Source organism: Pristiophorus japonicus, chromosome 1 (assembly GCF_044704955.1).
Source record: "Pristiophorus japonicus isolate sPriJap1 chromosome 1, sPriJap1.hap1, whole genome shotgun sequence".
NCBI lineage: Eukaryota > Metazoa > Chordata > Chondrichthyes > Pristiophoridae > Pristiophorus > Pristiophorus japonicus.
Genome location: NC_091977.1, coordinates 120310304 through 120454482, shown reverse-complemented (window position 1 = coordinate 120454482; position 144179 = coordinate 120310304). Strand labels below are relative to the sequence as shown.

The following is a 144179-nucleotide window of genomic DNA, read 5'->3' as shown; positions in this document are numbered from 1 at the left end:
CAACAGTGCAGCCTGTGGAGAAGCAGGGTATCACTGACAGCAACTTCTGGATTTCCGTGTTTAATAACAACATAAGAATATAAGAAATAGGGGCAGAAGTAGGCCAAACGGCTCCTTGAGCCTGCTTCGCCATTCAATACGATCATGGCTGATCCGATCATGGACACAGCTCCACCTCCCTGCCCAATCCCCATAACCCCTTATTCTCTTATTGTTTAAGAAACTGTCTATTTCTGTCTTAAATTTTTCAATGTCCCAGCTTCCACAGCTCTCTGAGGCAGTGAGTTCCACAGATCCACAACCCTCTGAAATAAGTTTCTCCTCATCTCTGTTTTAAATGGGCGGGCCCCTATTCTAAGAGTTTGCCCTCTAGTTCTAGCCTCCCCTGTCAGTGGAAACATCCTCTCTGCATCCACCTTGTCAAGACCCCTCATAATCTTATACATTCCGATAAGATTACCTCTCATTCTTCTGAATTCCAATGAGTAGAGGCTCAACCTACTCAACTTTCCTCATAAGTCAACCCCCTCATCTTTGAATCAACCTAGTGAACCTTCTCTGAACTGCCTCCAAAGCAAGTATATTCTTTGATAAATATGGAAACCAAAACTGCATGCAGTATTCCAGGTGTGGCCTCATCAATACCCTGTATAACTGTAGCTGACTTCCCTGCTTTTATATTTCATCCCCTTTGCAATAAAGGCCAAGATTTCATTGGCCTTCCTGATCACTTGCTGTACTTGCATACTAACCTTTTGTGTTTCTTGCACAAGTACCCCCAGGTCCCGCTTTACTGCAGCACTTTGCAAACTCTCTCCATTTAAATAATAAACTTGGCTGGGCAGGATTTTGATGTCTGTACACCCGACCACCTCTGATTTCCTGGGGTCGGAGTCATGTTCATAATTTAACTTCGCATGTGCAGACGCCAGAACTAGCTGTTAGTTTTATCCAGTAATAATGTCGAGCGCTGATAGCCTTGCCGTTATTAATATAGAAAAACCCAAGCCAATATCAGTATTTTCCACTGCTCTCCTCTACTTGTTATGCTGTTACTTACTCAGATAAGGTGACACATCACTTCATCTATTTTTTTTTCTTTTCGGGAACCTTAGTAGGCTGTATTCTTGAGAAATGTTATTAGAAACATAGAAACATAGAAACATAGAAAATAGGTGCAGGAGTAGGCCATTCGGCCCTTCTAGCCTGCACCGCCATTCAATGAGTTCATGGCTGAACATTCAACTTCAGTACCCCATTCCTGCTTTCTCGCCATACCCCTTGATCCCCCTAGCAGTAAGGACCTCATCTAACTCCTTTTTGAATATATTTAGTGAATTGGCCTCAACAACTTTCTGTGGTAGAGAATTCCACAGGTTCACCACTCTCTGGGTGAAGAAGTTCCTCCGCATCTCGGTCCTAAATGGCTTACCCCTTATCCTTAGACTGTGACCCCTGGTTGTCAGTTTCAAAGAGTCTTTCATCTCAGCTCTAAGTCTTTGATCAGTTCTCACAGCATTCCAATATGGTTTTCCTAGATTTCAGTAGTGTGGTTTAGGAGGCCATTCTTACTAAAGTGATTTAAGAGTGTTGGTGATTCCCATAAACACAGAGAGACAGAGGTGCCACTGGTGACTGGATTGTTTTGCATAAATATAAAATATAGGGGACAACTTTCCTGACTATTGCTCTCATAGAACATATTCCTCACTCACTTTATATAGTGCTGCAATTTCTGAGGTTCCCTGCTGGGGGCAAGCTAGGTCTATATTTGAAAGGAAAATGGAGCACTCTTGGCCTCCCATCTTTCTCATGTAGCTCCAGTGTGGGGTATTTAAATAGATTTACAATATTGGCAACTGGATACGTAGGGGTCCCATGAAGCTGGTGCTGAGCTTATGCTGAGAACCCCCCTCCGACCAAAGTGTCTCATGGGGTCTGACAGCAGGCTGAAGTGGAGTCCCACGGTAAGATAGGAAAATTGTTGTGCATTTACCCAACAGATTTTCAAGTCTTCCAGCAGCAATCAGAAGTTCCTGAGGCAGTTGTCCTGTAACGTTACAACAAAATGAAAATTACCTCCCACTTTTTCCAGTGCTAGGTCCTGCCAAGGTGTGGGTCTTTGCCAAAGGGTGCCTTTGGCCCATGTTAATGATCCAGGACAAATAATTACAGTTTATCTGGGCCTGGCCAGGTTCAATGCACTTTGGGTGCACTGAATCTGTTCAGCAGCGGACTGAAAGGGAACAGGAAAATTGGCCGCATAATAAATATATAAAATGGTACTGAGGATTCGCTATATGACATAATGGTGCTTTGCATAAAATAGCATAAGTTTCTCGGACAGGTTTTCCTCTTCCGGCTTTTCAGTGCAATTACAGCAGGCAGAGGAAGTAAATCAGATGGGAGCCTTTCTGCCAGTTTCCTGCCAACTGATGGCACATCTTCAATTTCCTGCCAGAATTGACATTGGTTGTATAATTCATTCACCATATTGTTATGAGAAGCAAATTATTAGAATACATCATGCAATGTATTTCCTGTCATTTGTGCAATGACAGTGCTGGAAACATAGAAACATAGAAAATAGCTGCAGGAGTAGGCCATTTGGCTCTTCGAGCCTGCACCACCATTCAATAAGATCATGGCTGATCATTCACCTAAGTACCCCTTTCCTGCTTTCTCTCCATACCCCTTGATCCCTTTAGCCATAAGGGGCATATCTAACTCCCTCTTGAATATATCCAATGAACTGACATCAACAACTCTCTGTGGTAGGGAATTCCACAGGTTAACAACTCTCTGAGTGAAGAAGTTTCTCCTCATCTCAGTCCTAAATAGCTTACCCCTTATCCTTAGACTGTGTCCCCTAGACTTCCCCAACAACGGGAACATTCTTCCTGCATCTAACCTGTCCAGTCCCATCAGAATTTTATATGTTTCCATGAGATCCCCTCTCATCCTTCTAAACTCCAGTGAATACAGGCCCAATCGATCCAGTCTCTCCTCATATGTCAGTCCTGCCATCCTGGGAATCAGTCTGCTGAACCTTCGCTGCACTCCCTCAATAGCAAGACCAAAACTGAACACAATATTCCAGGTGAGGCCTCATCAATGCTCTGTACAATTGCAGTAAGACCTCCCTGCTCCTATACTCAAATCTCCTAGCTATGAAGGCCAACATACCATTTGCCGCCTTCACCACCTGCTGTACCTGCATGCCAACTTTCAATGACTGATGTACCATAAAACCCAGATCTCGTTGCACCTCCCCTTTTCCTAATCTACCGTCATTCAGGTAATATTCTGCCTTCGTGTTTTTGCCAACAAAGTGGATAACCTCACATTTATCCACATTATATTGCATCTGCCATGCAGTTGCCCACTCACCTAACCTGTCCAAGTCACCCTGCAGCCTCTTAGCATCCTCCTCACAGCTCACACTGCCACCCACCTTAATGTCATCTGCAAACCTGGAAATATTACACTCAATTCCTTCATCTAAATCATTGATGTATATTGTAAATAGCTGAGGTCATCGCACCGAACCCTGCGACACCCCACTAGTCACTTCCTGCCATTCTGAAAAGGACCTGTTTAGCCCGACTCTCTGCTTCCTGTCTGCTAACCAGTTCTCTATCCACGTCAGTACGTTACCCCCAATACCATGTGCTTTAATTTTGCACATCAATCTCTTGTGTGGGACCTTGTCAAAAACCTTTTGATAGTCCAAATACACCACATCCACTGATTCACCCTTGTCCACTCTATTAGTTAAATCCTCAAAAAATTCCAGAAGATTTGTCAAGCATGATTTCCCTTTCATAAATCCATGTTGACTTGAACCAATCCTGTCATTGCTTTCCAAATGCGCTGTTATTTCATCTTTAATAATTGATTCCAACATTTACCCCACTACTGACGTCAGGGTAACCGGTCTATAATTACCTGTTTTCTCTCTCCCTCCTTTCTTAAAAAGTGCTGTTACATTAGCTACCCTCCAATCCATAGGAACTGATCCAGAGTCGATAGACTGTTGGAAAATGATCACCAATGCACCCACTATTTCTAGGGCCACTTCCTTAGGTACTCTGGGATGCAGACTATCAGGCCCCGGGGATTTATCGGCCTTCAGTCCCATCAATTTCCCTAACACAATTTCCCGCCTAATAAGGATTTCCTTCAGTTCCTCCTTCTCACTAGCCCCTCGGTCCCCTAGTATACCCGGAAGGTTATTTGTGTCTTCCTTCGTGAAGACAGAACTAAAGTATTTTTTCAACTGGTCTGCCATTTCTTTGTTCCCCATTATAAAGTCACCTGAATCTGACTGCAAGGGACCTACGTTTGTCTTCACTAATCTTTTTCTCTTCACATATCTATAGAAGCTTTTGCAGTCAGTTTTTATGTTCCCAGCAATCTGCCTCTCATACTCTATTTTTCCCCTCCTAATTAAACCCTTTGTCCTCCTCTGCTGAATCATAAATTTCTCCCAGTCCTCAGGTTTGCTGCTTTTTCTGGCCACTTACTTGGATTTAACACTATCCTTAATTTCCCTTGTTGACCATAGTTGAGCCACCTTCCCCGTTTTATTTTTACTCCAGACAGGGATGTACAATTGTTCATCCATGTGATCTTTAAATGTTTGCCATTGCCTATCCACCATCAACCCTTTTAAGTATCATTCGCCAGTCTATCCTAGCCAATTCACGTCTCATACCATCAAAGTTACCTTTCCTTTTCAGGACCCTAGTCTCTGAATTAACTGTGTCACTCTCCATCTTAATAAAGAATTCTACCATATTATGGTCACTCTTCCCCAAGGGGCCTCGCACAACAAGATTGTAAATTTGCCCCTTCTCATTACACATCACCCAGTCTAGGATGGCCAGCCCTCTAGTTGGTTCCTCGACATATTGGTCTAGAAAACCATCCCTAATACACTCCAGGAAATCTTCCTCCACTGTATTGCTACCAGTTTGGTTTGCCCAATCTATATGTAGATTAAAGTCGCCCATGATAACTGCTGTTCCTTTATTGCACGCGTCCCTAATTTCTTGTTTGATGCTGTCCCCAACTTCACTACTACTGTTTGGTGGTCTGTACACAACACCCACTAGCATTTTCTGCCCTTTGGTATTCCGCAGCTCCACCCATACAGATTTCACATCATCCAAACTAATGTCCTTCCTTACTATTGCGTTAATTTCCTCTTTAACCAGCAATGCTACCCCACCTCCTTTTCCTTTCTGTCTATCCTTCCTGAATGTTGAATACCCCTGGATGTTGAATTCCCAGCCCTGGTCACCCTGGAGCCATGTCTCCGTGATGCCAATTATATCATATTCATTAATTGCTGCCTGCGCAGTTAATTCATCCACCTTATTACGAATACTCCTCGCATTGAGGCATAGAGCCTTCAGGCTTGCCTTTTTAACACACTTTGACCCTTTAGAATTTTGCTGTAATGTGGCCCTTTCTGTTTTATGCCTTGGGTTTCTCTGCCCTCCACTTTTACTATTCTCCTTTGTATCTTTTGCTTCTGCCTCCATTTTATTTCCCTCTGACTCCCTGCATAGGTTCCCATCCCCCTGCCATATTAGTTTAACCCCTCCCCAACAGCACTAGCAAACACTCCCCCTAGGACATTGCTTCCACTCCTGCCCAGGTGCAGACCGTCCGATTTGTACTGGTCCCACCTCCACCGGAACCGGTTCCAATGTCCCAGGAATTTGCTGGAAGCTAGGAATTCCGGTGTGCTGTTGGTATCCCGGCCTGCTTAGGGGATGAGGGGGTGATAAGAGGTGTTGTTAAATCATATTGCAATTGATCAAAGAATGGTTGATTGCACAAGGCAATGCTGGGGATTCTTTTTTTAATTAAGTTTTTTATTCTTCTGCCAGTGATACTGGCCATGATATGCTGTGCCATGTGTCATTGCCATTTTCCTTGCCCCCACCAAAATTATGAACATGACTCCGACCCCTTCTCCGATCAGAGGAAGTCGGGTGTACAGACACCGATATCCTGCCCAGCCAATGTTGCACTGCCATAGCAGCCCAGAGGAAAATCTGTCACGGGTACATGGTTTTGTCATGTTCACAAATGAAACTGTAATGGGAAAATGCTGCCTCATCTTACTGTACAGGTAGCAGTGCTAACAATTGCTCTAATTTCCATTTAGCTGAAGAAAACTCCTGTTCTTCCTGTGATGACTTGTGCAAGACATGCACAAGAGATGGTTGGAATGACTGCACCAGCTGTCCTTCAGGTACAGAACTCAAAGATTGCACCTTGCTGCAAACTAACTATCTCATCAGCAATTTGTCACGCTGCAAATTATTCTTAAAACAGCAATCTTCCTCGGGCAAGCTGTTAGCAGCAGAATCCATTAATACAGTAGCTCCTTTCTTTTGGAGACACACAAAAAGTAAGATTCTTTCCACTTGATAAACAGTAGATGTTACATTTTTTTCTGGTATTTTTGTTTGGGCAATGGAACACTTTTCTATTTTTGTTACCTATTGTCAGCAACAAGCACTCGAGATCAGGTCTGACACAGACTAAATACAAGTTCCTTTTATGACTACAATGTACATTAATCCCAAGCACAGATACATTTTCCTAATTATGACTTTTCCCTTTGCCACAGCTGTAAGTATGGAAGAATTCCACAAGACTGAGTACTGTGAGCTAAAACTAATTTGACCTTAGTCTCTTTAATACAACTCCAGAGTGCCTAAGCAGCATGGCAGACAACCTTTTAGACTCCCTTGCACACGAGGTATGCAGGTGACCCTTGGGCCTCCAACAGTTGCGCCCTCTAGTGGCAAGTCTTGCACAGTAACAATGTTTACATACATAACATCACTCCCCCCCACTGCCCCTCCCCCCAAAAGTCTTTGATATAAATTATTTACAAGTTGAGACAGTCCGGGGCCCTATGCTCCCTGGTTGATCGTCTAAGTTCAAACTCTGACATGGGTGAGTTGGTCGGACCATTGCTGCACTGCGGCATGGCTGGTCTGAAAGGATTGTTGGGAATGGTGGGTTCATCCTCTTGATTGACAGCGAGATCAATTGCTGGTTGGATGTGTGTTGGTGGATCGATGATGGTGAAGTTCTCTTCAGGTTGTTCCTTGTTGTCGGTAAACACCAGTTTGGTCTGATCCAAATGCTTTCTGCATGTTTGTCCATTCAATAGTTTGACTATAAACACTCTATTCCCTTCCTTGGCTAAGACAGTGCCAGTGACCCATTTAGGACAATGACTGTAATTAAGGACAAACACGGGGTTGTTAACATCAATGTCACGTGATACAGCCGCGCAATCGTGGTACACGTTTTGCTGGTGATGCCGGGTTTCCATATGACCGTTTAGATCTGGGTGGACTAGGGAGAGCCTGGTTTTGAGTGCTCTCTTCATTAACAATTCTGCAGGGGGATCCCAAGTGAGCGAGTGGGGTCGCGTCCGGTAGCTGAGCAGAATCCAAGATAAGTGGGTCTGCAAGGAGCCTTTCGTCACGTGTCTCAAGCTTTGCTTGATAGTTTGGACTGCCCGTTCCGCTTGACCATTGGATGCGAGCTTAACCAGGGCAGACCTGACATGTTTGATGCCATTGCGGGTCATAAACTCGTTGAATTTCGAGCTGGTGAAACATGGTCCATTGTCACTGACAAGGACATCAGGCAAGCCATGGGTGGCGAACATAGCCCGGAGACTTTCAATAGTGGCAGTGGATGTGCTGGATGACTTGATTATGCATTCAATCCATTTAGAGTAAGCATCCACTACAACTAAAAACATCTTTCCGAGAAAGGGGCCAGCAAAATCTATGTGGATCCTGGACCACGGTTTGGAGGGCCATGACCACAGACTCAATGGAGCCTCCCTTGGTACATTGCTCAATTGTGAGCATGTGTTGCACTGATGTACGCATGACTCTATGTCCGAGTCAATGCCAGGCCACCAAACATGCGACCTGGCTATAGCCTTCATCATGACTATGCCTGGGTGGGTATTGTGTAGGTCGCACATAAACATTTCCCTGCCTTTTTTTGGCAAAACCACACGATTAACCAAAAAGAGACAATCCGATTGGATGGACATTTCATCTTTGCGTCGGTGAAATGGCTTAATTTCATCTTGCATTTCCCCAGGAATGGCCGGCCAGCTCCCAATGAGGACGCAACTTTTTACAAGTGATAGCACAGGATCCTGGCTGGTCCAGGTCCTGACCTGGCGAGCAGTGACGGGTGACCCCTCGCTCTCAAAAGCATCCATGACCAGAAGCAAATCTGTGGGCTGCGCCATTTCCACCCCGGTAGTAGGCAACGGTAGCCGACTCAGGGCATCAGCACAGTTCTCCGTGCCTGGTCTGTGGCAGATAACATAGTCATTGGCAGACAATGTTAGTGCCCATCTTTGGATGCGGGACGAAACATTGGTGTTTATACCTTTGCTTTCTGAAAACAGCAAAATGAGCAGTTTGTGGTCGGTTTCAAGCTCAAACCGAAGTCCAAATAGGAATTGGTGCATTTTCTTAACCCCATATACATATACTAATGCCTCTTTCTCGACCATATTGTAGGCTCTTTCAGCCTTAGACAGACCTCTAGATGCGTATGCAACCGGTTGAAGTTTGCCCGATACATTGGTTTGCTGTAACATACAGCTGACCCCGTACGAAGATGCATCACAAGCTAGCACTAATCGTTTACACGGGTCATACAGTACAAGTAACTTATTAGAACAAAGTAGGTTTCTGGCCTGCTCAAAGGCTATCTCTTGAGATTTACCCCAAACCGTAGCAACATGTGCAACGGTTCCAGCAAAGTGCTTAACCCAGGTAGAAAGTTAGCAAAATAGTTGAGGAGTCCCAGGAACAAACGCAGCTCCATCACATTCTGTGGTCTCGTTGCATTCTTGATGGCCTCTGTCTTTGAGTCCGTGGGTCTGATGTCGTCTGCTGCTTTCTTTCTCCCCAAAAATTCGACCTCTGGTGCCAGGAAAACACACTTGGAGCGTTTCGGCCTGAGTCCCACTCTGTCTAGTCGACTTAGAATCTCTTCCAAGTTGTGCAGGTGTTCGGTGGTGTCACGACCGGTGATCAGGAAGTCGTCTTGAAACACAACGGTGCGCGGAACCGATTTCAGCAGACCCTCCATGTTCCTCTGGAAGATGACAGCAGCCGAGCAAATCCCAAAAGGGCACCCTTGGTATATAAACAGTCCTTTGTGTGTGTTGATGCACATCAATCTTTTCAAAGATTCTGCCAGCTCCCGTGTTATGTAGGCAGAGGTTAGGTACAACTTGGTGAACGACTTCCCTCCTCTAATGTTGCGAACAGGTCATCCACCTTGGGTAGTGGTTATTGGTCTTGTAACAAGACTCGGTTGATCATTGCCTTGTAGTCTCTGCAGATTCTGACTGTGCCATGGCTTTTCAACACCGGAACAATTGAACTGACCCACTCGTTGAACTCGACTGGCGATATGATTCCCTCTCATTGATGTCTGTCCAGTTCGATCTCGACTTTCTCCCTCGTCTTATATGGAACCGCTCGAGTCTTGTGATGAACGGGCCTTGCAGCGGGGACTAGATGGATCTGCACCTTGGCGACTGTGAAGTTGCCTATGCCTGGTTCAAATAGCGACGGAAACTTGCTCAGCATTTGGGCACATGAGGTATCATCCACTGAAAATAGTGCTTTGAAGTTGTCCCAGTTCCATCGAATCTTTCCCAGCCAGCTTCTGCCGAATAGCGTTGGGCCATCACCTGGTACAATCCACAATCATGCTCAGCTCCATCGTACGATACCTTAACTGCCACACTGCCAATGACTAGTATGAGCTCTTTGGTGTAGGTGCGCAGCTTTGTCTGAATCGGGCTCGGTTTGGGCCTTTTTGCCTTGTTGCCCCACAGTTTCTCAAAAGTCTTCTGGCTCATAATTAACTGACTTACCCCCGTGTCCAACTCCATTGATGCCGGAATACCGTTTAATTTGACTTTCAGCATGATAGGAGGGCTCTTGGTGGTGAAGGTGTGTACCCCATACACTTCTTCCGCGGGTTGAGATGCCTCGTGATCCGTGCCGGATCGATCATCCTCTGCCATGTGGTGAGTCGCAGCACTCTTGCACATTCGCTGGAGCGGCCCCATTGTTTTGCAGCCTTTGCACACGTAGTGCTTGAATCGACATTGATGGGCTCGATGATTACCCCCGCAGCACCAACATGATGCTAATGGATTTGCATTCACGCCTGATGGCGGACTCTGAGTCATCCTAGGTCTTGCAGCTGGAGATGTATAGGCCCTGCCATATGCAGTTCTGTCTGCTAGTGACATTATTTTATGCACAGTACTTGCCAGTGAGCTTCAATGCTGGAAAGATATCTGTCTGATATTATCACTTGTGGATATGAATGCCTGGGCCATCGTGATGGCCTTGCTCAGGTCTAGGGATTTGGCGGACAGTAGCTTGCGAAGAATGACCTCGTGGCCGATTCCAAACACAAAAAAGTCCCGCAGCATTTCCCCCAAAAATCCAGCAAATTCGCAAGTTCCCGCAAGGCGTCTCAGGTCGGCGACATAACTCGCCATGTCCTGGCCCTCGGAGCGGTGGTGCGTGTAGAAGCGATACCTGGCCATTAAGATGCTCTCCTTCGGCTTGAGGTGGTTCCGAACCAGCGTACACAACTCTGTATATGTCTCCTCCGCTGGTTTCTCCATTGCTAGCAGATTCTTGATGAGGCCGTATATTGTTGACCCACACACGGTGAGGAGAATCGCCCTGCGCTTGATCGCTTTATCGTCCCCATCCAGCTTGTTGGCCATGAAGTACTGGTCGAGACACTCAATGAAGGCTTCCCAATCATCACCCTCTACAAATCTCTCTAAAATACCAATGGCAGCCATGACCGCGTGGAAGTTCGTAATCTGTTACTCGTCGCTAATTGTTAAGTATGGAAGAACTCCACAAGACTGAGTACTGTGAGCTAAAACTGATGTGACATAGTCTCTTTAATACAACTCCAGAGTGCCTAAGCAGCATGGCAGACAACCTTTTATACTCCCTTGCACGAGGTGTGCAGGTGACCCTTGGGCCTCCAACAGTTGTGCTCTCTGGTGGCAAGTCTTACACAGTTACAATGTTTACATACATAACAACACCAGTCATCCTTATGGCCTGTGTGAGTGAATAACCAATTTGGTGACAATTTGCACCATATTTGGAGCATTTTGTGCTGTAGACACATTCCATCAGGAACTGAGCTGGGACACTTTGGCCGGAATCTTACCAGCCCTGCGAGTGTGGGTTTAGAGACGGGTCCGCTGTCTAAATGGCCGGAATTGACAGTGGTGCGGGATCCTGCTCTGAACCCACCTCCTTGTCAATTTCCAAAGTGCCGGGTCTAGCTGCGATTCACAAACCCGACACTAAGCGGTGGGCCAGCCAATTAAGATCATCAAGATGTAGTTTAGAGGTATTTAAAAATAATTTTCCAGGTACCTATCATTTTGGCAAGTTTTTCAGCAGCTCCCTGTTGCTCGGCCTTCACGTCAGGTAAATGTGTCGGGCTCTCAGTGACTCTTCTTTACTTTGACTAGGTGACATCTGCAGAAGTGGTATAAAAAGTACCATTTTACAGCTGTTCATGTTCCAATCTCAGAGGATGAAGCCTTCAGGATTTGGAGGGCACTTTTGAGCTGTATGCAGTTTGGAAGTGTCTGCAGTGAACTCTCTATCCAGTGTCACCTCCTAGAAACAACCTCTTACCATTGACTGATCGCTTCTGTCAACTCAACTTCAGCTGCCATCTATTCCATCAGCATTGGTGCCCTTGAGAAAATCTCACCTTGGTCCTCAGAATCCCACCACGATCAGTCACTAAACACACTAGCATCACCACCAAATTTCTCAGCTGATGCTGCACTGGACACAAGGTATCAGCACCCGACCACGTGGGGTGGCGGGTGGGGGGGGGGGGAGAGTGGAATTCAGCAGGGATTCACTTCTGTTCCTCCTGGCCCAAAATGTAATTTTGAAACTTAACTTATTAAGGCCTCTGCTTCTTACACGTTCAGTACGCTGTTAAAATGTCGTGGGGTCCAGATACATCATAGTACCTTGATTAGCATATACTAATGAGGCTCCCGCCTGGGTCAGGCACGAGCATCACCCACCAACAAAAACAACAAGGTTTTAAACCTGCTGCGGAGCAGGAATTGAGAGCAAAATAGAGCTGTCAATTTTAACTATCTGTCTGCTTTCCGTCGGGCAGAGGTGTTTAAAACCTCCCCCTTATTCATTTGTTTTTGTTTTTGGCTGGTTGACCTAAGATCGACATAATTATCTGTATTAAGTTTGAGCTTGCCACTCTTACTTGCTATCCTGCGACCCTTGCTACAATCGTATGTGCCATTGTAATAAAAAACGTATTTCTGTGATCCTTTTTATAATATCTAGGACTGTACCTGACCAACAGTGAAACTTGTGTCGAGAACTGCCCGAAACAAACCTTTGCCAATTCAGTTAGTGAAAAATGTGAACAGTGTGAAGAAGGCTGTGAGATCTGTTCCGGAAACAAGAATAACTGTCAGCAGTGCATCACAGTACGACACCGACCACTTTACCTGCATATGGGGAAATGTTTAAGCGAATGTCCACTGTAAGTATGTTCTTTCATTAGTGTCTCATTAACAATCACATTACTCCAGGGTAATGAAAAAAATATCTTTACTGTTTATTGATACAGTAACAACTTCAGGTATAAACTGAAAACTGCATTGTAAATTACCTTATTGTCCAAATTCTGCAGAAATATTCCATTTTAATTCAAATTAGTTTAAGTATCAGTGTAATACTTTGAAATTACAACAGTTGGAGCTCTCCGAACATTATTTATACACTTCAGTGGTGAGTCACTGGTGTGTTGTGTGCTTCGTGGACAAGTAGAGTATTTCCTTTGCTTAAAATTACACACACCAGCCATTCTTGGAATATTTACTCTGGTTTTCAGCTCTGGAAGAAGTAGGAGTTTAGGGGACAGAGCGCATGAGATGTGGAGATGAGTACAGTATGTACACTTGGCTTGTCACCTTTGCTAACTGTAAATTGAATGATGATGAGAGACATGCCAACCTACAAAACTGGGAAAAGCTGATGAACAATTTCAAACAAATCTAACATAACCTCAAAAAGCTGACAACTGAAAAATAGCCTTGAATACAGGTCTGTGACCAAAGCCACTTTCAAAACAGCTGAATAAGTTCAATTCCTATTTTACATTAGATTTCAGGATCTTTATTAACATTTTTGGATTACATTCTGTAATTCAGTTTGTTTTTTCTGAAAAAACTGAAATCCAGGGCTAGATTTTCGACAGGGTTGCGACCGGTTTTTCGCCTGGGCGAATGGCAAAAACAACTTTTTTTTGCCGCTAAACGAATCGCACAACATTTTGCGCCCGGGTGGAAATTTCAACAGTGGTTTTCTGGTGCCGCTAAAACTTAGCACCCGCCTAATGTTTTCACCGTTTGGATGATGTCAATCGTGTGCAACGTTGCGCTAGTACCGGGGGGGCGGAAAATTCAGCGCTATCGCCTGATTTACCGTCCGCCCAGGAACCCGCCAGCAAAAACCAGTCGAACCCAGGTCAGACCCAGGGTGCAGCTGACACTAACGGTGCCACCTTGAAACAGAGCAGAAGTTCAGTACATAAAAGGATTTGGAGAAGAATGCTGTGTTTTACACAATGAAGTTTTATGTGAGTTTATAGTTTAAGGACATTTATTCCTGGCTGCTGTACTTATGCAGCATCGAGCTGAAAGAAGGCTTATTGATGAACATTTTGAGCATAATTGAAGAGGTTGCAGACATTTGTGGAGGAGGCCTTACACCCCACAAGTTTACAGGGAACAACACTCATACCTGCAGCTCTCTGAGGCACAGTGCGAAAGAAGGCTGTACTTCCGAAAAGAGGTGGTCAACTCATCAAGACAGACCAGTGGCAACAGGACTGCACTGCCTGTCGAGGTGAAGGAGACTGCGACACTTGCCTTCTATGCATCTGGCTCCTTTCAGGCATCAGTAGGGGACATATGCTCCATCTCACAGCACGCTACACATTGCTGCATTCGCCAGATGACTACTGCACTGTACGCATGCAGGATGGACTTCATAAACTTCCCAATGACCAAGGAAGCACAGAATGAGAGGACTGTACGTTTTGCATGAATGTCTGGCTTCCCCAAGGTTCAGGGTGCCATTAACTGTATACACATTACCCTATGAGCACCTTTACTCAATCCAGAGGTTTACTGAAACCGAAAGGGATTACACTCCATGAATGTACAGATCGTCTGTGACCATACTCAGCGCATCATGGCAGTCAATGCCCAATATCCAGAGAAGTGTCTCACGCATGTTCGAGCGTCAACCACAAGGCCAGAGCTGGATGCTGTGGGACAAACGTTATGGCCTAGCCTCCTGGCTCATGACCCCCGACGGAACCCTCAGACAGAAGCCGAGTATCGCTATAATGAGACCCATATAGCCACAAGCAACATCGTCAAACAGACAGTTGGAGTGCTCAAGCAGCGCTTCCGATGCCTGGACCACACTGGAGGCTGCCTACAATACTCCCCTCAGCACAGGTCTCTGAGTTCATTGTGGTGAGCTGCATGCTACACAAATTAGCCATCATGAGGGGACAGGATTTGTCAATGGGAACTGCGGGATCACCTCAGGAGAGAGGGGAGGAGGAGGACAAGGACAAGGAGCCTGGCGAGCAACCCATGCCACCACCACCACCACCACCTTAGAGGAGGTCGTCACTGCAAAAGCCTTGCGTCAGCAGCTCATAATTGAATGTTTTGCTTGACGAGTGAATGGCACATTTAACCTGGCCACTCTATCCCACCATGTTGACTATTACCCCTCTTATTCTGCAAACGAAACACTACACAGGAACAGTTAAGAATATAAAAACATAAAAAATAGGAGCAGGAGTAGGCCATATGGCCCCTCGAGCCTGCTCCGCCATTCAATAAGATCATGGCTGATCTGATCATGGACTCAGCTCCACTTCCCCGCATGCTCCCCATAATCCTTTATCCTCTTATCATTTAAGAAGCTGTCTATTTCTGTCTTAAATTTATTCAATGTCCCAGCATCCACAGCTCTCTGAGGCAGCGAATTCCACAGATTTACAACCCTCTGGGAGAAGAAATTTCTCCTCATCTCGGTTTTAAATGGGCGGCCCCTTATTCTAAGATCGTGCCCTCTAGTTCTCGTCTCCCCCATCAGTGGAAACATCTTCTCTGCACCTACCCCCTCATAATCTTATACATTTCGGTAAGATCACCTCTCATTTTTCTGAATTCCAATGAGTAGAAGCCCAACCTACTCAACCTTTCCTCATAAGTCAACCTGCTCATCCCCGGAATCAACCTAGTGAACTTTCTCTGAACTGCCTCCAAAGCAAGTATATCCTTTCGTAAATATGGAAACCAAAACTGCATGCAGTAGTCCAGGTGTGGCCTTACCAATACCTTATATAGCTGTAGCAAGACTTTCCTGCTTTTATACTCCATCCCCTTTGCAATAAAGGCCAAGATTCCATTGACCTTCCTGATCACTTGCTGTATCTGCATGCTATCCTTTTGTGTTTCATGCACGAGTACCCCCAGGTCCCGCTGTACTGCAGCACTTTGCAATCTTTCTCCATTTAAATAAAAATAACTTGCTCTTTGATTTGTTTCTGCCAAAGTGCATGACCTCACACTTTCCAACATTATATTCCATCTGCCAAATTCTTGCCCACTCATTTAGCCTGTCTATGTCCTTGTTAAGATGAACAAAATAATTTAATAAACTTGTTAAACATAACTTTGAAACTTAAATAAAATTTGAACTTGAATAGAATTTGTAACCTTTTAAAACTTTTATAAAATAACAACCACTGCACCGAACGTCTTTTACCTCTGGCTCTTCCCCAACCGCACCCCCCCTCACCCTAAACCCCATCCCTCATGTCATGATCCTACCCAAGTTGGCACCAAGAATTCATGCAGCATGGCGGCCAGAGTCCTGCTGTATTGGTGGGAGAGACAATGGAGGCGTCATGTGTGGATCCACTGGAGAAGCTCGGGGTATGGAAGGCCCGGCTTCTGACTGGCTAGCCTCTTGCTCGGTCTCGCCACTCACAGATGATGTGGGTCTGGGTGTGACACTGGGGACTGCAGTGTCACAGATGAAGGCCATCAATTGCGCATGGGCATTTACAGCCTCGCAGGTTTCACAGCTCGCATGACCAATCTGCGACCCGACCTCCGTCATGTTCGCGGATAGTGTCGCGATGCTTGCGGGAATCCTACCCAATACCTCTAGGAGCTGTCGGGTGAGCTGGACACTCTCGGACAGTCCCACCATGTCCAGTTGTGCATCCACCTGTCTGTCAGCAGACCGGCTTTGCCGACTCACCCTCCAGAGAAACAGCATACGGGATTCAACCCTGGGAGTGTGTTGCTGCATGCTACTAGTACTCGGGGACTGGGATGGCTGAAATCCTGGGAATTTTTCATCCTCGGGCGAGGTGTTGTCGGAGGAAAAAGAGGTGTCGAGTGCATCGCCCACCCCCCGGAGTAGGCTACTCCATTTTCTCCTCTCCTTTAAGTTCCTCGTCCTCCTCCTCCTCCCCCAACCGCCCCCCCCCCCCCCACATGACGGCCTGAGGTGGAGGCTTCCATTGAAGGATTTGGCGCATGTGACTCCTTATCTGGAAATAGAAAACAACAGACGAGTGGTTAGCAGCAAGGGAGAGGGCAGGATGACATAGCACAGGCTCATTTGAAGGACCGCCGCTAATCCATTATATGCAGTCCATAGACACCATCACATTGCCCCAATCCTAGTAAAGACATTACATCACATTGCCCCAAGCCTAGTCCACAGACACTACATCACATTGCCCCAAGCCTAGTCCATAGACACTACATCACATTGCCCCAATCCTAGTCCACAGACACTACATTACATTGTCCCAACCCTAGTCCACAGACACTACATCACATTGCCCCAACCCTAGTCCACAGACACTACATCACATTGCCCCAACCCAGCCCGGGGAGTGTGCAGGACTTACGCTCACTGTCGAATGGGGAGTCAGCACCCCCATGCGTCACTGATCAGATCGGCCACTCTCTCCTCGATATCTGTCAGAGGCATGCTTCGGGGTGGACTGCCGCATGTCCGCCGCTGCTCCCGGCGGGTGTGGGATATCTTTGCCTGCAAAAATGACAATGGTAATGGTTACCAGAGGGTCCATCTACTCTTGTGGCGCATACTGATAGCCACCAAAGCACTTATACCATACTGTGTGCATTTAATACAGTCCTCTGTTTAATGGCCCTGGAAGTTGCACGTGTTTCATGAGGAAGATATTTTAGTGCAGAAACATCTTTTAAGATCTCAGAAAGCAATCTTAATGTGTAAAGATCATTCATATTAAATAAGGTGCAACAACACTAAGCCTACCTTTACCAACAGCATGAGAACAAATAGTGTCAGATTTATAATTTAAGTAATGAAGGAGTGCATCAATAAAAATATTACTTACTCTAGTGACCCTGCAAAGGTCATTAAACATCTTGCGACACTGTGTTAGGGTCCTTCGGATGCCGTCGACATAGGAGACCTCCTCAGCTACGCTGGCCCAAATTTTTTGAAAAACCGCTGGGTGGGGTCTACTTGCTGTTCACTTCTGCCCATCTTCTTTCAACAGCACTGCTCCCATCTCCTTCCATTGTGAATCAAATCTAAAAATGGCTGATTCAGCCCTGGGTCTACTGCATATGTGCGGGCGCTTCCTGACAAGTGACCAGAAGTGCGGGAAGAAGAAAACAAATTGCAAAAAAAAAAATTTTTTAATCCGAGCATGCGCAGAGGGTCCGATTATTTTTTTGGTCGCAATTTTCGGCTCTGCAGCACAAATTCTGTTATGCAATGCCGGATTAATCGCTAACGCTAACGATCTTCACCATTTGCCGAAATTTGCGATCTCTGGCGGTAACAGTAACCGAGCGGTAAAACAATTTTTCGTCGCGATTATCGCCCGAAAACAGGCGAAATCGCTAAAACCTGAAAATCTAGCCTCCAATGTTTTAATGTATTATGTATGAAAAGAACTAGTTACAATGGAAATGCAATAAGATATTAATTTGTCAGGACTTAAGCTGCAGCTGCACTCAATTATCTATCAGTTGTATAACAATTTGGAAAAATGTCGAGTACAAAAACACAATTTTTGCAGTAGCAGATTTAAGAAGTTTTGAAAGGGGAAGTGAGCTCTGATTGTACTAAATTTACTTCTCATTTAAAATTGATTTTTGACATTTTGGTGCATTTTTAGCCTTGTTAAATGTACTACAATTCAGCATTTGACCCCCAAAATAATACGTTTTGGAATATAAATACACCCCCAACCTTGAAATAAAGAAAATATAAAACAACGTCAACAATGTGGAATTTGTTTCAATTCTGTAGATAAAGTATTTTTTTGTTACTCAGGAAAAAACAGATGTACTTCTAAAAAGAATTCCGAAACTATCATAAGACATGATGCTAAAGATCCTTATAAACACATTTTTTCACCAAAAAGCCAAAATGTTTCCTTTTCATAATCAGTGACATTCATTTCTCTTAGTTTAATCAAAGTACAGATTGTATATGTACAGAAGTTTAAAGCATTCTATTTCTAACTATAGTGTACAATAGGATTAGAATGAGACAGAGGTGGGTGCCTGGGGAAATGCAAAATGCTGGACAAATATGTTGTGCTCAATTGTTATCTCAGGCTGATGTAATTTGTCTAGCTTTAGTACCCAGCACTGTACCTGCCCTGGAGTTTCACTAAATGCAAGTCAAGAGTTTACAGGCTCTTACATGAAACTAAGCTTCAAAACCTATTACAAAACAGCGTACTGTAGTAGCAGTACATAGCACTTAATTTTACAATGAAATAAACATTTAAAGCAATTAAACAGCAAGACAGGCAATTAATCAAGTTGTGTTAAAAATGTGGGTGATGCTAACTAAAGATGAAAGAAAAATGCATTTATGTAAAGCCTTTCATGACCGCAGACATCCCAAAGAGATTAACAGACAATTAAAGTACAGATACTAGTCACCAGCAGCCAAATTACATACAGCAAGGTCCCATAAAAAAACAATGTGATAATAACCAGATAATCTGTTTTAGTGATGTTGGTTGAGGGATAAATATTGGCCAGGACACAAGAGAGAACTCCCCTGCTCCTCTTCGAAATATTGCCATGGAATCTTTACTTCCACCTGGGAGGGCAGATGGGGCCTCAGTTTAACATTTCATCCAAAAGATGGCACCTCCAACAGTATAGCGCTCCCTAACTACATAATAATTGTAACTGTGCATTAAGTAAGCAAACTGACAGGGTAGTGCATATTTTGCAGACATGCTGTTACATTGCAAGAGCATGATAAAAGCTGAAGATTTTCCTTGACAAACATTTCATTGCTGTCTGCAATGCTGTGAAGTGCTGCAAAAACAACCAGTCATATCTGAGACACATATATGGTTTCATATTCCACACTGTACATACTTCTCATGCAAGGATCATTAGCTCATATTATTCTTATGATGGTACACCTACCAGTACCTGCATTAACATTTGTGTGGTGTAGGCTGTATATATATTTTAACAGTCCTTGTATTGTTTAAATAAAAAACTTATTAGACACATTTTATAAAAATCAGAATATTTCCATTACATGAACCTGCATGATTTTTTTACACTTATGAAGTCCACCTCTTGCTCTCTGCCACTTCCTAGGCAGAGTTTGACTTGAAGTTAGACATTGTTGTAGAAAACACATGCTCAATTTATTTATGTGCACTTTGATTTTTTTTTTAAAGGATGTTAAATATGCTGAATTTGATTGTTACTTTTAGGAGCCCTCAAATAAAATATAAATTGAACAAAGTTTACTAAATGTCAGTAGGAGATATTGGCCCAGAAATTGTGGTTGGAGGCTTCCCGCAGACGGATGCCTTCGACCTGAAAAATGTCTACGAATTTGCCTGGTGGTCCGGGAGGAGCGTGGGATTCAATTGGAGAAGTCTTCTCTTCCCGTGCTGCGAAGCATGCTCCTGTCTTCCAGGTTCCCACGCAGAAGGTGTCATCACGTGTGACTGCACAACCAATCAGTATTCCACAGTTTTCTCATTAATAGAAATGAGAACTCTGTATCTACGAGTTCTCATTGCTATTAATGAGAAGAAACAAACATACGAAACACCATAATAAAAAATAAAAAACACACCTCACATAATTGAAATTAATCGAAATTAAAGTTAATAAATGCCTTAGAAAAAATATATTTTTCTGATTTAAAAAAAAAAAGTTTTGTAATTAGGATTAAAAATAACCTTACTCTGATGGGCAGGATTTTTAAACAATAAAATGTGTTTTTTAATTTAATTTAATTATATTTTTGTATGTTTTACATTGGAATAATCAGTTTACAAAAATAAACCAATAAAAACTTGTAAGACTTTATTTAATTCAGAATGCCAAATGGTTGGTTACCAAACAGTCTAAAAAATATATTCTGTTAAACATGTGGGAACATCGCAAAGCGATTTCCCTATAATACATTTCTACATCATCTTTTAGGACTGGTACGAAACAATTAACCCCAAATATAAATCCTGTCAGAATTTCTGGCAAGCAGACATTAGTGACAGTACATTAAAATATATTATCAGTATCTACCTTATCAGTAACATACAACCACGACCACCCATCGACCTTACCATCTCCTGTGGCCCTAGTTGCAATCACCAACTAGGCCGTCTCATTTCTGATCACTTCTTTGTATCCCTCATCACCTACCTTCTTTTAACTCTAAATCCTTCTGCATCAGCCGTTGGAATAAACTCTCCCCAAGTCGCTTACAATTGCACTCTGAAACTCTCAACTTCATGGCATTTCTCCCCACCTCTACCCCTTCCCCCTCCTCGCTCCACGGCGCCTGGCTGAGGAGCTCCTCAGGCGGTGCCTCATTAGGGGGGATGAAGGCAGATGCGTCATTGCATCAGTACGGGAGCGGGGGGTGCCGAGGAGGCAACATTCTCTGATGCAGAAGCAGGATCTTGGTCCTTGCTCTCATCTGATGTTGGCACTGGTGGTGCAGAACCTAGGGGTAGAGTGCTGCACTTGGGGACCACTGGGAGGCCTGTGGCAGCAGTGTTCCTGGCTATCGCATCCAGGGCCTCTGCCATCCGCAGAATGTACTCGGTCATGGTGGCCAGCTGTCGGGATATGCACCGCAATACTTCGATGAGCTGGTCACCAATGTCTACAGTCCTCCTGGATAACTGTACCATCTCTCCGCTGTCATGTGGCGCTCGTGGAACAGACCTGCCGCATCCACAGAACCTCCGCGGGGTCGGCGCTGCCCTGGGGACAAATGAAGTGCCCTGTGGCGAGGTGCTTGGGCCCGGTACCTCCAGAGTGGAGGCGGGAATGACCGGAGGACCACTAGATGGCCTTGGGGTGGAATGGCTTCTGGAGTGTGGCGATGCAGGTTTCTCGAAGTCCGTGCTCTCATCCGTGGAGAACAGACCCAGCGGATTGACGGGCGAGAATCGGAACTCCTCAGCACCAGATGTAGGATCGTCCGCCGACTCCTGCCCCGCGCTCCCACCTTCTGGTCTCTGTGTTCTTTCCTTGGGACGCACTGCTGGCTGAGCTGTAAAACACAAATGAGGTTATTGGAGGAGAAGGGGGTGCTAGGGTCACAAGGTGAGTCCAGCGCTACACACAGCATATGCACGACAAAAGCACTACCGCTCTCAAAATCATTGCAGACGTTATCGCCTGGGCGATATTTCTGGCGTGGGCATTAAAAAAGTGTTTTCAGATCACCGGCTTCTCGCCCATTCTCAAAGCACCCAGTTTCCACTTTTGAAAATGGACATTACCGCAAAATGGTCGATAATCATTGATTTCATGACCATCATCACATTTGCATTCCAATAATTTTCATTAGACCATCATTATTTCTATGACAATTTTAGAAATCATCTATCATATATGATTGTTCGGATATGAGTAGGTGTGGCATCTATTGACTTTACGTCACGCAATGATGTAAGCTTTACTCATGTGGCATCACTTCAGAGTCTGCAGATAATTCCGTGGCTGTCCGGGGTGCTTCCCCACGAGTGCAAGCACACGCTCCTCCATGTCAGCGATGTCACTGGGGACTGGTGGCCCCCCACCCGTTCGCCTCTGCACGGACCTCATCGTCGATAGCTTCTTCTGTAAAAGGTGACAGGATGACATGGCATGAGATCATTGCGTGATATCATTGCTAGGTACTGTCACAGACACTGATACAACACATAACCGACAGATGTAATCATGATTATTATGAAAATTATCATTCTTTACCTAAAGACGTACACCGTGACCGCAGGGTTTGAGTAAAATATTCCCGGTAAAAGTGAAAGACCTCACAATCTGATGATAGTCTCTCATGACTGTTACAAATCAAATTATATAAATACATAAGTACATATAAATCAATGAAATACTTACTCTTGCAGATCCCACAAAGTCGTTCCGTTATTGTGGCATTGGTTGCCCTCACGCACCTCGTTGCTCGCCGACAAGACCATCTCTGCTATAGAAACATAGACATAGAAACATAGAAAGTAGGTGCAGGAGTAGGCCATTTGGCCCTTCGAGCCTGCACCACCATTCAATAAGATCATGGCTGATCATTCTCTCAGTACCCCTTTCCTGCTTTCTCTCCATACTCCTTGATCCCTTTAGCCATAAGGGCCATATCTAACTCCCTCTTAAATATATCCAATGAACTGACATCAATAACTCTGCGGCAGGGAATTGCACAGGTTAACAACTCTCTGAGTGAAGAAGTTTCTGCTCATCTCAGTCCTAAATGGCCTACCTCTTATCCTAAGACTGTGTCCCCTGGTTCTGAACTTCCCCAACATCAGGAACAATCTACTCGCATCTAACCTGTCCCGTCCCGTCAGAATCTTGTATGTTTCTATGAGATCCCCTCTCATCCGTCTAAACTCCAATGTATAAAGGCCCAGTTGATCCAGTCGCTCCTCATATGTCAGTCCAGCCATCCCGGGAATCAGTCTGGTGAACCTTCGCTGCACTCCCTCAATAGCAAGAATGTCCTTCCTCAGATTAGGAGACCAAAATTGAACACAATATTCCAGGTGAAACCTCACCAAGGCCCTGTACAACTGCAGTAAGACCTCCCTGCTCCTATACTCAAATCCCCTAGTTATGAAGGCCAACATACCATTTGTCTTCTTTACTGCCTGCTGTACCTGTATACCAACAGGTCTCGTTGCACCTCCCCTTTTCCTAATCTGCCACCATTCAGATAATATTCTGTCTTCACGTTTTTGCCCCCAAAGTGGATAACCTCACATTTATCCACATTATACTGCATCTGCCATGCATTTGCCCACTCACCTCACCTGTCTAAGTCACGCTGCAGCCTCTTAGCGTCCCCCTCACAGCTCACCGCCACCCAGTTTTGTGTCATCTGTAAACTTAGAGATATTACATTCAATTCCTTCATCCAAATCATTGATGTATATTGTAAAGAGCTGGGGTCCCAGCACTGAGCCCCGCGGCACTCCACTAGTCACTGCCTGCCATTCTGAAAAGGACCCGTTTCTCCCGACTCTCTGCTTCCTGTCTGCCAACCAGTTCTCTATCCACGTCAGTATATTATCCCCAATATCATGTGCTTTGATTTTGCACACCAATCTCTTGTGTGGGACCTCTACGGGAGGTTTTCGTCCTCCCTGAGCTCGCCTTAGGACACCTGCGTTAATGTGACAGGTGTACCGCCCCAGTCAAACTCCAAATACACCACATCCACTGGTTCTCCCTTGTCCACTCTACTCGTTACATCCTCAAAAAATTCCAGAAGATTTGTCAAGCATGATTTCCCCTTCATAAATCCATGCTGACTTGGACCGATCCTGTCACTGCTTTACAAATGCTCTGCTATTTCATCCTTAATAATTGATTCCAACATTTTCCCCACCACTGATGTCAAGCTAACCGGTCTATAATTACCCGCTTTCTCTCTCCCTCCCTTTTTAAAAAGTCGTGTTACATTAGCTACCCTCCAGTCCATAGGAACTGATCCCGAGTCGATAGACTGTTGGAAAATGATCACCAATGCACCCATTATTTCTAGGGCCACTTCCTTAAGTACTCTGGGATGCAGACTGTCAGGCCCTGGTGATTTATTGGCCTTCAATCCCATCAATTTCCCGAACACAATTTCCCGCCTAATAAGGATATCCTTCAGTTCCTCCTTCTCACTAGACCCTCAGTCCCCTAATACTTCCAGAAGGTTATTTGTGTCTTCCTTCGTGAAGACAGAACCAAAGTATTTGTTCAATTGGTCTGCCATTTCTTTGTTCCCCATTATAAATTCACCTGAATCCGACTGTAAGGTACCTACGTTTGTCTTTACTAATCTTTTTCTCTTTACATATCTATAGAAGCTTTTACAGTCAGTTTTTATGTTCCCGGAAAGCTTCCTCTCGTATTCTATTTTCCCCCTCTTAATTAAACCCTTTGTCCACCTCTGCTGAATTATACATTTCTCCCAGTCCTCAGGTTTGCTGCTTTTTCTGGCCAATTTATATGCCTCTTCATTGGATTTAACACTATCCTTAATTTCGCTTGTTAACCACGGTTGAGCCACCTTCCCCATTTTATTTTTACTCCAGACAGGGATGTAGAATTGCTGAAGTTCATCCATGTGATCTTTAAATGTTTGCCATTGCCTATTCACCATCAACCATTTAAGTATCATTTGCCACTCTAGCCAATTCACGCCTCAAACCATCGACGTTACCTTTCCTTAAGTTCAGGACCCTAGTTTCTGAATGAACTGTGTATCTCGGTCCATATCTTCTGGTATGCCTTTGGGGTGGGCTTCCCACGCCCTCCCTGTGTCAAGTCATCCCAGCGTGACTCGACCTCCTGCAGGAGGGAGGCATTTGCCTCGGCAGAGAATCTCCTGGCTCTTTTGCATCCTCCAATGTGCTCCTCTCCCACCTCATTGCTCTCTCCAGCATCAGTCTCCACAGCGTGCTGTGGTGCCTCCTCCTTTCGCTCCATTACAGGCCAAATTAGGGCAAATATGTGGCTGGTAACAGCTACTTTTTGTTTGCCTACTTGTTGTGAAGCTCTAAAGTCTCCCTCCTTCCTCCCAAAGCAGCCACACCACACTCAGACACGCCTTCAGTCCCTCTGAGCTCCCTCTCACTCTGTCTCCTCTTCTGCGCATGTCATGATGACCCTTGACCTCCTGAATCGCGGGAGTCGAGCATTGCCATGCCATTGCTAAGGACAGCCACACTTTACGGCAGAAGGTCAAAAAGATTTAACGCTACCGCCCATTTTATATCACTCGCGGTAACGCCCATTTTCAAAAGCGGAGACTGGGGCCTTAGAGAATGGGCGAGAAGCCGGTGATCCCTTTTTTAACGCCCACGCCAGAAATATCGACCAGACAACAACCACAAAAGTGGAGGTTCTAGCCCCTTATTTTGAACATTAGAAATGATTACTGACGAAAAAAATACTGACCAAAAAATGTCGAATGCGTCTTTTGAGTAATTTGATTCGATCAGCTTTTGCTTTTTATTGGGATATTTTACTCACTGCTCACAGTGCTGATTTGTTGCTGTTTTATGAATATAAAATATAAAGCAATATCAAATTTAATCAATGAACTGCAGGCTAGCAAGCTGCTCCTATGCCATTATCCACTTCAGCCCATCTGATACATAGAAACATAGAAAGTAGGTGCAGGAGTAGGCCATTCGGCCCTTCGAGCCTGCACCACCATTCAATAAGATCATGGCTGAACATTCACCTCAGTGCCCCTTCCCTGCTTTCTCTCCATACACTTTGATCCCTTTAGCCGTAAGGGTCATATCTAACTCCCTCTTGAATATATCCAACGAACTGGCATCAACAACTCTCTGCGGTAGAGAATTCCACACGTTAACAACTCTCTGAGTGAACAAGTTTCTCCTCATCTCAGTCTTAAATGGCTTACCCCTTATCCTTAGACTGTGTCCCCTGATTCTGGACTTCCCCAACATCGGGAACATTCTTGCTGCGTCTAACCTGTCCAGTCCCGTCAGAATTTTATATGTTTCTATGAGATCCCCTCTTATCCTTCTAAACTCCAGTGAATACAGGCCCAGTTTGGATGCAGTTTGTTTCTTTGAACCATGTCTGTTTATGGTGTGAAACAATACCTCCAAGTACATAGTTCATGACTGAAAATCTCACAATCTTGGATTTTCCTAATATTGACAGTTCTGTAGATCCTTCTCAGAACAGTACTACCTTCTGTGTTGAAACGATATGATCTCGCTGAGATAGGAACTAATGGGACTCACAGAGCACCAAGACCAAATCTACACAAGAATCTGAGACTACTGTCCTTTTCGGATAGGTGCTACTGCTCTCACTGCAACCCTAGCGTGAGTTCCGAAGTTCCAGCCTACTCAAGAGTTACTATTTCCTGTCCGTTCTCCTGAATTTTGAACATGTTAAAATATTTTGAGAAGTGGCAATGTATGCTACGGCTTGTTGAGTTTAGTTGATATTTGAATTGAATTATATTCTGTTACCCTCTCGTTGTCGAATGTATATCTAAATAATTATATCTTATTTTGTTAGGGGAAATTTTATAAGTACAGATAATACGTGTGCAAAGTGTGATGACGCCTGTGAGAGTTGTGAAGCTAGTCCGACAAATTGCCAATCCTGCGTCAAGCCCTTCGTACTGGACAACAACAGTTGTCAAATGAAATGTTCCAGCAAACACTATGCCAGTCCTGAAGGACTTTGCAAACGCTGCCCTACGAACTGTGAAGTGTGCAAAGAAAATAGTTGTACAGGTACGGCTGCACAATCTACATTGAAAAAAATATATCCATGATCTTTTACTCCATCTTTTCTTTAAAAGGACACAGACTTCATGATAAAAATATTTGGCTGATGGTTTTCATTTGCTGGTGAACATATCAAAGACCCATAGAGGTTTACAGCACGACAGTAGCCCTTATGGCCCTTGTATCTGAGCTAGGTAATTTCTAGAATGATTCAAAACTGTATCCCACTGTCCTGCTTTCTTCCCACAGTCCTGTATCTTCATCTGCTTCAAATGTTTAGCCACTTTTCCTTAAAAAGATGCAGTGGTCTATATCTCATCTATATCCTGTGACAAAGCATTCCATTCTCCAATAACTCTACATAAAGAAGTTTCTTCTAATCTCTCTCCTCGCCCTTTTAGTAATGCTAGGTAGCTGAGGGAAGCAAAGGTAGAAAATGTGGAGGCGCTGGTCACAATCTTCCAATCCTCCTTAGATACAGGGTTGGGGTCAAAGGACTGGAGGATTTCAAATGTTGCACCATTGTTCAAAAAAGGGGAGGATGAATTTGACAATTACAGGCCACTCAGTTTGAAGTCGGTGGTGGGGAAGCTTTTCGAAACAATAATTCATGAGAAAATTAACAGCCACTTGGACAAGCATGAACTAATAAAGGAGAGCCAGCATGGATTTGTTAAGGGCAAGTCATGTTTGACTAACTTGATTTGAGTTTTTTGATGAGCTAACAGAGAGGGTGAATGTGGGCAGTGCAATTAATGTTGTGACTATGGACTTTCAGAAGCTGTTTGATAAAATACCACATATTAGACTTGTTAGCAAAATTGAAACCCATGGGATAAAGGGACAGTTGCAGCATGGATGCGAAGTTGGCTAAGGAATAGAAAACAGAGCGTTGTGGTGAATGGCTGATTTTCAGACTGGAGGGAGGTATACAGTGGCGTTCTCCAACGCTCAGTACTAGGACTTGGACTTGCAGGTACAGGGCACAATTTTGAAATTTGCAGATGACACGAAACTTGGAAGTGCAGTAAACAGTGAGCAAGATAGTAATAGACTGCAAGAAGACACAGATAGGTGGGCAGACAGATAGCAGATGTTGTTCAATGCAATATCAGGAATCTTAGAAAATAATAATAGGATTGGGCAGAGTCAACACGGATTTATGAAAGGGAAATCATGTTTGACAAATCTGTTAGAATTTTTTAAGGTTGTAACTAATAGAATCGATAAGGGGGTGTGGTGTATTTGAATTTTCAGAAGGCATTCCATAAGGTGCCGCACAGAGGTTGTTAAACAAAATTAAGGCTCATGGGATTGGGGATAATATACCAGGTAATATCCCTGACAATGGAGGCAGTGCGAGCCTGGAGCAGCTACGAGGTCGCAGTCGAGGCCGGCTCTGAGCTGGCTGAAGGGAATGGCCACGGCCACTCTGACTTCTTTCACAACTTTTCGAGAAGCTAAAATGGAGCAATGCCCCAGTGTTTCTCATCCCCACCCCTCATCACACCTCAGATCTCCAACCACCTCTCCTGAAGGTGCCGAGCTTACGGCTCACATCCCATCATAGGCAACTAGGCCCATACAGTAGAGGCTTGTCTCCAGTCATCTCGGACCCACTTGCTACTGGATCAAAACCTTGCTCTGCTAAGCCCATGTGGTAGCCAGTGTGCAACGGCCACCCCACATTAAAAAATCTCATGCACAGGCATCTTCCACCATTCAAAATGGAGTTCAGGACCTGTAATGTCAGGACCCTTATGGACAACAGTGACAGACCGGAACGTCTCACTGCTATCGTTGCCCGGGAACTCAGACGCTTTGACGTTGACATCGCCGCCCTAAGCAAGACCCGGTGGGCAGGGGAAGGCCAGCTCAAAGAACAAGGTGGTGGTTACACTTTGTTTTGGAAAGGCAAACCAGAAGAAGAACACTGCCTCCATGGAGTTGGCTTCGCCATCAACATAAGAACATAAGAACATAAGAATTAGGAACAGGAGTAGGCCATCTAGCCCCTCGAGCCTGCTCCGCCATTCAACAAGATCATGGCTGATCTGGCCGTGGACTCAGTTCCACTTACCCGCCCGCTCCCTGTAACCCTTAATTCCCTTATTGGTTAAAAATCTATTTATCTGTGATTTGAATACATTCATTGAGCAAGCCTCAACTGCTTCTTTGGGCAGAGAATTCCACAGATTCACAACTCTCTGGGAGAAGAAATTCCTTCTCAACTCGGTTTTAAATTGGCTCCCCCGTATTTTGAGGCTGTGCCCCCTAGTTCTAGTCTCCCCGACCAGTGGAAACAACCTCTCTGCCTCTATCTTATCTATCCCTTTCATTATTTTAAATGTTTCTATAAGATCACCCCTCATCCTTCTGAACTCCAAAGAGTAAAGACCTAGTCTACTCAATCTATCATCATAAGGTAAACCCCTCATCTCCGGAATCAGCCTAGTGAATTGTCTCTGTACCCCCTCCAAAGCTAGTATATCCTTCCTTAAGTAAGGTGACCAAAACTGCACGCAGTACTCCAGGTGCGGCCTCACCAATACCCTGTACAGTTGCAGCAAGACCTCCCTGCTTTTGTATTCCATCCCTCTCGCAATGAAGGCCAACATTCCATTCGCCTTCCTGATTACCTGCTGCACCTGCAAACTAACTTAAAGAGTTTCATGCACAAGGACCCCCAGGTCCCTCTGCACTGCAGCATGTTGTAATTTCTCCCCATTCAAATAATATTCCCTTTTACTGTTTTTTTTCCAAGATGGATGACCTCACATTTTCCGACATTGTATTCCATCTGCCAAACCTTAGCCCATTCACTTAACCTATCTAAATCTCTTTGCAGCCTCTCTGTGTCCTCTACACAACCCGTTTTCCCACCAATCTTTGAGCTGGCTGGCCATCTCAGAGACTCCTCTTGCAGGATAAGCGAACGTCTCATGACTCTCTGGCTCACCCTAGCCCGGAACCAGTGTGCCACAGTCATCAACGCGTACGCCCCAACAGTCGATACAACAGATGAGACCAAAGAGGAATTCTACTCCAGCCTCGGACAATCCCTGTCCCGAGTCCCTATGGACGACAAGCTGATCCTCCTTGGCGACTTGAACACCAGAGTTGGTAAGGACACAGACCTCTGGGGAGACGTGATTGGCAGAGAGGGGGTGGGGAAAACCAACTCCAGTGGTACCCTGCTCCTGACAAAATGCCAAGAACATGACCTTGTCAACACCAACAGCTTGTTCCATCAGAGGGACAAGTGCAAGGCATCATGGCAACACCCTCGCTCCAAGCATCTGCTTGACTATGTCATCATCTGAGCAAAGGATCACAAGGACGGCGCATCACCCATGCCATGACAGGAGCCGATGACTGCTGGATGAACCACCGTCTAATCTGCTCCGTCATTAACATCAATATAGCCCCGAAACAGCGACAACAACAGAAACAATGTCGCAGGAAAATCAACACTGTGGCACTCAAAGACCCAGTTAAGAAAGCCCTATACAGCCAGCACCTGGTGACCCTCGATGACCCCGAGATGCAGAGTGCCCACAATGCCTGGTCTTCCCTCAAGGCTTCCATAACCAGCGCCTGCAAAGAGATGCTCGGTCACTCAACCAGGAAACACCAAGCCTGGTTTGACGAAAATGACCAGGAGATCCAGGAGCTAATAAGCTGCAATCGCAAGGCATTTCTGAACTTAAAGCAGCAACCCAATTCGGGAGCAGCAAAGCAGCTCTACAGGCGGCTGAAGGCCGAGGTCCAACAAAAAAACCATGACCTAAAGCATAGATGGTGGGTGGAGAAAGCACAGGAGATCCAGCAACTGGCCGACAACCACGATGTGCGAGGATACTTCGGCGCAGTCAAGATCACCTATGGCCCAAGGCCCCACCCCACTGCTGGCCAAGAACGGAGAGGCACTCATTAAGGACACCGAGGCAGTCAATGCCTGCTGGAAGGAGCACTTAGAAGATCTCCTTAAATGAGACTCTGCCTACGATGCAAGGGTCCTCGACTCCATCCCACAGCATGCTACCCGCCACCATCTCAGCAAAACCCCAGCCCTGAATGAGGTAGAAAAGGCCAGCCATCAGCTCAAGAACAACAAGGCATCAGGAGCAGATAGAATCCCCGCCAAAGCACTAAAGCATAGCGGAGAAGCACTATTGGCATGAATGCATGACCTCATCTCTCTTATCTGGAAGGAGAACAGCATGCCAGGAGACATCAGAGATGCTGTAACCGTAACCATCTTCAGAAAAGGAGACAAATCCATCTGCGGTAACTACAGAGGAATCTCCCTGCTGTCGGCCATTGGGAAAGTCATTACAAGAATCCTCCTCAATTATCTTCGCCCTGTGGCTGAAGAGCTCCTCCCAGAGTCGCAATGCTGATTCCGAATACTAAGGGGTACAACGGACATGATCTTCACCGCGCGACAACTACAAGAAATGCAGGGAACAGCCATCATGGCCTTCTTTGATCTCACAAAGGTCTTTGACACTGTCAACCGGATGCCCCAAAAAGTTTGTCACCATCCTCCGCCTGCTCTACGATGACATGCAAGCCGTAATCCTGACCAACGGATCCACCACAGACTCAATCCATTTCCAGACCGGGTTCAAGCAGGGCTGCATCATTGCACCAACGCTCTTCTCGATCTTCCTTGCTGCAATGCTCCATCTCACTCTCAACAAGCTCCCCGCTGGAGTGGAACTAAACTATAGAACCAATGGGAACCTTTTCAATCTTCGCCACTTCCAGGCTAGATCCAAGGTAATCCCATCCTAAGTTATCGAGGTCGCACTCAGAGGTCGAACTCCAAGCCACCGTCAACACCTTCACCGAGGCGTACAAAAGCATGGGCCTTACACTAAACATTTGTAAGACTAAGGTCCTCCACCAAGCTGACCCCACCACACAGCACTAGCACTGCTCCCCAGTCATCAAAATCTATGGCGCAGCCTTGGACAACGTGGACCATTTTCCATACCTCGGGAGCCTACTATCAAGGGCAGACATCGATGATGAGGTCCAACACCGCCTCCAGTGTGCCAGCGCAGTCTTCGACCACCTGAGGAAGAGAGTGTTTGAAGACCAGGATCTCAAATTTGGCACCGAGCTTATGGTCTATAGTGCAGTAGTGATACCCGCCCTCTTATATGGCTCAGCCACATGAACTATATACAGTTGACATCTCAAAGCGCTGGAGAAGTACCACCAGTGCTACCTGCACAAGATCCTGCAAATCCACCAGGAGGATGACCATGTCAATGTTCTCGATCAGGTCAACATCCCCAGCATTGAAGCACTGACCACGCTCGACCAGCTCCGTTGGGTGGGCCACATCGTCCACGTGCCTGACACGAAACTTCCAAAGCAAGCGCTCTACTCGGATTCTCCTACACGGCAAGCGAGCCCCAGCTGGGCAGAGGAAACATTTCAAGGACACCCTTAAAGCCGCCTTGATAAAGTGCAACATCCCCGCCAGCACCTGGGAATCCCTGACCAAGACCGTCCTTAGTGGAGGAAGAGCAAACGGGAGGGTGCTGAGAACCTCAAATCTCATTGCCGAGAGCATGCAGAAATCAAGCGCAGACAGCGGAAGGAGCGTGTGGCAAACCAGGCTCCCCACCCACCCTTTCCTTCAACCACTGTCTTCCCTACCTGTGACAGAGACTGTAATTCCCGCATTGGACTGTACAGCCACCTAATAACTCACTTTTAGTGTGGAAGCAAGTCTTCCTCGATTTCAAGGGACTGCCTATGATGATGATGATGAATATACAAGCATGGATTGAGGATTGGTTAACGGACAGAAAAGAGAGAGTAGGAATAAACGGGTCATTTTTGGGTTGGCAGGCTGTAACTAGTGTGGTACCGCAGGGATCGGTGCTTGGGCTCCAGCTATTCACAATCTATATCAATGATTTGGATGAGGCGACCAAATATAAATTGGGCTGGATTTTCGGGTTTTGGGTGAAAACGGTAGTGATACGTGAAAATTACCGTTTTCGCTGTGCTACCGATTTTAGGCTGAACTTTCGGCCTTTGGGGTCTGCGCCACGCACAAAGGGAGGCATTACACAATTATTTTGTGGGAGTTTCACCAACTTTAGTTTGGGGTCATTTGTGCTACGAGAGAGGCTTTGGGATGGGGGGATGGGGGTGGGGGGGCGGGAATTCAAAAAACATTCCAAAAGTATTACCAAGACCCTTAACTAACTAATCGCTGCAAAAAATGTAAAAATAAAAAATGTAACTTACCTTTTTGTATGTTTTTTAATGTACCACTGCTGGCAGGGCTGCACCGACAGGTTTGTCGCGGTTCTGGCTGTGGTGTACGGGTCAGGAGAGTGCCGAAAGTTGGATGGTAACAAAATCCATGTTGTTACAGTGTGGCGTAGCTCTCCCCGGTGGTACGTCCCATCATCACCGGAAACAAGGAGCCGAAGATTGCACCTGGGCTTTGAGACCGGCTTTTCACCGCAGAGGGTCAAAATGCGGCAAAAATCCGGTCGCAAACCCCTCGAAAATTCAGCCCATTATTATATCCAAGTTTAGAAATATGGAAACATAGAAAATAGGTGCAGGAGTATGCCCTTCGAGCCTGCACCACCATTCAATAAGATCATGGCTGATCATTCCTTCAGTACCCCTTTCCTGCTTTCTCTCCATACCCCTTGATCCCTTTAGCCGTAAGGGCCATATCTAACTCCCTCTTGAATAAATCCAATGAACTGGCATCAACAACTCTCTGCGGTAGGGAATTCTACAGGCAAACAACTCTCTGAGTGAAGAAGTTTCTCCTCATCTCAGTCATAAATGGTCTGTTCCTTATCCTAAGACTATGTCCTCTGGTTCTGGACTTCCCCAATATCGGGAACATTCTTCCGCATCTAGCCTGTCCAGTCCCATCAGAATCTTATATGTTTCTATGAGATCCCCTCTCATCCTTCCAAACTCCGGTGTATAAAACGCAGTTGATCCAGTCTCTCCTAATATGTCAGTCCAGCCATCCCTGGAATCAGTCTGGTGAACCTTTGCTGCACTCCCTCAATAACAAGAACGTCCTTCCTCAGATTAGGAGACCAAAACTGAACACAATATTCCAGGTGGGGCCTCACCAAGACCCTGTACAACTGCAGTAAGACTTCCCTGCTCCTATACTCAAATCCCCTTGCTATGAAGGCCAACATACCATTTGCCTTCTTCACCGCCTGCTGTACCTGCATGCCAACTTTCAAGGACTGATGAACCATGACACCCAGGTCTCGCTGCACCTCCGCTTTTCCTAATCTGCCGCCATTCAGATAATATTCTGCCTTCGTGTTTTTGCCCCCAAAGTGGATAACCTCACATTTATCCACATTATACTACATCTGCCATGTATTTGCCCATTCGCCTAACCTGCAGCCTCTTAGCGTTCTCCTCACAGCTCACACCGCCACCCAGTTTAGTGTCATCTGCAAACTTGGAGATATTACACTCAATTCCATCATCTAAATCATTAATATATATTGTAAAGAGCTAGGGTCCCAGCACCGAGCCCTGCAGTGCTCCACTAATCACTGCCTGCCATTCTGAAAAGGACCCGTTTATCCCAACTCTCTGCTTCCTGTCTGTCAGCCAGTTCTCTATCCACGTCAGTACATAGAAACATAAAAAATAGGTGCAGGAGTAGGCAATTCGGCACTTCGAGCCTGCACCGCCATTCAATAAGATCATAGTTGATCATTCCTTCAGTACCCCTTTCCTGCTTTCTCTCCATACCCCTTGATCCCCTTAACCGTAAGAGCCATATTTAACTCTCTCTTGAATATATCCAGTAGACCGGCATCAACAACTCTCTGCAAGAGGAATTCCACAGGTTAACAACTCTCTGAGTGAAGAAGTTTCTCCTCATCTCAGTCCTAAATGGCCTACCCCTTATCCCAAGACTATGTCCCTTGGTTCTGGACTTCCCCAACATCGGGAACAATCTACCCGCATCTAACCTGTCCAGTCCCGTCAGAATCTTGCATGTTTCTATGAGATCCCCTCTCATCCTTCTAAACTCCAGTGAATAAAGGCCCAGCTGATCCAGTCTCTCCTCATATCACAGCGCAGCCATCCCTGGAATCAGTCTGGTGAACCTTCGCTGCACTTCCTCAATAGCAAGAATGTCCTTCCTCAGACTAGGAGACCAAAACTGCACACAATATTCCAGGTGATGCCTCACTAAGGCCCTATACAACTGCAGTAAGACCTCCCTGCTTCTATATTCAAATTCCCTCGCTATGAAGGCCAACATACCATTTGCCTTCTTCACCGCCTGCTATTCCTGCGTGCCCACTTTCAATGACTGATGAACCATGACACCCAGGTCTCGTTGCACCTCCCCTTTTCCTAGTCTGCCGCCATTCAGATAATATTCTGCCTTCGTGTTTTTGCCCCCAAAATGGATAACCTCACATTTATCCACTTTATACTGCATCTGCCATGCATTTGCCCACTCACCTAACCTGTCCAAGTCACCCTGCAGCCTCTTAGCATCCTCCTCACAGCTCACACCGCCACCCAGTTTAGTGTCATCTGCAAACTTGGAGATATTACACTCTATTCCTTCATCCAAATCGTTAATGTATATTGTAAATAGCTGGGGTCCCAGCACTGAGCCCTGTGGCACTCCACTAGTCACTGCCTGCCATTCTGAAAAGGACCCGTTTATCCCGACACTCTGCTTCCTGTCTGCCAACCAGTTCCCTATCCATGTCAGTATATTACCCCAATACCATGTGCTTTGACTTTGCACAGCAATCTTTTGTGCGGTACCTTGTCAAAAGCCTTTTGAAAGTCCAAATATACCACATCCACTGGTTCTCCCTTGTCCATTCTGCTAGTTACATCCTCAAAAAATTCCAGAAGATTCGTCAAGCATGATTTCCCTTTCATAAATCCATGCTGACTTGATCCGATCCTGTCACCGCTTTCCAAATGCGCTGCTATTTCGTCCTGCATGATCGATTCCAACATTTTCCCCACTACTGATGTCAAGCTAACCGGCCTATAATTACCCGTTTTCTCTCTCCCTCCTTTTTAAAAGTGTGGTGTTATATTAGCTACCCTCCAATCCATGGGAACTGATCCAGATTCGATAGACTGTTGGAAAATGATCACCAATGCATCCACTATTTCTCGGGTCACTTCCTTGAGCACTCTGGGATGCAGACTATCAGGCCCCGGGGATTTATCGGTCTTCAACCCCATCAATTACCCCCAAAGCTTGTGCTTTGATTTTGCACACCAATCTCTTGTGTGGGACCTTGACAAAAGCCTTTTGAAAGTCCAAATACACCACATCCACTGATTCTCCCTTGTCCACTCTACTAGTTACATCCTCAAAAAATTCCAGAAGATTTGTCAAGCATGATTTCCCTTTCATAAATCCATGCTGACTTGGACCAATCCTATCGCTGCTTTCCAAATGCGCTGCTATTTCATCCTTATTGATTGATTCCAACATTTTCCCCACTACTGATGTCAGGCTAACTGGTCTATAATTACCTGTTTTCTCTCTCCCTTTTTAAAAAAGTGGTGTTACAGTAGCAACACTCCAGTCCATAGGAACTGATCCGGAGTCGATAGACTGTTCGAAAATGATCACCAATGCATCCACTATTTCTAGGGCCACTTCCTTAAGTACTCTGGGATGTAGACTATCAGGCCCTGGGGATTTATCGGCCTTCAATCCCATCAATTTCCCTAACACAATTTCCCGTCTAATAAGGATATCCTTCAGTTCCTCCTTCTTACTAGACCATCGGTCCCCTAGTACATCCGGAAGATTATTTGTGTCTTCCTTTGTGAAGACAGAACCAAAGTACTTGTTCAATTGGTCTGCCATTTCTTTGTTCCCCATTATAAATTCACCCGAATCCGACTGCAAGGGACCTACGTTTGTCTTCACTAATCATCTTCTCTTCACATATCTATAGAAGCTTTTGCAGTCAGTTTTTATGTTTCCGGCAAGCTTCCTCTCGTACTCTATTTTCCCCTTCTTAATTAAACCATTTGTCCTCCTCTGCTGAATTCTAAATTTCTCCCAGTCCTCCGGTTTGCTGCCTTTTCTGTCTAATTTGTATGCCTCTTCCTTGGATTTGCTGATGATACAAAGCTAGTTGGGAATGTAAGTTGTGAGGAGAATGCAAAGAGACTACAACGGGGTATCGACAGGCTAAGTGAGTGGGCAAGGACATGGAAAATGGATTATAATGTGGAGAAATGTGAAGTTATCCACTTTGGTAGGAAAAATAGAAAAGCAGAGTATTTTTTAAATGGTGAGAGATTGGAAAATGTTGATGTTCAGAGGGACCTGGGTGACGTTGTACAAGATTCACTGTAAGTTAACATGCAGGTAAAGCAAGCAATTACAAAAGGAAATCGTATGTTGGCCTTTATTACAAGAGGATTTGAGTATAACAGTAAAGACATCTTACTGCAATTATATAGGCGCTGGTGAAACCGCACCTAGAGTATTATGTACAGTTGCCATAGAGGGAGTGCAATGAAAGTTCACCATACTGATTCCTGGGATGGGGGGATTATCCTACGAGGAGAGATTGAGTAGACTAACCTATATTCTCTAGAGTTTAGAAGAATGAGAGTTGATCTCATTGAAACATACAAAATTCTTAGAGCTTGACAGGACTGGTATCGGAAGGATGTTTCCTCTGGCTGAGGAGTCTAGAACTAGAGGTCACAGCCTCAGAATAAGGGGTCGGCCATTTAGCATTGAGATGAAGAGAAACTTCTTCACTTAACGGGTGGTGAATCTTTGGAATTATCTACCCCAGAGCGCCGTGGAAGCTCAGTCTTTGAGTATATTCAAGACAGTGATCGATAGATTTTTGGATATTAAGGAAATGAAGGAATATGGGGATAGTGCAGGAAAGTGGAGTTGAGCTGGAAGATCAGCCATGACCTTATTGAATGGTGGAGCAGACATGAGTGGTTGAATGGCCTACTCCTGCTCCTAATTCTTATGTTTTTATGTTCTTAACCAATATGAAATTTAAATCATTCAACTGGAGGCTAGCAAACTGCTATTTGATAAGCAGTGAATAAGCATATTGAATCCTGGGCTTTATAAATAGAGACATAGAGTAAAAAGGCCAGGAAGTTATGCTAAACCTATATAATACATTAGTTTGGCCCCAGCTGGAGTATTGTGTCCAATTCTGGGCACCACACTTCAGGAAGGACGTGAAGGCTTTGGAGAGGGTACAGAAGAGATTCACTAGAATGGTTCCTGGGATGAGGAATTACAGCTACGTGGATAGACTAGAGAAGCTGGGGTTCTCATTGGATCAGAGAAGGCTAAGAGGAGATTTGATAGAGGTGTTTTAAATCATGAAGGAATTAGATAGAGTAAATAAAGAGAAACTATTTCCAATGGATGAAGGGTCGATAATCATCGGACACAGAGTTAAGGTGATTGGCAAAAGAACCAGAGGTGACAGTAGGAAAAACATTTTTACGCAACGAGTGGTTAGGATTTGGAATGCACAGCCTGACAGGGTGGTGGATACAGATTCAATAGCAGCCTTCTAAAGGGAATGGATAAATACTTGAAGAAAAAAATTCGCAGGGATATAGGGAAAGAGTGGGGCAGTGGGACTAACAGGATTGCTCTTCAAAAGCGCCAGTGCCGACTCAATGGGCTGAATGGCCTCATTCTGTGCTGCACCATTCTATTATTCTATGCATATAAATTGATGACCGCTCATTACTGATGCACCAAACACAGGAAATAGTCTTTCCCTATTTTCCCTATCGAAAACCATTTATAATTTAAAAAGCCATCTCTGCTGCAGTGGAAATAGTCCCAGTATCTGAAATATCTCTGCATAACTTAGTTTATCATCCCTACTATCATCCTGTGCTCTAAGCTCTTTATGACTTTAATGCCCAAAACTGCATATAGTATTGAAAGAAAGAAATGTATAGTATTGTGGCTTAAATTTGTACAAGGCAATTGTTATCTTAACCTCTTTACCCTCAACTCTATGCTCTATTTCTAAAACCCAAAATTCAAATGTCTTTGTTGCGACTTTATCCACCTGCTCTCAGTTTTCAAGGAATATTGTATTTGCACCCATAGATCTCTCTGTTCCTCCACATCCTTCAGCATTTTCCATTAAGGGTATACTCCTGTTGCTTGTTTCTTTCATTCAAAATGCTCCACATTAAATTACACCTGCCAGATCCCATTTAATTGCACTGAAATGTTCATTTTTTTCCTGTTAACGCCCTTACTTTTGACTCTTCATTATCCTTTTCTATTTTCACCTTGAACCTACTACATTGTTGTTGCTGCTTCCTAAAAGTTCTCCTACTCTCACATCAGTTATTTGGCTCACTTACATTCCTAGAAATGATTTGAGCAATTCTTCTTTCCTTGTTTACCAGGTATATACTGATCTCTGGATGCATTCTAAAAAGTATTCCTCACTTTGAATACATAAATAACCTTCATCCCTGTCTATCTTGGGACAATTAAAATGATCCAATATTATTTTTCTGTTGTTCTAGTATATCTCTCTGATCGGTCCAAAAATTCTCTCCTTCTATCTCCTCTCCGCTATTCGGCCACTTGTAACGCACACTTGAGAATTTTGTTTCCTACTCTATAACTCTATCTGTTTGGATTCAGTCTTAGCACAACCCCCAAGAGCATCTTTGGAGGTCATTTTTCAGCAAGCAGAATAATCACTGGGTTTCAGTACTTGGACACTGGAATAATTACTCACCCCTATCCCACATTGTATCATATAATATATTCAATGAAAGTTAAGTTTGTTCAGAAATGTAAACATAAAGATCCAAAATGCTAATATTGTAAGTAATTTAATTCATTGAGTAGTCTAGAGCCTAAACTTCCCAAATGCATGCTGGCACTTCAACCTTACCTATCAGAAAATCATGGGCACAAATCCCTTGACATTTTGTTATATTAAATTAATAGATTGACATTTACGGATGATGTGCCCATGATTTTCTGGTATGCACTGGTGGGAGTCAAGAGTATGCAGAGCAGGATCGAGGGGCTGAATGGCCTACTCCTGTTCCTATGCTCATAACATTATCTCCTATAAATATATCATGACTAATTCTAGCAACTATATACCTGCAACACAATTTGATACATAATTTTGATTACTTCACAAATTGGTTTATTGAAATTTTATGGTTGCCATGATTTTATGACCTCTTTGAAAGCAGACAAATTAATAATGTGTTTGATTTCCACAGAATGCAGCAGATACTTTTTCTTTCACAATAACATTTGCTTCGAGGACTGTCCCCCAGGATTTTTTCTGGACACACAGACTTATACATGCACTTCATGCCATTCTGAATGCGCAGTGTGTAGTGATCCAGACTCTGATGACTGTGAAGAGTGTTCCAATCCTACTTCAGTTATATATGATGGGCAGTGTTTGCCAACCTGCCCTAAAGGAACTTACATTGATAAGAAAACTAACGATTGCCAGGGTGAGCTCAGTATGTTATAATAACAATGGGAAATAACCAGAATTGTAAGAATGCAAGGAAAGGGTAATTAGTCGCAAAGTAACATTTGTGGAATGACATTAGTCTAACTAGGGGGCCATTATTTCCTATCTACACCTTGACTTTTTCTTCCACTGTAAATTAAACACATTTTCCCAATTTTTATAGTAATCACTTAAGATATAACTCAAACTGAGTTCTGAACTTGAAGTCCACCTAGGTTAATTTGCAAATATATAAATTTTACTCAATTATTGCAATTTTGGATTTGGATTTGCTAAATTGGTATCAAAAGTATCAACACAATGATAAATGATTCAATTGAAATTAGTTAGCGCCCCAAATCAGACATGATTCTACTGCTCCACCTAGTGGACAGCTGATATAATACAACTGTTGATGTAAATACAATAAAAGGGTCATGTGACAAGTCACATGATGACATGTTCCTGTAGAGCTATCTTGTGTGTAGTGTGCTTAGTGATGTCGTACAGAATATATCACAGGCGGGGTGGGGAAGGTTAGAGGGATGAGGTTTGTTAGTTCTTGACTGTAGAGGTGGGTGTGCATCTGTATTTCTTATCTGTAGTTGTGAAGCAATGTATCATGACAATCTGGGGAGATTCACATGACTTCAGATTTGGCTTTGTAAATATTTAACTTTACATTCACCAAAAACTAAAGATAAACCCCAAGAACAAATTTATATCCCTTGTACTTATATTTGTATTTTGTAATACTTAATTACACCATTCTAAATTGTAAATGTTAGATACTGAGCATTTTTCTTTTAATTGTAGAGTGTGATAATACATGTAGGACCTGCAAGGGACCCCATCCATCAGACTGCATTCATTGTAGAGAAGGGATGATAAAGAACAGTCAGGAGCACTGCGTAACGCACAAGGACTGTGCCCTGAATACGTACATGGACCAGATCTGTAGGCCCTGTCACAAAAAATGCCACCGCTGTTATGGGCCCACAGACCACGACTGTCTCAGCTGTACTCACAATCACTTTTTACTGAGTGAGTATGCCTTAGGACTTTCAAAGCTCCAGCAACTGGAAAGCAGAACAATTTGGTTTTCTTTTTGAATGATACTATAATCCTTGTTTCATAAATCTTATTCCTAAAATGTCTACAAAGTTGACAGTTCTGCGTACCAGAGATAAAGAAGATACTGGGACGTGCTCAAGCAACTTGAAGTACAGTCAGGTTGGGTTGAAATTAAAATTGATTTTTTTTTAATAATGGTAAAAATATCTCTGATCAGAATGGCAAACAAACTGACAATCAACTTGAAGACCGCTCCACAAACCACTGTGGTCACCATTGGCTTTGTGCAATTTTAATGGTTGTATAGAAACTTTGATTAGCACATGACAGGATTTTAAATTTGTTTTATCATTTTAATAGGTTAGTTTGTTTAACTTTCCTTTGGCTAAGAATTGCTCTGGTAACTCTGTTCCCGGCAGTTTGCTCAACTGAGTATTTTTAGTAACATTTACCTTAAGATAATGAATAGATGAAATCTTCAGAAACATACTTGTGACAACATTGGGCCAAAAATTCCACCTGGCCAAGTCTGTACAAAGTGTGCATGGACCTGGCGAGGCCTCGCAAAAGTCGATTTTCGGGGCGCACCGAAAACCGGCTTTTCCAACTTGACATCCTCCACATCACCGGGAGAAGGACATCCGCCCGGGAGAGATTGGGCTATTTGCCCAACTCATGCCTGGCGAATGTCCTTCAAATTTTACGCCTGGTGTAAGCAGGCGGATAGCTTACTTTTACCAGCGTAAGAATTTTAAAACATATAAAAATTAAATTTAAAAACTCATTTTTATATTAAAACCCTTGTCCATTAAGGTAAGTTTAGTTTTAACCCTATTAAAACACATTAGAAAAAATTTGAAAAGGTATTTTTTTCTGAAACATTTAATTACATTTAATTTCAATTAATTTTAAATATGTGAGGTGTTTTATTTATTATGCTGTGTTTTGGCGTTTTATGGGGTTATTCTCATTGATAGTAATGGTAACTCGGACAAACGGAGTTCCCATTTTTATCAATGAGACTACTGCACAGTGATTGGTGGTCCAGGCCCATGTGACTCCAGCATGTACATACGTACCTGAACGACATCTTCCCATGCGCTGCACAGCAAATCTAGGCCTCGGACCGGGATCCTACGTTTCTCCGGGACCAGTAGGTACTTTCATAGATTTTTTTCGGGTTGAAGGCGTTTGTAAAAAGGAAGCCTCCGACTGCAATTTTCCCCCATTTTATAGCACTTAGCATCCAGATCAATTCTCACCATCTTTTGTCCTCCAATGTGCATCATCGTTGTATGATATTTGGGAAGGAAGTGGTTTATCATCAGAATTAAATCTTCAGACTTTGTTAGTGCCATTGAAATTATATTCTTAAGACTTGATTATTCCATTGGATTGTGAAGGCGTGGGGGGCAGAGACGGAACTAAGCAGGAGAAAGGAGGAGATTCTTTGGTTCAGCAGAGGTATGTTATAGTTTCTATGAGATATTCATATAAGATGCTTATTTTTGGTGAGTCCCCCACCTCTTCCACTTGGAATCATTGCCTTCCATCTTCCACTCGTAAAGCTGATAGCAAAAATAACAAATTTATTCACTGGCAAACAAACACACTCAATAAACATGAAGTTGTTTTATTAACAATAACAATAACAACTTTTATTTATATAACACCTTTAACATAGCAAAACATCCTAAGACACAGGAGTGTTATCAAACAAAATTTGACACTGAGCCGCATAAGGCGATATTAGGACAAATGACCAAAAGCTTGTTCAAAGAGGTAGGTTTTAAGGAGCGTCTTAAAGGAGGAAAGAGATGCGGAGAGGTTTAGGAAGGGAAAGAAAAGAAAGACTTGCATTTATATAGCGCCTTTCATGAGCACTGGATGTCCCAAAGTGCTTTACAGCCAATGAGGTACTTTTTGAAGTGTAATCACTGTTGTAATGTAGGAAACGCGGCAGCCAATTTGTGCACAGCAAGCTCCTACAAATAGCAATGTGATAATGACAAGGGGGGTGGGAGGGCTGTGGGTGCGATCGGTGACCGGTCGGGTGGGAAAAAATGTTTTTGACTATGGGTCGGGACCCCGCAATCAACCCGCTGCCATGCGCCTTTACCAAATGTTGGCTCTGCCAGCACTGAGCAGACCTGACACGCAGCAACAGGGGAAGCAATTGAAATCATCAGTGGCTTGTTTACAGCCATTTAAAAATGCTTCTTTCCCAGCTTGTTGATTTTGACAGGTCGCCCACCAGTTTCCCACTGTGCCTTGACCTCGTCAGTGAAGCTGAGGCGGGAGGTCACTTGCCATTGTTTCAGCTGATGAGTTGCCAGCTTCAAATTTCAGGTTAAAGCTCCCAGCTGATTCAGATATCTTCCCTTAGACACTAGCTTTTCTAAACAGCATTTCCACTACAGATTCACCATACTGTAAGGCATTACATAAGTCTCCATCCAGTCTGACCCTAACCCTAATTACCTCTCCCACCATGGACAGGTCACATCTATCATGTCTACTTCACCTGCCACCTATTCCATCAGCATCGCTGCCCTTTATAATGCCTCACCTGGGTCCTCAGAATCCAACCATGATCAGCCCCAACACCAACAGCATCAGGCACACCAGCAGCACCAAAAACAACACCAACCTTTTCCGCAATCAACTGATGCAGCACAGGACTGAGGGCATCAGCACCTGACCACATTGCTGCCCGGGATGCCAGGGATGGCCTCACCATAGCCTCATTTATTTCACTTGATGCTGTACACCCTGGCTGCCACATGATGCGCCAGGTTGACACCACCCCACACCAACACCATAATGCATCCCTATAATGCCCAAGCCATTCCTTTCACACTCATTAGCATTGCGGGGGTACCGTCATGTCTCACCATTCACTGCAACTCACTAAACCACTTCCAAAGGTGCACAGAAATCTGTCCAAGAATGCAAAGTGTTGAAAATAAAGATTTCAATGTTTGACAGCACATTACCAAAAACTTCACATGAACATTGGCTAAAATACACAAGTGTATGCTTTTTTGCAAAAAGTTGCATTTTAATATAATATAATGGGGGGAGGGGAGCCGAGAAGGTGGGGGTGTGAGGGAGAGGGGACCTGAAGGAGGGAGGGGGTTATTGGGAGTATGTATGTGGGTGTGGGTGTGTGCAAGGCCCATGCAGCAAAGCCTGCTCTCCAAATGTTTTGGGTCCCCTTGCCATTGGACCAAGACCTTGCTCTGTCACGTTTGTGTGGTAGCTGGTGTGCAATGGCCACCCCACATTTAAAGAATTCAAGCACAGGCATCTTCCACCCTTTAAAATGAAGTTCGGGACCTGGAATGTCAGGATCCTCATGGACAACCCCAACAGCGGCAGACCTGAATGTTGCACCACTATCATTGCCCGGAAACTCAGCATCAGCATCGATATCACCGCCTCAGCGAGACATGGGGGCAGGAGAAGGCCAGCTTAAGGAACAAGATGGCAGATACACCTTCTTCTAAAAAGAAGAAGAACGTTGTCTCCATGGGGTTGGCTTCGCCATCAAAAATGAGCTAGTTTGGCACCTTAGAGATTCCTCCTATGGAGTAAACGAACGCCTCATGACCCTTCAACTCACTTTAACCTGGAACCAGTACGCTATGGTCATCAGTGTGTACACCCCAACGCTGCAAACTATGGACGAGGCCAAAGAGGATTTCTACTCTAGCCTTGAACAATCCCTGTCCCAAATTCCAACGGGTGGCAAGCTGCTTCTCCTTGTGGCAGAGTTGGAAAGGACCTCTGGAGAGGTGTGATTGGCAGGGATGGAGTCGGGAAAACCAACTCCAACGGAATCCTTCTCCTGACGAAATGCTTAGAATATGGACTTGTCATAACCACCATCTTGTTTCATCAGGGAGACAAGTACAAGGCCTCATGGCAACACCCTTGCTCCAGGCATTGGAATCTGTCATCGTCCAAGGGATGGACTGCAAAGATGTACGCATCACCCGCAACATGACAGGAGCTAATCTGGTCTGTCATCTCCATCAATTTAGCCTCAAAATGGCGGCAGCAACAGAAACACTGCAGCAGAAAAATCAACGCTGAAGGACTCAAAGACCCTGCATAGAAAGCCCGATTCAGTCAACACCTCACAGCCAACCTGATGACTCCCAATGAACCAGAGCCACAGAGTGTCTATAGTGCCTGGTCTGCCCTTAAGACCACCATAATTAGCATTTGTGAAGAGACCCTTGGTTACTCTACCAGAAAGTATCCAGACTGGTTTGATGAGAATGGCCAGGAGATCCAGGAGCTAATAAATTGTAAATGCAAGGCATTCTTGAATTGGAAACATCATCACAACTCTAGGGAAAGAAAACATCTACAGAAAACTGAAGGCTGAGGTCCAACAAAACACATGTGATCCGATGGTAGGTGGAAAGAGCGCAGGAGTTCGAGCAAATAGCTAACAATCATAACTTGTGTGAATTCATAACATAAGAAATAGGAGCAGGAGTAGCCCATTTGGCCCCTCGAGCCTGCTCCGCCATTTAATAACACCTTGCCTCCTCCCCCCAGGTGCGAAACTGGCATTCTGACGAAAGGTCATCGACCTGAAATGTTAACTCTGTTTCTTTCCACAGATGCTGCCTGACCTGCTGAGTATTTCCAGCACTTTTTTCTACTATTTCCAGCATCGGCAGTGTTTTGCTTTTGTGTTATAGATTGACCGCTTGTTCTACAAACCTCCTCATTATCACTTCCGTCGAAATCAATGCAAGTGAAAATTGGGCAGTTTGTGCAATGGACATGATGCTGACACGGCAGAGCGCACCTCCCTTTCAATTAAAGGGGAGGCCCTTTGGCGGCTGCCACTGGGCCACCAGGGACGCACTCGACTGGACCAACAGGCCGGTACCTATGCCGATGTGGTGGGCTGCAGGATGGCAGCCTGGTCGAGGCATGGGCTGCCATTGTCGTGCCGACAGAAAAATATGGCGCCCACGACGCAAACGGCCTCCTTTAAGGGGTGTGCTGGCGGCGGATGCGTGAAGCTGGCGGGACAATTTTTCCCAAGGGGCACAAAGGGTGCAAGGCGGTGAGGGGTCGGTGCACACGGTGATGACGTCATGCGTGCACCAGCGTGCGCCAGCCCAGGGTGAAAATCATGGGGCGCGACACTAAGGACACAACGCCCTCTCAAATCTCTGGGCGCAATCGACCCCTTCCCCCGAGCGATAACCTTGTTGCGCCCCATGGTGGCGCTAATGGGGCTATAAGAAAGGGCAATTTTTACTCCTCTGTCTTCGGCGTGAGTGTCCTTGACTCTCCAGCCCACAGCATGCTATCCGCCATTATCTCGGCACAATCCCAGCCCGACATAAGGTTGAAAAGGCCATCTGACAACTGAAAAACAACAAGGCTTCTGGAGCAGATGAAATCCCCGCCAAAGTACTAAAGCATGGCGGAGAAGTATTCTTGGCACGAATCCATGACCTCATCTCCCTTATCTTGAAGGAGGAGAGCATGCCAGGGGATTTCAGAAACGCCATAATCATGACTATCTTCAAGAAAGGAAACAAGTCCGATTGAGGTAATTATAGAGGAGTTTCCCTGCTGTGCGCTGCAGGGAAAGTCATTGCAAGAATCCTCAATCGTCTTTTCCCAGTGGCTGAAGATCTCCTCCCAGAGTCACATTGTGGATTCCACCCACTAAGGGGCACAACGGACATGATTTTCACCATGCGACAAGTCCAAGAAAAATGTAGGGAGCAGCATCAATCTCTGTACAAGGCCTTTTTTGACCTCACAAAGGCCTTCGACTCTGTCAACTGATAGAGATTATGGAGTGTCCTTCTCAAATTCGGCTGCCCTCAAAAATTTGTTACCACTCTCTGTCTGCTTCACGATGACATGCAAGCCATGAACCTTGCAAAAGGATCCACCACAGACCCAATCCAAGTGCAGACCGGGGTCAGGCAAGGCTATGTCATTGCACCAACGCTCTTCTCAATCTTTCTTGCTGCAATACTTTATCTCACCTTTATCAAGCTCTCCGCCGGAGTGGAGCTAATCTACAGGATGAATGGGAAATTGTTCACTCTCCGTCGCCTCCAGTCCAGAACCAAAGTTGTTCCAACCTCTGTCATTGAATTACAGTATACAGATGACAATTGCATTTGTGCACACTCGGAGGCCGAACTCCAAACTATTGTTGATTTCTTCACTGAAGCGTACAAGAGACAGGGCCTTAAACATTCAAAAGACTAATGGGGCTGAAATTGGTGAACGTACCGTCTGCTGCTGTCGAGTTTTCTGGGCGGTCACCCCTCCGAGCGAGTTTGGTGAAGGTTTCCTGCCGGCGGGGAGGGAAGACTGCTGGGGATCGCCCACTGATGTCCGCTGGCGCGCAATGTGCGTACGTGTCCTCCCGCCCACCGAGCTGCCAGTTTGGTCCAAGCAGTCCTCCGCTGCAGCAGGGGAAAGGGCTGCCTTGTGGAGGCAGGTCTAATCTCAACGGTGTAAGTAAGAGGACCTGCAAAAAAAGGTTAGTACACTTCTTTTCTTTATTTTTTTGCAGCATTTCAGGTGGATGGGGTCCCCTGAAGGTTTTCTAGTGTTTTTTTTAAATATTTTGGGGAAATTATTAATTTTATCTGTTCCCCCCCCTCCCTGGGCCCAATTCAATCCTCAGTACTTTGCCGAGGATTGTATTTGGCACCGAGAATGGGAGCTCCCGCCCGCTGCCACCTAGATTCAGGGCGTAAGTCCCTTTTTCGCCGCTGCGTGGTCTTTCCAGGACTTTTTCATGAAACTTCCGCCCAAAGTACCATCAGGATCTCAGCAATCCTTTGGGTGGCACTTGGGCGGAACTTACCTTTCACCAAATTCAGGGCCAAAGGTTCTTTACTAACCTGCCAGTGCCACACAACATTGCCCCCCGATTATCAAGATCCTTGACGAAACCTTGGACAGCGTGGACCACTTTCCATACTTTGGGAGCCTTCTGTCAGCGAGGGTAGACGTCGATGACGAAATCCAACAGCGTCTTCTGTGTGCCAGTGCAGCCTTTGGTGATCCAAAACTCGGCTGCCCGTGTCCTAACTCGCACCAAGTCCCGCTCACCCATCACCCCTGTGCTTGCTGACCTACATTGGCTCCCGGTGAAGCAACACTTGATTTCAAAATTCTCATCCTTGTTTTCAAATCCCTTCATGGCCTCGCCCCTCTCTATCTCTGCAATCTCCTTCAGCCCCACAACCCCCCGAGATATCTGCACTCCTCTAATTCTTCCCTCTTGAAAATCCCTGATTTTAATTGCTCAACCATTGGTGGGCATGCCTTCTGTTGCCTAGGCTCTAAACTCTCGAATGTCCTGCCTATACCTCTCTACCTCTCTACCTCGCTTTCCTCCTTCAAGATGCTCCTTAAAACTGACCTCTTTGACCAAGCTTTTGGTTACCCGCCCTAATTTCTTCTTATGTGACTTGGTGTCAAATGTTTTGTCTCATAATACTCCTGTGAAGCGCCTTGGGATGTTTCACTATGTTAAAGGCGCTATATAAATACAAGTTGTTTTTGCTGTTGTAACAAAGGCATGGATGTTTATTAATGCAAAATAAACCATATTTTGGCCGTATAAGTGTTGCTTTGAGAATTGCTATTGCTGAACATGACATAATATTCAATTTGTCAGACAATATCGTGACTAACTCCATTAGACATAAAATCACTGTGAGATTTGACACTTATAAATGATTGTTTTTAAAATGTTTTAATCCCAATAAGATGTGCTTTACAATATGCTTTTTAAATTACTTTCGCAACAACAACATGGTAGAGGTGTTCTATTCTTTACTGTTTTATCTTATTATAGTAATTATAGCAACCATTTATCTTTCAATTAGATAAAACATGCATAGACAGTTGTCCAGATGGGTACTACACAGAGCAGAATAAGCATCACTGCTTTGCTTGTCACAAAAGCTGCGAGACCTGCAATGGACCGTCTAAAACACAGTGCCTTGCCTGTAAACCGGACTGGTACAGCCTGAAATCAATGTGCGTCAAGAACTGCGGATCTGGGTAAGTGCCACAGATCAGATTTAAATTATTTCGCTAGAATTAAATTTGGAGAAGCTGATTGATTGAAGAAATTTGCTCTTTTCCTTTAGAACGGCAGAGAATAGACCAGGGTCTGTTAAAGAAACTTTAAATGCTAACTGCTTAAAGTTTATAGTTTGAAGTTTATGATCCTTGCAACTCAATCAGGTTAATATTTTTTTTAGATGGTGGTGTATATGGAAGCCTGGAAAAAATATTAGAGGAATGGCAAACGATTTGATTTTTCAGAATAGATTTTGTTGTAGGAATGTGGGGATCTATACGGGGCAAAATTCAGGTCATTATCATCAGATTTTTGGGTGCTACAAGAGTTCCAAAATGGCTTGTGGGTGGGTCGCACTGGACACCCTATTCGTGAGGACGTTAGCGTGCACGCAGTGAACATCCTCCGGAAGTGTGCAAAGCAGGCAGATCATGACATCAATCAGTGTGCAATGCTGACTTGACACAAATGGTGCTATTTTGGAACTCAACACTCTTGGAGCCCTCTCTTAATCTTGCACAGTTGAACACGTGTTCAACAGCAGGAGCGACCCCCCAACAGCGTTATTTAAAGGAATCATCAACTACTTACAGGTTAGTTGCTGGTTGATTTCTTCTGGCTGTTAATATAATTCTGCAAGTGTTTGGTGCTTTCAATAGTTATTTCCAGTTGTAAAAATCTAGAGGTATTGATGTGGCAGGTGCTGAAGGACTTTTGTCTAACTTCAAAGCTTTTATACAAAAACGTATTGCCAGCCATGAGTGCAGGCATAGGAATTCCCCTTGGAATACAGCATGAATGGAGAATGAACAGAGGCCACACAGAGCAGGACAAGCTGCTGAAAGAGGGAGGAGGAGGGGGAGATGTGTTCTCAGCAGGAGGCCATATCCACTCAGGGTGTTCAAGGAGCAATTCTCCTACCTGAATCTCAGCAAGGAACAATGGCCCCAAGTTTCCACATGATTTGCTCCTGATTTTTAGGAGCAACTGGTGGAGAACGGACTATCTTAGAAATCGCAATTCTCCAGATTTAAGTTTTCTGCAGTTCTAGTCAGGTGGAACAGTTTCACTTTTGAACAGAATTTTTTTTTCAAAAGGGGGCGTGTCCGGCCACTGACTCCTGATTTGAAAGTTTCCACGGTGAAAACGTACTCCAAACTAACTTAGAATGGAGCAAGTGAAGATTCTTGTACGCTTGAAAAAACCTTGTCTACACATTAAAAAATCAGGCACAGGTTACAAATTAGGCATCGGGAACGAGGTGGGGGGGGGGAGGGGAGGTGAAGGTAAGTCATTAAATTCTACAATCAATCCTTAGTTATACTTATACAAATATTATACAAATAAATCCTACCTGAATAAAAATTTATAAGCAAAGAAAAGATTAAATAAACCATGTTCCTACCTGTGTGAAAGTGCTTCAGGCAGGCCTTTCAGGCAGCGGTGTGGCGTCGGTCCGAAAGGCAGGGGCAAGAAGCAGCAAGCAGCCTCAGTGCTGATCATGGAAGGGCAATGTGGTTTTATTAAAAAATGTTAAAAATTGAACAGCTACAAAGAATTTGAATAGTCTCAAACAAGTGCATGTATCCCGTTTAATTACAGAATGAGTGGTGGAGATTGAAATGGTAACGAGTTGTAAAGGCTGAATTAAAATGCACAGTTGCTGTAGTAACACTGGTTAAAGAGCCAACATTAATTCAGCAGGTGATTTATTCAGCAGTGCTGCTAAAAGCACTCCCTCACACACAGAAATATCAAGAAAATTAAAATGCAAGTCTTTGCAAGGGTTCAAAAAACAAATTTTCATTTTTTCTGCAGCACTTTTAAAAATGGCCGAGTGCCAATGTTTACTTCAGACTGCGCGTACGCGAATGCTCCAACGCGCACGCGCAGGGTTGCCGGCACCAAAAAAACTCATTTAAATTGTACCTGCCCCCTCCTACGTACAAAATCGGCGCGAGTGGTAGGCTCCGCCCCCTGTGCGCCATGCCAAGCAGACATCGAGCTGCAAGGAGCTCGAGAATACCGCGTTTTTTTTCAGGCGCCATTTTCGGCGCGAAAAACAGGCGCCCAGCTCTGAGGGGCGCCTTTTTCGCCGCGTGTGGAAACTTGAGGCCATAATGTGAGATGTCTGCGCTTCAGTAAGGATGTCCTCACTGAAATCTGCCATCTGCTGCAGCCACATCTGCAGCCTCAGAGCAGGGCAAGGACCACATTATGTAGGTGAAGGTAAAGGTGAAGGCTGTGAAGGTGACCGTGGTGATGAACTTTTATGCGCCAGGTGCCTTTCAGGCTGGAGCTGGACATTTTTGCTGTCCACTCTTGTATAAGAGAAGTCACTGAGGCTCTCTATTCAAAGAGAGCTGATGACATTTCATCCTCTCTTACCAGCAGATAGACCGAGCATAAGGCTTCACTAGGATTATAAGCTTCCCCATGGCGCAGGGAGCCATTGACTGCATGCACATTGCTTTTTGGGTGTCATATGTCAACTCTGACATATACCAGAACCGAAAGGGAGTCCACTCCTTCAACATTCTGCTGGTGTGCAACCACAGGCAGCAAATCATGCTGGTCAATGCCCGATATCCTGGCAGCAGTCATGATGCCTTCATTCTGCGGCAGTCCACTGTGTCAGCCACCACAGCAAACCAAAGGGTGGCTACTACGTGGCAAGGGCTATTCACTGATGACATAGTTCATGACTCTGGTGCGCAAACCACGCACATGTGCGCAGCATGCATACAATGAGAGCCATGCTGCCGCATGAAATGTGATAGAGCTGACCATTGACATGCTGAAACAATGTTTCCGCTGCCTGATCAGCTGTGGAAGATCGCTGCAGTGCTCGGCAGTCTCACAATGCGTGGTGGTCTGCTGCATAACCTCGCCATCATGAAGGCACAGCCCTTGCCACCAGCTATACAATGAGCAGCTGAGGAGGAGGAGGAGGAAGAAGAGGAAGAGGAAGGGATGAGGCAACCACTTTCTGCTCGGGTTGTCCATGAAAAGCTCATCTGTGCGGTACTGGTAACCGCAACCCCAATTCCCTATTCATTTACAGTCCCACGCCTTACCTTCCAGCTGTCATTGACCATCACAGTGTCCGCTTGGCCACAATGCAAAATTAAAAGCCCCCACAAAATAAACATTCCAAACCAAATTTATAAATCAAATCATCCAATACTGCATACAAACATAAACTAATCACCCTTGTGTATTCTCTTAATGCCTGTCTTCTGAGTGCCTTTGTCTGTCCTAGTGCTCCAATGCAGTGCTAACCCAGTGGTTGCAGCATGGCTGGTGGAAGGCTGCTGACTTTCATTGGAGGAGACTGCAGATAGCCTTGGAAGATGACCTTGAGAAGCTCTGGGCCTAGAAGATCCAGCTGCGGGCTGCACCATCTCAACATGGCCGGAAGCAGTCTGGGCTGGCTGGCTGACAGGCTGGAGGAATGACAGGGGTGAGAGGATGAATGCTGTCATCCTGAGAGAGTACATCAGATTTGTGCTCCATGGAGCTACTGCCACTCCCCCGAGGCAGCACCTCAGCTATCCTAGTTGGAGGACAGATTGCTGGACTGCTGTGACATCCTGCAAGCCCCTTTGAACATTGTAATCCACAACCATGATGGCAGCAAAATGAGCTTGCATGGCAGAAAGCTGACCTTGCATAACACAGCAATCTGAGCTTCCAGTGCAGCACTCAGTTGCTGCCGCCCATGCTGCAATGAAAACTGAGACACTGGCCATCAGATGCTGCATAATGGTTGGGTCCTCAAGTGTGCTAATGGAATTGCAAAGGACGGATCCAAGCTCTGCGCAAAGCCTTGTGACTCCTTCATGATCCATGACATTGCATGCAGGCTTTCTGGCAGGCTTCCCAATATAATGGATGCATACCCATTAGCCTTCTTCTGTAGCCTGTTTCTCATCTGAGTCCTCTGCAGCAGAACTCGTGTGCGACCTCACCCCCTGGTGAGCTGGCACCTGCACTATCATTGCCCCCTGATCCCATAATGGTGTGCCTTCATCATCACTGTCTTCTTATTCTTCCACCACTGCCTGGCCAGGTTGCAGTTCTTGGATATCTGAAAGGAGAAAGGCACAAGAGTGTGGTTGTGGTGAAGGGGAGGGGCGGGAGAATAAGAGATGCATGCTTACACCTTCTGCAGGTTGTAAATCAGAAAAGATTGTGGGATGAGGGGGAAGTGGGATGTGAGAAGGAGTATAAGGTATGAGGATACTATCATTTTTGACTGTTTCAGCCCCGCTGCTGGCCAGGGTCTCAGCATTGGCTGTTGCCAGCACCATTTCCTATATGGGGTTAGGACATGCAGGTTAGCTCTTGCTGCCTCTGGTTGTTCACCACCTTGTCCTGCAAGAGAGAGGGAAGTGCATCAGTGAGTTTCATGGAATCTGTTTAAATAATGTGGCTGTCATGATCAATAGTTGGTAGTGTGTGCAAGCTGAGAGATGTGCGTGTTAGGCTTGCAGCAGTGCTAAATGTGTGAGGGTGAGCTGAAGCTATGAATATTAGGTATGAATCCTGATAGATAGAGATTGAGATTGTTGGTAGATGAGTGATGGGATGTGGTGCATTGAGCAGTGGTTGAGACTAATGGAGTCGTTGTTAGGATATGGCATTTGATGATGCATTCACCAACCTTGACCACTCGTGTGAGGTCATTGAACTTCTTGCGGCACTGCATCCAAGTCCTCGGGGCTTGATTCCTGGATCGACCTACATAACTATCTGCTTCCACTGCCTTCTGCCATGTATCTGGAGGGCATCCCAGGCCCCTGAGTATACAGGACATCTCTTAACCTTTCCAACTCCTCCACCAAGGCGTCCAATGCAGTGTCCGAAAACCAAGTAGCCCGCTCTCTCCCGTGTTATAAGAACATAAGAAATATGAACAGGAGTAGGCCATATGGCCCCTTGAGCCTGCTCCGCCATTCAATAAGATCATGGCTGATCTGATCATGCCCGCTCCCCATAACCCCTTATCCCCTTATTGTTTAAGAAACTCTCTATTTCTGTCTTAAATTTATTCAATGTCCCAGCTTCCACAGCTCTCTGAGACAGCGAATTCCACAGATTTACAACCCTCTGAGAGAAGAAATTTCTCCTCATCTCAGTTTTAAATGGGTGGCCCCTTATTCTAAGATTATGCCCTCTAGTTCGAGTCTCCCCCCCCTCAGTGGAAACATCCTCTCTGCATCCACCTTATCAAGCCCCCTCATAATCTTATACATTTCGATAAGATCACCTCTCATTCTTCTGAATTCCAATGAGTAGAGGCCCAACCTACTCAACCTTTCCTCATAAGTCATCTCCAGAATCAGCCTAGTGAACCTTCTCTGAACTGCCTCCAAAGCAAGTATATCTTTTCTTAAATATGGAAACCAAAACTGTGTGCAGTATTCCAGGTGTGGCCTCACCAATACCCTGTATAGCTGTAGCAAACTTCCCTGCTTTTATACTCCATCCCCTTTGCAATAAAGGCCAAGATTCCATTGGCCTTCCTGATCACTTGCTGTACCTGCATACTATTCTTTTGTGTTTCATGCACAAGTACCCCCAGGTCCTGCCGTACTGCAGCAATTTGCAATCTTTCTCCATTTAAATAATAACTTGCTCTTTGATTTTTTTTCTGCCAAAGTGCATGACCGCACACTTTCCAACATTATACTCCATCTGCCAAATTTTTGCTCACTCACTTAGCCTGTCTATGTCCTTTTGCAGATTTTTAGTGTCCTCACACATTGCTTTTCCTCTCATCTTTGTATCATCAACAAACTTGGCTACGTTACACTCAGTCCCTTCTTCCAATTCGTTAATATAGATTGCAAATAGTTGGGGTCCCAGCACTGATCCCTGCGGCACCCCACTAGTTACTGATTGCCAACCAGAGAATGAACCATTTATCCCGACTCTCTGTTTTCTGTTAGTTAGCCAATCCTCTATCTGTGCCAATATATTACTCCCAACCCTGTGAACTTTTATCTTGTGCAGTAACCTTTTATGTGGCTCCTTGTCAAATGCCTTCTGGAAGTCCAAATACACCACATCCACTGGTTCCCCTTTATCCACTCTGTTCGCTACATCCTCAAAGAATTCCAGCAAATTTGTCAAACATGACTTTCCCTTCATAAATCCATGCTGACTTTGCCTGACCGAATTTTGCTTTTCCAAATGTCCTGCTACGGCTTCTTTAATAATGGACCCAACATTTTCCCAACCACAGATGTTAGGCTAACTGGTCTATAGTTTCCTGCTTTTTGTCTGGCTCCTTTTTTAAATAGGGGCATTACATTTGCAATTTTCCAATCTGCTGGGACCTCCCCAGAATCCAGGGAATTTTGGTAAATTATAAGCAATGCATCCACAATCCCTGCTGCCACTTCTCACTATTCTTCACTATTTCCCAGGTCAGATTCACTTCCTGAATAACTTCCAGCACCTGCTCCAGCCACAATGCACGGGTCCGAGCTCTCCTGCCATGACTTAACCCTTAAATTAATTTATCCAGTGCAGGCTAGATTTAACTGGTGCTAGCCTCTCATGATTTTGGGCTTCCTGTTGATGCATGCAGCCAATCAACAGCGAGGGGAGCGCTGGTTGCATGTTGCAATCATTGAAATGAGCAGGCAGCCTGCATTACATTGAATGGGCGCAGGCTAATCGTGCATCGCAATCCACGCACCTGTTTTTGGGAGCTATCACATTTTTAGCCCCCATAAACTGCAAAACATCCTGCATTATTATTTTAAAAAAGGTGAAGAGCACATACCTGGAAACTATAATGCAGTAAGTTTAACATCAGTTGTAGGAGTTTAATTTTGAGTGAGCTAGTGAGTGAACACTTGGAAAAGGATCATTTATTCAGGGATGATTAGTGTATATTCAGAAGATCATATTTTACAAACATAAGGTATTTTTTGAAGTGATTATTCTCATGCTGAGGTGAATGCAGTTGATATCTATTTTCAGAAAGCTGTTGACAGCATTTCATATCGATGATTAATTGCTAAGTCAGCTGAGAGGCTTTTTGGAGGATAATTGCAGTTGCTGAGGAAAATTTGTTAATATAAAAAATTTCAGCAACAATGCTATTCTTTCTCCTGAGACTTGACAGAAAGTAATGGTTCTTGACCATCTGATTCTCTGGACTCAAATCCTTTTAACATTCTAAATACTTTGATCAGATCACCCCTCAATCTGCTATATTGAAAGGAATACAAGCCAGGTTTCTATAACCTGTCCTCATAGTTTAACCCTCTAAACCCTGGTATCATTCTGGTAAATCTGCGAGACATCCCCTCCAAGGCCAATATATCCCTCCTGAGGTACGGTGACCAAAACTGATCACAATACTCCAGATCGGGTCTGACCAAGGCTCTACATAACTGAACTATAACTTCCTTCACTTTGTATTCTAGCTCTCTTCAGATAAAGGCTGCTATCTATTAGCCTTTTTAGTCGCCTTAGTCTACTGGTTTCCTAATGATTTGTATACTTGGACTCCCAAATCTCGTTGCTCTGTACAGTTTCTAAATTCTCACCATTTAGAAAATATTTTTATTTATCTTTCTTGTGTTAAAAGTGGATTACCTCACACTTTTGACTACATTTCTGCCTGGATCAGCTAGTCCCAACAAGCATGTCTGTTTTATACAGGCATATGTCTCCTTGGCAGCTGAGGAAGGCAGAAATCACCGAATTTATGACAGATGATCATGCCATTTTTACTTCAGTTGCCTAATTCCACCAGTGAGGGAACTATTTGTGCAAATGAGATAGAAACCACCCATTGGATTTACAACTTGCCCCAAATCGCATCCCCCTGTGGGAGAAACACCCAATTTATGTCCTCTGCAACCAGTCATTTTGAGGCTATAATATATACAATGAGAATTAGCCCAAGGTGAAAGAATTTAATAGAATCATAGAATGCTTACAGCACAGAAGGAGGCATTTGGTCCGTCGAGCTCATGCCAGCTCTCTGCAAGAGCACTTCAGCTAATCCCCCTCCACCCCCCACCCCCCACTCCCCTGCCCCCGCCATTTCCCCATGGCCCTGCAAATATTTTTCCTTCAAGTACTTATCCAACTCTCTTTTGAAAACCATAATTGAATCGGCCTCCAGGCAGTGCATTCCAGATCCTAACCACTCGCTGCATAAAATAGTTTTTCCTCATGTCGCCTTTGGTTCTTCTGCCTGCTTGCAGAGCCTGCTGTATATTTATTCCTGTATAGCAGAGGAAAACCAACTGATTGGAAGTCAATTTGGATTAAATTGTTGCTTTTTTAACTGAAAGTCAAAAGTAATGAAGAATGTTGGTTCAGCATCTGCTTTCTACCAGTGGATGTCAATAGTTCACTTTGTGAATCAGCAGAACACTTGCGTAGAGTACTAAAAGTTATGTAGTCAATGTTAATTAGAATTGCTACAAATTTTTACTGTTTGAATTGGATATTGATAGCTAAATATTAGCTAGATAATGTTCTATATCTATATGTGTGAAGAATTTACTGATAATCAGTCCTAAATTTGTCTTTTACAAGTTTGATATTATGTCCTGTTGTCTTCCTCTCGCAGTAATTTTCTGGATTTAAATTTTCCATACTGTTTATATAAGAACATCAGAATTAGAATCAGGAGTAGGCCATTTGGCCCCTCGAGCCTGCTCTGCCATTCAATAAGATCATGGCTGATCTTCTACTTCAACTCCACTTTCCTGCACTATCCCTGTATTCCTTGAAATCCCTTAATATCCAAAAATCTAGCAATCTCTGTCTTGAATATACTCAACAACTGAGCCTCCACAGTCCTCTGGGGTAGAAAATTAAAAAGATTTATTATTTTCTGAGTGAAGAAATTTCTCCTCATCTCAGTCCTAAATGGTCGACCCCTTATTCTGAGACTGTGAACCCCGGTTCTAGACTCCCCAGCCAGGGAAAACATCCTGTCTGCCTCTACCCTGACGAGCCCTGTAAGAATTTTGTATGTTTCAATGAGATCACCTCTCATTCTTCTAAACTCTAGAGAATATAGGGCTAGTCTACTCAATCTCTCCTCATAGGACAATCCATCCGTCTCACAGTCAGTCTGGTGAACCTTCGTTGCACTCCCGAGAGTATTGCAAGTTTATCCTTTCTTATGTAAGAAGACCAAAATTGTACACAATACGCCAGGTGTGGTCTCACCAGGGCCCTATATAATTGAAGTAAGACATCTTGACATCTAAGGTGCAGTAATCGTGACCATCTTTAAAAAAGGGAACAAGTCCGACTGCGGCAACGACAGAGGAATCTTCCTGTTATCAGCCACTGGGAAGGTCATCGCTAGAATCCTCCTCAACCGTCCTCTCCCTGTGGCTGAGGAGCTCCTTCCAGAGTCACAGTGCCGATTTCGTCCACTACGGGGTATAATGGACATGATCTTTATGGTGCGACAAGTGCAAGAGAAATGCAGGGAACAGCACCAATCCTTGTACATGGGCTTCTTTGACCTTACAAAGGCCTTTGACACTGTGAACCGTGAGGGACTATGGAGCATCCTCCTCCGTTTCGACTGCCCCCAAAAGTTTATCGCCATCCTCCGCCTGCTCCACGACTATATGCAAGCTGTAATCCTGACCAGCGGATCCACCACAGACCCAATCCATGTCCGGACCGGGGTCACGCAGGGCTGCGTCATCGCGCCAATCCGCTACTCGATCTTCCTCACTACAATGCTCTACCTCACACTCAACAAGCTCCCCGCTGGAGTGGAACTAATCTATAGAACCAATGGGAATCTGTTCAACCTTCGTCACCTCCAGGCCAGATCCAAGACCGTCATAGCCTCTGTCGTTGAGCTACAGTATGTGGCGATGCTTGCGTCTGCACACATACAGACGCTGAACTCCAAGTCATCGTCAACATCTTCACCAAGGCGTACAAAAGCATGGGCCTTACGCTAAACATCCTTAAGACAAAGGTCCTCCACCAACCTGACCCCGCCACACAGCACTGCCCCCCAGTCATCAAGATCCACGGTGCAGCCCTGGACAATGTGGAGCACTTTCCATACATCGGGAGTCTATTATCAGCAAGTGTAGACATCGATGATGAGGTTCAACACCGCCTCCAGTGCACCAGCGCAGCCTTCGGCCGCTTGAGGAAGAGAGTGTTCGAAGATCAGGCCCTCAAATCTGGTACAAAGCTTATGGTCTACAGGGCTGTAGTGATTACATGCCCTTTTGTATGGCTCAGAGACGTGGACCATATATAGTAGACACCTGAAATCGCTGGAGAAATACCACCAACAAAGTCTCCGCAAGATCCTGCAAATCCCCTGGGAGGACAGACGCACCAACGCTAGTGTTCTCGATCAGGCCAACATTCCCAGCATTGAAGCACTGACCACACTTGACCAGCTCCGTTGGGCAGGCCACATGCCCGACACAAGACTCCCAAAGCAAGCATTTTACTCGGAACTCCTACACGGCAAGCGAGCCCCAGGTGGGCAGAAGAAACATTTCAATCTTTAATGTCACTTATACTTATGCCATAAAAATCTATTCAAAGAAACAAAAAATACAGAGCAGGTCTCAATGAGGACACATTTTTAAAATTACTTACAATAAAACACCAGAATGACTATTTCTTGCTGCGTCTGAAAATTTAGCCACAATTTGATGTGAGCCTCCAAGCAAGCACCATTGCAGGAAGCTCATGTAAAAGGCCCTGTAACTTAGGGGTTGGCCATTATTAGGGGTGGAGATGCATTCAGGTGGAGGGATCAATAGAAAATCATAAAATATCGAGGAGGGTTGGGCATATTCTAGTTACGTGTGTAACTCACACTCATTATTCCGCAATCTTTTAGGCTGCACATTTCATTTGCTACCCAATTGCACGTGTATCTGGGCGCAACTGAGCAGGCAATTCCAAGCAATAGGAAGTAAAAATGGGCTTCATTAATAGTGTTGAAGTAGCAAAGGATGAAGTTGAAAGAGAACAAAAGTCTTCATAAACTAAACACTTAATGGCCAAAATCTTACCACTGTGAGTGTGATTTTAGAGGCAGGCCCATTGTCAAAATGGCCGCGATTGACCTACAGGGCTGTAGTGATACTCTCCCTCCTGTATAGAACACAAATACATAAGAAATAGGAGCAGGAGTAGGCCATACGGCCCCTCGAGCCTGCTCTGCCATTTAATACGATCATGGCTGATCCGATCATGAACTCAGCTCCACGTCCCCGCCCACTCCCCATAACCCCTTATCCCCTTATCCTTTAAGAAACTGTCTATTTCTGTCTTAAATTTATTCAATGTCCCAGCTTCCACAGTTCCCTGAGGCAGCAAATTCCACAGATTTAAACCCTCTGAGAGAAGAAATTTCTCCTCATTTCAGTTTTAAATGGACAGCCCCTTATTCTAAGATTATGCCCTCTAGTTCTAGTCTCCCCTGTCATGTATCTAGACATGTTACTGCCTGTACTATTACATATGATGTGCCACCAGAGGGCACTACTATGAGAAACTTGTACACCAGCTGTATGGTCACTAAGGTGTGCCACCAGAGGGCACTGCAGTGGGAGACTTGTAGGTTACCTGTACAGTTGGGCCAGGCCTAATATAAAAGACAGACCACCATGTGTGATCCTAACTCTGGAGTTATATTAAATGGACTAAGGTCACTGCAGTTCAAGTGCAATACATTGCCTTGTGCAGTCATTGTCAGAACATCCAAAGGTATAACTGTTATATAATTGTAAACCTGTATATACCTTGTGTAGCCACCTGAGAGCTCATCCCTGGCATCCTAAGGGATCCCACAATCCCTTGGGAGCACTGGTACTTAAGGAGACCTCACAGGCTGGAGAGGCACTCTGGAGACCTGCAATAAAAGACTAAGGTCACACTTTACTTTGAGCTTACAGTATCTAGTCAGACTCTTTATTCATACATAACAATAACAATTGGTGACGAGACTACGTACTTTCACGTGAAAATGGCTAACCTTGGTACATTGCAGCAGTTCGCCGATGGTGATGATTGGGACGCCTTTGTGGAAAGGGTTGACCATTTCTTCACAGCAAACAACCTGGCAGGTGACAATCCGGCCATAAGTGCAGAGCTATCCTGCTAACCAGTTGTGGGCCCACCGTCTATGGCCTCGTCAGGGACTTGCAGGCACCAGCGAAGACAATGACCAAGACATACGAAGAGTTTGTAACGATGATCCAAGAATAACTCAAGCCCACAGAGAGCATCCTCACAACCAGACACCGGTTTTACACCCACTGATGGCCCAAAGGCCAGGAAATCAGCAACTATGCTGCAGACCTCAGGAGGCTGACGGCACCGTGTGATTTCGGCGAACACCTCACCGAAGCGCTGCGGGATATCTTTGTCATCGGAATTGGCCAGGAGGGCCTTCTTCACAGACTACTGTCTGCGGATACCACAATCACACTGCAGAAGGCCATCACCATGAGCCAGGCATTCATGACCTCGACCTGCGGCTCTAGGTGGATGACTCAAACCCGGCAAGTACTGTACACAGATTGGTGCCTTTTAGAGGCTGGACTGTAGAACGTGAATCTGCTCAGGGGAGAGAGAACAGGCCCCCGAGACCCTTAACTCTGAGTCCGCCGAGGGGGGCTAATCAAGTAGCTCCATGCTGGCATTGTGGAGGGAATCACAGGACTCATCAGTGCCATTTTAAGGACTATGTGTGTAAAGACTGCAGCACAAAGGGCCACCTCCAGCGAATGTGTAAAATAAATATGACTCACTGTGTTGATGAAGAGTCTGCAGATGGCCATGAATCCAGCGCAGATTATGAAGCGATAGTCAGAGAGGCAGCTCAGCCCCACGATGAGGTATATAGCTTGTTTACCTGCACCACAGAATGTTCCCCGTTGAGGATGGAAGTCGAGATAAGCGGCATTCCAGTCTTCATGGAAGTGGACACGGGGGTGAGCCAGTCAGTAATGAATCAAGAAGCATTTGAGAGGTTATGGGACAATCAAGCTGAATGACCCAAGTTGGTCCCGGTTCAGGCAAAGCTGCGCACCTACACCGATGAACTTATCTCAGTCGTTGGTAGTGCGGATGTAAAGGTACTCCATGATGGTGCGGTGCACAAGTTACCTCTATGGATTGTTGCAGGTGATGGACCAACGCTACTCGGAAGAAGATGGATGAAGAAGATCCATTGGATTTCACCCCTCCAGCGATCGATGTCCCCTGTGCTCAGAGGCAAAGCAAGCCCCCACCTAAGGTTGGATCCGGCACCAGAGAGCAGACCAGCACAGCACCCGAGGCACAGACCACTCGGCACGACTGCGTGGAGATGATCCAGCTGAGACGACCCGAACGCACCTTCCAGGCTCCAGTGGCAGGACTCCGGAGGAAGAAAATCAGATCCAGAGGCGACTTCCCAGCTTCGAAGGCAGAACCCGGGGAGAAGAGGATCACAGCAGTCAACATCATGGAGGGAAAAAAGATGGTGCCCAAACCACAAGGTGAAGCGCTGAAGAAAAAGATGGCGGCCAGACCACGAGGTGGATCAACACGTGGTACAAAACGAAGAAGATGGTTGGGGTAAAGATAGCAAGGCTCTCTTAAAGGAGGCCAGCAACCTACCACACTTAAAGGGACAGTTCCACATTCTCAATCAATGTAATAGCAACTGAGTTAAATGTAAGCTTGTAATTGATGATCAGAGTTTTATACACGTTATAAGCAAAGAAAAGTCTTGCAATTGTGATCAGGACGACAGTTTATCTATAATGAGTAATGAAAGTTGTGCGATGTAGGATTTAAACTGTATTCTGATTATGTAGCGGGCAAACACCCATTGGGAGCACACAGATCCAGTGGGCTACCCGACGCTGTAGCCTGCGTCCCTGGGACCAGAGTGATGCACCATAGAGTGTGGCCACAAGCAGCCAATATAGACAAGCTGCAGAGCAAGTGATCTCAGGAGGGCAACGGCACCGATATCGATACCCTGCTCCTGATTGGCTCCACTTCTCAGGCACCCAATGGCACCAACCGCCACGAGCCTGAAAGAACAAATCGCGCTAAGGCACAGCCCCCAGACCCTATCGCCACTAAGGCTACATCTGGGAACGAAGGATCACCCTCAACGATCCTCCCAAATGGGATCGGGACCAGACAGAATCCCAACCCAAATAACGCCCAGGTAAGCGAGTCAGCAGTTCCCTTTACATTGCCAGGCGACTGCCCCTCAGGGAGCAGCAGCGACCCAGGGTGCAAGGAAAGGACAGGGCGGTCACAGGCATCTGTGAACCTGCCCGACGCTAGGAGCAACGGCAAAGGCCCTGAGAGCAGGCAACTTGAGCCAATCGGGTTCCCACTGCCAGCATTGGGCACCACGCCACCACCAGACTACCTGGACACCATCCAGCAGTTCTGGTACTAGCTTGTCCTCATGCACCGGTGCTGACACCTGTACTGAGTCCAATTATGCATTAAGAATGTATCTCACCAGTCAAATGTACTGGCCTCACAACTGTACCACAAATGTAACAATGTAAATGCAATTTTATTTTTCTGGACTTGAATGTATTTGAATGTAACGAGCCACCGGCATAATCTATATGTGGGGGGGAGAGAATGGAGTGGTCATGGACTCTCAAACAGAAACCACCAGTACCTCTACTGCCAATGAAGCACCACCTACTCACCCAAGATGGAAACGACCCTCCAAGGGTCAACAGATAGAGCTAAGCCCAGAGCACAGTCAATGCATGAAGGTGATTTGCACTAAGGACTTGGGGGAAAGTGATGTCATGCATTTAGACATGTTACTGCCTGTACTATTATATATGATGTGCCACCAGAGGACACTACTATGTGAAACTTATACACCACTTATATGATCACTAAGGTGTGCTACCAGAGGGCATTGCAGTGGGAGACTTGTAGGTTACCTGTACAGGTGGGCCAGGTCTAGTATAAAAGGCAGGCCACCATGTGTGATCCTCACTCTGGAGTTATATTAAATGGACTAAGGTCATTACAGTTCAAGTGCAATACATTGCATCGTGGAGTCATTGTCAGAGCATCCAAAGACATAACATCCCCTATCAGTGGAAACATCCTCTCTGCATCCACCTTGTCAAGCCCCCTCTTAATCTTGTACGTTTCGATAAGATCACCTCTCATTCTTCTGAATTCCAATGAGTAGAGGCCCAACCTACTCAACCTTTCCTCATAAGTCAACCCCCTCATCTCTGGAATCAACCTTGTGAACCTCTGAACTGTCTCCAAAGCAAGTATTTCCTTTCGTAAATATGGAAACCAAAACTGCACGCAGTATTCCAGGTGTGGCCTCACCAATACTCTGTACAACTGTAGCAAGACTTCTCTGCTTTTATACTCTATCCCCCTTGCAATAAAGGCCAACATTCCATGTGCCTTCCTGATTACTTGCTGCACCTGCATACTAATCTTTTGTGTTTCATGCACAAGTACCCCCAGGTCCCACTGTACTGCAGCACTTTGCAATATTTCTCCATTTAAATAATAACTTGCTCTTTGATTTTTTTTCTGCCAAAGTGCATGTCCTCACACTTTCCAACATTATACTCCATCTGCCAAATTTTTGCCCACTCACTTAGCCTGTCGATGTCCTTTTGCAGATTGTTTTGTGTTCTCCTCACACATTGCTCCAATAGGGCGTAGTTAAATTCACATTGTGTTTCACCCTCAGGAGCTTGGCTCACTATTGAATGATTAAGTGCAAATGAAAAAGTTTCTTTTCATATCAGTTTCATCAGCAAACAATGACGTTATATTACATTCTTCATTTTACAGGACTGAAGCAGATCCTTTTCCTTTACAATTCACTGTTGAGTTAAACAAATGTGTTTTTCTCAAGATAGACTTTAAAGGAGCACATATAAAATGATTAGCCTAGAAATTATGGTATGCAACATTATTGTATGAATCTGTTAAGCTTTCTTATGTTATCACGCAGCATAGTTTCCAGGCTCTTATGGTTAAAAACAAATTCAAGATGATAATTTTAAAAAGTGAATGCTTCCTTTTGGCAATTATTTGATTTGTGCACTTTTTCCCCCATGGCTGTAAAATATAATATTTTAAAGAAAATAAAACTGCTTTCTATGTTGTAAACAAGACATTTATTGTTACACATCATTTATTTTAGGCGTTTTGCAAATCCATCAATTGGAGTTTGTGAAAACTGTCACATAAGCTGTAAAGAATGTGGGGGCCCAAGTGACACAGAATGTCTGACCTGTCAGAAGGATAATTTCCTGCTGAAATCTCACAATAAATGCTATCGCTCATGTCCGGAAAAATACTATGAAGATAAGTTTGAGGAGACCTGTGAAAGGTGCCACCCTAGTTGCAAAACCTGTGATGGTAAGTTTAAGATTTATAATCTTACAAAGACCAACAACAATAGTTCCAGTCAAGATTTTGTATCAACTGGTAGTCCCTCCTTTTCTTACACCATTTGGCAGGTACAATCAAAAACTAAATAAAACTTCCAGCATTTTTTATTTTCGGGAAGAAGGTGGGATATTTGGAGCTTAGAAGGAGTAAGATAGTAAAGTTCATAGAAGCGTGAACTTTTAGTGTAGAAATAAAAAGGTTGTAAAGAGTGAGGAGTTGGAGCCGAGAAGGGTCAACAAGTGTTTTCTTGTTTCTCGTCTAAGATTGTGAGAGAGATTTTAGAAGAGCTTCCCTGGGATATGGGAGCAATATTCCTGACTTAGACAGACTTAGCTCAGTTGGAGGCACTCCTCCCTTTGAGTCAGAAAGTGATGGGTTCAAGCTCTACTTCAGTACTTGAGTATATAATCTAGGCTGACCCACCCAGGCACTAGTCTTTCTTTTTAGAGTAAAAAATGGACTATATAGAAAAATCGAGATGGTGATGGGAGAAGATGACATTGGCACAAAAGGAAACTGAGCTCCTTGGGTTTTTCATACATGAACGTGGTCAAAAGCATAGATCCAGAGGTGTGTAACATTGTCAACAAGAACACCAGTGGAACAGAGAATCAATAGCAGAAAGAAGGAGAGGTGGACTGGGAGAAAAATAGGCCATTGGGGGGAGATCTCCAGAGTCAGTCTGGGAAATGATGGCTTGATGTTCGGTGGTGGGGTCATGATCCAGGGGGAGGTAGGAGGAGGTGTCGGAGAGTTGGCTTTCAGCCTCCACAAGGCAGAGGTGTCTTTGCCAAACAACAATGCAACACTTGTCAGCATGTTTAATGCTAGTATTTCCAGCATTTTCTGTTTTTATTTTGGATTTCCAGCATCCGCAGCTTTTTGCTTTTGATACTTTAAATGGATTTACACAAGTTATTAGCAAAGATAGACATTGCTCAGAATGCATCAGAGTGCCAGGTGTGATAGGCAACATTTTTACATGAGATAACAGAATGGGGGGCATAATTAAACCAAGATGTAGACGCCACTTTTACAGAAGTTTGGGAGTATGGTATAAAAGCTTGCATGCCAGCTAGAACTGAGAAAATGTGAGATGTTCTTGTATGACTGAGATGTGTTGGGCATGATTCATCACAGTAGATATTATTGCCCATTCATAGTCACTGGCAGGAAAATCTATTCCCTCCCATATGTACACCTAGGTACTATATACATCTAACAGATGCTGAATTCCTTTAGCTAAATTTTGAGGTATATCAGGACAAATCTCTTCAAATTATATATAAAAGGTGATATGATCTGTTAAAATGCTAAGCTACAATTTGATTTTGGGGATGAGCAAACTGATCCTGTTTGGGTTGATCTGAAGCCAAGACAGTCAAAGCACTACAATTACTATGTCCTCAAAGATATTAACAACAACGTTTGAAATTGACATTCAAAAAACATGAATTCAACCTTTTTAAAATAAATCCAGATGAGTTTGATTTTGCTTAAGTTCAAATAAACATAGATTTGTGGGTTTTGCCTCATTGTTAGTTACTATTAATCTGGTTTTATGTTCCTGTTCCTCATGGGTAGACAAATAAACTAGTTATTATATAAAAATTATTTAATTGTGAAAGTACATGCTATGAAGAAGCATTTGATTTTCAGATTCAGCGAGCCTCAATGCTCACAAAATTGACACCAAAAAAATGATCCGGATGAGATAGGCTAGTGCACAAGCCTTCTTAAAACCAGCAGAAAACGCAGCACAGACATAAGTCCCAAGTTGACTGCCTAAGACTATGGAAACAAACATCAGCAAACCACGAAGTAAAAAAAATATTTGTGGATAACAGAAAAAGATTTATTTGATTTTCCATGTGGTTATTTAATGGGTGTCATCCAAATCCTGGCGGCAAGTCCCTGCTTTCATATTCCTTTGCAATGTGATGTGATGCAGGAATGGGGTACTGAAGTTGCATGTTCAGCCATGAACTCATTGAATGGCGGTGCAGGCTCGAAGGGCCGAATGGCCTACTCCTGCACCTATTTTCTATGTTTCTATGTTTACCTGTTTGCTGTGATTTTTAAAAATGAACTGATATATCCAAACTCAAAATCATTTAAATCTGGATAATCATCATTAGATCCCCAAAGGCGTAATTCACGTTTATCTTTGAGTTTTAAAGTGGTTTTAAAGTGTAACTGCCAACATAAATTCAATGGTTTCTATTTTTCTAGGCCAAGGAGCTATTCGATGTACTTCCTGTTTTTGGGGCTTCAAGATGGTTGGAAGTATCTGCAGTTCTCAGTGTTTTGCTGGGGAGTACCTGATATCAGAGGTATTTAACACACTGTTACTGTAACTACCTTGCTCTGTATCTTTTTGAAACAGCAGCTCTAAAATATGGGCTTTGCATTTTGTTTTAACATAAAGCTCCAGGTAAGAGTAAAGGATGCATGATATTCAAGCCTTCTCAGCAGAGAGTTAGAATCACATCTAACAATCAGACAGGAGTTAATCTATTTCACCCCTAAATGGAGATTGTGCCAAAAAATGAGCAGGTGATATAAGTTATACTCCTGTTGAAGAACTGGTACAGAAAAAGGATAAGGCAGAAAATTATAGGCCTGTTGTTGTTGCTCCCATGTTGCAACAGTAACTACATTCCAAAAGTACTTTATTGGCTGTAAAGCCCTTTGAGACATCCGGTAGTCGTGAAAGGCACTATATAACTGCAAGTCTTTCTTTCTTTCAGTTATGCATAACTTTTTAGATCTGAATTTCCACAGGGTTCTCCTGATTTGCATCTGTAAAATACTTACCACTCTAATGTTCTTTACTGTTTCCTTTGTAATTCTCATATTTTCTTTCCTTATTAATTTCCCTCATATTTACCATGTGCCTCCTTTTAAAAAATTTAATTTTTACACTATTGCTTTATTTATCCATGGAACCTGTTTTTGATGCAATCCCATTACTTCTAGTCAAAATGTATTTAACCTGGACCTTATTCATCTCATATTTAAATATATTCCATTGCTGGTCCACTATTTGATCTACAATATTCTTTCTAACCAATTAATCTGAGCTAAACTCCATTTCATACCACTGACAGGAGCTAACTTGCAGTCTAATGACTTTATCTTGGGCTCCTATTATTTATCTATTTTAAATGTGAACCTAATTAGATTATGGAATACTGCGTACAGTTTTGGTTTCCATATTTACTTGCTTTGGAGGCAGTTCAGAGAAGGCTCACGAGGTTGATTCTGGAGATGAGGGGGTTGACTTATGAGGAAAGGTTGAGTAGGTTGGGCCTCTACTCATTGGAATTCAGAAGAATGAGAGGTGATCTTATAGTGACTATAATATGGTGAAATTCTACATTAGGATGGCGAATGAAACCGTTAATTCAGAGACCATGGTCCAGAACTTAAAGAAGGGTAACTTTGAAGGTATGAGGCGTGAATTGGCTAGGATAGATTGGCGAATGATACTTAAGGGGTTGACTGTGGATGGGCAATGGCAGACATTTAGAGACCGCATGGATGAACTACAACAATTGTACATCCCTGTCTGGTGTAAAAATAAAAAAGCGAAGGTGGCTCAACCGTGGCTATCAAGGGAAATCTGGGATAGTATTAAAGCCAAGGAAGTGGCATACAAATTGGCCAGAAATAGCAGTGAACCCGGGGACTGGGAGAAATTTAGAACTCAGCAGAGGAGGATAAAGGGTTTGATTAGGGCAGGGAAAATAGAGTACGAGAGGAAGCTTGCAGGGAACATTAAGACGGACTGCAAAAGTTTCTATAGATATGTAAAGAGAAAAAGGTTAGTAAAGACAAACGTAGGTCCCCTGCAGTCAGAATCAGGGGAAGTCATAACAGGGAACAAAGAAATGGCAGACCAATTGAACAAGTACTTTGGTTCGGTATTCACTAAGGAGGACACAAACAACCTTCCGGATATAAAAGGGGTCAGAGGGTCTAGTAAGAAGGAGGAACTGAGGGAAATCCTTATTAGTCGGGATATTGTGTTGGGGAAATTGATGGGATTGAAGGCTGATAAATCCCCAGAGCCTGATGGACTGCATCTCAGAGTACTTAAGGAGGTGGCCTTGGAAATAGCGGATGCATTGACAGTCATTTTCCAACATTCCATAGATTCTGGATCAGTTCCTATGGAGTGGAGGGTAGCCAATGTAACCCCACTTTTTAAAAAAGGAGGGAGAGAGAAAACGGAATTATAGACCGGTCAGTCTGACATCAGTAGTGGGTAAAATGATGGAATCAATTATTAAGGATGTCATAGCAGCGCATTTGGAAAGAGGTGACATGATAGGTCCAAGTCAGCATGGATTTGTGAAAAGGAAATCATGCTTGACAAATCTTCTGGAATTTTTTGAGGATGTTTCTAGTAGTGTGGACAAGGGAGAACCAGTTGATGTGGTGTATTTGGACTTTCAGAAGGCTTTCGACAAGGTCCCACACAAGAGATTAATGTGCAAAGTTAAAGCACATGGGATTGGGGGTAGTGTGCTGACGTGGATTGCGAACTGGTTGTCAGACAGGAAGCAAAGAGTAGGAGTAAATGGGGACTTTTCAGAATGGCAGGCAGTGACTAGTGGGGTACTGCAAGGTTTTGTGCTGGGGCCCCAGCTGTTTACATTGTACATTAATGATTTAGACGAGGGGATTAATTATAGTATCTCCAAATTTGCGGAATACACTAAGTTGGGTGGCAGTGTGAGCTGCGAGGAGGATGCTATGAGGCTGCAGAGTGACATAGATAGGTTAGGTGAGTGGGCAAATGCATGGCAGATGAAGTATAATGTGGATAAATGTGAGGTTATCCACTTTGGTGGTAAAAACAGAGAGACAGACTATTATCTGAATGGTGACAGATTAGGAAAAGGGGAGGGGCAACGAGACCTGGGTGTCATGGTACATCAGTCATTGAAGGTTGGCATGCAGGTACAGCAGGCGGTTAAGAAAGCAAATGGAATGTTGGCCTTCATAGCAAGGGGATTTGAGTACAGGGGCAGGGAGGTGTTACTACAGTTGTACAGGGCCTTGGTGATGCCACACCTGGAGTATTGTGTACAGTTTTGGTCTCCTAACTTGAGGAAGGACATTCTTGCTATTGAGGGAGTGCAGCGAAGGTTCACCAGACTGATTCCCGGGATGGCGGGACTGACATATCAAGAAAGCTGGATCAACTGGGCTTGTATTCACTGGAGTTCAGAAGAATGAGAGGGGACCTCATGGAAACGTTTAAAATTCTGACGGGTTTAGACAGGTTAGATGCAGGAAGAATGTTCCCAATGTTGGGGAAGTCCAGAACCAGGGGTCACAGTCTAAGGATAAGGGATAAGCCATTTAGGACCGAGATGAGGAGAAACTTCTTTACCCAGAGAGTGGTGAACCTGTGGAATTCTCTACCACAGAAAGTTGTTGAGGCCAATTCACTAAATATATTTAAAAAGGAGTTAGATGACGTCCTTACTACTAGGGGGATCAAGGGGTATGGCGAGAAAGCAGGAATGGAGTACTGAAGTTGCATGTTCAGCCATGAACTCATTGAATGGCGGTGCAGGCTAGAAGGGCCGAATGGCCTACTCCACCTATTTTCTATGTTTCTATGAAACGTATAAGATTATGAGGGGGCTTGACAACGTGGATGCAGAGAGGATGTTTCAACTGATAGGGGAGACTAGAAATAGGGGACATCACCTTAGAATAAGGGCCGCCCATTTAAAACTGAGATGAGGAGAAATTTCTTCTCTGAGGGTTGTAAATCTGTGAAATTCGCTGCCTCACAGAGCTGTGGGAGCTGGGACATTGAATAAATTTAATACAGAAATAGACAGTTTCTTAACCATTAAGGGATTATGGGGAGCGGGCAGGGAAGTGAACCTGAGTCCATGATCGGATCAGCCATGATCATATTGAATGGCGGAACAGGCTCGAGCGGCCGTATGGCCTACTCCTGCTCCTATTTCTTATGCTCTTATGTTCTTATTAAGTGTTCTCCTACCTTCAGATTACATAGTGGTCCCTTTTTTTTTAAAAGTGGATCGAACATTGTCTTCTTCCTCGTTGGTCATGCACCTTACTGATTAAGAAAACTTCCTCTCCATTTTGACCATAAAAATAAATGTATTATTTACCATGTTAGCCAAGGATTGATGAAGCTGCTGTAGTGAAGTACAGAGCTTGTCCTTGGATTTTGTCATAAGATGATGAATCTTGTTCCTTAACCAAGGGAACTGGGACTAATTGTTGCACCTCCATTGCTGTCCTAGATGAGATCAGTTAACTTAAGATTGAACCTTGGAGACTCCTGGCTAATTGACTCTGACCTGCATTTATTCAATAACCCAATCTGTCTGTCAGATTGTCCGTCTCTCTGTGTATCTGACTCTGAAGAAAACCCAGAGACACAAAGAGCAAATTTGCCTAAGACCGCAAGTGAACAGAAGGTGGAATCCATACATTGCTCCTGAGCTGCATTACGGGTACCACTGATATAGATCAAAATAGAACCAGGATATATGTGCTACCACTTTATTTGGTAGTAATTGGAACAGTAATAATTTGTTAAAATCAAAATTGACATTCATAGAATCATAGAAATTTACAGCACGGAAGGAGGCCATTTCGGCCTATCGTGTCCACGCTGGCCGATAAAGAACTACCCAGCCTAATCCCACTTTCCAATCCTTGGTCTGTAGCCCTGCAGGTTCCTTTTGCAAATAGTCTAAAATGTTTCAGCTATGGACAGCTTCCGAATATACTATCACATTCCGGATAAGATACCTAAATTTAACTAGTACTGACATTAGCCTTTCTTAGCATTTACTCTGCAGTTCCTCGGTCACTTCCTGTATTCTGGATAATTTTTTTAAAATTCATTAATACTGATTTGCTTCTAACCAAATGGTACCTTATGTTCTTAGTCCCATGTCACTACTGCTGATGTTCCTTTTATTATCTTTTAGAGGTCAGCTATGTTCTTTCAAAGCCAGACATAAAACATTCTCTTGTCCAAATATTTTTTTACTGGAGAATTCTAGAACTACAAACACATTAAGCATTTGAAAACGGAGTTTCCTTTGTAATCTTCTCATATTCAGCCATACATTTTAATGCTGACTTTTTTTGAGTTTGTACCGGACCACTGCACATTCTACAATTCACTACATTATCTGATTAAATTGTAAATGGGTGTAATTGTTTATTTTAGTGTTTTCACTTGGTGTAGAATCACTAATGCAATTATTTGATAATTGTTTTATTGACTCCAAATTAACTCTTATTGTCGTAATTCAGTTATTTCAACATCTGGGCATATTTGCAAATATGTAAGTTCTTCAAGGCCTAGATGATTGAAATGAGTTGACAAAGACCTTCGAGGAGGAAACCAGGAGGGTCGATGAGGGCAGTGCGTATGATGTAGTGTATATGGATTTTAACAAAGCTTTTGATAAGGTCCCACATGGTAGACTGGTCACGAAAGTAGAAGCCCATGGGATCCAGGGTAAAGTAGCAAGTTGGATCCAAAATTGGCTCAGAGGCAGGAAACAAAGGGTAATGGTTGATGGATGTTTTTGTGACTGGAAGGCTGTCTCCAGTGGGATTCCGCAGGGCTTAGTACTTTTTGTGGTATACATCAATGATCTAGACTTGAATATAGGAGGTATGATTAAGAAGTTTGCAGATGATACAAAAAACGGCTGTGTGGTTGATAATGAAGAAGAAAGCTGTGGACTACAGCAAGATATCAATCAACTGGTCAGGTGGGCAGAACAGTGGCAAATGGAATTCAATCTGGAGAAGTGTGAGGGCTAACAAGGAAAGGGAATACACATTAAATGGCAGGACATTTAGAGGTATAAAGGTACAAAGGGACCTTGGAGTGCATGTCTACAGACCCCTGAAAGTAGCAGGCCAGGTAGATAAGGTGGTTAAGAAGGCATACGGAATGCTTGCCTTTATTAGCCGAGGCATAAAATACAAGAGCAGGGGGGTTATGCTTGAACTGTATAAAACACTGCTTAGGCCACAGCTGGAATACTGCATGAAGTTCTAGTCACCACATTACAGGAAGGATGTGATTGTACTGGAGAGGATACAAAGGAGATTTACGAGGATGTTGCTGGGAATGAAGAATCTTAATTATGAGGACAGATTGGATAGGCTGGGTTTGTTTTCCTTGGAACAGAGGTAGCTGAGGGGAGACCTCATTGAGGTGTCTAAAATTATGAGGGGCTTAGATATAGTGGATAAGAATGGCCTATTTCATTTAGCAGAGGGGTCAACAACCAGGGGGCATACATTTAAAATAATTGGTAGAATGTTAAGGGGATTTGAGGGGAAATTTCTTCATGCAGAGGGTTGTGGGGGTCTGGAACTCACAGCCTGAAAGGATGGTAGAGGCAGAAATCATCACATTTAAAAAGTACTTGGATGGGCACTTGAAGTTCCGTAACCTGCAGGGTTACAGACCTAGAGCTGGAAAGTGGGATTAGGTTAAATAACCTCTTGTTGGCCGGTATGGTAGGATGGGCTGAAATGGCCTTTTTTTATGCTATAAACTTCTATGAAGATTAAACAGATTGATTTCCAACCATGGCTGCAGTTTATCACAGCTTTCGACCTTTTCAACATAGTCTTAGAATGTTTTATGATTAAAGCAATTGAAGAATGGTGGAATGAAAATCATTGGACAAGATGCAATAGAAAAAGGACATGAAAAATATGGTCTGAAGATGACTAAGCCAAAATCGCTTTTATCAGCCAAATGTAACACCTCAGGGGTCAAAACTGTTATGGAAATTCAATTCTACAGTTATCCATGGAAGATCTAGAAAGTTGAACTATTTGTTTGAACATGAAGCTCTGCTTCTTGAAGCCCTTGATTCTACCTTTCACTTATGATGCATGATTTTGAAAAAAGATGAGAAAAAACTCCAAAAATGTTAAAGCACTTTGACCCGAGGAATCAATATTTTTTATTGGTAGAATGTGATCAAGGAACAGTAAAAGCATGGGTTGGAAGATACTATGGAACATATTGTCTTCCTAAAATATTTATTGAAGGAAAAGTGTGAGAAAGAACTTTATGCACTGGATTGGCAAGTTATTGAAAGGACTGGAATTAACCACAGGCCAGGCATCATGGGATGTGTAGGAATGGCAGAACTTTACACTAACCTAATGCTACAGTTAGTCTAACACTGGTTCAAACTGATCTAAACCTATGTTTCGATTCTCCAACTTAATTTGCTAAATCTTATTTTGATTATTGCTTTTAATGGAACAATTCACATAAACCATTAATCAGAATTTAATCTAAACAGTTATTGATCCAATAATTATTTTTTCAAAAAAATCTCTACCAAAACACTTCATAGACAGATGTTTCAGTTTATTTACATTAATTGATGTGCATTGTTTTTAATGCCTATTTTATTCCTGATGCTTATTGTTAGGACCCAGAAATACTGTGTGACAAATGCAACGACACTTGCCTGGAGTGTAAGGGGCCAGGACCTTACAACTGCACAGATTGTCTTCCAGCTCTTTTAATGAATCTCGATGATGGCAACTGTTTAAAGTGTTGCAGATTTGCTCTGCCAGATGTTGAAGACTGCTGTGATTGTGATATGCAATTTGGTAAGGACGTTATTGTATTTAAATCTTTACTGTTTGTCACAATTCATCGAAAGGGTCAATTGTTTGTCAGCCAAAGTAAAAGTTATTTCTGATTGAGCCAATTAACATGTCCATTGAAAATTAAGAACAGTATTGTTTTTTTACAGTATTTGATAAGTAAATGTTATTTTTTAAATATTCAGGAAGTTTGCAAGAAATTATACCACACAGATTGCAGCGGTTCAAGAAAGTGGCTCACCACCATCTTCTCAAGGTCAATTAGGGATGGGCAATAAATGCTGGCCTTGCTAGCAATACCCCCATCCCATGAACAAATTTTAAAAAAATTCTAGGGTATGTTTTTGCCTAGGTTTCAATAAGTATGGATCCTAAAAATATTGTTGGACGGAGGGTGGGGGCAGAGTCTTAGGCCCCGATATTGACAGGACTTGGTTGCCCAGGAGTCGGATGGAGTTTCAGTCAGGAAGTCCAGAAGACCGGGTTTCCCCGCATGCCTTGGAGTTTTGAGTCCACAGCATCCGTATTTTTTGTTGCCAGTATCCCCACCTGGAAGTCAGCCTGATGTCAGGCTTGGCTTCCAGTCGGGTAGGGAGCACTCGGTGCAGGCCGCAGCCCCAGGTAGGGAGCCTGCAGCTGATACGGTGAGTGTGGGTCCGATCCCCAACCCTTTGTATGGGTGGGGGAGACTTTGTATTGGAGGGGGTCTGACAGGGGTGGTCCAATCCAAGGTGAGATGGTAAACACTCCTACTCTTCCTGGCCCATAAGCAGCGCTGTAAAGACACTTACCTACTTCCTGAGGTTGTCCTCGTCCCTCTTCAGCTGCTGGGTTCCCGAGGCCTGGGAAACCTGGCCGGCCAGTTGTTAAACCTATAAAACAGGTTAAAACTGAGGCTGCAAGTCTTATTAAAGTATATAAATGGCCAACTGGCCTTCTGGGACGGGTTGGCTGCCCGCCCCCTATCCCACCTCCATTAAACCCAGAAGTAGGCGGGTTTGAAATTTTTCAAGTGCTAATATCTCACCTGACCCTAACTTTCCCATTATGGTGGTTAAAATTCACCCCTTAGTTTCTTCAAGATCATACCTGCTTGGGATTCAATCGCAATTCTGTGGATGAGATCTTCAAGTTCTTAAGGACCATGTCTGTGTGTGGCTGGAGGGGGTGAAAGGAGCATTAGGAAACTTCAGTCTCTTCAGTATTGTATGACAGAAAAGTAACTAGTGGAGACAGCATCAAACTATGCAGGAAAAGAAAATGTAAAAAAGGGTCAAAACTCCAAAGAAGTAGGAAGATTCTGCGTTCCATCAAATGTTCTCTTATTTGTGGTTAATGCATTTCTATTTCTGAGCACCACAGATCAATTCAAGTTAACAAGTTAACACTTTAACAAGTTAAAATGTTCATGAAGTAATATGTCTTCCAAATATTACCATGCAAAACAAAACACATATTTATTGTTGGTGCTAAATTCAAAGACTAAGGGGAAAATTTCAATTCTGCCAGCCCGGCAAGAATAGGCAGGCAGTTAAATTGGCAGTCAGGCACTTTACGTTTTGCGCCCAACAAGTTGATACGTGCCGCCATTTTAATTGCTGATGTTTCGGTAGTGTCGAAACCATCTGCCACAGGCAGTCAGGGGCCTCAATTAATATTTAAAAGTCGGGCCTGATGACATAATTTGGGCCTCTGTGATTTTAATCCCGGGCCATGCATGTCGCACTGAGTGCTGGACCCACCAAAGAAACCTGGCGGTGAGCAGGAGTGGAGGCAGAAGGTAAGTTTAATTTTTTTATCATTTACTTGTAGGCCAGAAGGAGCAGGAGTGATTCTCTGAATTCCACAAAGAAACCTTGGGTCTCCCTTGCATCCTACGAATAATTTACTATTTCCACAAATAGCTTAAAGGACCTATCAAAGTGTAGCCATGTTTTATAACAATTTTTTCTCATAAAGGACTGGATTCTTTTTTTTAAGTGGAGTATTCCACTATACGTACATACTGTAGATGCATCTATTTGCACTGAATTATCAACTGGGTGACATCAAAACACTTTAGTCAATCCTAATCATACTTCATATATTTATTTTATCTTCAATGCCAAGTATTTCATTATTCAAAATAATTCAGCCCCAGTCAGTAATTTCTATACAGTTTTTTAATAATGAACATCACTTAATCAATTTTATTTGTTATTCCAAAGAAATGACTACACAGCATGACATGTTGAAATCTTACATCTATTTTCCTTTTAAAAAATTGCAGATGAATGTGTTTTAAGGAAAGCAGTTGTTCCGGACAGTGAGGGGGCAGGCAAACCTGCCTTATTTGCCACCGCCTCAGTACTGCTCATTCTGGGTATCGGTATCGGTATATTCCTTCTGCTCAAGACCCGTTCAAAAGCAAAGCCCACCAACAGAGCAGGATATGAGAAATTGCCCAATCAAGCCAAATCCACCCCAGTTTATAATGCAAGCAAGGACAGTGTCAGTTTTCGAGAAAATCAAACAATTGACTACAAAGATCGTCAGGAAGAAATATATGATGAAGAGGATGACGATGATGATATTGTCTACATGGGCCAGGATGGCACAGTTTACCGGAAATTTAAGTATGGACTGTTAGATGATGATGAAGATGATGAATTAGAGTACGATGATGAAAGCTACTCCTTCAGATAAAAAATGAAATCAGCATTAGTTTATGTGGTTTATCAGTACTTTTAAATGAAATTCTGTACTTACTCCATATCAGTTGAGGATGCTGAAATGCTAAGTCTGCTAGTGATCAGTGCCTGACTATTTTCTTTTTCATACTGTGTACCGTGTTATTGAAGTTTGTGAGCCCTACCTTGAACAAATAACTTTCACAAAATGTTCACCTAATCACACTTCTGATAAGTGTTGTGCATCTTTACATGCTAACACTAATAATTAAATTAAAAAATTTAACATGCTGAAAAGATTGGATTTCATGCATTCAGAGGAATAACTGCTACACTCATATTGCTTTCAGTGGTGTGATTTAAACAATTATAATTAAACGTTTTTTTAAAGCTGTGTTTAAATTCTTCTCATAGGTTGCAAAACTCCTGTTGTTATATTGCTGGGCTTCTGTATCAATAGGTACTAACTATTCTTGTGTTATTACCATGATTTGATGCAAGGGGTTTTCCAACTTGGTCCAAGAATTATTATTTGTCTAAATTACTGCTAAGGTTTCTAAAACACTGGAATGTTCTTCAATAGCTTTTATTTCAAATGCATATCAACTACTCAGATTCTCAATTTCTATAGAAGCTCTACAGATCACAGTAAAATATAACTGGTCATGCTACAATAGAACTTCCATTATCTGGAGTAGGAAGTTGTTCATAACTCTGAAATGGCTGTAATTGCAAGATATCAACAACTAAACATGTTTATTGTAAAAGTTTATGAAGAGTCGATAGACATGATCCTCATGACACAACATAATATTTGTCACAATGAAGTGTTGGTAACTCTGAAGTTGTACCATAAACAATTCCCTTTAGTTATTGACTCCCCTCTCATTATGCTTTAAAGTATGCACAAAAAGTATTTTGTTTATTCTCTTGGGCAAATGCTGAATGTAGAAATACATACCAAAATCACCAAAATATTCTTCAGAAGATAGGCTCAGATCATAGTCCAGTTTATTTTTTTGACATTTCTTGCTCAGTCCCCTAAATCAAGAGCTGTGTTGGTATTGTCACATTTTAACCTTGCCCTAGCTATTAGATTAAAACTACACACAGTTAGCTTAAGAAATGCTATAGCAAGCATTTTTAAGTGTTAAAATGCTCTTACTCATCACCTGATCAAGTTCCAAATAATGTCTAACAGAAATAAAACAATAGAAAGCCTCTGTCAGCAACTTGATCTCACACAACTGTCAAAATAGTCTTTATGAAATTGGCTGAGTTTGCCAGGAAGTGTATACTTGTGTACCAGCACTTTAGCCCTTAGAGAATTGGTGATATGATTTGTGATCTCTTTGAATGGAGTTCTTGTTGTTCAGTAAGATTAGGGTTAAATGTAGATGTGTTTGTACTTTTTGTTGTAAGGTAAAACATTTTTGAGGTGACAAGCTAGGTTTGAAAGTAGAATGTTTAGTTTCAGTTGAGAATTAACGACAATTTAGTGCAGCTGCACTGAGCCATGAGTGAGAAAACTATATTAGACTGGGATCTGCTGTTTTGTTTTTTTGAGTTACAAAATCTCTATATTGTTTCATTTCTAGTTTAGATCACGTCAAAAGCACAAAAAGGGGGTCACTTGTTGTGAGCATTCTGTGCCCATATTCATAAATCACTTTAAAATGTTGTGTATGGTGTCCCCGTAACTAAAATGGCTGATTACTTGATTTTTAATCAGTAGGTAGCAGGAATTCAAGATTCTCATAGCTGATGCTGGTAGCTGATCATAAAAGGGTTATTGATAGTAATGGGCTCAGGGCTATGCCATCACATTCCTTCAGCTGCAGGGAAATATGTGGTGTCAAGCAAACTGTAATGGTAGAAAATGTAAGGAACAGTCACAGATGGTGGCAGATCGTATCTGTTTTGTCAGAGATCAATGAATGGTAGGATTAAGGTTCTTCTCTCTTTTGTATGATGGCAGCACTAATACCTTAATAAAAGCTTGGGGAGAGGCAGGAGAGGAAAGTAGTGGCTATCTAACGTGGAATTAACAAAATCAATGATAATGTACATTATAATATTTACAGTTAGATGTGACACTACAATCTATATTATGCAGTGCCCATCAATCAACTTCCCACTGATCTAACCAGACATTAATGTATATTCAAAAACACCTTGCCTTCCAGGTAGTTTCCAATTTAGATGCCTAACAAGCACTTAATGTTTAGGATGCACTATAAGGAGACAACAATAGTATAGAAATATCAATTGTGGCAATTTGATCAACATTATAAATCAGCATAGCATAGATTCTATTAAGGAACAGCTGCAGTGCAAATGCTGCAAATTGGTTTTCACAATCTTGAAAAGATTAACGTATATTTTTAAATTTAGCAAAGTACTGCAGTTTATAAAGAGACTATTTGATTCTATAGCTGGGAACTGATTCAGTTAATATAAATGTAATTATACCAGTTTAGAATAGTTTAATATGACCTAATGGAGTTATATTTAATTATTTGATTTGATTTGGTATACTCCAATATGAACACCAAACATAATTTTTTAATGTTTATCTCAGGCCCAAAGATATACTTATTTACTGCCGCAACAGTGATGAACAACAGTAATTCTCACACTTTTCAAAATAATACTTGGAAATTTTTGTGCATTAATATAATTTTAACTTGATATTTAAGGTTTTTTGCTTTTGATTAAATCAGTAGATTACACATTTCTGACACTCACTGAATAGAGATAGGGTTGAATGATTTCTGACAAATCATTGAACGTTCTGATTGCTGTATCTTATTGATGTGATGATGACAATTTTATGAACTTTGTGGAGACTGAATAAAATGTGCTTTGTACAAAATGACTGGATGCCTGATCATGTAAAAGGCATTTCATGTTTCCCCCCCCCAAAATGTAGTTTTATCCTAAACACAGGCAAATGCTTCCAGTGAAGCTTCTTCAAAAAGAAGAGTTGTTCAAATTATAACATCAAGAACATTCTGTCTTTTTTCTTTAAAAAAAAAGACGGGATGAGTGAATCATGACTGTTTTTCACTATTTATCCCAATTCTAAATAGCATTATTTTTATTATTGCCATCTCCTGTAATTACATTGATGCGTGTGTAAATAAATTCTAGTTTACCAACTAGAGGGCTGGCCATCCTAGACTGGGTGATGTGTAATGACAAAACACTAATTAACAATCTTGTTGTGCTAGGACCCTTGGAGAAGAGTGACCATAATATGGTAGAATTCTTTATTAAGATGGAGAGTGACACAGTTAATTCAGAGACTAGGGTCCTGAACTTAGGGAAAGGTAACTTCGATGGCATGAGATATGAACTGGCTAAGATAGACTGGCGAATGATACTTAAAGGGTTGACGGTGGACAGGCAATGGCAAATATTTAAAGATCACATGGATGAACTTCAACAATTGTACATCCCTGTCTGGAGTAAAAAATAAAACGGGGGAGGTGGCTCAACCGTGGCTAACAAGGGAAATTAGGGACAGTGTTAAATCCAAGGAAGAGGCATGTAAATTGGCCAGAAAAAGCCTGAGGACTGGGAGAAATTTAGAATTCAGCGGAGGAGGACAAAGGGTTTAATTAGGAGGGGGAAAATAGAGTATAAGAGGAAGCTTGCTGGGAACATAAAAACTGACTGCAAAAGCTTCTATACATATGTGAAGAGAAAAAGATTAGTGAAGGCAAACGTAGGTCCCTTGCAGTCAGAATCAGGTGAATTTATAATGGGAAAGAAAGAAATGGCAGACCAATTGAACAAATATTTGGTTCTGTCTTCACGAAGGAAGACACAAATAACCTTGAGGAAATACTAGGGGACAGAGGGTCTAGTGAGAAGGAGGAACTGAAGGAAATCCTTATTAGTCAGGAAATTGTGTTAGGGAAATTGATGGGATTGAAAGCCGATAAATCCCCAGGGTCTGATAGTCTGCATCCCAGAGTACTTAAGGAAGTAGCCCGAGAAATAGTGGATGCATTGGTGATCATTTTCCAGCAGTCTATCGACTCTGGATCAGTTCCTATGGAGTGGAGGGTAGCTAATGTAACATCACTTTTTAAGAAAGGAGAGAGAGAGAAAACAGGGAATTATAAACCGGTTAGCCTGACATCAGTGATGGGGAAAATGTTGGAATCAAACGTCCTTCTTCAGATTAGGAGACCAAAACTGAACACAATATTCCAGGTGAGGCCTCACTAAGGCCCTGTACAACTGCAGTAAGACCTCCCTGCTCCAATACTCAAATCCCCTAGCTATGAAGGCCAATATACCATTTACCTTCTTCACTACCTGCTGTACCTACATGCCAACTTTCAATGACTGATGTACCATGACACCCAGGTCTCGTTGCACCTCCCCTTTTCCTAATCTGCTGCCATTCAGATAATATTTTGCCTTTGCAGTTTTGCCATGAAATAGCAGCGCATTTGGAAAGCAGTGACAGGATCAGCCAAAGCCAGCATGGATTTATGAAAGGGAAATCATGCTTGACAAATCGTCTAGAATTTTTTGAGGATGTAACTAGTAGAGTGGACAAGGGCAAACCAGTGGATGTGGTGTATTTGGACATTCAAAAGGCTTTTGACAAAGTCCCACACAAGAGATTGGTGTGCAAAATTAAAGCACATGGTATTGGGGGTAATGTATTGACATGGATAGAGAACTGGTTAGCAGACAGGAAGCAGAGAGTTGGGATAAATGGGTCCTTTTCAGAATGGCAGGCAGTGACTAGTCAGTGCTGGGACCTCAGCTATTTACAATATACATCAATGATTTAGATGAAGGAATTGAGCGTAATATCTCCAGGCTTGCAGATGACACTAAGCTGGGTGGCAGTGTGAGCTATGAGGAGGATGCTAAGAGGCTGCAGGGTGACTTGGACAGGTTAGGTGAGTGGGCAAATGCATGGCAGATGCAGTATAATGTGGATAAATGTGAGGTTATCCACTTTGTTGGCAAAAACACAAAGGCAGAATATTATCTGAATGGCGGTAGATTAGGAAAAGGGGAGGTGCAACAAGATCTGGGTTTCATGGTACATCAGTCATTGAAAGTTGGCATGCAGGTACAGCAGGTGGTGAAGAAGGCAAATGGCATGTTGGCTTTCATAGCTAGGGGATTTGAGTATAGGAGCAGGGAGGTCTTACTGCAGTTGTATAGGGCCTTGGTGAGGTCTGCCTGGAATATTGTGTTCAGTTTTGGTCTCTTAATCTGAGGAAGGACGTTCTTGCTATTGAGGGAGTGCAGCGAAGGTTCACCAGACTGATTCCTGGAATGGCAGGACTGACATATGAGGAGAGACTGGATTGACTGGGCCTGTATTCACTGGAGTTTAGAAGAATGAGAGGAGATCTCATAGAAACATATAAAATTCTGATGGGACTGGGCAGGTTAGATGCAGGAAGAATGTTCCCAATGTTGGGGAAGTCCAGAACCAGGGGACACAGTCTAAGGATAAGGGGTAAGCCATTTAGGACCAAGATGAGGAGAAACTTCTTCACTCAGAGTGTTGCTAACCTGTGGAATTCTCTACACAGAGAGTTATTGATGCCAGTTCGTTGGATATATTCAAGAGGGAGTTAGATATGGCCCTTATGGCTAAAGAGATTAAGGGGAATGGAGAGAAAGCAGTAAAGGGGTACTGAGGTGATGATCAGCCATGATCTTATAGAATGGTGGTTCAGGCTCAAAGGGTCGAATGGCCTACTTCTGCACCTATTTTCTACGTTTACAGTTATATCCTTTTAAACACATAAATAAAGACAATGTGGGCATAGGCAAAATACTGTAGATGTTAGAAATCTGAAATAAATACAGGAAGTGGAGACGCTCTGTGGAGAGAAATGGCCCCAATATTTATGGGGAAGCAGGGAGGGAGCAGGGCAGTCATACATCTGGGAAACCCGGAGATGCAGGTAACGTGGACGTCCTGCCAAATTTAATGGAAGAACCTCATTTGAATTTTTTCTCCTTTTGGCAGCCGGCCAGATTAAGAGGCTGACTGGCTATTAGGTGGGAAGGCCTGCGCTGGGGAGAGGAGGGAGGGATCAAGGGGAGAGGTGAGGGTTTGAAGGGATCGTTGCTGCGGCCGGGGACGGGGGGTGCTGAGCAGAGATTGGGGGGTGGTAAGTCAAGCGCACGGGGAACGGGGAAGAAAGCAGGTTTGCCCGAGGGGCAGGTTGTGGGGGTGGGGGCGAGGAGCACTACTGCCCCTCCTGGCCCACATACAATGCTGAAAAGGCACTTAACTGCTGGATCCAGTCTTTCTTAGTTCCCTTCAGCTGCGGGTTGAGGTCGGGTTTCCGAGTTTTAAGATTTTAACCTACACCCCCACAACGTTCCTTGTAAACTATTCTGGAGTTCGCACGCACCCGGCTCACCGGCTTTTCAATGGGAAAAACTGCACATGCACGCTATTTTGGATGGGCCGCACAGCCCCTTAAAGGGGCCTGAGCAACCAAACAAAATTGAAGGGAACATTGCCCCGCCCTCCACCCACCATGGGGGCGGGGGGGGGGGGGGGGGGATTTAAAATTCCCCAGTGTTTCAGGATGATGACCTTTCATCAAAACTGGAAGAAGTTAAAGATTTAACAGTTGATAAACAAGTACCGAGCCAGAGAAAGGGCGGGAGGGAGGGGGGCGAGAACAAAGTGAAAGGTCTGTGATAGGGTGGAGGGCAGGGGTTATTAAATGACAAAAGGGATAACGGCGCAAGGCAAACGGGGTTGGTAATGGGACAATAAAGAAACAAAAGATGGGTCCGGAGGAGGTATAAATGGTTACAGCAGAACTGTAGGGTTAAAACTGGAAATGGGCGAGTTAGGATCGGGTTTGAGAAATTAAATTATTTTTACCTCCCTCCTACTGTCAACCCTCATCCTTGTGGGTTAAAATTCCCTCTTTCACTTTGTTTGCAACCTTGGTGTCATATTTGACCCCGAAATGAGCTTCTGACCATATATCCGCTCCATCACCAAGACTGGTTACTTCTACCTCTGTAACATTGCCCAACGTCACCCTTGCTTTAGCTCATCTACTGCTAAAATACATCCATTTCTTTGTTTACCTCTGCACTTGACTATTCCAATATTCTCCTGGCCAACCTGCCATCTTCCACCCTAAATAAACTTGAGCTCATCCAAAACTCTGCTGCCCTTATTCTAACTCACACCAAGTCCGTTCACCCATCACCCTTGTGTTTGCTGACCTACATTGTCTCCCAGTTAAGCAACGCCTCATACTTTAAAATTCTCATCCTTGTTTTCAAATCCCTCCATGGCTTCACCCCTCTCTATCTCTGCAACCTTCTCCAGCCCTACAATCCTCCAAGATCTCTGTGCTCCTGCAATCCTGCATCCCTGATTCTAATCGCTCCACTGTTGGTGGCCGTGCCTTCAGCTGCCGAGACAGTAAGTTCTGAAATTCCCTCTCTAAAACCTCTCCATCTTGCGCTCCTCCTTTAAGACAACCCTTGGGGTGGATTTTCGAAAGGTTTGCGACCGGGTTTTTGCCGCCATTTGATCCTCCGTGGCGAAAACCCGGTCGCAAAGCCTGGGCAAGATCCTTGGGTACCTGTTTGGGGTGGCATTTCCAAGTGCTGCAAGGGAGAGGTGCGGCGACGTGCAACGATACCGATTGCATTTGCGATCGACTTTCAGCTCTCTCCCAACCCGTACGCGGCGCCAAGAATCGCAACAGGTCAAGCCTGTTGGTGCAGCCCTGCCAGCAGCGGTAAGTATGAAAACCTGCAAAAAAGTTAAAGGTTTTATTTTTTAATTTCTTTGCAGCGATTAGATAGTTAAGGGTCTCATACTCGATCTTCTTTCTCGTTATAATTTTTTTAGTTATCCTTTGCTGATTTTTTAAAATTCCCAATCCTCTGGCCTCCCACTATTCTTGGCAACTTTGTATGCCATTTTTTTTATTTGATACCATCTTTTACTTCCTTAGTTAACCACAGATGGTTCTCCCTTCTCTTAAAGTCTTTCCTTCTCACATTTCTTCGGAGCTCCTCCTGCTTCACCGCATACCTTCACCAGAAGTGTGGCGAAAACTTGGTTCATGTGCACTTCCAGTAAAGTTACGGCAGTGCAGCGGGAACAACGCCAAGGAAATTTCCAGTCAACATCTCCATTTTACCCAAGAGCAATTATACTTTTAAAAATACATTTTTGCTCCTCTTCAGAAGAAGTTGTATGTTGGATGCACCAACAACCCTCTCATACTTCATTCAAGTGACCTTTCTTTACATGTGATCCCAGATTGTGAGTGCTAACAGGCTGTTCAGCTGAGGGACTTCTCAGGCAAGCATACTCCTGTCCTCACTCAATGCCCACACAAATGCACTTTCCATCAGGGATTATTAGATAGCAATTAGAAGTGGTAGATCTGGATGATTTTTAAAACCTGCTTCCCTAGCACAGATACCGTCATACCAGTTGAGATGAGTAATTAGACTTCTAAAATATGCTGCTTTGTCCATTTTGAATTTGACAGTGAATGGATGATGTTTGATATGCTCAGCATTAATATATGACTAATTAAAGAATGGCTTCTCCTTGTGTACTTTAGTCAGATCATTAATTGTACACTAGAGTTACAGGAATAAAGCAAACAGAGGTACACCAAAATTGTGTACTTAAACCTGGGCTTGCGTATACCTGTAATATAACTTTCTAGGAAAAAAGAAATGTGCTAACTGTTACCTCACCAGCAGTAACAACGTTTATATCAGTAATTGAACAGCAATTCTGGAAACAAAAAGAAAATTATATTAAATCAGATCTATAATACCATGGTTAATGTGGCAATAAAATCAAATCTCATTAGTTTAGATATATCCATTATTAGACAGTTAAAAAAAAATCTAGTAGGGAGAGTATATTTTGTTCGAAGTCCTACCCCTTTAGAAAATAGTCAATGTAATATTTTTTTTAAACCAACAATTTGTTGACAACTAGAACGTCAATCGGGGTCTTTGGACCGATAGGCTACTCCGATGACATCAATTAGAATGAGGATCTCGGAGAGACAGCATTGCTAATAGTGGTGGTCACAACTTCAAACCAGCCTAATCCCGGAAAATCATGCAGCTGGCTAGAAAAGCAGCTTTTGAAACATCAAGGAAAATTCAGGCAAGAATAACAATTTCTTTATAAAAATGCAGAGTCAAAAAGTACTGTCCATAGATGTTCCTTCCACAGTAAAGCAAAGCAAGGATTTATCTAAAATTAATTAAATACCAACTGACTTCTGCTTCAGCTCAAAATATTTCACATCATGATATCCAGGCTGAACAAGCTGCTACCATTGTTTATTGTGTCACAAGCTCTATGCTTTGAGTATCACAAAGTCTGTGATTAAAGTGAGCGATAGCAAACTGTGAAATGAAAATCAGTAGCCTAATTGCACAAATAGTGTCTGTGAACCACCTTCTTTCCCCATTCATTAGTGTGTTCAAAAAAATAAAGGTAAAAATCTGTACATCAGTCATACCTGCACAATCACCTTTAAGTGGCTTTTTGTTCATCTAATATTAATTAAGCTTCTTTTGTAACATCTCTTGCAGTGAACTAATAATATTTTAAGCATGTTAATTCTCTTCTATTTTCAAAAACGTAAAACACAATTTTTCTAGTGTCAGCTGTGGCTCAGTGGGTAGTGCTCTTGCCTCTGAGTCAGAAGATTGTGGGTTCAAGTCCCACTCCAGGGAATTGAGGCCAAAAATAAAATCTAGGCTGACATCCCAGTGCAATGCTGAGGGAGTGCTGCACTGTCGGAGATGCTGTCTTTCGGATGAGATGTTAAACCGAGGACCCATCTGCTCTCTCAAGTGGACGTAAAAGATCCCATGGCACTATTTCAAAGAAAAGCAGGGGAGTTATCCCTGGCATCTGGCCAATATTTAACCCTCAAAAAACAGAATGGGCCATTTTTTTGCGAGGTTTTCGCCGCGATTTGACCCTCTGCGACGAAAACCCGGTTGCAAAAAAGGTAAGTTATAGATTTTATTTTTTAATTTTTTTGCAGCGATTCAATAGATAAGGGTCTTGTAAATGTTTTTGGAATATTTTTTGGAATTTTTTTGTTTTGTTTTTCCCCCCCTCCCAAGGCCTCTCTCGCAGCGCTCCCGGCCCCGGACTAAAGTTGCTGAAATTTGCGGTTTGCGTCATGACTGCTTGTGCAACGGCTCCCTTAGCACCCTGGCGCAGACGTAAAGGCCGAAAGTTCGGGCTAAAAACGGTAGCGCAGCGAAAATGGTAAGTTTAATGTATCGCTACCGTTTTCGGCAAAAAAACCCCAAAGGCCGAAAATCCGTCCCATTATCTGGTCAATCATCACATTGTGGGAGCTTATTTATGTACAAATTGGCTGCTGCATTTGTTACATTACACTCCAAAAGTACTTCATTGGCTGTAAAGTGCTTTGAGATGTTTGGTGGTCATGAAAGGTGCTATATAAATATCCAAGTCTTGCTTTTTCTTTTTAATATCTCGAGCATTCTCAGTATAACAAAACTTCACAGCTTATTTCTTCATTCAGAAAGAGTTAACATACACAGCTCAACGGATGGAAAAGAAATTCAGATTTCCCCATGTTTAACACATTTCATGTTAAGTAAGATGGTGGGAGCAAACTCTGCTAAAAGATAAACTTAAATCATTGAATTGCACATTACAGCAATTGCAATATAAAAATACCCAGTAAGAATTCCATTTAAGAAATATAAAGGGCACAAAAGTTTAACCAGTGGGAACTTTGGTAAACAAGAGCAAGCTCAGTTACCATATGCCTGAGGAGGATGCTCCGTGAGGGATTATGGAGCGTCCTCCTCAGATTCGGCTGCCCTGAAAAGTTTGTCACCATTCTCCGCCTGCTCCACAATGACATGCAAACCGTGATCCTGACCAACGGATCCACCACAGACCCATTCAACGATCGGACTGGGATCAAGCAGAGCTGCGTCATCGCACCAACGCTCTTCTCGATCTTCCTTGCTGCAATGCTTCATCTCACCCTCAGCAAGCTCCCCACTGGAGTGGAGCTAAATTACAGGACAAACAGGAATCTGTTCAACCTCCGCCACCTCCAGGCCAGATCCAAGATCGTTCCATCCTCCATCATCGAATTACAGTACGCAGACGCTGCCTGCATCTGCACACACTCGGAGGCCGAACTCCAAGCCATCGCCAACACCTTTACCGAGGCATACGAGAGCATGGGCCTTACACTAAACATCCGTAAGACAAAGGTCCTATACCAACCTGCTCCCTCCATATAGTACTATCCCCTGGTTATCAAAATCCACGACGAGGCCTTGGACAATGTAGACCATTTTCCATACCTCAGGAGCCTACGGCAACAAGGGCAGACATCGACGACGAGGTCCAACAGTGCCTTCAGTGTGCCAGTGCAGCCTTCGGAAGAGAATGTTTGAAGATCAGGACTTCAAACCCAGCACCAAGCTCATGGTCTACAGAGCAGTGGTGATACCCACCCTCCTATATGGCTCAGTGATATGGACTATGTACGGGCCACTTCATCTGCATACCTGACACGAGAATCCCAAAACAAGCGCTCTACTCGGAGCTCCGACACGGCAAGCGAGCCCTAGGTGGGCAGAGGAAATGCTTTAAGGACACCTTCAAAGCCTCCTTGAAAAAATGTAACATCCGCACCGATACCTGAGAATCCCTGGCCAAGACCACCCAACGTGGAGGAAAAACATCCGGGAAGGCACTGAACACCTCGAATCTCTTCGTCGATGTTATGTATGTAACCCTTGGCAACCTGTATCACACCACCAGCAGAGTCCCAAGGGATCCCAGCATCATTTGGGAGCACTGTATATAAGCAGGCCTCCCACGCTGTACCAGAACTCTGGACTTCAATTAATGGAGCCAAGGTCACATTTAATCATTGCATACAGTACTCAGTTTCATCCTTTATTATGAGCATAATAATTGGCGATGAGTTAACGAACAACCACGCGAAAATGCAAAGAACTGTTGGTATCCTGGCGAAGTTCTCAGAAGGGGATGATTGGGAGGCCTTCGTGGAGAGACTCGACCAATACTTCGTGGCCAACGAGCTGGAAGGGCACGAGAACACTGCCAAACGAAGGGCGATCCTCCTTACCATCTGTGGGGCAACAACCTATGGCCTCATGAAGAATCTGCTAGCTCTGGTGAAACCAACAACCAAATCCTATGAAGAATTGTGTACACTGGTCCGGGAGCACCTAAATCCGTAGGAAAGCGTTTTGATGGCGAGATATCGGTTCTACACGCGTCAACGGTCGGAGGGCCAGGAAGTGGCGAGCTACGTCGCTGAACTAAGGCGCCTTGCAGGACATAGCGAATTTGATGGATTCCTTGAACAAACGCTAAGAGACTTTTTTGTGCTTGGCAATAATCCTTTGCAAACTATTGACTGTTGAAACACTGAATCTGAGCAAAGCCATAAAGATAGCCCAGGCATTTAAGTCCACCAGCAATAACACCAAACAAATTTCGCAGCACAAAGAGGTTTCGGCTAGTACTGTGCAAGCAGGAATATGCATGGCAGAACGTACACACCGGCTGCTGCATGACCTCAGATGACCCAGAGTCTGCCATCAATCATTAATGTGAGGCAGTTAACACCTTGTTGGCATTGTGGAGGTGATCATCGGGCCCATAAATGCCGCTTCAAACACTATACGTGCAACGGCTGCAGAACAATGGGACACCTCCAGCGAATTTGGAGGTGAGTTGCAAACCCTGCAAACCACCGCGTTGCAGAGAAAGATTGATCCATGGTGGATCAGGCTGAACTAGAGACTCGAACCGAGGAGGCAGAAGTGTATGGGGTACACACCTTCACCATGAAATGTCCACCGATTATGTTAAAAGTTGAACTGAACGGAATTCCAGTATCCATTGAACTGGACACGGGTGCGATTCAGTCCATAATGAGCAAAAAGGCCTTCGACAGGCTGTGGTGCAACGAGGCACACAGGCCCAAGCTTAGCCCCATTCACACCAAGCTAAGAACTTACACCAAAGAGCTGATCCCTGTAATTCGCAGCGCAGAAATAAAAGTCTCCTATGATGGAGCAGTGCACAAACTCCCACTATGGACCGTGCCAGAGGATGGCTCCACACTGTTCGGCAGAAGCTGGCTGGGAAAAATCCGCTGGAACTGGGACGACATCCGAGCACTTTCGTCCATCGATGACGCCTCATGTGCCCAGGTTCTGAGCAGATTCCCATCGTTGTTCGAGCCAGGCATTGGAAGTTTCTCGGTGGCTTTCCCAGTACACCACCCATCCACCACAAGGCACGGGCGGTACTGTATATGATGCGAGAGAAAGTGGAAATTGAGCTGGACAGGCTGCAGTGAGAAGGCATCATCCCGCCGGCGGAATTTAATGAGTGGGCCAGTCCGATTGTCCTGGTACTCAAAGGTGACGGCACAGTCAGAATTTGTGGGGATTATAAAGTAACGATTAACCGTTTTTCACTACAGGACCAGTACCCGCTACCCAAGGCAGACGACCTATTTGCGACCCTGGCTGGAGGAAAGACGTTCACCAAGTTGGACCTAACCTCGGCCTACATGACACAGGAGCTGGAGGAATCTTCGCAAGGCCTCACCTGCATCAACACGCACAAAGGTCTGTTCATTTATAACAGATGCCCATTCGGGATTCGTTCGGCGACGGCAATTTTCCAACGGAACATAGAGAGCCTGCTAAAGTCGGTTCCACGCACCATGGTTTTCCAGGACGACATACTGGTCACAGGTCTGGGGCACCATCGAACACTTGAAGAATCTGGAAGACGTTCTAAGTCAGCTAGATCGCGTGGGACTCAGGTTGAAATGCTCGAAGTGTGTTTTCTTGGCGCCAGAGGTCGAGTTCTTGAAAAGGAGAATCGCAGCAGACGGCATCAGACCCACCGACGTCAAGACGGAGGCCATCAAGAATGCACCGAGACCACAGAATGTGACAGAGCTGCGGTCGTTCCTGGGACTCCTCTACTCTTTTGGTAATTTCCTACCCGGGTTAAACACCTTGCTAGAACCCCTACATTTGCTACTGTGCAAGGGAGACAACTGGGTATGGGGGAATTCACAAGAGGCTGTCTTTGAGAAAGCCAGAAATCTGTTATGTTCAAACAAACTGCTTGTTCAGTATAACCCATGTAAACGATTAGTGCTAGCTTGCGATGTGTCGTCATACGGTGTCGGGTGTGTGTTACAACAGGCTAACGAATCGGGGATTTTGCAACCGGTCGCCTATGCATCCAGGAGTCTGTCCAAGGTCGAAAGGGCCTACAGCAGGATTGAAAAAGAAGCTCTGGCGTGTGTTTGAGGTGAAAAAAATGCACCAGTATTTGTTTGGTCTCAAGTTTGAGCTAAAAACTGACCATAAGCCACTCATATTGCTATTCTCAGAGAGCAAAGGGATTAACACCAATGCCTCTGCCCACATCCAAAGATGGGCACTCACGCTGTTGGCATACACCTATGTAATCCACCACAGACCGGGCACAGAGAATTGCGCTGATGCGCTCAGTCGGCGACCATTGCCCACCACCGGGGTGGAAATGGCACAGCCTGCAGACTTGCTCATGGTGATGGATGCATTCGAAAACGAAAAGTCACCCGTTACGGCCCGTCAGATCAGGACCTGGACCAGCCAGGATCCTTTACTGTCCCTGGTAAAAAATTGTCCTCCATGGGAGCTGGTCCAGCTCCCCAGCGGAGATGCAGGAAGAGATTAAGCTGTTCCACAGGCACAAAGACCAAATGTCCTTACAGGTGGACTGTCTTTTGTGGGGTAATCGCGTGGTCTTGCCCAAGAAAGGCAGAGAAACGTTCATACGCAACCTACAGAGCACCTACACAGGCATTGTAACGATGAAAGCCATAGCCAGATCCTATGTGTGGTGGCCTGGCATCGACTCAGATTTAGAGTCATGCGTGCGCCAGTGCAACACTTGCTCTCAACTGAGCAATGCACCTAGAAAGACACCGCTAAGTTTGGAGGGTCGTGGCCCTCCAAACCGTGGTCTAGGATCCACGTTGACTTTGCGGGCCCATTTCTAGGCAAAATGTTCTTGGTTGTTGTGAATGCTTATTCAAAATGGATTGAATGTGTAATAATGTCTGTAAGCACGTCCACCGCCACCATCGAAAGCCTACAAGCCATGTTTGCCACACACGTCCTGCCTGATGAACTTGTCAGCGACAATGGGCCGTGTTTCACCAGTGCTGCATTCAAGGAATTCATGACCCACAATGGGATCAAGCACATCACATCTGCCTCGTTCACACCCGCATCCACTGGCCAGGCAGAACAGACAGTTCAAACCATCAAGCAAAGCTTGAAACGTGTCTCGGAAGGCTCCCTGCAGACCCGACTGTCCCGAGTCCTGCTCAGCTACTGCACCAGACGTCACTCGCTCACCAGTGTTCCCCCAGCCAAGCTGCTCATGAAAAGGACGCTCAAAACAAGGCTCTCTCTTGTCCACCCTGATCTCCATGATCACATCGAGGGCAGGTAGCATCAACGAAGCATGTACCATGATCGCGCAAACTTGTCACGCGCTATTGAGGTCAATGACCCTGTGTTTGTACTCAATTATGAATATGGTACCAGCTGGCTTACTGGCATGGTCATAGCCAAAGAAGGGAGTAGGGTGTGTCAGGTCAAATTGGCCAATGAACTAACGTGCAGAAAGCATTTGGACCAAACCAAATTGCGGTTCACGAACAGCTACGACCAACCCGAAGAGGACACCACCAACTTTGACCCTCCAACACACACACACACACACACACGTGGCAACCGACATCACGTGAATTAGCTAGGATAGACTGGCGAATGATACTCAAAGGGTTGACGGTGGATAGGCAATGGCAGACATTTAAAGATCACATGGATGAACTTCAACAATTGTACATCCCTGTCTGGGGTAAAAATAAAACGGGAAAGGTGGCTCAACCGTGGCTAACAAGGGAAATTAGGGATAGCGTTAAATCCAAGGAAGAGGCATATAAATTGGCCAGACAAAGCAGCAAACCTGAGGACTGGGAGAAATTTAGAATTCAGCAGAGGAGGACAAAGGGTTTAATTAGGAGGAGAAATAGAGTATGAGAGTAAGCTTGCAGGGAATATAAAAACTGACTGCAGAAGCTTCTATAGATTTGTGAGGAGAAAAAGATTAGTGAAGACAAGTGTAGGTCCCTTGCAGTCAGAATCAGGTGAATTTAGAATGGGGAACAAAGAAATGGCAGACTAATTGAACAAATACTGTGTGCCTTCCTTCGTGAAGACAGAGCCAAATAATCTTCCGGAAATACTAGGGGACCGAGGATCTAGCGAGAAGGAACTGAAGGAAATCCTTATTAGTCAGGAAATTGTGTTGGGGAAATTGATGGGATTTGAAGGCCGATAAATCCCCAGGGTCTGATAGTCTGCATCCAGAGTACTTAAGGAAGTGGCCCTAGAAATAGTGGATACATTGGTGATCATTTTCCAACATTCTTTCGACTCTGGATTAGTTCTTATGGATTGGAGGGTAGCTAATGTAACACCACTTTTTAAAAAAGGAGAGAGAAAACAGGGAATTATAGACCGGTTAGTCTGACATCGGTAGTGGGGAAAATGTTGGAATCAATTATTAAAGATGTAATAGCAGCATATTTGGACAGCCGTGACAGGATCGGTCCAAGTCAGCATGGATTTATGAAAGGGAAATCATGCTCGACAAACCTTCTAGAATTTTTTGAGGATGTAACTAGTAGAGTAGACAAGGGAAAACCAGTGGATGTGGTGTATTTGGACTTTCAAAAGGCTTTTGACAAGGTCCCACACAAGAGATTATTGTGCAAAATTAAAGTACATGGTATTGGGGGTAATATATTGACATGGATAGAGAACTGGTTGGCAGACAGGAAGAGTAGGCATAAACGGGTCCTTTTTAGAATGGCAGGCAGTGACTAGTGGGGTACCGCAAGGGACCCTAGCTATTTACAACATACAGTAATAATTTAGACGAAGGAATTGAATGTAATACTTCCAAGTTCGCAGATGACACTAAGCTGTGAGGAGAGTGCCAAGAGGTTGCAGGGTGACTTGGAGAGGTTAGGTGAGTGGGCAAATGCATGGCAGATGCAGTATAATGTGGATAAATAATGTTATCCACTTTGGTGGCAAAACAGGAAGGCAGAATATTATCTGAATGGTGACAGATTAGGAAAAGGGGAGGTGCAACAAGATCTGGGTGTCATGGTACATCAGTCATTGAAAGTTGGTATGCAGGTACAGCAGGTGGTGAAGAAGGTAAATGGCATGTTGGCCTTCATAGCAAGAGGTTTTGAGCATAGGAGCAGGGAGGTCTTACTGCAGTTGTACAGGGCCTTGGTGAGGCCACACATTGAATATTGTGTACAGTCTTGGTCTCCTAATCTGAGGAAGGACATTCTTGCTATTGGGGGGAGTGCAGTGAAGGTTCACCATACTGATTCCCAGGGTGGTGGGACTGACATCTGAAGAAAGACTGGGTCGACTGGGCTTGTATTCACTGGAATTTAGAATGAGAGGGGATCTCATAGAAACATAAAATTCTGACGGGATTGGACAGATTAGATACTGGAAGAACATCCCCGATGTTAGGGAAGTCCAGAACCAGGGATCACAGTCTAAGGATAAGGGGTAAGCCATTTAGGATCAAGATGAGGAGAAACTTCTTCACTCAGAGAATTGTGAACCTGTGGAATTCTCTACCACAGAAAGTGGTTGAGGCCAGTTCATTATATATATTCAAAAGGGAGTTAAATGTGGCCCTTATGGCTAAAGGGATCAAGGTGTATGGAGAGAAAGCAGGAATGGGGTACTGAAGTTGCATGATCAGCCATGATCATATTGAATGGTGGTGCAGGCTCAAAGGGTCGAATGGCCTATTCCTGCACCTATTTTCTATGTTTCTATCACGGTTGACCACAAAGCCGAACTCACCATCCCCAGCAGCCCGGCAAGGCCAGCTGCCCAGCAGCCCAATGAAGAACAAACCAATTCACCCACAGTTGCAGTTGTACCGAGATGATTGACAAGGGAGCAAAAAGCCCCAGATTATCTCACCCTGTAAATAAGTGTAATATTGACTTTACGAGGGTGTAATGTTATGTATGTAACCCTTGGCAACCTGTATCACACCACCACCAGGGGGCCTACCTGTTGGAGTCCCAAGGGATCCCAGCATCCCTTGGGAGCACCATATGTAAGCAGGCCTCCCACGCTATACCTGCACTCTGGAGTCTAATTAAAAAGAGCCAAGGTCACACTTACTCATTGCATACAGTACTCAGTTTCATCCTTTATTATGAGCATAATAGTCGAGAGCAAGCTGAGGCCAAGCGTTGACAGTGGAAGGAGCACGTGGCAACCTGTTCCTTCAACCACCGTTTGCCCCACCTGTGACAGAGACTAAGTCCCGCATTGGACTCTTCAGTCACCCGAGAACTAATTTCTAATGTGGAAACAAGTCATCCTCGACTTCGAGGGACTGCCTATGATGGTGGTTAGTCATCGGCACTGCGTGCAGTTTTCAGTGCCCATTATAAAAAGAACATTAAAGCTGTACAGCATAGAATGTCAAGAATAGGAAACTATAGTTATGAGAATAGACATGAATAATGGGGCCATTTCCATTGCAATGGGGAATGTTTAATTGGACTTTTGATACAGGATTTAAAAAAATCCTGGATCAAAGACACACTTTCTTTGGTAGGGAGTCAGTGACAAGAGCGATAATATTAAGCGGGCCTTGAAGAGGGGCGAGAGGCGTTGGAGGGAAAGAGGGAATCGGATTTGATGGGGGTGGGAGACATGGTTGTGGGGGGGGGGGGGGGGGGGGCGGTGGGACATGGTGTGGGGAGGTGTCAGGAATCGGAGATGGTGGGCGGGAGGGGAAGCTGGAAAGGTCAGGAAGGGGACGGGAAAGGGGCGGCGGAGTCAGAGGTGGCGGGGAGTCGGAGATGGCGGGGTGGAAGTCGGAGATGGCTGTGGGTAGTGGGGAAGAGTCGGAGATGGCAGGATAAAGAGAAGAATTGGGAATGTGTAGTGGGGGTGCATGTGGGACAAGTCGGAGATGACCGCATGGACTCGGCCCTGCCGGAATTACCAAGCACTGGTAGTTTAAACATAAAAATGTACTTGAACGGTTTTACTGACCTACCCGCTACTTGACAGTGGATTGGTCGCCTGTCCCACAAGCCACCTCTGTTAAAACCAGAAGAGGGCCAACTTACAGTAATGCAAACACAAACTTGCAGTTTTATCAATGGTGTTCGAAGATTTACACTTAAATTCTGAACAACTGACTGACGTTGTTAAAGTTTGGGATGAATCTTTCCCACATTGCTCATCAGTCTTTGTATAGCCAAGTGGGCAGTTACTCAATGATGGAATTCTTTGAACATATATTTCCAGAAGACAAATCAAGTTTGATCTTTATTCTGTACTGGACAAGCTTATAGGAGGCTGTAAATTAATCAACTTTCTAAAAATTTAAAGTTGGTCAGGGTAAACCACATAAAATTTAGAAATTAAAATCATGGCAGCCAGGATTGAACAGTACAGTAAGAAAACAAATGTGTCAAGTTCCATATATTAAAATTTCCATTTAAGAAATCAAAAGGGAATTATACCAGAAAAATACATGCAACCCATTTGGTCTCAATTTTAAATAAATGACGTATATAAACGGGTTTTCACTATGGCTTCTTATATTAGCATAATATTTGTTTAACATTCCACACAATGCATATCCAAGGGAAACAACAAATAGTAACATTTAAGCAAAATATTTTCTCTAACACAGGCAACCCTGACTTTATATTATTTTTCCAGATGTAAAAGTAACAATGGAGAAATGTATATTGGGAAGGAAAGTTAGGTGAATCTTAATTGCTTGTGATAAACATGGTGGGGTGGACATGAGGCGCAAGAAAAACAAAAAGGGGGCCACTTCATATTGAAAATATTAAATCCTGTTTCCACTCATCAGTGTTCTATGGATGTATTAAAATTGTCCCTGGCACTGCAGGCTGCTATGCTTTTAGTACAATCACAGAAATCTCAAACAGCTTAAAGCACAATGTTAAGTAGCCCACATTCAATTATTTTTAAAATCTGTTCATTATTTTTCTTAACTGCAATATTTTCTCCTAATGGGTAGAATACTTTGTAACTTTTTTGAATTAAAAGTATAATGGATTACTTTGTTTTTGCATAGTTAAACACAACAAAGACATAAGAGTACAACAGAGGCCATAAATTATGCAAGCATAGGCAGTTTAATTTATTAGATTGAGATTTCATTGAAGCCCCTTAACCTCTCCTACAATTTTCTATATTCTATATAATCCCTTTCCTACTGCACTATAAATACAAAAGTGAAATTACTTTGTAGAATGCCATTTGTTCTAAGGACCATGTCACATGTGGGCTGTATAGGCACATTCTGCTGGAGGAAAAATACACAAGTGACAATTCCCCCTTTAAGATGTTTTTTTGACATGACATCACAGATCCTCTTGTGACCAACCTAACTTCTGCGCAGTTGCTAAGGATCAGCTGCACAAGCACCAGAGGAAGGAAGGAAAATACCAAACGGCGCTAGAGAAATAACTGGTAGTGACATGGATCCATAAAAAGCAATTGGGGATGCAATCTACTCCAAACTCCATCCTTGGCACAGTTGGTGTCCAAAAGGGCATCTACAGCCAATGAAAACTTCTCTTATCCTGTGGTAATGACAATAATTAGTATTCAGTGGTGATATCTATAGCGCTCAAACCCTACCGTGAACAGTGTAGGGCAGAGATGGACCTATTGATGCGACAGGAAAATCACTAGCCTTCTTCGCAAATGGTGCCTGCCCTCTGGGTATTCTCCAAGGCTGAAAAGATGCTATTCCTTGTGAAATGCCTTGGTATCGAACAGTAATAGGATGTTCCTTCATGGTGCAAAGGCAGCAACTAATTGTATAACGATTTCAGCCAATTTCTCTCAATCTATGTCAATCAGGATTGGTGACTGAGACACAAGTCTCAATACCAATTAGATTGGTCTCAGATTACAGACAATTGTACAAACCATAGTCCACCAAATGCTGATGCACACGACCCCATCAAGTACTGTGCCAAAAGGTATGGCTTTCCTTTTATGATGCCTGATCTCAACAGTGGTGCCTTTCAGGTCAAAAAATATGACTGATACAATAAGTGGAGCAACAATGACTGATTTTACTATTGCTGTGCATCACAGTATTGGGATGTATATGCCGCCAATATGCAGTACCATCGGGGGTAGACATAAAAGCCCACAGAGATATTACAGGGATTCATCTACTGCTTAAACAACTGTTGCCATCTGCTACAGTAAACTATGCAGTGCTTGAAGCCAGTGAAAGTAACTGCCATGGTATTTTTTTTTTTAAATGGTGGAGAGCAAGTTAAAAAGATGAACAAAATGAAAAAGATATTACGTGTTGTTTATGATGATGGAAAAAATTTCTAAAGAAACTGAAGAAAACAAAGTTGGTACCAACTGCCCTGTAATGGGCTACTGGAGAGCAAGATTTGCTTGCAAGATTTACCCTGTGTTGGAAAAACAAACTGACACTCTAGGCTAGCTCAGATCCTTGCATACTTTGTGGAAAATAGCTGGCCACAAGGATACAATAGAATGCTTCAGATATCCAATAGGTTTAAAAGGGAGATCATCCCTAATATCTTTTCCCCCCAGCAGATCATGGCCTGGTGCCAGTCAGTCCATCAGTGTATGGATGCCATAATTTATAGGAACAGGAAGCTGGTTATTGTTGATTCATTGGTTGAATACATCATACAACTCAGGCACACACTTTAGGCCAGGAATGGCCCAGGTTCAATCCGTAGACTGTGCCGAGTTTACCTATCTCAGCTGTGGCAATAATGGAAGCATTTTTCCCAATCACGATCCAGTGACACCTGCTAGGGACTGCAGGTTTATAGATAGGATCAAATTCAGTTGTAATGTACACTATAAGGTTGAAAAAATTGCTAATATTCACTTTCTAGGCTCATAACTGAAAAATACCCACTTGGGTGAGGTACCAGAAGGCTGCCAGCATATATGGAATCAAATTCCTGTGCAAATTCTCTGTCTTTAGAAGAGAAAAAAAAAAACAGGCTTGTATCACAGATTGGGGATAAACATTTATGACACAACCCTCAAATAACAAACAGTTTAGAGGGTTTGTTCTTCCTGACTGAACAACAGATGTTAGTAACAACAGATGTTAGGCTAAAAATTGCTGTTCAAGGATATTAGTAAACAAATTCTTAACATGCCTGTATGACATTCCTCGGTCCTCTCCATTAACAGTGGGATTAACCCATTTAAAAAAAACAATTTATGCCTCATTTAAATTAATAGACATCATAAGGCACATTAAGCAGTCACCCACTACAGCCACACAGTAACTACCAGCCTATCATTATGGGATCATTCTTTTATCAATTGTAATTCAATCAAAATTAAAGCAGACAACAGTCATCTAGATTTCAGTAGTCAAGTAAGGTGCAACTGCATAGCTCGCAAAATTTAAACAACAGGCCTCGTGCATTTTGTAAAAATGAATCATTTTCTGGATGAGCTTAAATCTGTACGAAGTAGAACATATGGAAAATCTGGTCAGGGATCAGAATTGGTTATTTTATGCCAGCTAAACAATTGCTGAAAAAAGGTACATGAAACACAATACAAGAAACCACAGATGCACAAACTCGGATTCTACTTTGGTCAATGGCCATTCATTATATTGGTCTCAATTGATCTGAAGAAGTTGTCATCCTTCATACACTGATGTTCTGGCACATCTAGTTTCTCCTTTGCCTCAGAAATGTCACTGTAAATGGCTGTAATCAGAGAATCTGAAACAAAGTGGAAAAAAAAGCAAGATTTTAAAACATTAGCAAGATAGAGAGGCTGAAATTGTTCATCCTGGCAAGGCCTCTGGCTGTCTGAAGTCGGCGGCCCCGGGGGGGAGGGGGGCGGAATGGCCGCCAACTCTCCGTGGAAGGGCCACCATTTTGTAAATTGCCCTTGAGTTTTGGAATGGTGCCTGGGACCGCTCCGTCCGTTTTCCCGCCACGGAGTGCACGTGCCGACCCCTTACCGACTGGCAAGGACCCCCCTCGCAAAATTGCCCCTTTTCCAGTATTGCCCCGTTGCAGCGGCTCCGCCACTGGTTGGTGCCCCCGACAGCTTTTTGTGTCGGTGCAGTCTCTCTAACATGGCGGCTCGGCTGCCCTTAAAGGGAAGGGCACATTGCTGTGACTGTCATGTTTTTTATTTTTGGTTGGCTGATTGCCAGGTCAGCCCGACAATTATGACCCCCGGGTTCAGCCAATAGGCAGCCTGGCACCTCCTTTTGCGTGTCAGGTCACTGGCCCAGCCGAAACCCTCCCTGGTGACCCAGTGGACCTAACTTAAAAGTATGCAGAGCTTGCAGCGGCTCTCCCCTTTAACTGACGTGAAGTGGAGACATTGCGACATGTCAGCACGGTGCTGATGGCTGGCTAGGGCGGCGGATCTGCTGCAAAGGCGCTTCCGCCCCGAGCCAAAAAAACCTACAAAGTGCCGAATATCGATAGCATCTCCACCGCATGTGTCGTGGCGGAGAAAAACTTTAAAAAACTGAGGGTACGCCCCGTTTCGGGTGGTGGGCAATTTTTACCCCAGAGTGTCTGGGTGTAAAATTGCAGAGCAACAATGCCTTTCTTCAATGAAAAACTGGACAGAGATTGCAGATACAACATTCAAAATTTAGAATTCTCGGGACTGAATCAATTCCGTTTTTTCCAGATTTCAGACAAGAAAATCAATAGTTTGAAATCTGGAATCCTCGACCGAATCAGTGCCGGATTTCGTGTGGTACGAAATCCGGCAAACCCAAAAATTGGGCATGGATTCAAATGGCACTAAGGGAATGCACAAGAGTGCCTTTTTTAATGTGATAATGGATGGATTGATGTATAAAGTTGTTTTGGAATGTTTGTTTTGTGGTGGCTTTCAATTCAACATTGTGGTCAAGAGGATGCTGCAATGGTCCACGTTAAAGGGCTGGCAAGGTGTAGGACTATTGGTAAATGTGAAATTGAGGTTGCGTTCACTGGAACCGCTGTTGGATGAGTCGATCATGGGCAGCTGTGATAGAAAAGGGTTGTTTGGGTTGCCTTCTCCCTTCCGCTTCCTCCTCCTCAGCTGGTCATCGTATGCCTCGTGGAAAGGGTTGTGCCCTCATGATGGCGAGGTTGTGGAGCATGCAGCAGACCATGATGAATCTCAAGACGGACCCTGATGAATACTGCAGAGTTCCTCCAGGGCGGTCCAGGCAGCGGAACCATTGCTTCAGCACCCCAAAGGTCTGCTCTATGATGTTTTGTGTGGCAGCATGGTTCTCATTGTATGCATGTTGGCCACGTGTGGTTAGGTTGCACAGTGGAGTCATGAGCCAGGTAGCCAAGGAACACCATTGTTACCTAGTAGCCATCCTCTGGCTTGTCTTGGTGGCTTAAAGACTGAGTGAACAGCAGACTGATGGCGAATAAAAGCATCATAACTGCTGCCAGGATACCGGGCATTCACCATCATGATATGCTGAGTGCTGAGCATGGTCGCACACCAACTGCCCATATGCGATGTTTATACTATGCGCAGTGCACTCACTCAACCTTGTGGGGAAAAAGAGAGTCCGAATGCAGCCCAGTGATCGTCAGATTTTGAGACATTGTACAAAGTTGCACACTTTTCTCTCTGCATCGACGTATCGCTGGCGACTGCTTTATGAAAAACTAAAGCCTTTAAGGCAGTCTGTCATCAAACAGCTTTCTGCTACTCAATGGTCAGCAAAGTATGAAGCAGTGTCAGCCCTGCTCAAAAGGTTACACTCCCATATGTTGGAATCCCTGGCAACTGACGTGGAACAGAAAGTTGAATGCCGAAATGAAGCTCAGTTGATCCTTGACAAACTAGGCGAATTGGATTCAGCTATCCTCATTCTCATTGGTCACCTGACCAATCTCTCGCTTCAAGAAACTGAATGTCATGGTGTCCTTACTCAAGTCCTTTGTCGATTTTGTCAAGACCCAGCGGACAGAGTTTGAGGACATAGAAGACCCAGGGATTAAACTGCGTGGCCTGAGTACAATTCAGCTCAGAGGCATGTCCGGGTACGCAACCGCCGCTATGACGATGCTGAAAACACTATGCTGTCATCCAAAGATAAAATTAAGTGTTCTTCGTCATCATCGACCAACTAATCAGTACCTTGAAACACCATCTTGAAGCATACAAGGAAATCAACTGTAAATTTGGATTCCTGTCCAAGCTAGCCGCTCTCTCGACTCATGAGATCAAGTAAGCCGCAGCAAATCTTGCCCGCTCCTATCCCAAAGATTTTGAACCTATCATTGAAAGTGAATTCATCCAGTTTTCTAGCTTGGTGGCATCCTCAACAGAACTTCAAACCTCATTTTGTGTCAAACAAACCAAGTCAGCAGAGCTGAGAATGTAGCAATTCCTCCATACACATGCCCACACCCAAACCTTTTCTAACATTGAAATAGCTCTTCGGATATATCTGTCAATGATGGTATCAAATTGCAGTGGTGAGTGGGGTCCTTCTTAAACTAAAAACGCATCAAAGATGAGGTCAGGAGCCGAATGGGACAAGATCGACTTAATAGTGTTTCAATCCTGAGCATAGAGAGCGAAGTACTGAGAGGACTTGACTTCTCAAAAATCATTGACGAGTTTAGCCGACAAAAATCTAGGAAATGTTATACTTGTAGTTGCTTCTGTGGAGAAAATGGAATGCAAATGACAAATGATGGTTTTCCAAAAAAATTGCCATGTCTTGTTCTAAATTGTTGTCATTGCCGACTTAGTTTCAAAATGTAAGGATTTAAAAAAAAATTAAAGCGTTGTTGTTTACTGTATATACAGCCTTGTAGATGATGAAAAGGCTTTGGGGAGTCAGGAGGCGAGACACTCGCCTCTGAGCTGCTCTTGTTGCCACGGTATTTATGTGGCTGGTCCAGTTAAGTTTCTGGTCAATGGTGACCCCCCAGGATGTTGATGGTGGAGGTAATACCATTGAATATCAAGGGGAGGTGGTTCAACTCTCACTTGTTGGAGATAGTCATTGCCTGGCACTTGTGTAGCGTGAATGTTACTTGCCACTTATCAGCCCAAGCCTGAGGTTGTCCAGGTCTTGCTGCATGCGGACATGGACTGCTTAATTTTCTGAGAATTGAAAAGTAAATGCAGAAAAAGCCATGAGGATTATACATGATGAACAGGAGGCCATGGGTACAGTGGTAGAGGCAGTCGATGCTGGACAACTCATGTCAGGGTCTGAGGAGGGTCAGATTAGCCTAGAGTGTGCGAGAAGAGATATGACAGCTCCATTCGCTGTTAGGAGACCTGCACTGCAAGGTAAGCACAAGTATCCAGGTTTTGTAGACTTGAAAAGTAAAAGTGCCCAGTATTACCCAATCGTCACAATATCCCAGGCTTTGTGTCATACAGGTATGACAAAATTGTGACAGGAAGTAATGCACACAACTGCAAGACTTTTAACAGATACTGGTTAATCTTTCACAGCATTGTACACAGGGAGTCAAAAGCAAGTATGGTCTTCAGGTCATCACCATAGCTGGTCACTCCAAAACAAAGTCAGGACCTAATGTTGTCATTTATCTTGAATATTTCTTCGGGAGTACAAGATGTTGACAGGGGACATTGCATCAGGCAGTGTTCAAGTGTTTGCCTAGATGTTCTAGATTTCTCAGCTTGCACTTGGTCAAATTGTCACCAGTCTTTGACACCCCAGCTCTAGCTCGATTTGGAGGTCAAATCAGATATGCTCAGGTCATGGTCCCTATTAAACTCTCGTTGCAACTAAACACGAGACACACAAAATCTGACAACGTGCAGCGAGACCACAATAGTAGACGTAGTCTTCAGGTGAAGCAGAGGGCTGGAGGTAATTGAGCCAAGGCACGCAGATGTAATCAAATCCCTATTTTAAATTCTAATTCTGTCCTTATTTGCATATACCTCAATATATTTAAATAGAAAAAAGCACAGCAATTTGAGAAGCAGACTTAGTGAGAGCGTAAGAATTTCACTGCTGTACAGGTGGAGGAATTGGAAGATGCAAAACGGGGACCACTGATGTGTGGGTGCAATTACAGCATGGAACATTTACATAAACAGTAACCATCATAATTGTAGATATAGGAATTTATAATGGAAGTTGACAGGAAAATCTGGTTTTAGCAAGTGAATGTTCCACTTTAAACCTTACCTAATGATTCAAAAGACTTCTCTGGTCGGATATATCCAACAATAACAATGCTGAGAATTTCTCCATAAAAATCTTCATTGAAAGTATGAATAATGTGTGTTTCCTGAAAAAGGGCAAGAAAGAGAGTCAGGACTAGAACATTAATGTAACAGCAGTTGAAAAGCTGCAACATTTCATAACTGAATACTAAACATCTTGAGCATTATTTTATAAATTCTAAATTTTACCAGAAAAATACAGAAGGTACAGCTTTCACGTTTCTCTCCCACTGCCCGCCCCCCAACCCCCCACTCTTGTGGTTTTCAATCTACTCAGATACAATTTAAGGTGGTTATTTCACAATATGAATCTGTGTGCCCAACTAGTCTCTCAGTAGAACCCAAGTGGAATTAAAATTTGGATCAAGATGTAAATGGGTAGGACTCAATTAATAGTGGGCATTTGACTCTTCAAATCTTCAATGATCATTTGCTCATTCAGAAATTTCTATTGTGTTCAGAAACTATTCATAACTTGATTTTTAGATGGAAAGCTGTCTGTATCCTAGCCCATTCACCCATTGTCCACCTTTAATGGCTCTCGGGTGCCCCAAAGCCTTAAATTTAAAATTCTCATCCTTGTTTATATATTTATGGCCTTTCCCCTGCCAAGCTCAAACATACTCCAGCCCTACAATCGCGCCCCCAAACTTTCTCAAAAGCAAATAGTGCAGATGCTGGAAATCTGAAATAAAAACAGAAAATGCTGGAAACATTCAACAGATCAGGCAGCATCTGTGGAGAGAGAAACAGAGTTAACATATCAGGTTGATGACCTTTCGTCAGAACTGGAAGAATTGAGAATTAACAGTTTATAAGCAAGTACAGAGGCAGGGAATTAAGGAGGAGGAGGAGGTGAGGAAAGAACAAAAGGGAAGGTCTGTGATAGGGTCAAGGGCAGGAGTGATAAATTACAAAAGGGGGTGGTAATGGAACAAGTAAAGAAATAAAAAAATGGGTCGAGAGTAGCTGTAAATGTTAACAGCAGAACCATTACCAGCACCCGCTGTCCAAAAAAATGGGAGCAGTGGTTATGAAGTTGTTGAAATCAATGTTGAGTCCAGAAGGTTGTAAAGTGCCTAATCAAAAGAGGAGGTGCGCTTCTCCTGCTTGCATTGAGCTTCACTGGAACAGTGTAGGAGGCTGAGGATAGAGGTCAGAGTGGGATGGAGAATTAAAATGACAAGTAACTGGAAAGCTCAGGGGCACGCTAGCAAACAGAACAAAGAAGTTCTGCAAAGCAATCACCCAATCTTCATTTAGTATTCCTAATGTAGAGGAGACGGCATCGTGGGCAGTGAATACAGTATACCAAGTTGAAAGAAGTACAAGTAAATCGTTGTTTCACCAGGAAGAAGTGATTGGGGCCCTGGACGGTGGGAATGGAGGAGGTAAATGGGCAGGTGTTGCCAATGTTCCCGTTAAGCTGTGCGGCCACGCAGCGATCGACAAGTCCCACGCATCCCGCTCAACGGTGTTATAATGGGAAAAAAACCTGCATGCGCAGCAAATTGAATGGGCTATGCACCCCCAAAAAATGAACGGAAACACTGGGTGTTGCATTTCCTGCACTTAAATAGGAAGGTGCTGTGGGAAAGGGAGGGGTTGATGGAAAAGTGGACCAGGGATTATCTCATTACCACCCCATTTTGCCTGTACTATCATCCCATGTGCCTTTTAATGAGTCCTGTCTACCCCTTCAGAGACCTGCCCTTTTGTTCCTTCCTCCCCACTCCCATTGTTCCTGGCCCTACTATTCCTGATTCTAGTCTCTTGTGCATCCCCTCTCTCCCACCACTGACAGTTGTGCCTCAGACAACTAGGCTCCACGTTCTTGAATTCCCTCCTTCTGCCTCCTTTAGTGTTCTACTTAAAACCCACCTCTTGAACAAACTTTTGATCATTCCTCCTATATCTCCTTCTTTGTCTCGCTATCTCTGTGCAGTGCCTGGAAATGTTTTTCTATTTTAAAAATGCTATAGAAGTGCAAGGTGTTGGTTGTTATTGAACCATGCTGGGACTAGTGTCCTGGCAAATCGAATAACTAGGGTTGTAGAGACGGCTTTAAAGTAAATAGTGGGGCAGAAGATTCAGGTAAGCAGAAATTTAAAAAGTCCAAGAGAAAAGGAGAAGGCAATAGAGCAGGATAGCAATGGGGGAAATGATAAGAGCATGACAGGAAAGGATAGAATGCATAAAAATAAGAGTGCATCAGAAAGTGGGATCAACGCAAGGAAAAACGCTAAGACAAAATTAAAAGCTCTTTATCTGAATGCATGCAGCATTTGTAACAAGATAAAGGAGTTCACGGCACAAATAGATATAAATGGGTATGATCTGATAGCCATTACAGAGATGCAGTTGCAAGGTGACCAGGACTGGGAACTAAATATTAAGGAGTATTTGACAATTTGGAAGGATAGACAGAAAGAAAAAAAAAGAGAGGTGGGGTAGTTCTGTTAATAAAGGATGAGATCAGTGCAATAGTGAGAAATGATATTGGTTCAGAAGATCAAGATGTAGAATCAGTTTGGGTGGAGGTAAGAAATAATAAAGGGGAAAAGTCACTGGTGGGTGTAGTCTATAGGCCCCCTAACAGTAGTTACACTGTTGGACGGAGTATTAATCAAGAAATAATGGAGGCTTGTAAGAAAGGTATGGCAATAATCATGGGCAATTTTAATCTTCATATTGTATCTGGGATGATTTCCTTGAACAGTACGTTGTGGAACCAACTAGGGAGCAGATCTGGTATTATGTAATGAGACAGGATTAATAAATGATTTCATAGTAAAGGATCCTCTAGGAAAGTGTGATCATAGCATGGTTGAATTTCAAACTCAGTTGGAGGGTAAGAAAGTTGAATCTCAAACCAGTGTCCCAAGCTTAAATAAAGGTACGAAGGCAGAAATGGCTGAAGTGGATTGGGAAAATAGTGTAAAAACGGTTGATAAGCAGTGGCAGGCATTTAAGAAAATATTTCATATGTGCGTGCGTACTTGGCCCATGCATCAGAGCCTGGTCTCCAATAGGCTTGGACCCCTTGCCATTGGACCAAGACCTTGCTCTGTCAAGCCCGTGTGGTAACTGGTGTGCAACGGCCACCCCACGTTAAAAGAATTCACGCACAGGCATCTTCCACCCTTTAAAAATGAAGTTCGGGACCTGGAACATCAGGACCCTCATGGACAACCCCAACAGCGACAGATCGGAATGCCATACTACTATCGTTTCCCGGGACTCAGAAGTTTTGACAAACATCTCCGCCCTAAGTGAGACTCAGCAGTCAGGGGAAGGTCAGCTCAAGGAACAAGGTGGTGGCTACACCTTCTTCTGGAAAGGTAAACCAGAAGAATGGCGCCCCCATGGGGTAGGCTTCACCATAAAAAATTAGCTGGTTGGGCGTCTCAGAGACTCCCCTTGCTGGATAAACAAACGCCTCATGACCCTTCGGCTCACCCTAGCCCAGAATCAGTCCGCTACGGTCTTCAGTACAAATGCCCCAACACTGGATGCTACAGACGAGACCAAAGAGGAATTCGACCCCAGCCTCGAAAAATCCCTGTCCTGAGTCTCAACAGGTGACAAGCTGATCTTCCTTGGTGACTTTAATGCCAGAGTTGGAAAGGACACAGATCTCTGGAGAGATGTGATCGGCAGAGAAGGGGTAGGGAAAACCAACTCCAACGGTATCCTCCTCCTGACGAAATGCTTAGAACATGGTCTTGTCATAACCAACACCTTGATCCATCAGAGAGATAAGTACAAGACTTCATGGCAACACCCTCGCTCCAAGCACTGGCATCTGCTAGACTACGTCATTGTCCGAGCGAGGGACCGCAAGAACACCTGCATCACCCGCGCCATGACAGGAGCCGACGACTGCTGGACGCACCACCGCCTAATCTGCTCTGTCATTTCCATTAATGTAGCCCCAAAACAGCAGTGGCAACAGAAACAATGCCGTAGGAAAATCAATGCTCAAAGATCCTGCTAAGAAAGCCCTATTCAGCCAGCACCTCACAACCAACCTGACTACTTCCAGTGAACCAGAGACACAGAGTGTCTACAGTGCCTGGTCTGCCCTCAAGGCCTCCATAATTAGCACCTGTGAAGAGATGCTTGATCACGCAACCAGGAAACATCAAGACTGGATCGACAAGAACAACCAGGAGATCCAGGAGCTAATAAGCCGCAAGCGCAAGGCAGTCTTGAACTGGAAACAGCAACACAACTAGAGAGCAAGAAAGCAACTCTATAGACGTCTGAAGGCCGAGGTCCAACATAAAGCTCACGACCTAAAGAACAGACGGTGGGTGGAAAAAGCACAGGAGATTCAGCAACTAGCCGACAACCACGACATGCGTGGATTATTTAGCGCAGTCAGACGACCTACGGCCCAATCACCCAAGGTCCTACCCCACTGAGGGACAAGAACGGAGAGGTACTCATCAAGGACAGAGCGGCAGTCAGTGCCCACTGGAAGGAGCACTTCAAAGAGCTCCTTAACTGAGACTCTGTTTTCGACATGGGTGTCCTCGACTCCATCCCGCAGCATGCTACCCGCTACCACCTCAGCACAAGGTTGAAAAGGCCATCCGACAACTGAAGAACAACAAGGCCACAGGAGCTGATGGAATCCCTGCCGAAGCACTAAAACATGGCAGAGAAACACTATTGGTGCGAACTGATGAACTAACTTCCCTTATTTGGAAGAGAACATGCTGGGGGATCTCAGACGCTGTAATCGTGACCATCTTCAAGAAAGGTGACATGTCCGATTGCGGTAACTACAGAGGAGTTTCCCTGCTGTCCGCCACAGGGAAAGTCATTGCAAGAATCCTCCTCAATCACCTTCTCCCAGTGGCTGAAGAGCTCCTCCCACAGTCGCAATGTGGATTCCGTTCACTAAGGGGCACAATGGACATGATCTTCACCGCGTGTCAAATTCAAGAAAAATGCAGGGAGGAGCATCAACTTCTGTACTTGGCCTTCTTTGACCTCACAAAGGCATTCAACATTGTGAACAGTGAGGGATTATGGAGTGTCCTTGTCAAATTCGGCTGCCCTCAAAAGGTTTGTCACCATCCTCCGCTTGCTTCGCGATGACATGCAAGCCATGATCCTGACCAACGGATCCACCACAGACCCAATACACGTACGGACCGGGGTCAAGCAAGGCTGTGTCATCGCACCAACGCTCTTCTCGATCTTCCTTGCTGCAATGCTCCATCTCATCCTCAATAAGCTCCCCACTGGAGTGGAGCTAATCTACAGAACAAACGGGAAATTGTTCAACCTCCGTCCGCTCCAGTCCAGATTCAAGATCGTCCCATCCTCTGTCATTGAATTACAGTATGCAGACGACGCTTGCGTTTGCGCACACTGAGGTCAAACTCCAAGCTATCGTCAACACCTTCACTGAAGCGTACAAGAGTATGGGCCTTACACTAAACATCCGTAAGGCAAAGGTCCTCTACCAACCTGCCCCCGCCACAAAGTACAGCACCCCCCCGATTATCAAGATCCATGACGAGGCCTTGGACAACGTGGACCAGTTCTCACACCTCAGGAGCCTACTGTCAACAAGGACAGAAGTCGATGACGAAAACCAACACCGCCTTCAGTGTGCCAGTTCAGGGGTCGCCTGAAGAAGGGAGTGTTTGAAGACCAGGATCTCAAACCCAGCACCAAGCTCATGGTCTACAGAGCAGTAGTGATACCCACCTTCCTATATGCTTCAGAGACATTGACTATGTACAGCAGGCACCTCAAAGCACTGGAGAAGTACCACCAATGCTGCCTCTACAAAATTCTGCAAATCCATTGGCAGGATAGGTGCACCAGCGTCAGTATTCTCGCTCAGGCCAACATCCCTAGCATCGAAGGATTGACCACAGTCGATCAGTTCCAATGGATGGCCCACATTGTCCGCATGCCCGATACTAGACTCCCAAAACAAGCACTCTACTCAGAGCTCCGACATGACAAGCAAGTCTCAGGTGGGCAGAGGAAACCCTCAAAGCCTCTTTGAAAAAGTGCAGCATCGCCACCGACACCTGGGAATCCCTGGCCTAATACCGCTCAAAGTGGAGAAGCATCCGGGAAGGTGCCGAACACCTAGAGTCCTTTCGCCAGGAGCAAGCGGAAGGCAAGCGCAAACAGCAGAAGGAGCGCATGATAACCCAAGCACCCCACCCACCTGAGCGGCAGTTGGTGAGAGGGGAGCGACCTATCAAAAGCCCAGCGGGAGATCGAGAGCCAGCAGCAGTTGGTGAGAGGGGAGCGACCTATAAAAAGCCCAGCGGGAGATCGAGAGCCAGCGGCAGTTGGTGAGAGGGGAGCGACCTATCAAAAGCCCAGCGGGAGATCGAGAGCCAGCGGCAGTTGGTGAGAGGGGAGCGACCTATCAAAAGCCCAGCGGGAGATCGAGAGCCAGCGGCAGTTGGTGAGAGGGGAGCGACCTATCAAAAGCCCAGCGGGAGATCGAGAGCCAGCGGCAGTTGGTGAGAGGGGAGCGACCTATAAAAGGCCCAGCAGGAGATCGAGAGCCAGCGGCAGTTGGTGAGAGGAGAGCGGCCTATAAAAGGCGTACCAGTGCAGCTACAGCGGGAGAGAAAGCAAAATAGAAGTAGAAAGTAATCAAAAAGTGACATCACAGCCAATGGGGTAAGTGATTGGCTGGTGATTGGTGAGTAGCTTTTCTTTTATTTTTTATATCAGTAAGTGAACTATAACATTGTTATTACCAATTTAAGGGTATCTAAGGTTAAGGCTAAGGAGAGCTCGGTCACGTGATATGCTCCTCCTGTACCATGTGGGAACTCAGGGACACTTCCGGTGTCCCTGGGCGCTACGTGTGTGGGAAGTGTATCCGCCTCGAGCTCTTGACGGTCCGCGTTGCGGAATTGGAGCTGAGGGTGGATTCACTCTGGAGCATCCACGATGCTGAGAATGACGTGAGTATCACGTGTAGTGAGTTGGTCTTACCGCAGGAGAAGGGTCCACATCCAGATAGGGAATGGAAGACCAGCAGGAAGAGCAGTGCAAGAAAGATAGTGCAGGGGTCCCCTGTGGTCATCCCCCTGCAAAACAGATACACTGCTTTGAGTACTGTTGGGGAGGATGACTCATCAGGGGAGGGCAGCAGCAGCCGCCAAGTTCATGGCACCGTAGGTGGCTCTGCTGCAAAGGAGGGCAGGAAAAAGATTGGGAGCGCGATAGTGATAGGGGATTCGATGGTGAGGGGAATAGATAGGCGTTTCTGCGGATGCAACCGAGACTCCAGGATGGTATGTTGCCTCCCTGGTGTAAGGGTCAAGGATGTCTCGGAGCGGGTGCAGGACATTCTGAAATGGGAGGGAGAACAGCCAGTTGTCGTGGTGCACATTGGTACCAACGACATAGGTAAAAAAAAAGGGATGAGGTCCTACGAAAAGAATTTAAGGAGCTAGGAGCTAAATTAAAAAGTAGGACCTCAAAAGTAGTAATCTCGGGATTGCTACCAGTGCCACGTGCTAGTCAGAGTAGGAATCGCAGGATAGCGCAGATGAATACGTGGCTTGAGCAGTGGTGCAGCAGGGAGGGATTCAAATTCCTGGGGCATTGGAATCGGTTCTGGGGGAGGTGGGACCAGTACAAACCGGAAGAGGAACTGAGGGAAATCTTTATTAGTCGGGAAATTGTGTTGGGGAAATTGATGGGATTGAAGGCCGATAAATCCCCAGGGCCTGATGGACTGCATCCCAGAGTACTTAAGGAGGTGGCCTTGGAAATAGCGGATGCATTGACAGTCATTTTCCAACATTCCATTGACTCTGGATCAGTTCCTATCGAGTGGAGGGTAGCCAATGTAACCCCACTTTTTAAAAAAGGAGGGAGAGAGAAAGCAGGGAATTATAGACCGGTCAGCCTGACCTCAGTAGTGGGTAAAATGATGGAATCAATTATTAAGGATGTCATAGCAGCGCATTTGGAAAATGGTGACATGATAGGTCCAAGTCAGCATGGATTTGTGAAAGGGAGATCATGCTTGACAAATCTTCTGGAATTTTTTGAGGATGTTTCCAATAAAGTGGACAAAGGAGTACCAGTTGATGTGGTATATTTGGACTTTCAGAAGGCTTTCGACAAGGTCCCACACAAGAGATTAATGTGCAAAGTTAAAGCACATGGGATTGGGGGTAGTGTGCTGACGTGGATTGAGAACTGGTTGTCAGACAGGAAGCAAAGAGTAGGAGTAAATGGGGACTTTTCGGAATGGCAGGCAGTGACTAGTGGGGTACCGCAGGGTTCTGTGCTGGGGCCCCAGCTGTTTACATTGTACATTAATGATTTAGACGAGGGGATTAAATGTAGTATCTCCAAATTTGCGGATGACACTAAGTTGGGTGGCAGTGTGAGCTGCGAGGAGGATGCTATGAGGCTGCAGAGTGACTTGGATAGGTTAGGTGAGTGGGCAAATGCGTGGCAGATGAAGTATAATGTGGATAAATGTGAGGTTATCCACTTTGGTGGTAAAAACAGAGAGGCAGACTATTATCTGAATGGTGACAGATTAGGAAAAGGGAAGGTGCAACGAGACCTGGGTGTCATGGTAAATCAGTCATTGAAGGTTGGCATGCAGGTACAGCAGGCGGTTAAGAAAGCAAATGGCATGTTGGCCTTCATAGCGAGGGGATTTGAGTACAGGGACAGGGAGGTGTTGCTACAGTTGTACAGGGCCTTGGTGAGGCCACACCTGGAGTATTGTGTACAGTTTTGGTCTCCTAACTTGAGGAAGGACATTCTTGCTATTGAGAGAGTGCAGCGAAGATTCACCAGACTGATTCCCGGGATGGTGGGACTGACCTATCAAGAAAGACTGGATCAACTGGGCTTGTATTCACTGGAGTTCAGAAGAGTGAGAGGGGACCTCATAGAAACGTTTAAAATTCTGACGGGTTTGGACAGGTTGGATGCAGGAAGAATGTTCCCAATGTTGGGGAAGTCCAGAGCCAGGGGTCACAGTCTAAGGATAAGGGGTAAGCCATTTAGGACCGAGATAAGGAGAAACTTCTTCACCCAGAGAGTGGTGAACCTGTGGAATTCTCTGCCACAGAAAGTAGTTGAGGCCAATTCACTAAATATATTCAAAAGGGAGTTAGATGAAGTCCTTACTACTCGGGGGATCAAGGGGTATGGCGTGAAAGCAGGAAGGGGGTACTGAAGTTTCATGTTCAGCCATGAACTCATTGAATGGCGGTGCAGGCTAGAAGGGCTGAATGGCCTGCTCCTGCACCTATTTTCTATGTTTCTATGTCCCTTCAACCACCGTCTGCTCCACCTGTGACAGAGACTGTAGGTCCCACATTGGACTCATCAGTCACCTGAGAACTCATTAGTGTGGAAGCAAGTCATCCTCGATTCCCATGGACTGCCTAAGAAGAATTCTCTACTCCAGAGAGCTGTGGAGGATGGGTCATTGAATATATTTAAGATGGATAGACAGATGTTTAATGATAAAGGAGTCTAGGATTATGGGGAGCAGACAGGGAAGTGGAGCTGAACCCAAAATCAGATCAGCCATGATCTTATTAAATGGTGGAGTAGACTCGAGGGGCCAAATTGCCTACCCCTGCACCTATTTCTTATGTTCTTATGAAACCCATGTGATTGTTTTTAAAGCAGCATCAATCAGAGACTAGCTGGAATGTTATAAGGTTTCTTTTGATCTATATTTATCTCAGTTTGCAAACTGTCTTCTTAAATGCGAATATTGACATGAATATTCTTTGGGTGACTATTTGTCTGGGTTACAAGATCACAAAATAGAAGTTTAAGGAAGGCCAGTTTTTAACCATCATAATTCGCCCATTCTGAAAAAAAAAAATCTACATTACCCCCATTACAGAATCCAATGGGCCTAAAATCGAGGTGTGCACTCGCCCGTGGGGTCTACGCAAGTTCCGGGTTTAGGTTTGCAAAGCGCATGTGCCTAAATCCGGCACTTGCGATGTCAAAAATTCTCTTGATAGATCGCATGCATCCGAAATTAAAGAGCCACTGTGGGCGGAGAGTTGGGCTATTTGCCCAGCGAATGTTCTTCAAATTCTTACAACTGATAAAAGCATGCGTATGCCCTGCTTTTATCAGCGCAAGACATTTAAAGTACACAAAAATAAGTTTAAAAAAATGTAAACATTCAAAATCCTGTTAAATAAGGCAAGTTTAGCTTTAGATCCTTTAAAATATGTACATTTATTTTTCAAAAAATGTAATGTTTTAAATAATTAATTAAATGTCCTTTTTATTCTTCTGAAATGTGATTTTAAAAAAGTTATTTTCAGTGTATGTGTATTTTTGGGGGTATTGCCATTAATACTTATGGTGGATCCGTATGTAGGGAATCACTAAGTATGAATGGTGATCTCCCTACTCTGATAGGTTGGGCTGGCCCATGTGATCCCATTGATGCGTACGAAACCCATACACTCCTGGGATACATTTGCCCCTCCGAAGGCCTTCGCGTAGAGGCCCAGGACCTCAAGTCTCCGAAACTCAGGGACCACCAGGTACTTTCATAGAAATCTTTGTGGTCGGAGGAGTTCGTCTGCGGGAAGCCTCTGACCGCAATTTCAGGGCCAATGTTTCTTAAATAACATCCAAGATTTTGCCTCCACTAATCGACCCAGAATTCTATTCGATGTTAGCCTGTGTCTTCTTGTCACTCTCTCAGTTTACCCTATTTAACTTGAGTGCCCCTACATCCTCGCTTAGAATCCTCCTTTCTAGACTGAAGAACATGTTTCCCCAGTCTTTCCTTGAGGTAAGGATCAGCTTCACTGCTCTTTTCTGTTCTGCCTCTAGGGGTCAAATGTCTCCCTGTGTTTCAGTGATTAAAACTGAACTCAAGGATATGGTCGGACCAAAGATGTAGTTTTAGCATAACATCCTACAACTTTTACTATTTCAGCATCTTACTTTTTTTCCACTTTGTTCATTGCTGCTCAGCGATGAATAGACATATTAGACATGAGTGGACAGGTTAAGGTTAAGCTTAGCGTCAAATGATTACAAAGAATATACAGCCATACGGGCCCAACTAGTCTGTGCTGGTGTTATACACGGCACAAGTTGATTTCAACTTCATCTTTACAATGCTGACCAGTTTGTAAATTAGAAACAGTAGGATGTTCAATATCTCCTGGGCATTCCCATCAGAAATGTCCCCACTGTACCAGATAACACTCCCAAAATAAGTACCCTCTACTTCCTAACTTTTAGACAATTTCTTATTCATTCTCAACTTTAATATCCATTGCTTTAAGGCAACGCTTCATGTAAATCTCTCAGTCTTTTTGGACATATGGGTACATTGTGCCACAAGGCTTTTCACACTACATCTGCAATGCTATTTTATCAAGATGGTTCATCAAGCAAGATCTTTGCCTTCTAAAGCCTTATTCGATGGTGTTCATTAGGCTATAAATACAAGTAATCCTCAGGTTTACTTCTGAAAAAAAACCTTGTTAATTACATCTTGTAACTTGAACATTTGCTGATCACTCAAATGAATAATAGCAGTTTGAAAAGCTTAACCCAATTTTAAATGTACGGTGGAAATCAATCTCATCAAGGGTTGCCTGAAAGGGCTTTCAAGTGAACCATGCTATATAAACTGATAGCTTTAGCTGCTAAAATGAATCTCTAGAAACCAAACAGGACAAAGATTCTAAAAAAGTGCTGGAGGTGAAATTGTTTTTTGGCTTTGGAGAACTCAAGGACATATTTTCAGTTTGTCAGGAAACTTATGAAAAAGGTAAATAGACGTTTTCATGAAAACTTTCTATGTACCTCTTTTACTTTGTAGTATGTGCAAAATATTATTTAGTTGCAGAAGTCAGCCTGGCAAATTGTAATTGAATAGATTGAGGATGCAACAGGAATCCCAAGTAAATTCCAACATACAATTAAGGTTGTTTTATTAGCTCAAGCTCTAACACTATCTGGTGACTCCTGTCAGAGAATATAATACATATCTAGACCTTGAGGCAGAACAATATTCGTCTCAGTTTCAATGCCTCCCAAAGTAAACAGCTTGCTGACATTCACTGTCTAACCTCATACATGAAGGATGACCGCTTGATGAGGCACTGGGAAATGTGCCATTTATGGGCCAATGAATAAATCACTCCCTTCGGGGAGAAAACTAAGAGGCAGGGGAAAACAAAAACAAAACAAGCAGATATACAAATCCATACATTTACTGCTGTAATTAATATGAGCCTTCAACAAAGTCAATGAAAGATGTTTTAAATTAATACTTTTCCAGAAATAATTTTTTTTTTTTTACCATAGATTTTTTTGTATTTTTGTAGTATGGATTCCAACCAATGCTCATGACCATTTTATGTACATCTCCATGACCAACGCAGGCCCAGCCATAGTATATACCAGTATCGATGTCGCCTGGCAGGTGGTCCACAACACTGTCTGGAAAGTTTGCTGTGGAGTTAAACAAAGGACAGATAAGGTTTTGTTTAATATACATTGAACATTTGTGGACTGTACACTAAACACCAACAAAGGTCCAAAATTAACCTTAACAGAACGGATTGTCAGTGTCATAATAACGAAGCTCCCTAAAAATGTAAGAAGTGAAAGCCTTGTTGGCACGGGACTCCAGATGTTTTTTTTTGTCACTTTAAAGCATCAAATGGAGCACGTCAGAACACAATGACAGTCACTAGGCTCTTTGCTCAACACTTATTTTCCTACAAGATTGATTGTGATCGAGCTCAATGCCACCTGTACGTGACGGATGTAAAATGAAGTCAATACATTTGACAAGACTAACTTATATGCCCAATCATCAAGCAATGAACCCAAACCTTTCAATGCTCAAAGAACTTTTACAGCAAGGCCATCTTATGTTATACTGCTGTTATAACACATGGGCCTCAGAGATCAAGCATATCTAGATGGCATTAGACATTACCTTATTCCCACCCTGCAAAACAGATACACCGCGCTGAGTACTGTTGAGGGGGATGACTCATCAGGGGGGAGCAGCAGCAGCCAAGTTCATGGCACCATGGCTGGCTCTGCTGCACAGGAGGGCAGGAAAAAGAGTGTGAGAGCGATAGTGATAGGGGATTCAATTGTAAGGGGAATAGATAGGCGTTTCTGCGGCCGCAACCGAGACTCCAGGATGGGTGGCTTAATGTCTCATTTGAAGGACAGAATCTCTGACAGTGGAGCACCCCCTCAGTACTGCACTAGAGTGTCGGCCTCGGTGATGTGCTCAAGTCTCTTGAGCGGGACTTAAACGCACAACTTTCTGACTCGGAGGCAAGAGTGCTACCACTGAGCTAAGGCTGACAATAGTGATAGGTGGTATTGTTACAATATGTAGGTGCAGATGTGATAGATTGTATCATCACAGCGTATAGATACAGTAGTGGTTGTATCATCACACTGCAGGTGCAGTAGTGGCTATTACACCACAATCATACCAAGGTGAAATGGTTTCAGAATTGCACTGATGCAAAATGAATTCAATATTTACAATTTGATCCCAAGCTCACTGAAATCAAGATATGAGACCATGAATTGCTCCTCAGCATTAGGTAGCATTAACTCCAACTGAGTGCAAAGCTGAGTTTTAAAAAGTGCCCTAATTGACCATTGTATGCCCCAGGTACTTGGAAAATTTACGTTTGAATGATTTTAATGTTAGCAGATAGCTCATGCTCCCACCAGGAGCCACAGACTCCTTGTGTGTTTGCAATCAGTGTTTGTCGCCGAGTTTGGTGCAAAGTGCAACCAATAGTGTAATCGTGTCTGATGGCTCATCATACTCTGTAGATATTGATCTGAAACTGGTACCTTACTCAGTTCCTCTAATTAGTACATATAGTAAAATAGTGTTTTTTTTAAAAAAAACTTCAGGTTATCAGTAGTCAGTCATTCTATTGAGTGATTTGGATCTGAAGATTCTTTTTAAGCATTCCAAGATGTTTTAGCCAACCTACTGTTTTGATTAGAATGTAATCTTTTGAACAAGATAATTGATTTTGTTAAATCTTAAAGTCGATTTCATGTCTTTGGGAAACTTTAGTTCACATTCTCTTGAAAAGCTGGAATTTAAACTCCTTCTGTACTGAGGTTTGTCTATATTGTGCTACCAGCAGCAATATGAACAGATAGAACTTCACCGCTGCTTCTGGGAGGAAATATTAAATGAGAAGTCCTTCCAGTGAAAAGTCTAGATTGATGATTTCTTAGAACCTTGTGCTGCATTGCTACATATAATGGTGTGTTTAGACCAGAAGGAAAATTGTCACGTCTTAACCAAATCAATTGAAATGAATACACTGATAGTTCCTGGTTGCCATTAATTTAAAGGACTCATTCCTTTTTAGATAATTTGTTAAATAATGTACAATAATGTTTAGCATCTGAGGGAACATTAGATGGTGTTTGGAGAAAATTTGTGCAGTGATTTAGTGATGATTTAAACACTGATTACTTTCCCTGCTTGAATACATCATCTGGCTGTGGAGGTACTGTTCTGGAGACATGAATATACAATCAGTTCAAATGTGCATAATAAACCATAGATCTGACCACCGACCGTTCCAGTCCTTGACAAACAGAACTTTTGTTTAATTGCCAATAAAACCTCTTTCCAAAGCAGTGCAGGGTTGAGTTCCTTGTTTATATGTTTGTAAATGTTAGGTGGCAATTTACACAATACAGACTCTTGGTTGTCCTGCATGTGCTTACATTAAAGGCCGAGCAGTACAATGCTTTACTGGCCTGTTTGCAAGATGAGAGGTCATTTTTGTTTAGGTTACAGGCCTAAGGGAATATTATTTATTTCCTCTCTCTACAGAGCCTGGTCAAGTAAATACTTGTAGCTCCTCGAAGCTGCTGTTGCTTCATTGCAAATGACTGTGTAGGGAACTGTATGTAAAAACAAAATGTGTATTTTAAAAAGTGTTTAAGATGTGCATCATTTCCTAAAAACTTGCCGTGACTTCTATTTGGTTTGGGTCGAGTTGTGTCGGATTATTAGTCTGTGAAGGAAGGGATAACACATTTCCTTGTATTGAATTTTGGCACGCTCTGAATTTTGTGGCCAATGAAAAATTAAAAGATGCTTGCGCACTAGTGGTAAAGCAAGGCATGCAAATTTCTCATGCACATGAAAGGAGCTTTTGAGGAAACCGTACTTTCTATGTTTAGACAATAATATTTTTCACCCTGTATTTTGTATAAAACACCCTTATATTTGTGTATTGTTGACCTTCCTTGAATAAATCTAAAAAAATCATTCACTGACTTTTTAAAAAAAATATTGCACCTTTTCTATTGTCTAGATGATCAGAATAATTTTATTTCTGTCTGTACAATGACAGTCGAGTGGAAGAAAAATCACTGTGTTCATGAAGCTATTATAAATCCTTTGGACACAGTCTGTATTGGGAAATGCTCCCACTGCTGTGCATTTTCCATGTTTTCCACAGGTACAATGTTTTTCTACATAGTGATTGAGATAATCGAAAATAGTCTTTGAAATCTATTCAAGTGCAAAATAAAATCATCATTCTGGGCCAAGACACTACTGCTTGGGTCAAAGTAAAAGCAGAAAATGTCAGCATCTGTAAAGAGAAAAAATGGGTTAACGTTTGGGTGGAGACTCTTTAACAGAGTGCTCATTCCAATGATAGATTCATTTTTAGGATGTAGACCCATCAATTTCCTCTACAAATGCTGATGGATCTGCAGTATATTTACAGAATTATCTGTTTTTTCTTTTTTTAATCTTTGGTGAATGTATTATATGGAAAAATAGAATGTGTGCACTTGAGTTTAAAAAAAAAATTCTAAACCCTTTGAAAAATGAATTATTACTGTTTAAAATCTGACATAATTCGAACTGTTTATGGTAGTTTTACTTTCATTTGATATGTAACCATGAAGCAAATGACAGGTCATCTATTAAAGGACCTCAGAACTGTCATTTTTATGTGTGTCCCACAGCAGAGAATCGTCTGTATATTTGAGTGTTTCTGTTTAAACTGGGATGAAAATAGGAACAGAATATAAATTCATATATAATGGGATTCTCTGAAGGACATTTTAACAAACTTTGTACTCGTCAAATTGAAGGTGATCGCTATCAAGAAAGACTGGATCAACTGGGCTTGTATTCACTGGAGTTCAGAAGAATGAGAGGGGATCTCATAGAAACGTTTACAATTCTGATGGGTTTAGATAGGAAGAATGTTCCCAATGTTGGGGAAGTCCAGAACTAGGGGTTACAGTCTAAGGATAAGGGGTAAACCATTTAGGACCAAGATGAGAAGAAACTTCTTCACCCAGAGTGGTAAACCTGTGGAATTCTCTACCACAGAAAGTTGTTGAGGCCAATTCACTAAATATATTCAAAAAGGAGTTAGATGTTGTCCTTACTACTAGGGGGATCAAGGGGTATGGCGAGAAAGCAAGAATGGGGTACTGAAGTTGCATGTTCAGCCATGAACTCATTGAATGGCGGTGCAGGCTCGAAGGGCCGAATGGCCTACTCCTGCATCTATTTTCTATGTTTCTATATATGTTGCCTCCCTGGAGCAAGGGTCAAGGATGTCATGGAGCGGGTGCAGGACATTCTGAAAAGGGAGGGTGAACAGCCAGTTGTCGTGGTGCACATTGGTATCAACGATAAAGGTAAAAAACGGGATGAGGTCCTACGAGACGAATTTAAGGAGCTACGAGCTAAATTAAAAAGTAGGACCTCAAAAGTAGTAATCTCGGGATTGCTACCAGTGCCACGTGCTAGTCAGAGTAGGAATTGCAGGATAGCTTAGATGAATACGTGGCTTGAGCAGTGGTGCAGCAGGGAGATTCAAATTCCTGTTGGAACCGGTTCTGGGGGAGGTGGGACCAGTACAAACCGGACAGTCTGCACCAAGGCAGGACCGGAACCAATGTCCTAGGAGAAGTGTTTGCTAGTGCTGTTGGGGAGGAGTTAAGCTAATATGGCAGGGGGATGGGAACCAATGCAGGGAGACAGAGGGAAACAAAATGGAGACAGAAACAAAAGACAGAAAGGAGGAGATGGGTAAAAGTGGAGGGCAGAGAAACTCAAGGCAAAACACAAGAGGGCCACTTTGCAGCAAAATTCTAAAGGGTCAAAGTGTGTTAAAAAAGCAAGCCTGAAGGCTCTGTGCCTCAATGCGAGGAGTATTCGGAATAAGGTGAACGAATTAACTGTGCAGATAGCAGTTAACGGATACGATGTGGTTAGCATCACGGAGACATGGCTCCAGGGTGACCAGGCTGGGAACTCAACATCCAAGGGTATTCAACATTTAGGAAGGATAGACAGAAAGGAAAAGGAGGCAGGGTGGCGTTGCTGGTTAAAGAGGAAATTAATGCAATTGTAAGGAAAGACATTAGCTTGGATGATGTGGAATCGGTATGGGTGGAGCTACGGAATACCAAAGGGCAGAAAACGTTAGTGGGAGTTGTGTACAGACTTCCAAACAGTGGTGGTGATGTTGGGGAGGGCATCAAACAGGAAACTAGGGGTGCATGCAATAAAGGCGCAGCAGTTATCATGGGTGACTTTAATATGTATATAGATTGGGCTAACCAAACTGGTAACAATACGGTGGAGGAGGATTTCCTGGAGTGCATAAGGGATGGTTTTCTAGACCAATATGTCGAGGAACCAACTAGGCGGGAGGCCATCTTAGACTGGGTGTTGTGTAATGAGAGGAGATTAATTAGCAATCTCGTTGTGCGAGGCCCTTTGGGGAAGAATGACCATAATATGGTGGAATTCTACATTAGGATGGAGAATGAAACAGTTAATTCAGAGACCATGGTCCAGAACTTAAAGAAGGGTAACTTTGAAGGTATGATGCATGAATTGGCTAGGATAGATTGGCGAATGATACTTAAGGGGTTGACAGTGGATGGGCAATGGCAGACATTTAGAGACCGCATGGATGAACTACAACAATTGTACATCCCTGTCTGGCATAAAAATAAAAAAGGGAAGGTGGCTCAACTGTGGCTATCAAGGGAAATCAGGGATAGTATTAAAGCCAAGGAAGTGGCATACAAATTGGCCAGAAATAGCAGCGAGCCCAGGGACTGGGAGAAATTTAGAACACAGCAGAGGAGGACAAAGGGTTTGATTAGGCTGGGAAAATAGAGTACGAGAGGAAGTTTGCAGGGAACATTAAAATGGACTGTAAAAGCTTCTATAGATATGTAAAGAGAAAAAGGTTAGTAAAGACAAACGTAGGTCCCCTGCAGTCAGAATCAGGGGAAGTCATAACGGGGAACAAAGAAATGGCAGACCAATTGAACAAGTACTTTGGTTCAGTATTCACTAAGGAGGACACAAACAACCTTCCAGATATAAAAGGGGTCAGAGGGTCTAGTAAGAAGGAGGAACTGAGGAAAATCCTTATTAGTCGGGAAATTGTGTTGGGGAAATTGATGGGATTGAAGGCCGATAAATCCCCAGGGGCTGATGGACTGCATCCCAGAGTACTTAAGGAGGTGGCCTTGGAAATAGCGGATGCATTGACAGTCATTTTCCAACATTCCATAGATTCTGGATCAGTTCCTATGGAGTGGAGGGTAGCCAATGTAACCCCACTTTTTAAAAAAAGGAGGGAAGAGACAAAACGGAATTATAGCCTGACATCGGTAGTGGGTAAAATGATGGAATCAATTATTAAGGATGTCATAGCTGCGCATTTGGAAAGAGGTGACATGATAGGTCCAAGTCAGCATGGATTTGTGAAAGGGAAATCATGCTTGACAAATCTTCTGGAATTTTTTGAGGATGTTTCCAGTAGAGTGGCAAGGGAGAACCAGTTGTGGTGTATTTGGACTTTCAGAAGGCTTTCGACAAGGTCCCACACAAGAGATTAATGTGCAAAGTTAAAGCACATGGGATTGGGGGTAGTGTGCTGATGTGGATTGAGAACTGGTTGGCAGACAGGAAGCAAAGAGTAGGAGTAAATGGGTACTTTTCAGAATGGCAGGCAGTGACTAGTGGGGTACCGCAAGGTTCTGTGCTGGGGCCCCAGCTGTTTACATTGTACATTAATGATTTAGACGAGGAGATTAAATGTAGTATCTCCAAATTTGCGGATGACACCAAGTTGGGTGGCAGTGTGAGCTACGCGGAGGATGCCATGAGGTTGCAGAGTGACTTGGATAAGTTAGGTGAGTGGGCAAATGCATGGCAGATGAAGTATAATGTGGATAAAGGTGAGGTTATCCACTTTAGTGGTAAAAACAGAGACAGACTGGTGACGGATTAGGAAAAGGGGAGGTACAACGAGACCTGGGTATCATGGTACATCAGTCATTGAAGGTTGGCATGCAGGTACAGCAGGCGGTTAAGAAAGCAAATGGCATGTTGGCCTTCATAGCGAGGGGATTTGAATACAGGGGCAGGGAGGTGTTACTACAGTTGTACAGGGCCTTGGTGAGGCCACACCTGGAGTATTGTGTACAGTTTTGGTCTCCTAACTCGAGGAAGGACATTCTTGCTATTGAGGGAGTGCAGCAAAGGTTCACCAGACTGATTCCCGGGATGGTGGGACTGACCTATCAAGAAAGACTGGATCAACTGGGCTTGTATTCACTGGAGTTCAGAAGAATTAGAGGGGATCTCGTAGAAACTTTTAAAATTCTGATGGGTTTAGACAAGTTAGATGCAGGAAGAATGTTCCCAATGTTGGGGAAGTCCAGAACCAGGGGTCACAGTCTAAGGGGCAAGCCATTTAGGACCGAGATGAGGAGAAACTTCTTCACCCAGAGAGTGGTGAACCTATGGAATTCTCTACCACAGAAAGTTGTTGAGGCCAATTCACTAAATATATTCAAAAAGGAGTTAGATGTAGTCCTTACTAGTAGGGGGATCAAGAGGTATGGTGAGAAAGCAGGAATGGGGTACTGAAGTTGCATGTTCAGTCATGAACTCATTGAATGGTGGTGCAGGCTTGAAGGGCCGAATGGCCTACTCCTGCACCTATTTTCTATGTTTCTATATTCCATCTGCCAAATTTATGCTCACTCACTTAGCCTGTCCATATCCCTTTGCAGATTTTTTGTACCCTCTTCACAATTTGCTTTCCCACCCATCTTTGTATCATCAGCAAACTTGGCTACATTATTCCTGGTCCCTTCATCCAAGATTGTAAATAGTTGAGGGCCCAGCACCGATCCCTGTGGGACGCCAACTGGAAAATGACCCATTTATCCTGACACTCTGTTTTCTGTTAGTTAGCCAATCCTCTATCCATGCTAATATATTACCCCCAACCCAGTGAGCTCTTATCTTGTATAATAACCTCTTATGTGGCACCTTGTCGAATGCCTTCTGGAAATCCAAATACATCACATCCACTGGTTCCCCCTTATCCACCCTGCTCGCTACATCCTCAAAGAACTCCAGCAAATTTGTCAAACAAGATTTCCCCTTTCATAAAACCATGCTGACTCTGCTTGATTGAATCATGCTTTTCCAAATGTCCCACTACTGCTTCCTTAATAATGGACTCCAGCATTTTCCCAACAACAGATGTTAGGCTAGCTGGTCTATAGTTTCCTGCTTTTTGTCTGCCTCCTTTTTTAAATAAGGATGTTACATTTGCGGTTTTCCAATCTACTGGGACTGCTCCAGAAGCCAGGGAATTTTGGTAGATTACAACCAATGCATCTGCTATCTCTGCAGCCACCTCTTTTAATATCCTAGGGTGCGGGCCATCAGGTCCAGGGCACTTGTCCACCTTTAGTCCCATTATTTTACGTAGTACTACTTCATTAGTGATTGTGATTGTATTAAGTTCCTCCCTACCTATAGCCCCTTGATTATCCACTATTGGGATGTTTTTAGTGTCTTCTACAGTGAAGACCGATACAAAATATTTCTTCAACGTCTCTGCTATTTCCCTGTTCGCCATTATTAATTCTCCAGTCTCATCCTCCAGGGGCCCAACATTTACTTTAACCACTCTTCCTTTTTATATACCTGTAGAAACTCTTACTGTTTTTATATTTTGTGCTAGTTTACTTTCATAATCTATCTTCCTTCTCAATCATTTTTTTTTTCTTAAAAAGTCGTTCTCTGCTGGCTTTTAAAATTTTCACAATCCTCTGGCCTCCTGCTAGTCTTGGCCACATTGCATGCCTTTGTTTGCAATTTGAAACCCTCCCTTATTTCCTTAGTTAGCCACAGATGGTTCATCCTTCACTTAATCTTTCCTTCTCATTGGGATATATTTTTGCTGCGAGTTATAAAATATCTCCTGAAATGTCTGCAACTGTCCTATTCTTTAGTCCATTTTCCCAGTCCACTTTAGCCAACTCTGCCTTTATACCTTTGTAGTCTCCTTTATTTAAGCTTAGGACCCTGGTTTGAGAACCAACTTTCACACCCTCCAACTGAATTTGAAATTCAACCATATTATGGTCACTCATTCAGAGAGGATCTTTTACTATGCGATCATTTATTAATCCTGCCTCATTACAAGAGTTGGCAAAAATTTGGCAGATGGATTAGATGGCTCAATTTTCCCGAAAGCTGTTTTTTGGCGTACTTGAAGAGTTACGCCTGTTTTTTGGGGCCCCAAGTCCCGGTCCCCACACCTATCCCTGGCCGAAAGATGATCAGGATGTTGAAACAGTTCGGGTGGAGATAAGCAGTAAAACGGGGAAAAAGTCACTGGTGGGCGTAGTCTATAGGCCCCCTAACAGTAGCAACTCTGTTGGTCGGAGTTTAAACCAGGAAATAGTGGGGGCTTGTAAAAAGGGAACAGCAATAATCATGGGTGATTTTAACCTCCACATTGATTGGACAATCCAAATTGGTCTGGGTAGCCGAGAGGAAGAGTTCATAGAGTGCATAAGGGACGGGTTCCTCGAGCAGTATGTAACAGAACCAACCAGGGGGCAGGCTATCTTAGATATGGTCCTGTGTAATGTGACAGGATTAATAAACAATCTCCCAGTAAAGGATCCCCTTGGAATGAGTGATCATAGTTGAATTTCAAATTCAGATGGAGGGTATGAAAGTTGGATCTCAAACCAGCGTACTAAGCTTAAATAAAAGAGACTACAAAGGTACGAGGGCAGCGTTGGTTAAAGTGGACTGGGAAAATAGATTAAAGTGTAGGACGGTTGATGAATAGTGGCGTACATTTAAGGAGATATTTCACAACTCTCAAGAAAAATATATTCCAGTGAGGAGGAAAGGGTGTAAGAGAAAAGACAGCCACCGTGGCTAACTAAAAAAATAAAGGACGTGGGAAGCTTTTAAAAGCCAGCAAAGAATGACTAAAAAAATGATTAAGGAAGGAAAGATAGACTATGAAAGTAAACTAGCACGAAATATAAAAACAGATAGCAAGAGTTTCTATAGGTATATTTAGCCAAAGTAAATGTTGGTCTCTTCGAGGACGAGACCAGGGAATTAGTAATGGGGAACATGGTGATGGCAGAAACTCTGAACAAATATTTTGTATCAGTCTTCACGGTAGAGGACACTAAAAATATCCCAACAGTGGATAGGCAAGGGGCTATAGGGGGGGAGGAACTTAACACAATCACCAAGGAGGTGGTACTCAGTAAGATAATGGGACTAAAGGCGGATAAATCCCCTGGACCTGATGGCTTGCATCCTCGGGTCTTAAGAGAAGTAGCAGCAGGGATTGTGGATGCATTGGTTGTAATTTACCAAAATTCCCTGGATTCTGGGGAGGTCCCAGCAGGTTGAAAAACTGCAAATGGAACACCCCTATTTAAAAAAAGGAGGCAGACAAAAAGCAGGAAACTATAGACCAGTTAGCCTAACATCTGTGGTTGGGAAAATGTTGGAATCCATTATTAAAGAAGCAGTAGCAGGACATTTGGAAAAACATAATTCAATCAGGCAGAGTCAGCATAGATTTATGAAAGGGAAGTCATGTTTGACAAATTTGCTGGAATTCTTTGAGGATGTAACGAACAAGATGGATAAAGGGGAACCAGTGGATGTGGTGTATTTGGATTTCCAGAAGGTATTTGACAAGGTGCCACATAAAAAGTTACTGCACAAGATAAAAGTTCACGGGGTTGGGGGTAATATATTAGCATGGATAGAGGATTGGCTAACTAACAGAAAGTCAGGATAAATGGTTCATTTTCAGGTTGGCAATCAGCAATTAGTGGGGTGCCACAGAGATCAGTGCTGGGACCCCAACTATTTACAATCTATATTAATGATTTGGAAGAAGGGACCGAGTGTAACGTTGCCAAGGTTGCTGACAATACAAAGCTGGGAGGAAAAGCAATGTGTGAGGAGGACCCAAAAAATCTGTAAAAGGACATAGACAGACTAAATGAGTGGGCAAAAATTTGGCAGTTGAGTATAATGTTGGAAAGTGAGGAGTTATGCACTTCAGCAGTAAAAAAAATCAAAGACCAAGTTATTATTTAAATGGAGAAAAATTGCAAAGTGCTGCAGTACAGAGACACCTGGGGGTCATTGAGCATGAATCACACAAAGTTAGTATGCAGGTACAGCAAGTGATCAGGAAGGCCAAAGGTATCTTGGCCTTTATTGCAAAGGAGATTGGAGTATAAAAGCAGGGAAGTCTTGCTACAGTTATACAGGGTATTGGTAAGGCCACACCTGGAATACTGCATACAGTTTTGGTTTCCATATTTAAGGTTATACTTGCTTTGGAGTCAGTTCAGAGAAGGTTCGCAAGGTTGATGCCGGGGATGAGGGGGTTGACTTATGAGGAAATAAGTTTAAGACAGAGATAGAGAATTTCTTAAATGATAAGGGAATAAGAGGTTATGGGAAGCGGGCAGGGAAGTGGACCCGAGTCCATGATCAGATCAGCCATGATCGTATTAAATGGTGGAGCAGGTTCAAGGGGCCATATGGTCTACTCCTATTTCTTATATTCATCTGAATGGCCTCCCGATCCCCGCACCTATCCCAGGCCGAACAGCCTCCTTCCTCTCGGTCCCCGTACCCAACTATACCCAAAAGGTCTCCTCTCCTCTCCTCTCCTCTCCTCTGGCATCTGCTGTGTTGATTTACTTACCTGTGACGATTTTCTTAACTCACCAGAAGGTTTTTCTGCAGAGGCCTCACACGCTGGCCTAAGAACAACTGGAGTAACTCTGAGCTGGCTAAACTTGCCTAACTGGCCAGGTTACGCCCCCTTTGACTCAAAAAAAAAAATCGAACCTAAAGAAATCGTAACTAACCGAGTTACGCTGGTGCAAATTGATTGGGGAAACTTGTATTTTTAAAACTTAGACCAAAAAAAGCGGTGAACGCCAAAAACGGTGCAAATCAGTGAGAAAAATTGAGCCCTTAATGTGGGAAAATGTGAGGTTATCCACTTTGGTAGGAAAAATAAAAAAGGTAATTGTTATTTAAAAGGGGAGAGTACAGAGGATCTGGGGGTTCTTGTACATGAAACAAAGTTAGTATGCAGGCACAGCAAGTAATTGGGAAGATAAATGGAATGTTGGCCTTTATTGCAAGTGGGATGGAGTATAAAAGTAGGTAAGTCCTGCTACAACTGTACAGGTAAGACCACATCTGGAGTAGTGTGTACAGTTTTGGTCTTATTTAAGGAGGAATATACTTGCTCTGGAGACAGTTCAGAGAAGGTTCACGAGGTTGATTCCTGAGATAAAGGGTTTGTCATACGAAGAAATGTTGAGCAGGTTGGGCCTATACTCATTGGGGTTTAAGAAGAATGAGAGGTGATCTTATTGAAAAGTATAACATTTGGAGAGGGCTTGATAGGATAAAGATGCAGAGAGAATGTTTCCTCTCGTGGGGGAATCTAGAACTAGGGAATATAGTTTCAGAATAAGGGATCGTCCATTTAAAACGGAAAGGAGGAGGAATTTCTTCTCTCAGAGGGTTGTGAATCTTTGGAATTCTCTACCTCAGAGAGCTGTGGAGGCTGGGTCATTGAATGTATTTAAGGTGGAGATGGACAGATTTTTGAAAGCTAAGGGATTCAAGAATGACAGGGAGCAGGCAGGGAAGTGGCATTGAGGCCAGGATCAAATCAGCCATGATACTGAATGGCGCAGCAGACTCGCGGGACCAAATGGCATACTTCTGCTCCTATTTTATATGTTCTTATGTATGCATGTATGCACGCATGCACCAATGGGCTCAAATTTGGCCCACCTCTTTTTTCGGCGCACTCACCAGAGATGTGCCGACTTCGTGGGCTGAAAACGGCGCCTAAAAAATCTCCCGATTCTGGCCGCTGTGTTGCCTCTCCCGGGCTTGGCGCAGCGTGGCCAGTCGATTGGGGTCGGAGCTAGGGCCCTGCACCAGAAACAGTGCCGGCAGCTCTGCACATGCGCGTTGGAGTGTGCGCGCATGCGTAGTAGCGCCTGCCCCCAGCCCGTGTGTGCGTGCTGCAGCGTGGGACCCAATGCATCCCGCCCCTATCCCAGGCTGAGTCCCCTTCCCAGGCTAGAAAGCCACAACAGACAGTTTGGTGCGGGGTGAGTTTTGATCCGGGGTGAAGGGGGGCGGTTGTGTAGCCAGTAACTTTAATGAGCTTACTCAGGACTTTCCTTAACTCTGCTGATGAAAATACTTTCTTACATAAGAACATAAGAATTATGAGTAGGAGGTACTCCTATTTCTTTTTATTTGGATATTTTGAAAAAAATGTAAATATGTTTTGTCTCTTTACTTCTTTTATTTTTGTAGTTTAAGCTTCCCTGAATGCTTCTGTTGTATAGTAAATTAACTTTGCGAAGTTTGTCATATGATGTCCTGTATAGCTGTTTGATCCTATTCACATTCTTTAGTCAAGTCATTAAGTTCTGCTGGTCTCCGATGTAACTACGTACGCTGATTTCTTAACTCTCTGCAAAGGTTTTCTGTGTGACCACAAATGCTGGTCTGTTAGTTTGGAATAACTATTAGTTGTCCAAAGTGGCCTAAATGGGCGTAGGTGGCTTGAAAAAAACTAAGCTAAACTAAAAAAAATCCTAATTAACTCACTTACACTGGCACAAATTGAATGTGCAAAATGGAGATTTTTAAGATATTCCAGAAAAATCAAGTTGCTCCAAAAAAAACGGAGCAACTCCTGGGCAATTTTGAGCCCAATTATTTCAGACTCAAGTGGACTTGTTTTTTTGCACATTGCGACATACATCATGTTCTAAGGCATCATGATATACTGAATCTGAATACAAGACTGTAATCAGACCACCACTTGCCATTGATCAGCAACAATTTAGGAAAGCCAAATTGCAATTTTATGATTATACTACAAACATGATGTCAAATTTGTATCAATACCATTAAACTCAAAGTATTAGACAACAAATCTCAAACCAATTGTATTTCTCTGGGATTTTGCTAGGTCTTAAATCATACTTAATTTTAGTACTTTGATGAAGCTGTAGCATTAAGCTAGTGTGACCCTCAAGGCAATGACCATTGTCAGTTGACTTAATAGCCTGGTGCTGGGTATTGTCTCTTGGGTGATACTAACCAGCAGATGGAGCTCAACAGTGCTCAGTAAGTGGAACTACTGTCAATGCACCATTAGTGCCTGTAGACTGGACAGAACTGGTCAAGACCAATTAGCAAAGTGGGAACATTTTTGGATCTTGCTGGAAATCTAAGGAGTTGCACCCATCTTGCCTCGACTGGAAAGCACAAATATTACAGGAGTTGGTGCCAGTTGAAAGAGTTAGTTGAAATATAATGGAGATGCCAGTTGTGGCAGTCACTGTAAAGACCTGCAGGCACTTAAAATAGGGTTTTTCAAAAAAATTAAAGAAACACAAAATTTGTTGAAAGCTTAAACAGGAAGAAAGGCATTGCAAGATCGTCAGTACCACGATGGTCTTGGAGCAACTCGATCAAGTGAACATTCTCCCATTGCTGGGAACATTAATTGAGGCCGTGAAGCAGATAAGTGGGGATGGTCATATGGTGACACTTCAAGTCACAACATCATGGCATTATGAAAGACAAGTCTTAAAAAGTGAGGTCACTCCAATATGATGGGTCCTAGCAAAATATGAACAAAGCCACTCCAGTGGAGAATACAAGAATTAATCCTTTTTGAAAAACAAGTGCATTTAACTTCCTTAGCCTCTCTTTACAGGCCACTCTAAAACTTGAATCATTATTCTTTGAATACTTTAAACTGTCACATATCTTTTAAGTATTGTCTTCACATATGATACATATTTAGCTTACTATTCCTTTTTTTAAAAAAAGGAAACAAAAATGGTTGGATGATGCTTTATGGACCCATACATACAACACAAAAAAAGAGTCTTTGTAACTGCTCTCTCTAGCAGCCAGTTATTTTTTTGTATGTAGGACAAATTATTTGTACCTCCAGTGGTGTTGTTTAGATAATATACTGTTTTCGAAGGATAGGAACATTATAATATATGGTACTAAGTTGAAGCTTTACCCACTTCAGGCCACAAAGCTCAACTGCTCTTAAGTAAATAATGAGTTATGTCAGAGTTTAAAGGCTCTTCAGGAATGTCATAATCCTGCCTTTATTTAAAAAAAATTACAATCAGTAAGGTCAGAACAGGATTATAGGCATTCTAGCTCCTGTGCCAATTAAAATAACTTAAATTGCTACAGGATTTTATATAATCCAAATGGCTACCTTTGTCTATTAACACCTTTTTATTAACTGTGATACACATTTTCAGTGCAATACACAAGATGCAACAGAGAAGTAGCACAGACAAAAAGTGCAAGCTTAGATGAACCTTATGTTATTAAGAAAGTAAAAAAAATATATAGCGCCTTTCAAGACCTCAAGATATCTCAAAGTGCTTCTAGGCCAAGGAAGTAATTTGAAGTATAGTCACAGTTGTATTTAGGCAAAAGTGGTAGCCAATTTGGACACAGTAATGTCCCACAAACAGCAATGAGATAAAATGATGAATCTATTTTAATGATGTTGATTAAAGGTTGACCAGAACACCAGAGGAACTCCCTTTCTTTACTTGAATTGTGCTTTGATATATTTCATGCTCAACCGAGCGGGCAGACAGGGTCTAGGTTTAACAACTCGAAAGACGACATCTCTGAAAGTGTAGCCATACTCAGTACTGCACCAAAGTGTCAGCCTAGATTATGTACCCAAGTCTTGAATGGGGCTTGAACTTTCTGACTCGAGAAGAGGGTACTACTAGGTTAATATCTTAATGTTATTTATTTTCATGAATCTATTAATTGAACAACCATCTTTCAAAAATAAAATGGTGTCCTGATGTATTGAAATCCAAAGAGACCAGTAAGAAAAACTTTAATCAAAATTTTTCCTCCAGGTTGGTCCCCTTCTCCTGCATTGTCCACCCAGACTCCTGCTTAGTATGTGACACATGTATGCACTTTGATTAGAATTAGCCCAGCTTTCCTACTTTGAATTCTTTAGCACCTGATCTGCACTCCCTTATTCTCAGACAGCAGAAACCAAATGAGGGAGCAGGAAGGACTCCTGACATTTTCTATATTGGTGTCTCCAAATTGAAACAGGCAAACACAGCGATATAGATAAGAATAGCACCGACTTCCCATTCCCTGGCTCACACGAATTACAATATTTATATTGGGAAACAGTCTAGTTTGAACAGAGCCCTGTAAACCAGTCTACTATAAATCCTACATCAAAAGACACAACATATTGTATCTGTAACCAGAATCTTACTAATCCTTAGATAATGAAGTTGTGCAGATGAGCTTTGCCAATGTTACATCTTTGTTCAAAATGGGGAAAAAGGGATAAACCCAGTAACTACACATAAAAGGATAAACCAGGTAACTATAAACCAGGTAACTATAAACCAGTTAGGCTAATATTATTGGTAAGCTTCTAAAAGCCGTAATACGGAATAAAATTAATTCGCACCTAGAAAGTCCATGGGTTAATTTAGTACAGATTTGTAAGAGACAAATTTAATAGCATCCTGAGAAAATAACAATGTATTAATAAAGGAAATGTAGTGGATGTTATGTACAGGTATATAGATTTTCAAAAGGAATTTTATAAGGCACATAGGATTAAAATTAAGGGAGTATAGCAATACAGATATATAATTACAAGGCAGAAAACAGTCACAGTTAATGGATGTTTTCAGACTGGATGGATATTAAAAACATAAGGCGATAGATTGTTAAGAAGAAATATATGCTGAATGGCAAGACTTGAAAGTAGTAGAGGAGCAGAGTGACTTAGGGGTTCAAATACAAAAATCTTTAAAATTGAGAGGATAAGTTGATAAAGCTGTAAAAATAAGGCAAATAGGGTACAGGTTGGTGAGTCAGAAATTGTGTCTTAAATTTTAGATCATCAAGAACAAAGTTAGGAGAAAGGGTAGGGGAAAATGGGACTAATTGTGCTTGGTTTTATGAAATTTATGATTGTACGTAATCACCCAAGATACTTTTTAAAAAAACCATCCGTAAGGTATGATCATCAAGAAAATAAACACACATATGGGCAGAGGATATCTATTATCAGTATTTCTGTGTATCACGTTTAAAAAGGATTGCATAATATACAGCACAGAAACAGGCCACCCCAGTCCAACCAGTCCAAACCAGCATTTATGCTCCACTCGAGCCTCCTCCTATCTTTCCTCATCTAAATCAATTAGCATAACCTTCTATTTCCTTCTCCCTCATATGCTTGTCTAGCCTCCCCTTATATGCATCTATACTATTTCTTCTGAGCTGCCTATTATAGTCACCAAGAAATCTCTTATATTGATGGCCTCTAGTTATGCTCTTTCCTACAAGTGGAAACATTCTCTGTATACACGATCAAAACCTTTCATAATTCATCACTCAGTCTTTTTTCGAGAAAAGAGACCCAGTCTGTTCATCCTTTCCTAATACGTATACCTTCATATTTAGTTAAAAGTTCTGAGTTGTCATGGAACTGAAGAATCAAATCTAAAAATGAGAGATCTGATTCAGAAATGGCAAAAAAGCAGCTACACTATAACTTGCACCATAGCCCATTTAACATAATAAAACATCCCAAGCTGCTTCATAGGAGCGCAATTTATAAAAACGGACACCACACCAAAGGAGATATTAATACAGCTGACTAAAAGCTTGGTCAAAAAAATAGGTTTTGAGAGGTGTAGAGATTTTAGGGAAGGGCATTCCGATAACTTAGGGCCTTGAAGGTATAGGTATAGTCACCTAACTGGGTTTCTCTCTCCACAGATGTTGCCTGACCTGCTGAGTATTTGCAACATTTGCTGTTTTTATTTCCGATCAGTGCTGCACTAGTTTGCCAGCGCTCCTAGCTTTGAGAGCCATGAGAGGGCGGAGGGGGGGTGGTTAGGAATGAACGGAACAGTTTCCCTGTGTGGCTGCCAAAGCGCTCACGAGGACGCCAATCCGGGCGGTTCCTGACTGGCAGCTGAGGCAGCCATTCACCGGCCAGCCTGGCACTGACGCAACAATCAGTACGGGACCCTGCGCCAATGAGGAGCACGGATTTCCGGGAAGGGGCGGGAAGGCGTAGATTGGGGTTCTGGTAACCGGAGCAACCAGTCACAGGACCTCAACTTGGGTTTAAACAGGCCGCTTTACATTAAACACGGCGCAGCGGCAGCAAGGAGGCCCTAGTGCACAAGAACCCCGCTAGTTACTGAAAATAACCCGAAATAGATAGGCGTGAGCCGGCCCGATTCCCGGACGGTCACCGGCCGTGACCCTGGTGTCTCGCAGCCCCGCCAATCCCCGCCTTTACCTGTGGGAATCCCCAGCTCTTTGCTGCCTCGGCCGAATCCTCGCACCACCTCCCCGCGGCAGAAATACGGCAAACTCCTCATGGCGCCAACTCAACAGATCGCCGATTAAAATGAGCCAGGGTTACGGAGAAGGGTTTGATGCTGACTGACCCCGGCCCGTCTCCCCGCCAACCTGCTATCGCCGAGTTACTTCGCTGCAATCCAACGTCTTCAGTCTCACGAACTCTTCTAAACGGCCGCACGATTTCTCAACCCGCTGTGCTCACAGGAGCTGGCGTTTAAAAAAGCAACGTTTCCGGTTTTTTGTCACACTGTCCTTGTTCCCTCCTCTCTCTTACACAACCGGAAACTGATCCCGGTCCTCGCACCGACCCAGCAGCGCCGCCTGCCGCCCGGAGGACCATGTCGCTGCGCCGCCTTCTGGCCCAAGACCACAATGACAGCTGCTCCGAAGGAAGTCATCATCATCATAGGCGGTCCCTCGATGTGAGGATGACTTGCTTCCACAAGGGATGACTTCACAGGTGTTTCAATGAAGGACCTAAAATTCCAGATCCCGAACTACATCTTTGTAGTGTCCTTAAACCTTACTATAGAATCACACGAGGCATGTACTGCAGACAAGGTCACGTCCTGACCCTGCATGGGACCTCCCTTTATATACCTGGATGACCAGGTGAGGAGTGTTTCCCACAAGTTCACCCCCTGTGGTCAAGGTGTGCATTTCTCAGGTGTATACAGTGTACAGTGTTGTTACATAAAGGTTACAGTTGTGTGAAGGTTACAAACATGACATCACCTCCCCCCATGTCTTTGGGTCAAAGATTGAGTCTTTCAGGCGATCGGCGCTCTCTCATGGAGCGCCACAGTTGGGGCTCTGGTGGTTGGGCCTTGGCATGCGTCTCTGTCTCCTGAGGTGATTCCGGCCTGTCCGGGCTGGCCGCAGGGACTGTGCATGTTGGTGAATGTCCTTGTTGCTCATTCATTGGCAGTGGTGTGGGTGACATCTCATGATCTTCCTCAGGTTCCTCAGTGTCCATGCTGAATCTTTTCTTTACATGGTCCAGATGTTTGCGGCATATCTGCCCATTGTTAAGTCTGACCACTATGACCCTATTCCCCTCTTTGCCAATTACAGTACCCTCAAGCCACTTGGGTCCAAAGCATGATCGAGAACAAATACAGGGTCATCAATTTCTATGCATCTCCCCACTGAGTTGCGATCATGGCACTCGATTTGGAACTGGCGCTTGCCCTCAACAAGGTCTGACAGGTCTGGGTGAATGAGGGACAGCTGCCTTTTAAGCGTGCGCTTCATAAGTAGTTCCGCGGGCAGGACTCCCGTGAGCGAATGTGGGCGGGACCTATAGGCCAGCAGGAGGCGCGATAGGCGGTACTGAAGGGAGGGTCCTTGAATCCGGAGCATACCCTGTTTTATGATTTGAACCGCACGTTCCGCCTGGCCATTGGAAGCCGGCTTGAACGGTGCTGTCCTGACGTGTTTGATACTATTACCCGGCATAAACTCCTGGAATTCATAGCTAGTGAAACACGGTCCATTATTGCTAACCAGGATGTCCGGCAAGCCGTGGGTCGCAAAGACCGTACACAGACTTTCCACGGTGGTGGATGTCATGCACGAATTCAATATGATGCACTCGATCCATTTCGAGTATGCATCGACAACAACCAGGAACGTTTTTCCCATGAACGGGCCCGCGTAGCCTACGTGAATACGTCACCGTGGGCCAGGGCCACGGGCTGAGTGGGGCCTCCCTGTGGGCATTTCCCAGCTGAGAACACGTCGTGCACCTGTGAATCCAGTGTTCCAATACATGTGTCCGGGCAATGGCCTTCATTAGCACGATACCTGGGTGCTCGCTGTGGAATTCCCTGATGAATGCTTCCCTTCCTTTCTGGGGCATGACTACCCGGTTGCCCCATAGCAGGCAGTCGGCTTGGATGGAGAGCTTGTCCATTCGTCTGTGAAACGGCCTGATCTCCTCGGGACACACTCCGTTTGCGGGCGCCCAATCCCCAGTCAGGATACATTTCTTTATCAGGGATAGGAGGGAATCTCTTTTGGTCCAGAATTTGATCTGGCGGGCTGTGATGGGGGAGCCTGCGGTGTCAAAAGCCTCAACGGCCATGACCATCTCTACGCTTTGTTCCGACGCCCCCTCGGTGGTCGCCAGTGGAAGCCTGCTGAGCGCGTCAGCGCAATTTTCGATGCCTGGCCGGTGCCGTATGGTGTAGTCATATGCAGCCAGTGTGAGGGCCCACCACTGTATGTGAGCTGATGCATTGGCATTGACAGCCTTGCTGTTGGACAACAGGGATGTTAACGGTTTGTGGTCCGTTTCTAACTCGAACCTTCTACCGAAAAGGTACTGGTGCATCTTTTTCACCCCGTAGACACATGCGAGTGCTTCCTTTTCAACCATCCCATATCCCCGTTCTGCCTGGGAGAGCGACCTGGAGGCATAAGCCACAGGTTGGAGTTGGCCCTCATCATTACTCTGCTGCAACACGCACCCAACCCCATAGAATGATGCATCACACGTTAAAACCAGTTTCTTACAGGGGTTGTACAAGGTCAACAGCTTGATTGAAAGCCCATTCTTGACAATCCCACCAAAACCATTCACAACCCTTATGCAGGAGCACGTGCAGCGGCTCCAACAATGTGCTTAAGTTCGGCAGAAAGTTCCCGAAGTAGTTCAATAGTCCCAGAAATGACCGCAACTCCGATGTGTTGCCGGGCCTGGGCGCACGACGGATCGCCTCCGTTTTGGATTCGGTCGGCCGGATCCCGTCTGCGGCAACCCTCCTGCCCAAAAACTCGACCTCTGGGGCCAAAAACACACACTTGGACTTCTTTAGTCGCAAGCCTACCCGGTCCAGTCGTCGTAGCACCTCCTGCAGGTTGTGGAGGTGTTCCTCAGTGTCTCGACCCATGATAAGGATGTCATCTTGGAATACGATTGTTCCAGGGATGGATTTAAGCAAGCTTTCCATGTTCCTCTGGAAGATAGCTGCCGCTGAACGAATGCCAAATGGACAGCTGTTATAAACGAATAGCCCCTTGTGCGTAGTAATGATGGTCAGAAGCTTGGATTCTTTAGCCAGTTCCTGAGTCATGTAGGCTGAAGTGAGGTCCAACTTGGTGAACAGCTTGCCACCTGCCAGCGTGGCAAAAAGATCCTCCACTCTTGGAAGTGGGTATTGGTCCTGTAGTGACACTCGGTTGATGGTGGCCTTGTAGTCGCCACAAATCCTGACCGAGCCATCCGCTTTAAGGACAGGAACGATGGGGCTTGCCCAGTCACTGAATTCAATGGGCAAAATTATGCCCTCTCTTAGCAGCCTGTCTAACTCGCTCTCAATTCTTTCATGCATCACATACGGCGCGGCTCTGGCTTTGTGGTGCACTGGTCTGGCGTCCGGGGTGATGCGTATCACTACTTTGGTGTCCTTAAAAGTCCCGACACCTGGTTGAAAAAGTGGCTTGAATTTCTGTAGGACCTGTGAGCATGAACTTCGCTCCACAGATGAAATGGCGTGCACATCCCCCCATTTCCAGTTCATCTCGGCTAGGCAGCTCCTCCCTAAGAGCGCGGGACCATTCCCCAGGACAATCCAGAGTGGCAGCTTGTGTGTGACCACCAAGTTTGCACTACCTAGTACTGGGATGATCTCTCTGGTGTACATCCATAGCTGTGTGTCAATACGTTCCAGTTTGGGCCTGTTAGCTTTGAGTGGCCATAGTTTTTCAAATTGTTGGGCACTCATTAGTGACTGGTTGGCTCCTGTGTCCAGCTCCATGCGCACCGGGATGCCATTTAATAGAACTTTCATCATCATGGGTGGTGTTTTGGTGTACGAGCTGTGGACGTCTGCCACATGAACCCGCTGGACTTCAGCGTCCATAGCTTTGCCCCAAGCATCACCCTGCCTTGCAGACCCCTCGTTTGGTTCCTCTGCCTCGTAAACTAGCCTCGCTACAGGCTTTCTGCACATTCTGGCCAGATGTCCGCTGAAGTTACAGTTTCTACAGATAAATTGTTGAAACCTACAGTTTTTCGCAGCATGTCTGCCACCACACCTCCAGCATGAGCTGAGATTGTTGTGAACAAAGGAACTGTTAACAGGCATTCCTCTCTGATTGTCTCTTTGATTACTCCTGAGCACTCTGTTGCTGAGTGTCAATGGTCCCATCCCGGGACGCATTGTCCCTTGTGATGGCGTGAATTGCCGATCCCCCTGCCATTGTCTCTGTTGCTGGCCCGCCCTAGAGCCTGTTGCTGCCTGGGCGGTGTTGAATTGCCCTTGCCTGCCTGCGGGGTTCTGTGTCTCGTTTACAATGTTAACTCCCTGGTCCATCACCACGTTGGAACCAGGGCTGCGCGCATAAATTATCTTGGTCTCCTCTTCCCCTGCCATGAAGATCTGAGCTATCAGCGTTGCCTTTTTCAAAGTCAAGTCCTTGGTTTCAATAAGCTTCCTGAAAATCCCGGCATGACTAATGCCCTCAATGAAAAAATCCCTTAACATCTCCCCCCTGCAAGCGCCTGTGAACTTTCAGAGGCTGGCCAAACGCCGAAGGTCCGCAACGAAGTCTGATATGCTTTGTCCCTCCCGACGTCGGTGTGTATAGAACTGGTGCCGGGTCATGTGTATACTGCTCGCTGGTTTGAGGTGCTCACCAATCAGTGTGCTGAGCTCTTCAAAGGATTTGTCTGCTGGCTTCTCGGGTGCGAACAGGTCTTTCATCAGCGCATACATCTTGGATCCACAGCTGGTCAGTAGTGCGCTCTCCGCTTGCCAGCCGCTTCCTCTCCCAGCCAGTCCTTCGTGACAAGGTTCTGCTGGAGCCTCTCAACAAAATCATCCCAGTCCTCACCAACACAGTACCGTTCCTCTGTGCTACCGGTGGCCATCCTCGTGGGTCATTGATTCCCGTTTCTCGTCGCCAAATGTAGTGTCCTTACACCTTACTATAGAATCACACGAGGCATGTACTGCAGACAAGGTCACTACGTGACCTGAACCTTTATTCTCAGGACCAAGAAGTCCTGACCCTGTGTGGGACCTCCCTTTATATACCTGGATGACCAGGTGAGGAATGTTTCCCACAAGTTCACCCCATATGGTCAAAGTGTGCATTACTCAGGTGTATACAGTGTACAGTGTTGTTACATAAAGGTTACAGTTATGTGAAGATTACAAACATGACAATCCTGAAGGGTGGAAGATGCCTGTGCTTGGATTTTTTTTAACGTGTGGTGACCGTTGCACACCAGCCACCACATGGGCTTGACAGAGCTAGGTCTTGGTCCAGTGGCAAGGATTAACCAAGACGACCGGAGACCAGCTCTGTTGAGCGGCAGTTGGTGAGAGGGGAGCGGCCTATAAAAGGTCCAGCGGGAGATCGAGAGCCAGCGGCAGTTGGTGAGAGGGGAGCGGCCTATAAAATGCCCAGCGGGAGATCGAGAGCCAGCGGCAGTTGGCGAAAGGGGAGCGGCCTATAAAAGGCCCAGCGGGAGATCGAGAGCCAGCGGCAGTTGGTGAGAGGGGAGCGGCCTATAAAAGGCCCAGCGGGAGATCGAGAGCGAGCGGCAGTTGGTGAGAGTGGAGCGGCCTATAAAAGGCCCAGCGGGAGATCGAGAGCCAGCGGCAGTTGGTGAGAGGGGAGTGGCCTATAAAAGGCCCAGCGGGAGATCGAGAGCCAGCGGCAGTTGGTGAGAGGGGAGCGACCTATAAAAGGCCCAGCGGGAGATCGAGAGCCAGCGGCAGTTGGTGAGAGGGGAGCGACCTATAAAAGGCCCAGCGGGAGATCGAGAGCCAGCGGCAGTTGGTGAGAGGGGAGCGACCTATAAAAGGCCCAGCGGGAGATCGAGAGCCAGTGGCAGTTGGTGAGAGGGGAGCGACCTATAAAAGGCGTGCTTGTGCAGCCACAGCGGGAGAGAAAGCAAAATAGAAGTAGAAAGGAATCAAAAGGTGACGTCACAGCCAATGGGGTAAGTGATTGGCTGGTGATTGGTGAGTAGCTTTTCTTTTTATTTTTTGTATCAGTAAGTGAACTGTAACAATGTTATTACCAATTTAAGGGTATCTAAGGGTTAAGGCATGGCAGGAGAGCTTGGTCACGTGATATGCTTCTCCTGTACCATGTGGGAACTCAGGGACACTTCCGGTGTCCCTGACGACTACGTGTGTGAGAAGTGTGTCTGCCTCGAGCTCCTGACTGTCCGCGTTGCGGAATTGGAGCTGAGGGTGGATTCACTCTGGAGCATCCACAATGCTGAGAATGACGTGAGTACCACGTGTAGTGAGTTGGTCTTACCGCAGGAGAAGGGTCCACAATCAGATAGGGAATGGAAGACCAGCAGGAAGAGCAGTGCAAGGAAGGTAGTGCAGGGGTCCCCTGTGGTCATCCCCCTGCAAAACAGATACACCGCTTTGAGTACTGTTGGGGGTGATGACTCATCAGGAGAGGGCAGCAGCAGCCAAGTTCATGGCACCGTGGCTGGCTCTGCTGCACAGGAGGGTAGGAAAAAGAGTGGGAGTGCGATAGTGATAGGGGATTCAATGGTGAGGGGAATAGATAGGCATTTCTGCGGCCGCAACCGAGACTCCAGGATGGTATGTTGCCTTCCTGGTGCAAGGGTCAAGGATGTCTCGGAGCGGGTGCAGGACATTCTGAAATGGGAGGGAGAACAGCCAGTTGTCATGGTGCACATTGGTACCAACGACATAGGTAAAAAAAGGGATGAGGTCCTACGAAAAGAATTTAAGGAGCTAGGAGCTAAATTAAAAAGTAGGACCTCAAAAGTAGTAATCTCGGGATTGCTACCAGTGCCACGTGCTAGTCAGAGTAGGAATCGCAGGATAGCGCAGATGAATACGTGGCTTGAGCAGTGGTGCAGCAGGGAGGGATTCAAATTCCTGGGGCATTGGAACCGGTTCTGGGGGAGGTGGGACCAGTACAAACCGGATGGTCTGCACCTGGGCAGGACCGGAACCAATGTCCTAGGGGGAGTGTTTGCTAGTGCTGTTGGGGAGGAGTTAAACTAATATGGCAGGGGGATGGGAACCAATGCAGGGAGACAGAGGGAGACAAAAAGGAGGCAAAAGCAAAAGACAGAAAGGAGATGAAGAAAAGTGGAGGGCAGAGAAACCCAAGGCAAAGAACAAAAAGGGCCACTGTACAGCAAAATTCAAAAAGGACAAAAGGTGTTAAAAAAACAAGCCTAAAGGCTTTGTGTCTTAATGGAAGGAGTATCCGCAATAAGGTGGATGAATTAACTGTGCAAATAGATGTTAACAAAT

At 44.1% G+C, this 144179-nt stretch overlaps 2 protein-coding genes across 2 annotated transcripts; one reads left to right on the top strand and one right to left on the bottom strand.

The window, feature by feature from the left end:
- Window positions 1-66108: 66108 nt before the first annotated feature.
- LOC139235764 (proprotein convertase subtilisin/kexin type 5-like) lies at window positions 66109-78558 on the top strand. The gene is made up of 4 exons (XM_070866813.1): window positions 66109-66171; window positions 68437-68537; window positions 75693-75876; window positions 78143-78558. Exons 2-4 carry the CDS (start codon window positions 68481-68483, stop codon window positions 78556-78558), a joined length of 657 nt encoding a protein of 218 aa, XP_070722914.1. The 5' UTR covers window positions 66109-66171; window positions 68437-68480.
- Window positions 78559-98056: 19498 nt separating this feature from the next.
- On the bottom strand, window positions 98057-137203 carry rfk (riboflavin kinase). The gene is made up of 4 exons (XM_070882786.1): window positions 136847-137203; window positions 118366-118517; window positions 105994-106096; window positions 98057-101551 (listed from the first exon to the last, which is right to left on the bottom strand). Exons 1-4 carry the CDS (start codon window positions 136926-136928, stop codon window positions 101421-101423), a joined length of 468 nt encoding a protein of 155 aa, XP_070738887.1. The 5' UTR covers window positions 136929-137203; the 3' UTR covers window positions 98057-101420.
- Window positions 137204-144179: the final 6976 nt, after the last annotated feature.

Coding starts and splice junctions, on each gene's coding strand:
- rfk (XM_070882786.1), bottom strand. CDS start 136,928: ATGAGGAGTTTGCCGTATTTCTGCCGCGGGGAGGTGGTGCGAGGATTC. Junction 118,518..136,846: donor AGAGCTGGGGATTCCCACAG/GTAAAGGCGGGG, acceptor TTAACTCCACAG/CAAACTTTCCAGACAGTGTT. Junction 101,552..105,993: donor GAAGTCTTTTGAATCATTAG/GTAAGGTTTAAA, acceptor ACTTTGTTTCAG/ATTCTCTGATTACAGCCATT.
- LOC139235764 (XM_070866813.1), top strand. CDS start 68,481: ATGGTTGGAAGTATCTGCAGTTCTCAGTGTTTTGCTGGGGAGTACCTG. Junction 68,538..75,692: donor GGGAGTACCTGATATCAGAG/GTATTTAACACA, acceptor GCTTATTGTTAG/GACCCAGAAATACTGTGTGA. Junction 75,877..78,142: donor TGATTGTGATATGCAATTTG/GTAAGGACGTTA, acceptor AAAAAATTGCAG/ATGAATGTGTTTTAAGGAAA.